This window comes from Schistocerca americana, chromosome 2 (genome assembly GCF_021461395.2).
Source record: "Schistocerca americana isolate TAMUIC-IGC-003095 chromosome 2, iqSchAmer2.1, whole genome shotgun sequence".
NCBI lineage: Eukaryota > Metazoa > Arthropoda > Insecta > Orthoptera > Acrididae > Schistocerca > Schistocerca americana.
The window spans coordinates 861,582,538-861,726,716 of NC_060120.1; the positions used below are offsets into that span (position 1 = coordinate 861,582,538).

A 144,179-nucleotide genomic window follows, 5' to 3' on the forward strand; every position below is an offset into this window, starting at 1 on the left:
GTGATATAAGAAGTACTGTTTGCCACATGTGGTAGGGCGTATAGATGTAGTACAGATGTAAATGCAAGAGACAGCAAAGCACTCTCATAATCGGTAGATAGAGGGACGGTCTACTCGTAGATGGTGCAATAATATGGCCTGTCCGATAGCAAGTATTTCAGCTGTTAGCACGTTTCCATGATAACAAGGATTGTCCATTCGCGCTCGAACAAGGAAAAATAAAGCTCGCATAGAGACGCTTGGTATTCTCGATTTGTTTGTAAACATTATATTCCAGCCATTCCAACAGAAATGTAATTGAGGTGCAGACTCTTCAATGTCTTGTTGATGTCACTACTTTAATAATTTGCCAGCCGGGGTGGTCGAGCGGTTCTAGGCGCTATAGCCTGGAACCGCGCGACCGCTACGGTCGTAGATTCGAATACTGCCTCGGGTATGGACGTGTGTGCTGTCCTTAGGTTAGTTAGGTTTAACTAGTTCTAAGTTCTAGGGGACTGATGACCTCAGAAGTAAAGTCCCGTAGTGATCAGAGCCATTTGAACCATTTTTTTTAATAATTTGACCAACATATACTGATAACGAATTCTAAAGAAATACGACTCGAATGCAAGAAAGTTTCTCCGGCACGGATGAAATTGTCATTAGAGTGACAACTGTCCAAAGATTCTGTACGAGGTTAGTGATACTGCTTTTTCTATTTCAAAAATATATTGTTTCAAAATCAAAAATGATTCAAATGGCTCTGAGCACTATGCGACTTAACTTCTGAGGTCATCAGTCGCCTAGAACTTAGAACTAGTTAAACATCACACACATCCATGCCCGAGGCAGGATTCGAGCCTGCGACCGTAGCGGTCGCTCGGTTCCAGACTGTAGCGCCTAGAACCGCACGGCCACTCCGGCCGGCATATTGTTTCACACAAGATATTGTAAACAGAGCCTTTCTATTCAAAGTGATGGTTTTCTGACGATCTTATCCTGCATGTTAATGTCCCATCTCATAACGATGAGAGAAGTTGTAAGTTGTGCATGTGTAATTAAAATCTATGGCGCTCTAATACAATCACTGCAGATGCATAGAGAAGCGGATCGGAGGAGATTTAAAACACATAACGTATAAGAGCAATCAAAAAATTTCTGGTTGAGGAGTCGCTGCAGCGTATATGCAACGTGGAGCGACTCAGATGCGGGTATATAAGCACCGACACGTAGGCAGGGGATTAGTGTGGTATTCGTGTCTTTCCGACATGCTTGCGATAAATGCGGGAGCGTGAACTCTGGCGACGTTATTACCATAGGTACGGTCGCAGGTTCGAATCCTGCCTCGGGCATGGATGTGTGTGATGTTCTTAGGTTAGTTAAGTGTAAGTAGTTCTGAGTTCTAGGGGACTGATGACCACAGATGTTAAGTCCCATAGTGCTCAGAGCCATTTGAACCAAGCCATATTACCATAAGAGTCCAAACAGGACCAACGTGCTGTTACGCTTTCCTTGGCTGCCGAAGGACCAACACCAAATATCAAATGGTTCAAATGGCTCTGAGCACTATGGGACTCAACTGCTAGGTCATTAGTCCCCTAGAACTTAGAACTAGTTAAACCTAACTAACCTAAGGACATCACAAACATCCATGCCCGAGGCAGGATTCGAACCTGCGACCGTAGCGGCCTTGCGGTTCCAGACTGCAGCGCCTTTAACCGCACGGCCACTTCGGCCGGCACCAGATATCCATCGGAGAATAAAGAATGTGTCTGGGACAGCGTGTCCGTAGAAAACCGCCGTTGTGGAATGGTGCGCGAAGTTCCGTGCTGGTCGCGATTCTGCGCAACACAAGTAACCATAACGCAAAACGCAGATGTTACGCAAACTGAAGTGTGAGGCACCAGAGCTCCCGCCGTAGAGTCCTTATTCCCAAGCCATTATCATGCCTTCGCTCCCTTAAGAGGCCTTGAACGGTCGACGGTTCCTGTTAGACGTGCATGTGCAGCAGTTATGGACTTCTCCACGGAGCAGGACACGGTATTTTACTAAATGGATACCTTCAACTTGGTGCGTCGATGGGGTCACTGGCTCAATATTCACGGCGATTTTACGTGATTGGCATACCGATTCTGGACTTACGTCCTTCGAAAGGAAACGTTTTGATCGCCCATCATAGAACAGGAGTCAACCGTACAGCACCCAGCTTTATTTTTCTTGCTAGGAATAAAAAACATACGACGGTGTAATGTGTTGTAAAATGTGCTCTCACATTAGCAAAAGTTAGAGCTTTTTATATAGTCATCGTCGGAAAGCTTCGTGCTTTTGTTGAAACACATGGTATCGAAGTATTTACACAAAGTCAACGGCCTTCATTACTATTAAAGATCATTGGACAACACCAAGTATCTAGACACACCACATGTTTTGAAAATAGCTTTGTTTCACAAAACAGCAAAAAGCACGATGTTAGTCCTTTTGAGGATTGTAGACAGTGGTGATAAAGGGCATGAGGATGCAGAAGGCAATGGGAACCTCTGCATTAAGATACATCAGGTATATCCACTGGGCGTGAAATGTGTAATCGAAAAAGTGTCTTGCTAATATCTTCATGGCAAAAGATATTGGATTAATCCCTTTCGGACGTCCTAGAGTGGACTGCCAAGGGGAGGGGACCATGAGAAAAATGTGGAATAACAAACAAAGCGATAACATTCTACGAATCGGAGCATGGAATGACCGAAGTTGGAATCGAGGATGTGTTAGTTGACAATTAGTTGGGGTTTAGGAAAGGCACCAGAGTGGCAGTTCCGACCCTGCGCTTGGTAATGAAACCAAAACAAGAAAAATCAAGCCCACTTCATTGCATTTGTTGACCTAAAAGAAGCATTCGACAATGTAAACTGGTGCAGGATTTTCGAAAGTCTAAGAAAAGTGATAGTATGCTGTAGGGAAATAAGAGTAAAGTACGGTATGTACAAGAACCAAGAGGGAACAGTAGGAGTGGAAGAAAAAGAATGAAGTGCTTGGGTTAGAAAGGGTGTAAGACGGAGATGCAGTTTTTCGTTAATACTACGTAAATGAAGAATGACAGAAATAAAAGGAACAGTCAACAGTTGGATTAAAAGTCAGGTGAAAGAATATCCGTAAGACTGCTGATGACACTGGTATTCTCAGTAAAAATGAAAAATTACAGGATGTATTGAATGGAATGAAGTCTAGTGAGTACAGAATATGGACTGACAGTAGACGAAAGTAATGAGAAGTATTGGTGTACCATTGCTGATCTCTGGTCATCAATTCTTCACCTAAGTGCACGGTTTGTCCACGAGGGCGTGGTAGACGGGTGTTGGCGCGCTCTGGTAGCTATTAGGGGGAAGATAAAAGTTAATCCCCGTCGCGATGAAGACGAGAATTGTCAGTCAACACGAAGGATTACCTATGATTTCAATAAGTTGTGGAGCCGTTTAGGTGATGGTGGTTGTTTCTGTTTCTAGTGACATATGTTCTCGCTTCCGTACTTGAAACAGCAGTGCACTTCTTTCTAACGTATTCGCAACGTTTGAAATGGATCTAAAATTGTACGTTGCGACGGGTAAACCAAGTGATACGTCCGTTAGCCTGTTCCCGACCAGTAGCGTCAAGTGATTTGTCATACTATCAAATTTCTGCTTGTCACAAGCGGCCATTTATACAGGGTTACTCAAAAAGAAGGAACAGATTTCAAACACTTATTGCTTACAAATACAAAAGATAGTAACATAGCTCCAACGTTCCTGGAAAGAGAAAAGTTCAAATTTTTATGCATTCAATGTGAGCACCATGCGTTACACAACAAATATCAAAACGGTGGCTCATTTCCAACCGCACACGAAGCAGCTGGTCTCTCATTATCGAATTCACAGCTTCAACAATGCTATGTTGCAGTCTTTCAAGAGTGTCGGGCATAGGGGAGATAAAAACGCAGTCTTTTGTGTAACCCCACAGATAAGTCACAAGGTGTGAGGTCTGGAGACATATGAGGCCACCAACGATGTTCATCTTCTGCTCCTCCTTTTCCAGTCCAACGTCCTGGAATGGCATCACTCAGCCGGCCGGGGTGGCCGAGCGTTCTAGGCGCTACAGTCTGGAACCGCGCGACCACTACGGTCACAGGTTCGAATCCTGCCTCGGGCATGGATGTGTGAGATGTCCTTAGGTTACTTAGGTTTAAGCAGTTCTAAGTTCTAGGGGACTGATGACCACTGCAGTTAAGACTCATAGTGCTCAGAGCCATTTGAGCCATTTTTGGCATCACTCAGTTAACGTCGGGCGTGCTTAGATGTTAAACATACCTTCCTCACTTCGTTTTTGAACCGGTTTGTGTAATAGATCTTGGCCACAACCTAATATTTTAGAACTTTTTGTATGTTGTAATTGATAACAAAGTTGTGAATAATGATGATGATGATAATAATAATAATAGTAAAAGTTGTGGAAAATAACTGGGTGACCTCACGGACGGGCCTTTTGAATTGTCTTCGTATTTACAGGTTCTGTAGGTCAGTGCCCCACATTATTTTCCTGCAACAGTAAGACACGATTCTCGAAGTATAAAAAATCTCCCCTTAGGTGCAGGTAAAGGAGTACATAGAACTAAACGTTCTGATCGTGAAGTCCCTTTAATTTTATTAAAATCTCGTCCATACATGCGAAATAGCTTTTTGTTACATGAAAATTATATACATCAATGATACTTCGAATCTCTAGAAATCAAAAGCATTTTATTTTCTTAAGCTGTTTCACATTCTTGTTCCAGATTTTGGTTCATATCAAATAGTCACATTTTCATGCGATAGTAATTAAAAACAAAATGCTAGTTTTATTCAAAATTATAATGGAAGGTGAAGTAATATTTGGTTTGTTAATTAATATGGAATTTAAAGAAAACTAAAAAAATGGTGTAGCGCAGTTAGAACCAACGACCTTATGGTTCCAAAGTCTTTAACGACGGATCCAGTTCCTGGCATATTAGTTAGTCTTTTATTAACAGTTCTCGGAAGTCTTTTAATCTTAAAATGTGTCCTTTTTCTTTACTTATTTTAATGCTCACTTCCTCCTTTAAGAAAATCATGTGTCGACACTGACTTTCAAATCTTCTAAGAATGAAGAAAATCGAAGGAAACTATACTATCATGTGTCCTTATAGGTGATAGAAAAATTATGTTACACTGATGAAAAAAATTGCAACATCAAAAAAATTAGGTAGAGTAATGAAATTTCGGGAATACATTTGTCTAGGTAACAGATTCAAGCGATTAACATTGCAAAATCACAGGTAAACGTAAACGAGAGACAAGCCATTGCAAATGAGAAATAGTGGTACATTAATGACCAGTGTAACCACCAGAATTTTGAATGCAAACATGCAAACGCGCATCCATTGTGTCGTTCAGGTGTAGGATGTCAGTTTGTGGGATAGAGTTCCATGCCTGTTGCACTTGATCGGTCAATACAGTGATGAGGTTGGAGTTATCATCCGATGATGTACCATGTGTGCTCGATTAGAGACTAATCTGGTTATCGGGCAGGGCAAGGTAACATGTCGACACTCGGTAGAACATGATGCGTTACAGCAGCGGTATGCGGTCGAGCGTTATCCTGTTGGAAAGCACCCCCACTGAAACGCTGTCCATGAATGGCAGCACAACAGGTCTAATCCCCAGACTGACGTACAAATTTGCATTGAGGGCGCGTGGGATGACCGTGAGAGTGCTCTTGCTGTCATACGAAGCCGCACCCCGGACCATAGATCCAGGTGTAATTACAGTGTACCTAGCAGGCAGGTCGGCTGCAGGCTCTCGGATGGCCTCTGTCTAACCAAGACACGGCCAGAACTAGCTTTCATCGTAAAACACAACAGACCTCAACTCTGACTTCCAATTAGGTCTTGCTTGACACCATCGTAGCCGCAAGTGGCGTTTGGCTCTGAGTTCTCCTTGAAATTGGGGAGAGCTGGGGCACATTGAACCATAAAAAATATTTCTCCGTGTTATTCATCCAATAATTTTATTACAGAGTCGTGATTTACAGATGTTACAGTTTAATCATTCAAGTATCAAATGGTCTTATGATTTCATTGTTATTAATTGTTTTTTAGCTGCACGCCTTTGAAGAAAATTTGGTTCATTGAGCCCCACATGTGGGGTACAACGAACCACTTTAAATAAGTTCATTGAAAGAACCTACTTAGGAAACAAAGTAAGTATAAATGTACTTTAAACATAATGTTTACATATATTCCACATGTGAATCATATAATTAAATTTGTAGGCGCACAATCATGTAATTTATTTTGGAATTTCCGAACATCAATGGACTCGAAGCCGATTCCAAATTTGAAATATGATCTTTGTCTCTTTGTCACACCATCAGTAGCAGGTCGGGGAGCACATAAAGTATGTTAATAGTTGGAACAAAAGCTTCATCCTTTACCTGAGGAAATTGACGGATGGCTTTCATGATTGTCTAAAATTAGAAGCGCAGGATTGTCTTTGCTGCTACTGGATTTGTGGATGAAATGTTTAATGACATCCACAAAAAGTTCGCTATTCATCCAGCCAGTCTTTGTTGCTAACCCCAGGGTTCCTGTTGGTGCATTACTTATCATATGTTGTTTGAAATGTACTTGAGGAAATATCATTGCTGGGGGCAGGAAAGTACCACCTGGACTGATTATGCAACAGGTGGTCACTAAGACAGCACGTTCTCCACTAGTAGCTTGAGAAGTCTGTTTACTTCCCTTTTGTGCCACTACCTTTGGAAGCCCATCTGGTACAGGTGAGGTATTGGTTTCATCCAGATTGAAAACCCTTGTACCATCAGCGAAAGTAGGGTATCTCCGGTAAAGGTCTTTCGAGTTTTTGACGAAATTCGAAACAGAGATTTAGCTGCTTGGCGAACTGCCATGCCCTTATTAAGAACAACCTGCAGAGCTTCTTGCATAACATCGTGGTCAGTTTTCTCTCTGTCCGTCTTCCTGCGGTACGAACGAACCATCTTCAAACCTGATAATATAAAACAAGACTGCTGAATGTCTGTAATTTAAAAGCCTTAAATACCTACACATATGTTTTTACCCATGCTAAGGAAAGAAAGTACAGAGTGCTTGTATTGGACACTTAAAAGATTCCTGGGGCACAATGAACCATGGCTCATTTTGCCCGGGGGAGCTTGGTTCAATGCACCCCACCAGTACATATTTCAAGCAAAGCTCATGTGAGGTTATGTATGAACATTGTTAATATTTGAAGATCTATATCATTAAAATACAGTAGTGATATTATTACAATGACTTAGTTTCTCTAAAATTTGGTGACAAAGGACTGAACAAAATTCAATCTATCTACATCTCCAAAAATTACTTCACTGTCGTGAAACTAACATATCACCAGTACAACACTATTGGCAGGAACTAGATCCTGCAGAAAACAAATGGAAGTCGGTAGAGCAGTAGTGACAACATATGCACAGACGGAAAAAATAAGTTATCACCTTATACTGAAGTTATGCTACCTGATTCATTGTGTCTCGTGGTTCAGAGTGCCCCACTCTCCCCTAACCGATTCGTAACAGTTCGTTGTATCACTGTGGTGCCAAATGCTGCTCATATTGTTGTTTTAGAAGCAGGACGATGGTCTTCCGTCTTGGCAGAGCCACGTCGCCGTCCAGAGCCCGGTCATGTTGCTAGTGTACATTGTTGTGACCACCGCTGCCAGCAGTCATGTACAGTGGCTACATTCCTTCCTAGTCTTTCTGCAGTATCGCAGAAGCAACGTCCACCTTCTCGTAGCCCTATTACACGAATTCGTTCACTCAATGAAGTATTGACAATGGCGTCTTTGTCGCCTTGGAGGCATCATTGACTAACAGCAACTCACAAAGCCCAACTTCAAAGATAACTAACGCTCATGACAGTTACAGCGTGTATTTGAAACAAACCCTGTTTGCATGATCATAGTGGCGCTACTAGTACCATCCTTATGCGACTGGCGCGAAATATGAATAATCATCATCTTTCAGATGTAGAAACGTGCCTACCAACTTGTTATGTTGATGCATTAAGTTGTTCTGAAAGCGGTGCTGATATTAAAGACAATAAAAGCGGGTTAAAAGCTGTGAGCTATCTGGGGAAGTTAACCTTGCATTACTGAGCAAATGTTTCACCAGGTATCCAGTCTAGCTTACAAAATTCACAACCAGACTAATATTCCCAGAATGAGATTTTCACTCTGCAGCGGAGTGTACGCTGATATGAAACTTCCTGGCAGATTAAAACTGTGTGCCTGACCGAGACTCGAACTCGGGACCTTTGCCTTTCGCGGGCAAGTGCTCTACCATCTAAGCTACCGAAGCGCCACTCACGTCCGGTACTCACAGCTTTACTTCTGCCTGCGAAAGGCAAAGGTCCAGAGTTCGAGTCTCGGTGGGGCACACAGTTTTAATCTGCCAGGAAGTTTCAGACTAATATTAATTATAATCTTTTAGTAGTCATCTTACGATAACCGGTGATATATACATGAAAAGACAATTTAAATAAAAAGAAATAAATCAGTTTATATTTGGACATTTAACATTGATCATTGTTCCGTTAAAATTTCAGCATATTAAAATTGATTCATAACTAAACTGGTGCCTTATTTAGGATTGTGAAAATGTGAGTTTGTAATCTTAGGGAACACATCAAATATGGAACCAAGATTGGGAGACTGCATACAACACTGCATTCATAAAATAACACACGAAGAACGTTGAAACATATGCAAGAGGAAATTAACCGCAACCAACCGATTCAATTTTCACCCAAAGGAGTTACGGTCGTAGTGCACTCCTGTCCGTCATGTAATTACCACACACTGGTATACTAAATTCATACTAACTCTCTGTGAAATCTTCCCGATAAAAATAGCTGAGGGCTACTTTGGTGATTACACCACATGCTTCACGTGGTCAACTTGGTTTACACAAAGAGTGTAACTCCACAATAATTTTGATAAATAAATAAATTACATCAAAACGCAATTTACAAAAGAAAAACTCGAACTGGTTACTATCGTCTTACTGTTAACCTGATGGCTCAAACAGATGTATAAGCACGTGGCACTGGTCTCACAAAGTACTCACCACGTGGGTTAAACATAAAGAAAAGGTGCTATATTGAAAAATATTGTCAAGACGAGACGTTATAATCTCACGCACATTCGCATTTAAGATTGATGATCTTCGTTAGAGTTCCGGATCCTCAACACGTGGTTCCACTTTACTCACAAAATAGTGACAAAGCTACTACTGGAAGATATTCTGAACTTCACTCTCGAGTTACACTGCGTTGCAATTTAAGATAACATATTTTAGATCTAAACCTGAAATAAAGGTGATTAAATTTTCAGTTAGGCTGAACTTAAGACATCCATTGTCCTACGGACTTAGCAGAGACGTGCTTAGCCGGAGATCTTACCACTTCAGACAATCGCCGCGGACAGACTGCCTGGGCCCCTACCTAGGGTGCTTCACAGATACAAACGGAAGTGACCAGGAAGGTAGGTTCCTATAGCAACAGGACAAGGGACAGACAGGACCATACTAAGAATAGAAACCTGTCTGCCTTTAGAAAGCGTAGCTACCTGTTCCGACGTTGGTCCTACTGTTCTCTAGCAGACAGGCTTGTCTGTTACCATCAAGCATGCAACTAGAAACACATATGCTCATTCATCCTTTCACACTGAAGGGAAGGTTCAAATGGTTCAAATGGCTCTGAGCACTATGGGACTCAACTGCTGAGGTCATTAGTCCCCTAGAACTTAGAACTAGTTAAACCTAACTAACCTAAGGACATCACAAACATCCATGCCCGAGGCAGGATTCGAACCTGCGACCGTAGTGGTCTTGCGGTTCCAGACTGCAGCGCCTTTAACCGCACGGCCACTTCGGCCGGCTGAAGGGAAGGGGGATGACAGTATTTTATCATATACAGTATATAAAACATAGCGGATGTAGGTTCCGTATGAGACTGTGTGACACGAATTACATATAAACTGTGTTTTAAAGTGTAGTAGTGCGACAGATCGTTCTTGTTTATGTGTAAAAGTAACATGTTCCACTGCTCAGTTTCCTCCCAGATAGTCAGAAACACCACAGTAAATTTAGAAGTGGAATGTATGCCGTAAATGACAACAGATTTAAGAAATTAACATGAAAGGAATCTAACAGAGACCTTTCAAACTTTCGTTCACATCGCACAATTTCTTCTTGCCTGTTGCGACTTTTTTCCGTCTGTGTGTTTACTAGCGTTCCTGTAGCGAACAGAGAATCTGAAGTTGTTTGGGAGACTTGCGGTAACGACTGCTGGACGTACTGCTGTTGCAGTGGTGATGTGGCGACGCTGGGTGCTGGTGTTTCCCGCAGCGGCCGTGTGGCTGGCGTGCAGCTGCTGGTGGGTGTGGCGCAGCGCGGCAGAAGGCTGGCACAGAGACGCGGACAGGGGGTGGTCGCCAGCAGCGGCCAGGGGGCGGCCCGCGCTCCCCGCCGTGCCGCAGCCCATGCTGGAGCTGTACCACAGCCACCTCAGGCACCGGCCGCACCCGCCCCCGCCGGCGGAGCTCATCCGCGGACTCAGGCCCACGGCGCAAGGTTCGTCTGCCTGGCGCACACTTGAGAAAAACTCGGGTATTCCTAAAAAAAACCAATACAGTTGGTAGTATTTTGTACTTATGGGCTTTACTGGGTTTTTGGGATTTTTTCGTGTTGAACACTATATAATTCAATTCAAATTCATATGATTAATGATTTAGAATTTTGCGCAGAGCATAACTTAATCATAGCTAACACTTGGTTTAAGAATCATGAAAGAAGGTTGTATACATCGAAGGACCCTGGAGATACTAAAAGGTTTCAGATGGATTATATAATGGTAAGACAGAGATTTAGGAACCAGGTTTTAAATTGTAAGACATTTCCAGCTGCAGATGTGGACTCTGACCACAATCTATTGGTTATGAACTGTAGATTAAAACTGAAGAAACTGCAAAAAGGTGGGAATTTAAGAAGATGGGCCCTGGATAAACTGAAAGAACCAGAGGTTGTACAGAGTTTCAGGGAGAGCATAAGGAAAGGGGGAAAGAAGTACAGTAGAAGTAGAATGGGTAGCTCTGAGGCATGAAGTAGTGAAGGTAGCAGAGGATCAAGTAGGTAAAAAGACAAGGGCTAGTAGAAATCCTTGGGTAACAGAAGAGATACTGAATTTAATTGATGAAAGGAGAAAATATAAAAATGCAGTAAATGAAGCAGGCAAAAAGGAATACAAACGTCTCAAAAATGAGATCGACAGGAAGTGCAAAATGGCTAAGCAGGGATGGCTAGAGGACAAATGTAAGGATGTAGAGACATATTTCACTAGGGGTAAGATAGATACTGCCTACAGGAAAATTAAAGAGACCTTTGCAGAGAAGAGAACCACTTGTATGAATATCAAGAACTCAAATGGAAACCCAGTTCTAAGCAAAGAAGGGAAAGCAGAAAGGTGGAAGGAGTATATAGAGGATCTATACAAGGGCGATGTACTTGAGGACAATATTATGGAAATGGAAGAGGGTGTAGTAGGAGATGAAATGGGAGATATGATATTGCGTGAAGAGGTTGACAGATCACTGAAAGACCTAAGTCGAAACAGGGCCCCGGGAATAGACAACGTTCCATTAGAACTACTGACAGCTTTGGGAGAGCCAGTCCTGACAAAACTCTACCATCTGGTGAGCAAGATGTATGAGACAGGCGAAATACCCTCAGACTTCAAGAAGAATATAATAATTCAAATCCCAAAGAAAGCAGGTGTTGACAGATGTGAAAATTACCGCACAATCAGTTTAATAAGTCACAGCTGCAAAATACTAACTCCAATTATTTACAGACGAATGGATAAACTGATTGAAGCCGACCTCGGGGAAGATGAGTTTTGATTCCGTAGAAATGTTGGAACACGTGAGGCAATACTGACCCTACGACTTATCTTAGAAGCTAGATTAAGAAAAGGCAAACCTACGTTTCTAGCATTTGTAGACTTAGAGAAAGCTTTTGACAATGTTGATTGGAATACTCTCTTTCAAATTCTGAAGGTCGCAGGGGTAAAATACAGAGAGCGGAAGGCTATTTACAATTTGTACAGAAACCAGACGACAGTTATAAGAATTGAGGGGCATGAAAGGGAAGCAGTGGTTGGGAAGCGAGTGAGACAGGGTTGTAGCCTCTCCCCGATGCTATTCAATCTGTATACTGAGCAAGCAGTAAAGGAAACAAATGAAAAATTCGGAGTAGGTATTAAAATACATGGAGAAGAAATAACAACTTTGAGGTTCGCCGATGACATTGTAATTCTGTCAGAGACAACAAAGGACTTGGAAGAGCAGTTGAACGGAATGGACAGTGTCTTGAAAGGAGGATATAAGATGAACATCAACAAAAGCAAAACAAGGATAATGTAATGTAATCGAATTAAGTCGGGTGATGCTGAGGGAATTTGATTAGGAAATAAGACACTTAAAGTAGTAAAGGAGTTTTACTATTTGGGGAGCAAAATAACTGATGATGGTCGAAGTAGAGAGGATATAAAATATAGACTGGCAATGGCAAGGAAAGCGTTTCTGAAGAAGAAAAATTTGTTAACATCGAGTATAGATTTAAATGTCAGGAAGTCGTTTCTGAAAGTATTTGTATGGAGTGTAGCCATGTATGGAAGTGAAACGTGAACGATAAATAGTTTGGACAAGAAGAGAGTAGAAACTTTCGAAATGTGGTGCTACAGAAGAAAGCTGAAGATAAGATGGGTAGATCACATAACTAATGAGGAGGTATTGAATAGAATTGTGGAGAAGAGGAACTTATGGCACAACTTGACTAGAAGAAGTGATCGGTTGGTGGGACTGTTCTGAGACATCGAAGGATCACTAATTTAGTATTGGAGGGCAGCGTGGAGAGTAAAAATCGTAGAGGGAGACAAAGAGATGAATACACTAAGCAGATTCAGAAGGATGTAGGCTGCAGTAGGTACTGGGAGATGAAAAAGCTTGCACAGGATAGAGTAGCATGGAGAGCTGCATCAAACCAGTCTCAAGACTGAAGACCACAACAACAACAACAACAACATGATTAATTTATTCAAAACACTAACCACTGTGTGTATTGAACTGGGGACCTAGAAACGACGGAGGGGCTTCGTTCCGCCGTTGCCCCCAGTGGTCCAAAAATCCCAGTACAGGCACAGCAGTCCACCGACCCCACCGCCGCCCCACACCGAACCCAGGGTTATTGTGCGGTTCGGCCCCCAGTGGACCCTCTCCCCCCGGGATCGTTTCGCTCCAGACGAGTGTAACCCCAATGTTTGCGTGGTAGTGTAATTATGGTGTACGTGTACGTGGGGACAGTGTTTACACAGCAATCGCCTATGTGGTGTAACTGAGGCGGAATAAGGGGAACCAGCCCGCATTCGCCGAGGCAGATGGAAAACCGCTTTCTACATCGATATCTACATGAATACTCTGCAAATCACATTTAAGTGCCTGGAAGAGGGTTCATCGAACCACTTTCACGATTCTCTATTATTCCAAACTCGTATATCGCATGGAAAGAATGAAAACCTATATCTTTTCGTACGAGCTCTGATTTCTCTTATTTTATCTTTGTGATCGTTCCTCCCTATGTAAGTCGGTGTCAACGAAATATTTTCGCATTCGGAAGAGAAAGTTGGTGATTGGAATTTCGTGAGAAGATTCTGTCGCAACGAAATACGCCTTTCTTTTAATTATGTCCATCCCAAATTCTGTATCATTTCAGTGACACTCTCTCCTATATTTCGCGATAATACAAAACGTGCTGCCTTTCTTTGAACTTTTTCGATGTACTCAGTCAGTCCTGTCTGGTAAGGATCCCACATCGCGCAAAGGGATTCTAAAAGAGGACAGACAAGTGTAGTCCTTAGTAGGTCTGTTACATTTTCTAAGTGTCCTGCCAATGAAACACAGTTTTTGGTTAGCCTTCCCTACAACATTTTCTATGTCTTCCTTCCAATTTAAATTTTCACAATTGTAACTTAGGTATTTAGTTGAATTTACGGCTTTTAGATTAGACCTTCAAAACCATCCACAGTCTGGTCGACACACCGGACCTCGACACAAATCCGGATTCGTGCCGAGGACCGGCACGCCTTCGCACTTGGGAAGCAGCGTGTTAGACTGCGCGGCTAACCAAGCGGGCACATACTAACCCGTACTTACAACTAATTTATTAGTGCGTCATTCCTTGTCCTGCATCCGTTACGAGTATCTACTCCTCCTCCTATGGATTTGTTTGATCAAAATTAAGAAATTCTTTAGGATGGGAAAGAACCGAGAAATTAGTGGAAGACAATTTCTGTATGGCAATGGCCTTGCCGCATTGGATACACAGGTTCCCGTTAGATCACCGACTTTAAGCGCTGTCGGGTGTGGCCGGCACTTGGATAGGTGACCATCCGGGTCGCCATGCACTGTTAACATTTTTAGGGGTGCACTCAGCATCGTGATGCCAATTGAGGAGCTACTCGACCGAATAGTAGCGGCTTCGGTCAGGAATACCATCATAACGACCGGGAGAGCGGTGTGCTGACCATACGGCCCTCCTATCCGCATCGTCCTCTGAGGACGACACGGCGGTCGAATGGCCCCGATGGCCCACTTGTGGCCTGAAGACGGAGTGCAATTTCTGTATGCTTCCGAAAAGGAGTTAATTTTTTTCTGGTTGGTTGGTTGGTTGCTTTGGGGAAGGAGACCAGACAGCGAGGTCATCGGTCTCATCGGATTAGGGAAAGACGGGGAAGGAAGTCGGCCGTGCCCTTTGAAAGGAACCATCCCGGCATTTGCCTGGAGCGATTTAGGGAAACCACGGAAAACCTAAATCAGGATGGCCGGACGCGGGATTGAACTGTCGTCCTCCCGAAAGCGAGTCCTGTGTCTAACCACTGCGCCACCTCGCTCGGTTAATTTTTTTTTTTTTTTTTTTCTGGAAGAATAAATCTCACTTAATTGTGTATCATATTGCGAGATGTAGCGGACCCTGTACAAAGAAGGAAAAATAAATATATATTAATCTTAGTGTACAAACAACTGCAGGTCCTCTCGAACATTATCTGAATACCACTGCCTTTGCTGAGAGACGTGCTTTCTTAACAGATGCCGTACTCCGTCTCAGTGCGAGTACGCAGTGCTGCATAACACACTTTAAACAAAATTTTTACAAGAATAAAGAGAGCTTATAAGCTTTCATAAAGGCGAAGGCTGGACACACAGTCTCTACTACCACAAACTTTAGAACTTACTCTTATAAGTAAATGTCAGAAAGCAAGCATTTAAACATCGCAAGCAGACATTTACAAAAGGGGGAATAATACAGGGAGGGTAGGAAGGACGATTAACGTTCACGTTATAAGCTAACTGGTCTCCGGAGGCCATATGTCTCACAAACTGACATTTTATTATAAGTAAAGATTTACAACAACTAATCAAAATATTCTTCAATTCAAATTGGTATTCACATTAATCACGAGCGGGTACCAAAAGCCCGGTAAACATGGCGCTGCCAGCGGCCACCCCTCGGCAAGGTAACACTGGAACAACCTTGAAACAGCAATTACTCTAAAACAGAAATAAGATTCCATTTATACTCTTGCACATAAAAAACGTTTCAAGGGATTCTTTAATTCTGTTTAAAATAATTCTGGTGAGAACCTTACTGGGCAATGACAACAATGTAATACCACGCCAGTTGTTACAGTCTGACACATTTCCCTTTTTTGGGAGCTTTACCACCAAGCCATTTTTCCACTCCTTTGGAGATTTCTCTTCAAGCCAAATATGCTTCAGCAAAGGATGGAGCATTTTAACAGTACTTTCAATATCGGCTTTTAAGAGCTCTGGTGCTATGTTGTCTAGGCCTGGCGCCTTTGTATTTTTTAGTGTTTTCAAGGCAATCCTAATTTCGTCCATTGTGGGGCACTGCAAATTTACATCTTGATCTCCTTCGACTTCCTCTGGAACATCTCTTACCGTTCCTCTTGGTTGTCTTCACAATTTAACAGTTCCCTGAAGTGCTCCTCCCATCTCTGTAGCTGTGCCTGTTGAGTTGTAAGCATCGCACCATCCTTGTTCTTAACTGGTCCTTCATGTCTGAAGTTCTTCATTGACAACCGTTTGGTAATGTTGTAGAGCTCTTTCATATTTCCTTGTCTTGCTGCCTCTGCTAATTTTGCTTGCTCATCTATCCATTTCCTTTTATCTCGACGTAGCAATGTTTTCACTTTTTTGTTCGCCTCCATGTATTCTTTATGCGCTTCGCTCTTCTGCGCTCTTGTCTTACAAAAATCTAACTTAAGTTTTAGTTCTTTCCTGTGGCTGATTTCATTCCACGTATCATCGGAGATCCATTCCTTCCTTTGATGTGCCTTAAATCCTAAGATTTTTTCTCCCACATCTAAATAACTGTTCTTGATTTTTTGCCAGCATGTTTCAATTCCCTCTTCCATGAAGTTTTCCTCAGAGAGGACCTGGAATCTGTTTTGTAGTTCAAGGGCAAATGTTTCTTTTATCTGTTGGTCTTATAATCTTGCCACCTCTATTTTCTTGCACCTATGATTGAGCTTGGTTCTATTTGCCACTATCTTCGGTCTGAATTCCGCCAAAACTAGGTGGTGATCACTTCCAACGTCTGCCCCTCTTCTATTTCTGACATCTAACAGAGATTGTCGGAACTTGCGGCTTATGACTATGTGGTCTATTTGATTTTCGGTAACGTGGTCTGGAGAAACCCACGTTATCTTATGGCACTTACGATGTGGAAACAATGTGCCTCCAATGACTAGGTCATGTTCAGCACATGTATCCATCAACAGTTCACCATTTACATTCCTGATCCCCATGCCATGCAAGCCCATAATATGTTCAAGCCCTTCATTTTCTGAACCAACTTTTGCGTTCAAGTCACCCATTAAAATTTTTATGTCCCTAGAAATTGTTTGTCTAAGGACTCCGTTAAGCTCTGTATAAAATGCATCTTTTAATTCTCCTTTAGCTATTTCAGTAGGTGCATAGCATTGAATTACAGTGACATGTCGTACATTTGTTTTAAAGCGTGCGGTTATTATCCGTTCTGAGACTGGTTTCCACTCCAGTAAGCTCTTCTTGCTGCTTTTAGATAGTAAGAGCCCTACACCATTCCTATGCATCGCGTCCTCTCCTGTCTGACCCGCATACAGCAACACTCCACCATCTTGTGTTTGGAATTCCCCAGATTCTGGCCACCTTACTTCACTTAGTCCCAATATATCTAGTCGATAGTTCTCCATCTCTTTTTCAACCTGTCTTAGCCTCCCTGCCTCTCTCAACGTCCTTACATTCCAAAAACCGATAAGGGTTTTCCTTTTCAGGCCAAAGGTCATATCCTTAAGATCCAGCCGGCTGTTTCTCCTTTTAGTTTCTGTGATATGTGTTTTTTGGTGGTGCGGGTTATCAGCCCACAGCCCCCGAGTGTCCTGGTGGGGCTGCCACCTCATGGCCTGGACACCTGCCAAGGTTTTATTTCAGGGCCTTACCCCTTAGATACCTTGTCTTCACCACGACTACAGAACGCTATCCATCCCTTCGCAGTAAGGCCTATGTGCATCAACGTTGTCCTGGTTTCTAAGGATCTTCCGCTGTCCACATTAGGGGACTGTGTCTGCTGCCACACAATCACAAAGAGGAAAAGGAAAGGAACAGAATAGTATAGGACAGGACACTAGACGGGACGTTGTGAGACACACTTTGTCTGGATCCTCTATGGAGACCTGTCCGGCTTGGGAGGCCCTGCCGGTAGTTACACCACCGCCGGCATAGCCCTCCACTTCACTGGATCACACAAACCCCCTCGCCCACACGGCCAGTGTTTCGCTAAGGCGGTGTCTCCCTTGAAAAGCGACTGCGTAAAGAACAGGCCGGTTTTAGGGCACAACGCAGCTGTGTTGATCTTATTAACACTCTTAGGATCATCTTAGAGCAAAGCAAAGAATTCCAAGCAACCATGTACCTGGCATTCATTGATTTTCAAAAGGCCTTCGATTTCGTGAAACACAAAGTGCTCTGGCAGATGTTGCGGAAGTATGGCATACCACAGAAGATCTTAAACATCATAAAAGATATATACGATGGCTATGAATGCTGCTTACTCCACAAGGTAAATATGACAGAGCCCATAAAAGTAACAACTGGAGTCCGGCAGGGTTGCATTTTGTCACCAATACTTTTTCTACTCATTCCAGACTCTGTTATGAGAAGAGTCACAGCAGGCAGGAGACGAGGAATCCAGTGGGGGATCCACGAACGTCTGGAGGATTTGGATTTTGCAGAAGACATAGTTTTATTAGCTCCAAGGCTGACTGATATGCAAGCTAAATTAAACTTGCTGAAAGAAGAAGCAGAGACTGCTGGCCTCAAGATAAATACAGGCAAAACAAAGGAAATGAGAGTAAATTCAGGGAACATGGAGGTGCCCCTGTTAATAGGTGAGCAGTGAGTGGAGACTGTCAACTCATTCCTGTATCTAGGTAGTATAGTGGCGGAAGATAGTGGAGCTGGAGATGACGTGAAAAACCGCATTAAAAAGGCAAATGCTGCCTTCATACAATTGTATCCAATATGGAAAAATAGAAATATCACATACAAAACAAAAATCCGTATTTTTAATACAAATGTGAAGGCTGTCCTTCTGTACGCCAGTGAAAGCTGAAAAATGGATAAAAAGATAACAACCCAGTTACAAAGCTTCATAAATAGATGTCTTCGACGCATCATGAATATCTGGTGGCCAGAAAAAATGTGTAATGAGGAGCTCTGGCGAATAACAAACCAGATACCTATAGAACAGATACGAGAGAGAAAGTGGAGCTGGTTGGGGCACACCTTGAGAAAACCAGATGGAGCCATCGAGAAAAAAGCATTGGAATGGAATCCCCAGGGAACAAGGAAAAGAGGAAGACCAAGGGGCACATGGAAGAGGACAGTGGAAGGGGAAGCAAAAAGAGTTGGTAAGACCTGGGCAGAATTGAGGCAAATGGCAAAAGACAGAGACGGATGGCGAGTTCTCCTGGATGCCCTATGCCCCCATAAGGGCCCAAGGAATTAAGTCAAGTAAGTCACATGAAAAAGTTTACGGAACATCAGTTACTTATATGAAGTTAACGCTCGAGCGAACTTTATGGCTTTTATTTTGTTTAACCAGCTGATTCAAGAATTTAAAAAAAAACGGAAATTACCTTGACCATTGTTTATTTTAGTTAACTACTTTATTAGAATAATAAAAGTCAAAAAGCGACGGCTGCTCTATTACTTATCAACACAAAGTAAAATTTCGCTTAAAACCTTAAGTGCTGAATAACAGATTTGTAATTTCATAGCTGAACATTACGGTGCTTTAGCTTTAAGGCAATTTACAAGGACGAAGACAACGCCTCCTTAAAAAAATGCACTCAAATTGCAAAACTTATTTCTCGCTATTTAACCAACCAGCGCTACAGACGTCATTGAAAGTGACTAGTAAACAGGCATCACTCACTCCTTACCGCGAGATTACAAGAATGGATTCTCACCACAAAATCCAATTATGTGAGAACTCCTTGGTTTCGGTTCCCACAAAGCTTTCTATCCATTGCTGAGCCACGTAGAAATTTTAAGCAGAGGATCAGCACTTTTTTCCGCGCCGCAGCCAACTTGTGGTTCCGACAGCACAGAACAACACTTTACCAAGCCGCATCCCTCCGGCTAGACTCTAGTGATTACTTAGAAGCTTCTCCCAAGCACTGATGCACACTTCGAGCCAAGGCACAACTCTGCTTTACTGCTCTGGAGCACACTGCAACAAGTCCATATGATTTCACCGGCATACTTCTTACGTCGTGGGGTATATCCGTATCACTACAAAGTGAGCTAACAATCAACGAGCCGACTGCCGACGCATTTCCCACAACCTACCACATGCGACCCGGAATCCAACGGCCGCGAGGCGGTCTCTTCTACCGCTCATGAAGGTAGCGCGTAGCCTCTCGCGCCACCTAGCGGAGAGGCAGAACACGCGCGCCAGCGATAACCTCTCTGAAAGCGACAGAGATCGTCTCATCCCTTACTAATGTCCAGTAATAGATGTCCAGATGCTTTCGATTATATAGCGTTCGTATTGAAGCATGCAACGTCCTGTGCTAGAGACCTACCCAGTCTGGGAATATTTTAGGGTCTGGGTACAAAATTTTATTTAGAATTTTTGTCTTGTTTTTCAATCATGCGTTCAGCACAGTCTCTTTCCGGCCTATCTGCCAAGTAAAACTGAGGCATCAAGACAGGCTGTTAAGTCTGGTAATCAGCTGACAAAACCAGCCACGCACGCCACCATTGTGAGCCAATAGAGAGCATGCCAGAAGCAGATTACTTACATTGTCTTTGCTCTCGCTCTTCATGATCGGCCACCAGCTGATCCAGACTTGAACTGTCGTCTCTCTCTCTCTCTCTCTCTCTCTCTCTCTCTCTCTCTCTCTCTCTTCCTATTACTCAGCCCACTATGATCACCTAGACTGACAGGTGGCCTCACAGTCCGTCACAGGGGAGCCCTTAATCCTTATGCACTGAGAGTTCGCTGGTATAACAATACAGTTTGTTCCCATTTCACTTCACACTCCCTCCAGATGCCCACCTCCTTTTCCATGCTGACCAGATACCACTTCTGCACTTGTACAGTCCAATAACAGGCGAAAAAGCTTCTGATAATATTTATTTTCATTCTGTTCCTGGCCGTTAGGTAGGTTTGCAATTGCGAATCTCGTAATCCATGACAACACTTAGCTTTTCCAGGATGCCATTATTCTAATTTACTTCTTGAAATGTATGTTCGTGGAACATACTGACGGCCATGACGTTTCTCTCCTTACGCCGTTAGTACTCGCCCTTCTTCATTTTGTCATCCTTTCTGTTTCGCTGCACTGTACAGACACCATCTTACTTGTTAGTATCACAACAAAATCTGGGCTACTGTACCAATTGAGCAAATACTGTAATCCTTTCCAAGCAAATCATGTGCAGACTCCAATATAATTCAGAAAGTTACTTTCTCTTCACTGTAATGACTGTCATATATATATTGCGACTCACCAGTTTCCAACGAAAAACGTAATAACTGGCCGAGAACAGAGCATCTTGACTAGTAAGAGGCACCATCTAACGGAAGGAACCTAATGGCAATATAACACTGAAACTCGTTATTCCCATTAGCTACTAGCCACAGAATGTTACGGACAGATATATCCCTTGAACTGCAACGATACCTAGCGGCTACTGCTGGTCTACTTGCTCTTCTGAACAGCATCCCCTAAGAGCAAACCTTTTGCGTCTTTACCTGTGGTCACTCGTACTTTAGGAACCTGGGCAGTCCACGACTCTGTTTAAAAAGAACAGCTCGATGTAGTCATAGGCTCGAGCCGCACACGTTTGCTTTCATGCTTCACAGCTAATGCGGTGCAAATAATAACCTGTACTTGTGATCCTGCAGTCAAATAGTCTACGCATTTGCTACACTCGTGAGTTAATAAGATACACAGAAATTAAATTAATAATTTAATAACAAGAGCTCTATTCTAACGTCTGTAATTTAATGTAGACGATAGATAATTATGCTGAATAATGTTTACTCAAGAAAGAACGTCTCAAACAAACGGGAAGTGGTCCTACGATATTGAGTTAAAATGCACACAGAAAATACCTTTATCAAATGTAGTAAGGTTACGTTGCAAGGGTTACGAGAACGGTAGCAAAATCCCCAAACTAAATTTTAATCATAGATACTTGAACAGTAAGTCCTTTTTGTAAACACAGCACACAAAATATTCACCAGCTTAAAACAATTCAGAATTCAACATGACGATTCACAAATTAACACACGTGATACAATAAGTAGTAACTCATAGTCCGTCTACCCTGAGTTCCATAATACAAGCGGAAAACGTTAGTCCTACTCTGGAGCACGTTTAGACCGCTCGAAATACAAAGTCCATTCAGAAGTTCACCGTCCAGAATCGAACACCTTCACAGTCGAGTAATACGCATCATCACAGGCAGGTCTGCCTTCTTCAAGAATGAACGTAAGTGTTCAGAACCATCCGCTTGAGCTCTTCACGCGATAAGTCCTAGTCTCCACTTGACTCCTGTAATGCTTTCCCTTTGGCTGAAGGCCATCCCCACCAAAAATACATCGTTCTTAAGTTCTAAAGACATGATTTGACTCAACATGAGCACTTTCTAGACTAAAGTATTACAACAATATTTAAATAAAGTAGTGTTACAAACATTTGTTTCCACTCAGACCATTCACAATAAATATAAATAAGTTTCTTAATAAATAAATAACCCAGTATTCTTGCACAAGTGCTCTCACGATAAATGACCACAGATTATCGTTAAACATGGTTTAAACAATTATTTAGACTTGCTTGTCAGAAATGTCTTTTGCTACTCCTTTACAAAGATGGTGGTGTCAGCTAACACATGCGGTTGGCCACTTAGAAAATTACATTGATTTTTTATTATAAATTGTAATTAAAATTTAAACAATGTTACTGGCAAAACAGTAAACTGTTAATTAAATAAATACAAAAGTATGACAAAATATGAGATATTCATGTTGTATTCATTTGCTGTGAAGTTGTGGAGCATACGATGTTACGACAAACATTTGTATAGTGAAAAGATATAAGAAATGTAATAAATCAGGAAAAAAAAATAGATACAGATATGTCGCTTTAGATATGATAGCTATAGTGCAATGCTAACATCTGAGATACTGTTAGCTGAAATAGCATGAAGCGTTTAAAAGTTGTTAATTCAGAGATTTCTTGAGAAAAAGTTTATTCGCTATGAAATATTAACTTCTGTAGTCTTGAAGATACTGAAATATTGTTGTGTTATTTTGCTACTCCTCGCTTTTCTAAAAAATGGTTCAAATGGCTCTGAGCACTATGGGGCTCAACTGCTGAGGTCATAAGTCCCTAGAACTTAGAACTACTTAAACCTAACTAACCTAAGGACATCACACACATCCATGCCCGAGGCAGGATTCGAACCTGCGACCATAGCGATCGCGCGGTTCCAGACTGTAGCGACTAGAACCGCTCGTCCATAGCGGCCGGCTCACTTTTCTAAGATCGCAGATGTGTTCAGATTTGCTTTAATACTTGATCGTGAATTTATTATGGATTCTTGAAGAGCTGTAGAGGCCACCTGGGCACACTAGCGTTCAGCCGTACAATAATTTCGTCTTTTATTGTACCAATACTGGGCGGCCGATTAGCTCGCCTACTTACGCCTGACGTTACGGAACCCACTGAGAATGAGCAGCTAGTGGACGGATATAGACGTGTTTCCCACACATGGAATTGCGTATCAACTCGAAAAAATAAGAAGCTGCGATCATGACACTTACCGACGGTGTCTTTCGCTACGCATTCAACTTTTCAGTGTGTCACATTTTTTTCTCAACGACGGATGGCTTGATGGAGACCTTTGTTTTAGAAGTCTGTATCTTTGTCTATCGCTAAATGTTCCACTTGTAAAATTATCTAGTCATTCTGGAAGTACCAGCCATGTAATGGTTCTTTCATCCAAGGGAAGATGTCACTCTGTGTCCTGTCAGCCGAATACGGGAGTGAGGCAAAATTTGGTAGCAAAAAACAGCAACATGTGTGGCTGTATTCTATGTAGAAACAGCTGAGGTGTTGTCCTGGAGCAAAATCCCCGCACTGGACACTTGGCCCCGAAGCTTCATCTTGACAGCCTTCCATTAACTTACCAGGAGATGTCAGTAGTATATTTCTGTGATTGTCCCTTAGGAGCACAATCTGTTAACAGTAAACCATGTTGCGTATTGAAACGATGCTTCAATTACCCTCCCTTTGTTTAAACAACACTAGTTAACAATTCTCGAATTAATATACGCCCTTCAATGTCTCGATAGTTAAAGACTTTAACATTTATATACCATCAATTACTTACAAATCCCTTGTTGTTGTGGTCTTCAGTCCAGAGACTGGTTTGATGCAGCTCTCCATGCTACTCTATCCTGTGCAAGCTTCATCGTCTCCCAGTACCTACTGCAACGTACATCCTTCTGAATCTGCTTAGCGTATTCATCTCTTGGTCTCCCTCTACGATTTTTACCCTTCACGCTGCCCTCCAATACTAAATTGGTGATCCCTTGATGCCTCAGAATATGCCCTACCAACTGATCCCTTCTTCTAGTCAAGTTGCGCCACAAATTTCTCTTCTCTCCAATTCTATTCAGTCCCTCCTCATTAGTTATGTGATCTACCCATCTAATCTTCAGCATTCTTCTGTAGCACCATATTTCGAAAGCTTCTATTCTCTTCTTGTCTAAACTATTTATCGCCCACGTTTCACTTCCATACATGGCTACACTCCATACAAATACTTTCAGAAACGTCTTCCTGACACTTAAATCTATACTCGATGTTAACAAATTTCTCTTCTTCAGAAACGCTTTCTTTGCCATTGCCAGTCTACATTTTGTATCCTCTCTACTTCGACCATCATCAGTTATCTTGCTCCCCAAATAGCGAAACTCATTTACTACTTTAAGCATCTCATTTCCTAATCTAATTCCCTGAGCATCATCCGATTTTATTCGACTACATTCCATTATCCTCGTTTTGCTTTTCTTGATGTTCATCTTACATCCTTCTTTCAAAACACTGTCCATTCTGTTCAGCTGCTCTTCCAGGTCCTTTGCTGTCTCTGACAGAATTACGATGTCATCGGCGGACCTCAAAGTTTTTATTTCTTCTCTATGGATTTTAATTCCTATTCCAAATTTTTCTTTTGTTTCCTTTACCGCTTGCTCAATATACAGATTGAATAACGTCGGGGATAGGCTACAACCCTGTACAAGTCCCTAAAGTGTTGAAAAGTGTCAGAATTCAAGTATTTTCGTAATCGAATCTGACATCAAAATCCAAAGATACAAACTGTTACTAAGACAACTTAAATAACCTTCTTCAGGGACCATCTCTGATTATTCGTTTCGCTGCTAACAAATGCTTAGTACTATCTTTAAATAATCACTTCATTCCTTTACTAAATCTTTTAGAAATACTTTGACCAACTAACATTTAATTAATCGCAATATTTCAGTGCCGACCTCTTACGACATTGCTTTACTGTCTTACGCAAAGAGGCGCTAGCCTTTGGTTTTAATTATGCTCAATTCAGTTGTCTAGATCTTATCGCTGACTAGAGCGTGCTTGGGTTACTTGCTAAACGTCAGAATAATTTTAAGTCATGTTGTTTTAAAATTGATTACTGAAGGTTCGTCGTTGGTGAATGATAACTCAGGGACTAAAATTTATTTTTAGCGAATGAAGTTTTCGTTTTCTTTATATTTAAATGTAAATGCTTTTCAATGACCAAATGTCGATTGTGAATGAGTGACTATAAAAACTAATAGCCCCCACACTAAGCGAGATGAACAATAGAAAAAAATCTCGAAATAAATCCTAGATGCCATCACCACTTTATATGTCAACTTCAGATTCCCAAAATATCATCCTCTTCAAGTATTGGCCTGTCGTGTACCCACAAGCGCATCCTAAATGAAATTGTTAGTCATCACTTTTACTGCAGAAATAACAGCAGTAGTTAAAATCTCCGCTCTGGAACTATTCCACTAGGGTAATGTGGTCTCAATGGTTAAGTCTCTAATAATACGTACGGGAAAAATACGCTGTCTATAATAATTCACCTCCGATCCTGTGTTTCTGTGCTTGATCCACTGATCAAGAAAAGTTTCTGGAATAATGCTCGATAAGCTATTACATAAACAATGTTACTACCTCGTTGTACGACTCTATAGTCAAAAAATTACACTCACAGCAGACCCTCAACTACATTAGAGTGTGAGACAGATGTAGGGCGCTACCATTATTTCTTAACGATTAATATAGGATATCTCGTGGCCGTCGGTCGCTCTTCTAGAAGCCATCTCGCCCAGGATGGTCTCTTGAGCGCCCAAGCTCTGCTGTTGGGCAACGATGCGTGGATGATCTTTACCGTCTCTGTATGAATACTTGCTTGGATGGACACAGTTTGAATGTTTTTCGAGAACATATTCATCAATATAAACTTCAGTTACAATGAAAGAATAGCCGCGAGGGGTAGCTGTGCGGTCTGCGGCATCTTGTCACGGTCCGCGCTGCTTCCCCCTTCGGAGGTTCGAGTCCTCCCTCGGGCATGAGTGTGTGTGTCGTCCTTAGCGTAAGTTAGTTTAAGTTAGATTAAATAGTATGTAAGCTTAGGGACCGATGACCTCAGCAGTTTGGTCCCATAAGACCTTACCACAAATTTCCAAATTTACAATGAAAGGATAAGTATAACATCCTTTTCCTTGATTTACCTTACTTTTTGCCTGCTATTACAACAGACTGAAACGATAAAATTAGATCGCGACGACACGATAACCGATTCAATAATTTTGATCGGCCACAAGGCGACTTGTATGTTCCAAACATGCCGACTCAATACGATGGTAATTCGTTGTCGCTGATTGGGGAAACTTTACCCTTTCTGGTATCTATCGGATCATGCCAACTGACCTGACGTGGCGGAGGAGGACGTGTCTCCAGTCCGCTCTCTGTCTTTCTGCTTGCTGCGTGAACTTGGCGTCGCCGTTTATAGAGCGAGTAAATACACTGTCAGATCAAAAATATCCTGGCACGTAGGACATTAATATATGGTATGTCCGCCTTCACGACGGTGTGAACTCTGCTTTGGACACTTTCAGTGAGGTTTCCGAACGTCTGTGGAGGAAATGAAGCCCATTATTCCACAAGAGCCAAACCAAGAGAAGATAGTTGTGTTGGACGATCAGGTCTGGTGCGAGATCAACGTTCTAACCCATCCCAAAGGTGTTCCATTCGGTTCAGGTCAGGACTCTGGAGAGGCAAGTTCTTTTCAGTAATGTTACTGTCCACCAACAATTGGTTTACCGATCCAGCTTTGACAGAGTGTATTGTCATGCTGATACAACAATCGTCTCCGAACTGTCCTACTGTACGTGGTACACAATGCTGTAAAATGTTTCTATCCTTCTGCATGTAGCTTTTTCGCTAACGTAATAAGTCGATCACACCATAACCACAAAAAACGCAACCCACACTGTTACACAGTCCTATGTACTTCACTGTCGGTGCTACGTATGACGGCTTATCACTGACTACGGAAATGTGCCGCTTATGAGGAGCTGCTCTACCAGTCTATTCCGTTCCTTTTAGCGCCATAAGCACACTCATTCTGGTAGCTGGACTGCTGGTAGCGCTTTCGAAATCAGGAGCGATTGCTTCCGCTAATTTCGTGCTATCTTTTACAACTGGCCTCTGCTATGCTCCATGCTTCCTGTATGTCATTACATTACGTCTGTCAGGTCTCGGCTTAACTGGTTGTTCTTCCGCGTTTCCACTCCCGAGTAACGTCATCAACAGTTGACCTGGGCAGCTGTAGACGGTTTGTCTTATGTCCCTCATGCATCTGTTACTTAAAATATCCAATGAATAGTCTATGATCGAAATAACTGAGGTACTCTGACCGGTTCATTTTGCCTTTGCCGCTTCTGTACTGACAACACACCCTGTCTCCTTTTTATGCTGACGGGCCTACCTCTCGTAACATCTAGTACTCAGTTCGGCTTTACATATGTGTGTTCTGATACTTTTGATCAGGTAATGTAGTCTCATCAAATGGTTCAAATGGCTCTGAGCAATATGCGACTTAACTTCTGAGGTCATCAGTCGCCTAGAACGTAAAACTAATTAAACCCAACCAACCTAAGGACATCACACACATCCATGCCCGAGGCAGGATTCGAACCTGCGACCGTAGCGGTCGCTCGGCTCCAGACTGTAGCGCCTAGAACCGCACGGCCACTCCGGCCGGCAATGTAGTCTTATCTTCTGGACCGCTGGCTACAGCATTTGGGTTCCTTTTACTGTACCGAACGACTGTTCCAGGTAACATACGGAGAACGTTAGTAAAATCGTTAAAAATAAACGTCGGCAGAAGATTCCGAGACAAAATACAACAGACAATGTCACACTTGTGATCGTCAACTACCACTTTCTTACACCAGTATTCCTAGTTTCACTTTGAGAAGACTTTCTCTGAAAATCGATTTTAAATTCTACGTATGTTTAATCTTATGTTTGCGATTTAAGATTTCTTAACTTAATATTTATATTAACCGTAACCTTCAGTAGCAACGATTAGAGTGCAGATGTATTCACATTGCATGTGCGCTGCCGGCTAGTTCAATGGAAGCGTTGCTATGCTATGAAATCAGTACATACTGTTGCATGCAGCAGCTTAACGTTCAATCGACTTTACTAGCTTTCTAATCCATTTTTTTAAAGGCACCGTACGATGATGACTTGGTCATAAAACGAAAAAGTCGCATTACTATTTATGCGACCCTAGAATGAGAAATGGTACTAAATAATGTTTCTCTCTCCGACATGTTTTTGTACGTAAATACCATCATATTTCCCAGATTTGACAATTATAAGTGGTGAATGGATGAGAATTCAGATTTTTCTGTTATCGATCTTGTACCTTCACTCGTACGCTGTCAACATGCCCCGAAATGCCGCTGATATGTCATGGTGAACAGGGCGCGCTCTCCCGAACCATCAACATACATATAAAACACAGCTACTAAAACAGCTACAAATTCTAATTCTAAGACACTCACTCACTCAGTCAATAGCACACGCACCTTCAGGATGTGGTTCTCTAGTAGTCCTACCCTGTGCCAATCCTGATCTGACACTTCAATCAGTGAACACTACTTTTCAGTGTAGACACTGCTGTGGCGGTGTCGTGTTTTTTCGATGCGTTGCGGCTTCTTCTTCGGACAGGTGAAGTGCAATGAATTGAGTGCGTCTGTAACTGTAACTCGGACTGCCTCTCGCTGGAACCAAGCCGCTTAAGCCATGGAGCACGGCTTACATCCTGGTACGACTCCGCGCTATTTATTTCGCGTAATGCTTTACGTAAAACACATACCGTTCTTTGCTAGCGACGTCTCTAGATGACGGGTGGAATTTACTGGTGGACTTGCTCCGCCTGGCATGTGGGTGTACCGTTCGACATCTGTTGCTGGAGGGAAGTCTAGCTTGCAGGAGTAGCGACTGGCTGTCACAAGTCATCTCAACTATACTGCTTTGTCTTGGTATACTAAATGAGTCACAAAACTGATTTCGTGGTGTGGACAACTGTCCTCCTGAGAAGTGCTATTTGCTGTTGTAAGTAGGCTGTATAGGTTTTTTTATTGGTAACGCCACGTAGCGCTCTGTATGAAAATCACTGGCTGTGCTGTGTGCAGTCTGTGGCTGGTTTGCATTGTTGTTGCCTACTATAGTGTTGGGTAGTTGGCTGTTAACAGTGCGTAGCGTTTCGCAGTTGGAGGTGAGCCGCCAGCAGTGGTGGATGTGGGGAGTGAGATGGCGGAGTTTTGAGAGCGGATGATCTGGACAGAGACAGAAATTTGTAATATTGGATATCATGGACTGATATACATGTAGATATTATGACTTTTGAACACTATTAAGGTAAATACATTGTTTGTTCTCTATCAAAATCTTTCATTTGCTAACTATGCCTATCAGTAGTTAATGCCTTCAGTAGTTAGAATCTTTTTTTAGCTGGCAGTATTGGCGCTCACTGTATTGCAGTAGTTCGAGTAACGAAGATTTTTGTGAGGTAAGTGATTTGTGAAAGGTATAGGTTATTGTTAGTCAGGGCCATTCTTTTGTAGGGATTATTAAAAGTCAGATTGCGTTGCGCTAAAAATATTGTGTGTCAGTTTAGTGTTGATCAGAATAAGTAAAGAGAGAAATGTCTGAGTACTTTCAGTTCTGCTCAGCTGTTTGAAAATCAAATAATGTAAGAGGTTTTTCAGCACAGTAATTCATTAATTTTTCTAAGGGGACTTACACTGTACACAAAACAATGGCTCTAAGCGTGTCCACGTGATCGACAATCATTTTGGCTTTGAGTGTATCTACTATGAGAATCATCGGTATCTAGATTTCTTGGAGATTTTCTCCGTACCTCAATACAAGTCTTTTTTTCTTCGCTCTTTCTATAACACAACCATTGTCTACTACCTTCCAGCATTTATTGCTTTTCTCTCTCTTTGTCTTCTTCTTCTTCCTCAACAATAAAAAAGCGCGAATATGTTCGTATGCCAACATTTTTCGGAAAAATTTTAAGGGTGCTACGGAAGATAGAACGCGGCAGCTGGGACCTCACTTTTCAGTCTGTTAAATAAACAGAAGCATATTCGTATTGTGTGAACCCATTAGGAGCATTCTTCCTCTGGTTCCTTTCTTTACCCTGCTGCATCAGGGCATGTGACTCGTATGAAAAGAAATGTATAGGTCACCAGAGTTCAGACAATTTACGTATGTGAAACTAAAATAACGCAAAAATAAATTTACACCTCAGGCCGATTTTTATGGGCAAAAAAAAATTACATGTCCTACAGCATAGTGTTCCTAGATGATAATAGGAAAACTTTACAGCATATTTCTTGGTGCTACGTCACCTACAAACTACGTTTACGCCTCAAAGGATTTTACGTGCGCATTTTACGATCACTTTGACTTTACGAATGGTAAAGGCAGAAGAGAGGTAGTTTTGACGTGGTTGATAATGGAAGCAAGGCCCAAGAAAAATGGACACACAGTCATAGAATTTGTTGAACTGAAAAAAGGATTCGACAATGTCGAATTGTACCAGATGTTAGAAATTTTGGGGAAAAAGGGTACGTTATACGGAGAGAATGGTAGTATGCATTAGGAGTTGAAGACCAAGAACGAAGTGCTCGGTTTAAAAAGTGCGTAAGACAGGAATGTACTCTTTCGCCCCTACTGTTCAATCTGTACATCGAAGAAGCAATCACGGAAATAAAAGAGAGATTCAGTAGTGGAATTACAGTTCAAAGTGAAAGGAAGTCAATGATGCGATTCGCTGAGGACATTGCTGTCCTGAGTCAAAGTGAAGAAGAATTAGGTGATTTGTTGAATGGAATGAACAATCTAATAGGTATAGAATATTGATTGAGAGTAACTCGAACAATGACGAAAGTAAGAGAAGTAGCATAAATGAAAACAGCGAGTAACATAACATCAGGACTGATGATCACGAAGTAGATTAAGGTATGGAATTCTGCTACCCAGGCAGGCCAATAACCAATGACGGACGAAGCAAGGACGACACAAAAAGCAGACTAACACAGGCAAAAAGGGCTCTCCTGGTCAAGAGAGGTCTACTAGCATCAAACACGGGCCTTAATTTTGAGGAAGACATTTCCGAGAACGTAAGTTTGGAGCACAGTATTGCATGGTAGTCAAACATGCACTGTATGAAAACCGGAAGAGATGAGAATCGAAGCATTTAAGATGTGGTGCTACACAAGAATAATGAAAATTACATGGACTGGTAAGGTAAGGAATCAGGAGATTCTCCGCAGAATCGGCGAGGAAAGGAATACATGATAAACACGAACAAGAAGATGGGTCAGGATGATAGGATGTGTGTTGAGACATCAGTAGCCGACCGGTGTGGCCGAGCGGTTCTAGGCACGCGGTGGTCTAGGGATTCTAGGCGCTCAGTCCGGAATCGCGCGACTGCTACGGTCGCAGGTTCGAATCCTGCCTCGGGCATGGATGTGTGTGATGTCCTTAGATTAGTTAGGTTTCAGTAGTTCTAAGTTGTAGGGGACTGATGACCACAGATGTTAAGTCCCCTAGTGCTCAGAGCCATTTGAACCAGGATTCGAACCTGCGACCGTAGCGGTCACGCGGCTCCAGACTGTAGCGCCTAGAACCGCTCGGCCACTCCGGCCGGCGTCCCTCATTCATTCTCACGACGAGAATCACGTCGAGCGTACCTTAGATATCATTCAAGATTTATGCTTCTTGCATTCAATAAGGAATGCAACATACTTCCGTCCTTAGCCAGTTTAGATTGAAAAAATGCGAAATTTTTTATGGGCCATCGAGGACATGAAGTTCCAATAGGTGGCAACGCTACACGTAGCCTTCAAATTGGTGTCTGTAAGGGAGGTGGGTTTAAAGCAGAGCTGTCATTGAGTTTCTTCTGGCGGGAAACCAGAACAAAGTAGATATTCACAGGCGCAGAGAGTCTAACGGAGACCTGGCAGCGAACAAAAGCACGGTGAGTCGTTGGGCGAAGCGTCTGTCATCATCGCAACAACATTGTACAAACCCGTCCGATCTCCGACGTGCCGGCCGCGAAAGGCTCTGCTTCCTACAATGTTGCAACGTGCACACTCTCTCATTCGAGGTGATCGATGGATCACAAACAAAGAACTCGCTGCTCTGCGTCTCCGTCGGTAGTGCTGACACTCATCCACAAGTTCGGGTACTGAAAATTGTATGCCCGCCAGATTCCGCCACCTGTAAACAGCAAGGACGGACCGTACGTCTGCAATTGTTTCCGCGTTATGAGGCTAATCGGGACAATTTTTCTTGTCGAACATTGTCACATGGATGAAACATGGGTTTATTGCTTCGAACCGGAAACAAAACGGCAATCCATGGAGTGACGCCCACATCACCTCTCCTCTGAAGAAAGTTCAAAGCCGCACCCTCAGCCAGTGGAGTCCTTCCGGGTCTCTGAATGGTTTATTCTGTGTGATTTGCTCTCTCATGGTGCAACGGTCAACTCTTAAGTGTGTTGTACTACCCTGAGCTATTGGAAGAAACGACTTCATCGTGCTCGTTGCCACAAATTAAACTTTGACTGTTCTTCCTCATCTACCGTCCAGGCTGGATCTCGCACTTCCAACTTCCATCTGTTTGGCCCAATGAAGGATGCACTCTGCGAAAAGCAGTACTTGGGTTATAGGGATGTTATTAATGCAGCAGGACGTTGTCTCCGACGTCGCCAGGTAGGGTGGTACCATGCGGGCATACAAGTCCTTCCAGTAAGGTGGCAGAAGGCTGTCACATTAAACGGAGATTATACTGAAAAACGGGATTTGTAACAATCGAGTAAAACAGAAGTGATTTCAGGCGTTCCCAAAGGTAGTATTATAGGACCTTTGCTGTTCTTTATCTATATAAACCATTTGGGAGACAATCTGAGCGGCCGTCTTCGGTTGTTGGCAGATGACACTGTCGTTTATCGACTAATAAAGTCATCAGAAGATCAAAATAAACTGCAAAACGATTTAGAAAAAATATCTGAACGGTGCGAAAAGTGGCAGTTGACCCTAAATAACGAAAAGTGTGAGGTCATCCACATTAGTACTAAAAGGAACTCGTTAAACTTCGGTTACACGATTAATCAGTCTAATCTAAAAGCCGTGAATTCAACTAAATACCTAGGTATTACAGTTATGAACAACTTAAATTACAAATAACACATAGAAAATGTTGTGGGGAAGGCTAACCAAAGGCTGCGTTTTATTGGCAGAACACTTAGAAAATGTAACAGAATTACTAAGGAGACTGCCTACACTACGCTTGTCCGTCCTCTTTTAGAATACTGCTGCGCGGTGTGGGATCCTTACCAGGTAGGACTGACTGAGTACGTCGAAAAAGTTCAAAGAAAGGCAGCACGTTTTGCATTATCGCGAAATATGGGAGAGAGTGTCACAGAAATGATGCAGGATTTGGGCTGGAAATCATTAAAAGAAAGGCGTTTTTCGTTGCGACGGAATCTTTTCACGAATGTCCAATCACCAACTTTCTCCTCCGAGTGCGAAAATATTTTGTTGACACCGACCTGCATAGGGAGGAACGATCACCACGATGAAATAAGGGAAATCAGAGCTCGTACGGAGAGATATAGGTGTTCATTCTTTCCTCGCGCTGCTGAAGTGAGGTGAGATTGGAATAACAGAGCCTCGTGAAGGTAGTTCGATGAACCCTCTGCCAGGCACTTAAATGTGATTTGCAGAGCATCCATGTAGATAGATTTTTTTTTTAGAAAAGACCGGGGAATAATACGATGTATTAGAATCCTAAATAAAACCAACCTGCTTTCAGAAACAAGTTCAAAATGGTTCAAATGGCTCTGAGCACTAGGGGATTAACATCTGAGGTCATCAGTCCCATAGAACTTAGAACTACTTAAACCTAACTAACCTAAGGACATCATACACATCCATGCCCGAGGCAGGATTCGGACCTGCGACCATAGCGGTCGCGCGGTTCAAGGCTGAAGCGCCTAGAACCGATCGGCCACACTGGCCGGCTCAGAAACAAGTGTTGCATTCCTTATCGATCGTCCCTCGCTATCTCACCCCACTTCAGCAGTTCACTTTTTGTGTTAGTCCGGTTCCTGGCAAAGTTAGAAACTTGTTAAGAGTCTGTCGAAGTCGAAAGATACGGGAAATACTAGTTTAACATGTTAGTGTTTCAATCCACCAGAATCTGTAGGAGACGCTTGAAATTTCTGGAGGGGTGTACCCACTAACAGGTAAACATCCACAAGTCTATTTAGAAGCGTCTTCTGTATGTCCTTTGGCGTGAAAACTTCCCCAGTAAGTCTATTTCTGCAAATTTCGTCAACATCCAGAAGTAACTTCCGCATGCGAAAACAGTTCCTTGCATTTTTGTGCAATTACTTGCCGAACTTGTCAGTTGCTGTGACTTTTTCGCAAACTAGCAGGTGTTTTGCGTGTCAATGTCAGTACGAAAACGTCAGTGTTGAGAAATGAGAAATAGGGGTGGACCAGTGAAAAAACGCAGTTGTTAATTTAGGAGGTGGAGTTGTTTTTCTGTATTGTGGGACACGGGCCAGGTGGCTTGATTTTCCAGCATGACATTAGAAAAACCACTTTCCTATTTCATTAGGTGATTGTATTTGGAAGCACTTCTGCAAGTACCTGCAGTAACGTACTGGAATTAATTTGCCTAATCAACTTGCCGAGTAAACTTCTGCTAGTTTTTGTTCTAATCTAAATACTTCAGCAAGTCGTCGTTTAGTGACTTTAGGAGGATACAAGCTCATTTAGACAAAATTTCTAGTTGATGTGATGAACGGCAGCTTGCTTTAAAATGTTCGAGTACAGCATTTTTAGTGTGATGTCTAACAGTCACATCAATTAAATATCTGGGCGTATCGTTGCAAAGTGATCTGAACTGGAATGAGTGCGTATGGAAGGTAGTAGGAAGGGGAATGGTCGATTTCGGTTTATTGGGATGCTTTTGGAAAAGTGTAGCCCTTATATAAAGCAGATCACATGTAGAACACTAGTGTGACACATTCTTGAGTGCTGTTCGAGTGTTTGGGATCCCTACCAGGTCGAATGAAAGGAAGATAACGAAGCAGTTCAGTGCCATGCTGCTAGATTTGTTACCGGTGGATTCGATCAAGACTAGAGTGTTATGCAGATGCGTCGTGAACTCAAATGGGAATCACTGAAGGGAAGACGAGGTTGTTATTGCGTGGCACTACGGCGGAAATTTAGAGAACCAGCATTTTAAGCTGACAGCAGAAAGATCCTGCTGCCGCCAACGTACATGTCGTGTAATGACCGCGAAAGTAAGAGAAATTAAGGTTCGCACTACGGTTGGTTAAAACCGAAATCGACTTTTAGTTCTGAATAACAGGTATTTTTCAGTATTTGTTTGGTCTCTGTTGCAACAGATGTTTTCTATTATTTACTAATAACCGAATAAAGAAAACGATATATCAAGTAGCCTTAGCAACGGCACTAAAATTTTTTGTTTTTAAATAAACCTCTTTTTAAAAAAAGGAGTAATTTCTATTCGTAAAATTTGCATCGGTTTGAAATATTGTGTCATTAGCGAAAATCCGGAAAGCAATGAGTGTTATTTTATTAACAGTGCCGACGGAAACGAGCGACAAAAAGATGCATCATTGGTTAGACAATTATGTCTATAATGACATGTGTCGTTGCCTAAGGCACGACTGTACCTGCAGTGTGCAAGATTTGCTCCCAAATGGTCTGTACGGCATTTCTCGCTGTCACCGCCGGACATCCACTACGTTGCAAAATGGCACCAACCCTAGTATGAAAATACTTTTACGAAGTAACGTAGCAGTTAAGTACAATGCTTTATTTGCTTTATTCTTTTAAAGCTTTGTTTGCCATTTCTATGAAACAATAAAGAGGAACAGTAATGAAATAAAAGCTTAACAACAGTTTATTCACACTGTACAACAAGAATAGAAAGTGATTTGCTGCCGTGTCTACACAACACTCCTTTATCTGCTTTTATCCCTTGAAACGGACAAATTAACACGAAAAATAGTTCTTCAACCTCAGTTTTCTCCTTTTAGCACCGATTATTCGCAGTGCCCAAATAGATATGTTCCCCGATTACAACATGATTTTTAAACATTTTCAAAAAATTAGAATCGGTAGGAGAAGGCTGGTAATTTTTTGCAATATTTAGCCACTTATAGCTTTTCGAGAAAACCAGTGAACGGTGGATATAATAAGTTTTCTTTTATTTGCCTGTTTAATTTAATACTTCGTTTCTATGTACACTCTTTGACATAAAACTCGACCGGCGGCCGGCCGCTTCAGAGGCTAAGTTCGCGCCGATCGCGACATGGGACAAAAAAACTGGCCAACTCGCTAATTCTCTAAGTCCGGTTATCTGCGCAATCTGACAACACTGTAGACTGCGGCACTTCCTGGAGGAAAACTTGTCCCATGATAGAGAAACACTAGGCTTATTACGCCTGTGGTCTAGCGCTAGCGTGCGTTGTTTCTGTTCATAATGGCAGTGGATCGAGAGCAGCTGGCATAAAATATTTTTATACCCTCTTCTGTCTGAATGCTGAAGACGTGAATGTAATGGTAGCGCAGATTTAATCTATTTCGCTTTCTGACACACCGATATCAAAATTTTATCCAGTAACGGTTTTGCGGCAGATTTCCTGCAGACTGTCCTCCTCTGGACGCCGTATGCGGCAAAGCTCCGGGATCCATTTGCTGGCTACTGGCAGCGGCCGTGGCGACAGTAGCGGCGCTGCACTCTCCCGTTCTTTATCGAAAGCGCCTGCTACCGCTCATCGCTTTTGATGATTTAAAACGCTTTATTATTAAATGTTGCTCCACAGAAAATTTCTACAATTTCCATTCACGCTCAAAAGCAACGGAGACAGACGCCCTGATTAGTAGGCGGGTATTATATTACATTAATCGGCAAGAGCTGTGTATGGCCCGAAATTAATTTTATATACTGGGACGAAATTAAACCATCTCACTACATTCGATGAATTTATAAATGCTTCATACCTCGTTTCTTTTCCTTTCTAACTCAATTATTTGTGCAACTTTTGGTCAATGTTTGGATGTTTTCGTCAAGCCAGAGTGAGCGTCTGTGGTGTAAAGTGTATTACAGTTCTTGTTTCATTCCTTATGGTAAGTCTATGCGATAAACAGTGTGAATACCTTGCAATGCATACTCTGTAGCAGTGCAGGAACACTGCACATTTGGAGTTCCATGTATGGGTTCATGTAGCATTTATTGTTGATCGGAAGTGATAGTTAAGGTCATCAGATTTGAACCAGAAAAAATTTGTCGTTTTGAAGGTTTCAGAGAACGGAAAGGAATTGCTAACGCCGGTGTTAGAAAACGTCTACAATTAAATGCTATTGCAAAAATTTAGAAGAAGGGAACTATATTAATCAACATGTGCACTTCATAAACAACCTTCTGACATGTTAGACGTATATGACGAACAAAGCTCAAATTTGTATCGTTGACAGTCGGTTTGAATCTTTTCAGGACCTATTTTACAGTGAAGCACCTTGGCATTTGCAAAGCAGACATCCATGATATTAACTTAATTTACTAAGTCGAAATCGGACGAAGATTGATGTTTAAAGGCATTCTTCAGATTTCGCATAAGGAATTTTTACTAGCAGTTTGCAACTCCATTAATTAAAATGGAAAATAAAAGGTTGTAGTCAGCGGCTTCTACCGTGATTCGAACTGCTATGTTATATAGTACGAGCACGCAACGCACAAGGGAACCTCTGAGCTAACGGCACACTGGCGGCAAGAGGCGGACTATAGTCACTGCGATGTTGCCTGAGCCTCAAAACGCAACCTTAAACACACAAACAGAGGAGGAGGAGATTACTGTTTTAACGTCCCGTCGACAACGATGTCATTAGAGACGGAGCACAAGCTCGGATTAGGGAAGGATGGGGAAGGAAATCGGCCGTGCCCTTCCTAAGGAACCATCCCGGCATTTGCCTGAAGCGATTTAGGGAAATCACTGAAAACCTAAATCAGGATGGCCGGGCGCGCGATTGCACCGTCGTCCTCCCGAATGCACACACAAACAGGTGTTACTTATGTGAAGAACGCCGTTCTTGGAGTCCAGAAATTAAATATACTTTCTAATTGTGTCATCTTACTGTGGATTATATCGTACGAGTCTTCGATGTGGAAAACGAATGTCAAGTGAATTTATCGAGGTAATGCCGGCCTACACCCAGAAGTAAATGTACTATCAGAGTGTTGACAAATACTTGCTGCGACGCTGCCATTTCTCGGCTCTCTGACGAGGCAGCTCTTCAGCGAAATGCTTGCCGTGATTCTCCGATACGGTTCTTCAGAGTGGAGACGCGCGTGCACGTTTGGTTTTTATGCGGCGTTCTCCCCTGATGGTTTCTGACGTCGCCTTGTGGGCTATGTATACATTTGAGACATTCAATTATCATTAATCCAGAATGATACAAGTTTCAGCTTCCGGCGTGGAAGAAGGCTGTTGACGCCGACATTATATCATTTCAACGTAGGGAAAGCAAAACTGATCATTCAATGTTTCTCATTCAACATAAAGCATGTGAGATAATTTTCCGTAACGTTCATAATCATCTAAAAATACAAACGAAGTAAAAATACATCGGAAGCTTATTCGAATTGAATATAATGTAAGATACCAAACGCTTTGCACCTCGATGTCGAATTTGTCCACGTGCAATCTTTTGCAGCATACACATAGAATGTCATGATTACCACGAGAATGAAGAAATATGTTGGTAAGGATGGAAGCAATAAGAGACGCAGTCAACAAATATTCGATTCCTCATGGCAGTCATTTCATTTGAGACGTAAGAAGAGGTAAAGCGGGAATTTACTTTCGTTAACACGAAAGATATGCCGCACATATTGATAACGAGGAAGTCTGCGTCTTCATACGTTTGCTCCTTGAAATCTGTATGCTCTATTATATACTAAGTAGCCCGATCATTGTTTCAGTAATGTTACCCTCTTGTTTGACCCCGTAACGATGGACGGATTCCAAATGCATGTCTCTGCATGGAAGTAGCTGTTCGAACCATTCCTGGGTTGTTTTTTGTGTTTTATTGCTTGGAATTCCTGAAGCAGACCACTGTGCCTTCCCTCCTCGTGGGTTAGGTCTCAAAACTAAACCGCTTTTTGTCCAATGGCATAATTTATTCAGACAGCATCAGCACAAGACTATCAAACAAAGCCTTCCATTTACAGTTGCAACACTCTAACCAGCACTGACCGAAGTGTAATCCACGGTCATAGTCCGAAATTAGCAGCTGTCTGCTACTGTGGCAAAGTCCGTACTACACTTTCGATTCCGCAGCACCATTTTATCTGGTAACACTGTGTAGTTGCAGAGTTGTGCCAGCATGTCTGTCCTCACACTGTCAACTTTATATATCTCACTTCTCCTGTAGCGTAGATCACGAGGAGCCGAAGTAAATGAGTGTATTCTGCATGACGTAACATTCAGTATTCCCTTCTTTCATAGCCACTCTTCATGTGCATCGATACCAAATAGGAGTGAGAGAATGACAATAACAATCGTAACAAGAACAAGCAAATAATGAATGATGTTTATTCCAACGCAGAACGAGTATGGCTTTAAATATAAACATCTATATCTATATCTATATCCATATCTATTGATCTTTGAGTTGGCACAATGCAAATATATTCTTATCATTTAGTTACTGAATTTAGTTCTGGATGTTTGCAGAGAAAAGGAAAAGTCGGTACTTCTCGCTAGTGTAATATAATGTGAACCAGCAACTACCCTTTCCTTAGAACACGACTCAAGCAGGTCCTCAAGTAGGTACCAAGGCACTGCTGCATTCTGTTCCCTGACATTGCTCTGATGACGGTTAATGCAGATAGTTCCGATTATGAAATACAAAACGTATTGCAGGTTAGTTCCTGGGATAGTAACATTAAATTTGCGTTGTAGACGGCACATGAACGTGACGACTATCCATATTACTCATCAATATAAAAAGACAATATTATGGGAATTTAGCAGGATTACTCTACATGAATTCTGAAATTGGGTGACTGACCGCACAGGTGCTAAACGTCGTCAAGAGAATACGATGTCCTAATCGCATTAGGAATATGAAGATCGTCTTCGACAGCTCGCAACTTTCATATTGCTATCTCCACCCTACTCCAGACAGCCCTCGGTGGAGTTGCACTACGTTGCCGATGTTATGGAAGGCCTTCAAACCGACAACACTACAAGCGAATTCTCTTGCAGCGTAAGCTTATTGTAACTAATCTAAAAATTATTGGAGAGGAACATTGTCCTATTCAAAAAAGTAAAATGTTACACACTGTTGACGTCAAACGGACATTATCTATGTCCTGTCTTGTGTCCTACTCATCTATAATATCAAGTGTACTATCAAAACGATTATATGTAATGGATGATAATGTAATGCATTGATACCAGATGGTGGGGGCCGGCCTGTGTGGCCGTGCGGTTCTAGGCGCTTCAGTCTGGAACCGCGTGACCGCTACGGTCGCAGGTTCGAATCCTGCCTCGGGCATGGATGTGGGTGATGTCCTTAGGTTAGTTAGGTTTAAGTAGTTCTAAGTTCTAGGGGACTGATGACCACAGATGTTAAGTCCCATAGTGCTCAGAGCCATCTGAACCATTTGCACCAGATGGTGGGTTCACAACAGTATTGATGCGAAAATAAAACAGAAGTTCGCAAAAGTGCAGTTGTGCATTTTCGTACGCTTTCACCTCGATGTGTACAGTCGTGCTCAAAAGTATCCGAACGACCTGAATTGCATTTCGCCTGATTCGCATGCAACCGGCATAACGCAGCTGTCTAGCAGGTCCTCTAATCGCTCCTTGGTACAGTCGTTTGACTATTGAAAATGGTTCCAATAAGTCACCACTAGAAAACACTGCTCTGTATCGCAATAAATCAAGATGTAAAGTAATACCACGATACTACAAATATCAGGGAACACCTTATCACAGATAAGACTGCCCTTAAGGCTTGTAAGCTCATATTTATTACAATAAATGACATACCTGAAATGTTATCACTCTCATTATTACGTCAGATTGGTAATGCACGTAGTAAGTTCGTCGTATTCATGATTTCCTCTTCAAAGTAGCATAGCGTGCTTATTATTTAACACAAAATGACATTAAAAATTTAAGTTATTCACGAGCAGCTAGTTGAGAATATGTATGAACTTTAAATGACACGACAAACCGTCTTGTTCCGCATAAGGATTCAAACCCAGCTCATGCAGACTAAGCAAAGATTTCGTGACTGACGGAAACTAACAGTCATTCCTGATTAGGCATACAGAGAGTGATATACCTCGATTTTAGACAGTATCAGTTAGCAAATATCAACCATAAATTGCATAACGCAAACATTTTTAACAGACGTGAATTCCTACCCAGCATCTATTGTCCCTGTTAACGAACTACGAGGGATGTTAAATATTGCTTCTTCACAAGTAACTTACTTGAAATGCCGTAAGGTAAAGCTTTGTGTTGGACACGGATTCGAACCCAGAACATAATCGGATTGCTATCGAAGCACAGTCAAATGTGACATATCGGATTTTCGCGGCAGTAGCTAGATGTTTTAACTGAAATGACGAGACGAAACATTAATTTTTTCCTTCCTAGGACTCCAACCCGGCACCTGTCGCTGTTATGTTCTAGAGAACACGAACGTTAAATATGGGTTTGTTGCACCAGCAGTGACATGTGAGCATGTTTGAACTAGAAGTAATATGACGAAGAGTTCAGCGCTCACTGGGAATAGAGCCCCACACACATCGTTGTTGACTACACACAAAGAGACGTCAGCTACCGAATTTTTCTCCACCAGTTGCTCAGAATAGCATCTTGAACCGTCGTCTCGCAAATAGTTCTGTGTCTCACTGGGAGTTAAAAATGTCAGATATCGTTAGTGTTGACAACGAATGAAAATACATTAAAAATCAAAATTATTATCCACCAGCAAATAGGTGTTCTCATGCTAGAGCTTGATAATACATAATTAAATAGAAAAGAATGTGTGTGTGTGTGTGTGTGTGTGTGTGTGTGAGTGAGAGAGAGAGAGAGAGAGAGAGAGAGAGAGAGAGAGAGAGAGAGAGAGAGAGAAATAAGAAGCAATGAGAGTGTAAAAAATTGTTGTAAAGAAATTGAACCATGGTATTTAAAGAAATCTTTCATTAAAATGACCCGTTCCACATCATTACAAAATGTTGAATTCATGATCTATGGAACAAGAGTTAATCTATTTTTATTTGTATGTTGTGCTCGACTATCGGCGAGGCACGAAAACGCCTAAAACGCCTGTGAATGAGTTTCTTAGTTTTGAGTACACTTACGAAAGAAATATAAGAACAACAATGAGAGTTACTGATTTATGATGCTTAGTTTGCAGTCAGTTCTGAGTATTATTAGTAACTACGCTCCAGTCCCTAAACCTAGTTACAGAAAGCGAATCAGACGCATTACGTATTCCAGACCGTAGCAGCCGCGACTTGGAGACACCAGCTATGGTCACTCCCAGCCCGCTGTAGGATCACATCGGTTCGTCTTCTTCCTGCTGGTACTGTAACTGAGATTTGGCAACAAGGCAACGTATGTTTGGCAACTCTGTGATCGACGAGTTACTTCCTGGTGTTCACGGAATTAAGCCTCAAAGTTCACTTGATTTTACCTGTCATTTCCATTGAATAATCTGAGTTATTATCGCTTGAAGTGTAACAAAAGATTGTAAATTTACGGTTTTCAGCCCAGGAAAGTCGTTGCAGGTGGAAATCGCAACTAACCTCGACCTTTAAATAGCGGTTTACGAATTCTAGTTACTATTGCCCTCGTAATAGGAAGCTGAGACCCATACCTCCTCGCCAGCTCTATGGTAACGTGCTGACCTGTGAAAAAGCGTGTGTTATGGTTCGCAGTTCCAGTCTCACTGACTGCAACGTTTTTATCCCTTCTGTGAAAGAGCTACAAGCAGTCGGATGAAACATCAATAAGGAAATCGCAAGAAAATGCTTTCAGCTCATAGTGCAATGTTGAAAAACTTACAATGCTGCACAATGGGTAACGCCTCTTTCCGCTGCTGACAAGGGAATTTTGGGTTTCTAGGAATATGTAACTATATTTATGAAATGCCACATTTGCTTTCCTCTTGAGTATGACACAACATACCAATTAAACACAGACCCAATCAAAATCTAAGTGAGTAGTATTTTACTAATTCGTGTCGATAGGGGCATGCTTGTGTACAGATACTCGGTTTTATTAAAACAGACTTTCGTCGCAAGGTTATCGTGGTTAGTTTTATTTCATTTCTTATAATACAGTGCACAATTTTCGTAAGGTTTCCTTTAGTGTTGTTAAAACAATAGTAAACATGAGAGAGAAATTAATCATGAACGATATATGCGAATTCTCTGATGTTACCTATGACAGTCTGACAATGCACATGCAGTTTATTGATTACATGCATGTAGGAAACTTGTTCTGAGTTAAAGCTGTCAAACAAAGTTTGAAGAAGAATAAAATCTCACTACCACACGACAGCTAATGCAGGAAATACTTTTCTGACGTATTATGGCACGATACGCTCTCCCTACACATCTTCGAGATGCATCTGCTGCCTGCTGTCTATTAAACCTGAATAGAACAAAATGTCACAGTAGTTAGCCCTTTTTCCACATGCGGCTACTTTAGGTTGAGAAGTGAAGGGAATTATGTTCAAAGTTCCATTAGATTGATAACTTCAGCAGACAGCAGATTTGCGGTTTAAAAAATGTAGCACTGAATATATCCATACTCGCGACATCTTATCTATGCTTCAAGCTGACACGTATCTACAACAGCTCCAGAGCTCGACAACTATTCCTCCAGAACTTTTGAATTCCACAGCACTGTGAGATTATGCATATGGCCAGGTCTTGACTTCTGAGAGACAAACAGTTACAGCTTTTCTTTTGGACTGAACGACGTTTTCTAGTAACAGATAGCGCAATAGAATAGCTCAAGTGGAAAGGAATACTTCCTATTTAAACTTCTGCATCCTACACTGTTGGCAGTTCTGTGTAGGTGGCAGTTATGTGATTTTATTTCGGTGATTACAAAATAGAGTCGAATGTATGCACTGGGTAGCCGAGGCAGCTAGTTCATGGTGATTCGGTCAACCAAGTAAATGAATTTACTGATCATGCTGCAAATTACTACAGGGAGCCTGTGTGTCAGAATTCTCATCCAGTGTGGCGCAACGGCGTTACGAACGAAAAATGAGTCGCAGAGAAGTGGATTTCGTGGTCTGTTGGACGGATGGTATGTTGTTATACCTATGGTCTGGGTTCGATTCCCACTTCTGTCAATGATTTTAGATAGGGAGAGACAGATTCCATTCTCTCCTGGCTACACCAAGTGAAGAAGATATAATGGCAGCGTGGTCTGAAAATTCACATTAAAGATGATATTCCTTCTCTACCAAGTAGACGGTAAGTTGAACCACAATAAAGTCTGGAGTGGCGACATGTAGAAACTCTGTCACCAGTAACCTTTCTTATACTGGTTATTTATTTCAAGTGACGAAACAAACGCTATGTATGGTCACAGGACACTTATTCCATCTTTTATCCGAACTTCTGTATGTCGATAAACTTGGTTCTGAACTGGGAATGCAACTCAGACCGCCCTTAACGCGGAATTTGATCCCTTCGAGGGATATTTAACGTTCCTGTTCTCTAGAACATAACAGCGACAGGTGCCGGGTTGGAGTCCTAGGAAGGAAAAAATTAATGTTTCGTCTCGTCATTTCAGTTAAAACATCTAGCTACTGCCGCGAAAATCCGATATGTCACATTTGACTGTGCTTCGATAGCAATCCGATTATGTTCTGGGTTCGAATCCGTGTCCAACACAAAGCTTTACCTTACGGCATTTCAAGTAAGTTACTTGTGAAGAAGCAATATTTAACATCCCTCGTAGTTCGTTAACAGGGACAATAGATGCTGGGTAGGAATTCACGTCTGTTAAAAATGTTTGCGTTATGCAATTTATGGTTGATATTTGCTAACTGATACTGTCTAAAATCGAGGTATATCACTCTCTGTATGCCTAATCAGGAATGACTGTTAGTTTCCGTCAGTCACGAAATCTTTGCTTAGTCTGCATGAGCTGGGTTTGAATCCTTATGCGGAACAAGACGGTTTGTCGTGTCATTTAAAGTTCATACATATTCTCAACTAGCTGCTCGTGAATAACTTAAATTTTTAATGTCATTTTGTGTTAAATAATAAGCACGCTATGCTACTTTGAAGAGGAAATCATGAATACGACGAACTTACTACGTGCATTACCAATCTGACGTAATAATGAGAGTGATAACATTTCAGGTATGTCATTTATTGTAATAAATATGAGCTTACAAGCCTTAAGGGCAGTCTTATCTGTGATAAGGTGTTCCCTGATATTTGTAGTATCGTGGTATTACTTTACATCTTGATTTATTGCGATACAGAGCAGTGTTTTCTAGTGGTGACTTATTGGAACCATTTTCAATAGTCAAACGACTGTACCAAGGAGCGATTAGAGGACCTGCTAGACAGCTGCGTTATGCCGGTTGCATGCGAATCAGGCGAAATGCAATTCAGGTCGTTCGGATACTTTTGAGCACGACTGTACACATCGAGGTGAAAGCGTACGAAAATGCACAACTGCACTTTTGCGAACTTCTGTTTTATTTTCGCATCAATACTGTTGTGAACCCACCATCTGGTGCAAATGGTTCAGATGGCTCTGAGCACTATGGGACTTAACATCTGTGGTCATCAGTCCCCTAGAACTTAGAACTACTTAAACCTAACTAACCTAAGGACATCACCCACATCCATGCCCGAGGCAGGATTCGAACCTGCGACCGTAGCGGTCACGCGGTTCCAGACTGAAGCGCCTAGAACCGCACGGCCACACAGGCCGGCCCCCACCATCTGGTATCAATGCATTACATTATCATCCATTACATATAATCGTTTTGATAGTACACTTGATATTATAGATGAGTAGGACACAAGACAGGACATAGATAATGTCCGTTTGACGTCAACAGTGTGTAACATTTTACTTTTTTGAATAGGACAATGTTCCTCTCCAATAATTTTTAGATTAGTTACAATAAGCTTACGCTGCAAGAGAATTCGCTTGTAGTGTTGTCGGTTTGAAGGCCTTCCATAACATCGGCAACGTAGTGCAACTCCACCGAGGGCTGTCTGGAGTAGGGTGGAGATAGCAATATGAAAGTTGCGAGCTGTCGAAGACGATCTTCATATTCCTAATGCGATTAGGACATCGTATTCTCTTGACGACGTTTAGCACCTGTGCGGTCAGTCACCCAATTTCAGAATTCATGTAGAGTAATCCTGCTAAATTCCCATAATATTGTCTTTTTATATTGATGAGTAATATGGATAGTCGTCACGTTCATGTGCCGTCTACAACGCAAATTTAATGTTACTATCCCAGGAACTAACCTGCAATACGTTTTGTATTTCATAATCGGAACTATCTGCATTAACCGTCATCAGAGCAATGTCAGGGAACAGAATGCAGCAGTGCCTTGGTACCTACTTGAGGACCTGCTTGAGTCGTGTTCTAAGGAAAGGGTAGTTGCTGGTTCACATTATATTACACTAGCGAGAAGTACCGACTTTTCCTTTTCTCTGCAAACATCCAGAACTAAATTCAGTAACTAAATGATAAGAATATATTTGCATTGTGCCAACTCAAAGATCAATAGATATGGATATAGATATAGATATAGATGTTTATATTTAAAGCCATACTCGTTCTGCGTTGGAATAAACATCATTCATTATTTGCTTGTTCTTGTTACGATTGTTATTGTCATTCTCTCACTCCTATTTGGTATCGATGCACATGAAGAGTGGCTATGAAAGAAGGGAATACTGAATGTTACGTCATGCAGAATACACTCATTTACTTCGGCTCCTCGTGATCTACGCTACAGGAGAAGTGAGATATATAAAGTTGACAGTGTGAGGACAGACATGCTGGCACAACTCTGCAACTACACAGTGTTACCAGATAAAATGGTGCTGCGGAATCGAAAGTGTAGTACGGACTTTGCCACAGTAGCAGACAGCTGCTAATTTCGGACTATGACCGTGGATTACACTTCGGTCAGTGCTGGTTAGAGTGTTGCAACTGTAAATGGAAGGCTTTGTTTGATAGTCTTGTGCTGATGCTGTCTGAATAAATTATGCCATTGGACAAAAAGCGGTTTAGTTTTGAGACCTAACCCACGAGGAGGGAAGGCACAGTGGTCTGCTTCAGGAATTCCAAGCAATAAAACACAAAAAACAACCCAGGAATGGTTCGAACAGCTACTTCCATGCAGAGACATGCATTTGGAATCCGTCCATCGTTACGGGGTCAAACAAGAGGGTAACATTACTGAAACAATGATCGGGCTACTTAGTATATAATAGAGCATACAGATTTCAAGGAGCAAACGTATGAAGACGCAGACTTCCTCGTTATCAATATGTGCGGCATATCTTTCGTGTTAACGAAAGTAAATTCCCGCTTTACCTCTTCTTACGTCTCAAATGAAATGACTGCCATGAGGAATCGAATATTTGTTGACTGCGTCTCTTATTGCTTCCATCCTTACCAACATATTTCTTCATTCTCGTGGTAATCATGACATTCTATGTGTATGCTGCAAAAGATTGCACGTGGACAAATTCGACATCGAGGTGCAAAGCGTTTGGTATCTTACATTATATTCAATTCGAATAAGCTTCCGATGTATTTTTACTTCGTTTGTATTTTTAGATGATTATGAACGTTACGGAAAATTATCTCACATGCTTTATGTTGAATGAGAAACATTGAATGATCAGTTTTGCTTTCCCTACGTTGAAATGATATAATGTCGGCGTCAACAGCCTTCTTCCACGCCGGAAGCTGAAACTTGTATCATTCTGGATTAATGATAATTGAATGTCTCAAATGTATACATAGCCCACAAGGCGACGTCAGAAACCATCAGGGGAGAACGCCGCATAAAAACCAAACGTGCACGCGCGTCTCCACTCTGAAGAACCGTATCGGAGAATCACGGCAAGCATTTCGCTGAAGAGCTGCCTCGTCAGAGAGCCGAGAAATGGCAGCGTCGCAGCAAGTATTTGTCAACACTCTGATAGTACATTTACTTCTGGGTGTAGGCCGGCATTACCTCGATAAATTCACTTGACATTCGTTTTCCACATCGAAGACTCGTACGATATAATCCACAGTAAGATGACACAATTAGAAAGTATATTTAATTTCTGGACTCCAAGAACGGCGTTCTTCACATAAGTAACACCTGTTTGTGTGTGCATTCGGGAGGACGACGGTGCAATCGCGCGCCCGGCCATCCTGATTTAGGTTTTCAGTGATTTCCCTAAATCGCTTCAGGCAAATGCCGGGATGGTTCCTTAGGAAGGGCACGGCCGATTTCCTTCCCCATCCTTCCCTAATCCGAGCTTGTGCTCCGTCTCTAATGACATCGTTGTCGACGGGACGTTAAAACAGTAATCTCCTCCTCCTCTGTTTGTGTGTTTAAGGTTGCGTTTTGAGGCTCAGGCAACATCGCAGTGACTATAGTCCGCCTCTTGCCGCCAGTGTGCCGTTAGCTCAGAGGTTCCCTTGTGCGTTGCGTGCTCGTACTATATAACATAGCAGTTCGAATCACGGTAGAAGCCGCTGACTACAACCTTTTATTTTCCATTTTAATTAATGGAGTTGCAAACTGCTAGTAAAAATTCCTTATGCGAAATCTGAAGAATGCCTTTAAACATCAATCTTCGTCCGATTTCGACTTAGTAAATTAAGTTAATATCATGGATGTCTGCTTTGCAAATGCCAAGGTGCTTCACTGTAAAATAGGTCCTGAAAAGATTCAAACCGACTGTCAACGATACAAATTTGAGCTTTGTTCGTCATATACGTCTAACATGTCAGAAGGTTGTTTATGAAGTGCACATGTTGATTAATATAGTTCCCTTCTTCTAAATTTTTGCAATAGCATTTAATTGTAGACGTTTTCTAACACCGGCGTTAGCAATTCCTTTCCGTTCTCTGAAACCTTCAAAACGACAAATTTTTTCTGGTTCAAATCTGATGACCTTAACTATCACTTCCGATCAACAATAAATGCTACATGAACCCATACATGGAACTCCAAATGTGCAGTGTTCCTGCACTGCTACAGAGTATGCATTGCAAGGTATTCACACTGTTTATCGCATAGACTTACCATAAGGAATGAAACAAGAACTGTAATACACTTTACACCACAGACGCTCACTCTGGCTTGACGAAAACATCCAAACATTGACCAAAAGTTGCACAAATAATTGAGTTAGAAAGGAAAAGAAACGAGGTATGAAGCATTTATAAATTCATCGAATGTAGTGAGATGGTTTAATTTCGTCCCAGTATATAAAATTAATTTCGGGCCATACACAGCTCTTGCCGATTAATGTAATATAATACCCGCCTACTAATCAGGGCGTCTGTCTCCGTTGCTTTTGAGCGTGAATGGAAATTGTAGAAATTTTCTGTGGAGCAACATTTAATAATAAAGCGTTTTAAATCATCAAAAGCGATGAGCGGTAGCAGGCGCTTTCGATAAAGAACGGGAGAGTGCAGCGCCGCTACTGTCGCCACGGCCGCTGCCAGTAGCCAGCAAATGGATCCCGGAGCTTTGCCGCATACGGCGTCCAGAGGAGGACAGTCTGCAGGAAATCTGCCGCAAAACCGTTACTGGATAAAATTTTGATATCGGTGTGTCAGAAAGCGAAATAGATTAAATCTGCGCTACCATTACATTCACGTCTTCAGCATTCAGACAGAAGAGGGTATAAAAATATTTTATGGCAGCTGCTCTCGATCCACTGCCATTATGAACAGAAACAACGCACGCTAGCGCTAGACCACAGGCGTAATAAGCCTAGTGTTTCTCTATCATGGGACAAGTTTTCCTCCAGGAAGTGCCGCAGTCTACAGTGTTGTCAGATTGCGCAGATAACCGGACTTAGAGAATTAGCGAGTTGGCCAGTTTTTTTGTCCCATGTCGCGATCGGCGCGAACTTAGCCTCTGAAGCGGCCGGCCGCCCGTCGAGTTTTATGTCAAAAAGTGTACCTTGAAAGTGAGTCAAATATTTTTCAATCTTTGTTCGACTTCTAAGGAGTATGAACAACAATAAAAATCTGAAAATTTCAGAAACCGGTTATTTCGAACAGTTTTAACAGTCATGTTAAACTGTAACCGATAACCGTTTTTTTTTTCCAGCAATATCTGCCATCCCTAGTTCGTAAGGAGGCATATGGACAGTCAATTTTGCCTCTCTCTGTTTTTAAGTGAAACAAGAAAGGAAATGACTATTACTGGTACAAGGTATCCTCCACATTACACAATATGGTGGCTTTCGGATTGTGTATATATATGGAGATTCTAACAATACCACCACTTCAACAACAAAGTTCTTGACTGTGGATGGTATCGTCAGAATGGGATAATGAAGTCACTGTAAAAAAGTCATTACTTTTGGTACTTATCTTGAATGGATTCCTACGTAGATTTTGTCGAAGTTGTTATGGCTCATCTTGATGATTCTAGGGTGATTCCACTTTGACTGCTAGAAGGTCCAAATCTGTATTTTAGCAATATTTGAAGACCTAAAAAATGCGTTTTTCAGGAAATTCTTAATGATCAAATAATCCCAGATCAGAACAATGGTATGGCAGATATAATTTTTGACTTGGCGTTCACGATCCACATTTTTTATTAAACTTCTTGTAAATTTACATATACTTCTTCTTAATTGTCACATCATCAAGAAAAGAGTTTTGTATCAATCTTCATGTATTTAATTTCCACTTTAACCAAACACAAGACTTGACAGTTCTTTTACAAAGCGAAATAACAACTTAACTTCTACAAAGTGAAACAAAGACTGCTCTGTGCGCATTCGCGCCAAAACGGTTACAAGTAAGTCAAAGATGATGACAGTCTCACAGAAATGAATACACACAAGAACCATATCACTGTAATATATCGACACATCGGAGTACCTTTTTTTTTTAGGTCATCAGTCTACTGACTGGTTTGATGCGGCCCGCCGCGAATTCCTTTCCTGTGCTAACTTCTTCATCTCAGAGTAGCACTTGCAACCGACGTTCTCAATTATTTGCTTGACGTATTCCAATCTTTGTCTTCCTCTACAGTTTTTGCCCTCAACAGCTCCCTCTAGTACCATGGAAGTCATCCCCTCATGTCTTAGCAGATGTCCTATCATCCTGTCCCTTCTCCTTATCAGTGTTTTCCACATATTCCTTTCCTCTCCGATTCTGCGTAGAACCTCCTCATTCCTTACCTTATCTGTCCACCTAATTTTCAACATTCGTCTATAGCACCACATCTCAACTGCATCGATTCTCTTCTGTTCCGGTTTTCCCACAGTCCATGTTTCACTACCATACAATGCTGTACTCCAGACGTACACCCTCAGAAATTTCTTCCTCAAATTAAGGCCGGTATTTGATATTAGTAGACTTCTCTTGGCCAGAAATGCCTTTTTTGCCATAGCGAGTCTGCTTTTGATGTCCTCCTTGCTCCGTCCGTCATTGGTTATTTTACTGCCTAGGTAGCAGAATTCCTTAACTTCATTGACTTCGTGACCATCAATCCTGATGTTAAGTTTCTCGCTGTTCTCATTTCTACTACTTCTCATTACCTTCGTCTTTCTCCGATTTACTCTCAAACCATACTGTGTACTCATTAGACTGTTCATTCCGTTCAGCAGATCATTTAATTCTTCTTCACTTTCACTCAGGATAGCAATGTCATCAGCGAATGACAAACTGATCGCCACCTAGCGCATTCTCAATTTTCTTTTCCATTCTTCTGTATATTATTCTTGTAAGCAGCTTCGATGCATGAGCTGTTAAGCTGATTGTGCGATAATTCTCGCACTTGTCAGCTCTTACCGTCTTCGTAATTGTGTGGATGATGCTTTTCCGAAAGTCAGATGGTATGTCGCCAGACTCATATATTCTACACACCAACGTGAATAGTCGTTTTGTTGCCTGTGCATTAATAAAACCAAATGTGAATATTGTCACAAAAATATGTCTGTTACTTCGCAGAAAAGTAGTACAATATTATTGGTATCGAGAACTAGGTTTGGAGTGCCGTAATGGTCACGTAAATAAAGAACCATTACAAGAAGAAGGTGTAGGCTTACTCGCGATGGATACTTGCTAGTGGTCACAGGCCTTTCGAATCTGCTTCATTCAACCCTAACCTTTTAAGGTACACCAAAAGAGGCCCAGCGCGGTGTGTGACGTACTTCTGATGAATGTACCACTCTCAACATTAAGGTGTGTCGGGTGTTGCAGGCTGGGCGCCGGGCCGCGCCTTGTTGGAGTTCCGGCTGCCTGCCACGGAGGCGGGCGAGCGGCTGACGGCGGCCGAGCTCCGGCTGCACGCCAGACTTGCAGGTGAGTGGCTGTCACCGACACCATGGCTGCTCGCACTGCTGTGCCATGGAACAGTCGCCCAGAGGAAGTTCCGGGCAGCTGGCAACGCAGTTGGCGGTTTTCAACTGCGGTGACGGAGACAATAGTCGTCTATAGAGCTACGATGACACTGGGGCGACCTAGCGAAATGGCGCAGTGGACCCGCTTTCGGGAGGACGACGGTTCAGACCTGCGTCCGGCAGTCCTGATTTAACTTTTTCATGATTTCCCTAAATCGCTTCATGCAAATGCCAGGATGGTTCCTTTAAAAGGGCGCGGCCGACTTCCTTCTCCATCCTTCTCCAATCCGATGGAACTGATGACCTCACTGTTCGGTCCCCTCCCACAAAACCAACCAACCAACACTGGGGCGTTGCCATAGAGACTTTACGTGATAGGTTGATAGTGATGTGCGTTGCAGCAACTGCAAATGTCAAGGATTTTCTGTCGCCGATTTCACTGTACGCAATTGCAAGCGTCAAGCGTACAACCACATGAAACGTAACCACTGCAGAAGCCGTTACATGTGTAAACATACAAAAGTGTGATAAAAGGACTAAAAAAATTGAAAGCTATGAGTATGACACTGTTGTTAACATGGAAAAATATTTAAGTGAAATCCGTACACAGATTTCAATAAATTTTACTGCCAGTCTCTCAGTACAGTACAAGAGGCATGAACTTTCAATTACCACCTCGAAAAAGTATTATGTAATATTTGTTTGTAGTCACATGTTTGCAGACTTTGTAAACACAGAAATCCCCGCGCTGCACTATCTTAGGACGCCGTTAGAGCAGCCAAAACGAATAGGCGGGACCCACAGACAAACTGGAGTTCCGTATGGAATTACATTTCTGCGTTTCGAACATGACGAAGATCGCTGCACACTGGGCTCCCCGTATGCTCCGCCAGCAAACGATGGCAGCAATGGAAATGTGGCATCTGAGTCAGGATTTTAATTTTTCATTTTTTTAGCCTTCGCTCTACTGACCGGTTCTACGTGGCCCGCCACGAGATCCTCTCTTCTGTCAGCCTCTTAATCTCAGAGCAGCACTTGCTCCCTAAGTATTCAGTTATCTTTTGGATGTAGTCCAACGTCTGGCTTCCTCTACTGCTTTCACCATCCATAGCTGCTTTTACTACCGTGGAAGTGATTCCCTAATGTCTTAACATACAATGGCGGAAAAAATCTCAACACCAACAAGGAGGAGTGCGACATAAACGAAAGTTCGTAGGTATGTTTCTACACTACTGGCTATTAAAACTGCTACACCAAGAAGAAATGCAGATGACAAACGGGTATTCATTGGACACATATATTATACTAGAACTGACACGTGATTACATTTTCACGCAATTTGGGTGCATAGATCCTGAGAAATCAGTACCCAGAACAACCGCCTATGACCGTAATAACGGCCTTGATACATCTGGGCATTGAATCAAACAGAGCTTGGATGGCGTGTATATGTACAGCTGCCCATGCAGCTTCAACACGATACCACAGTTCATCAAGAGTAGTGACTGGCGTATTGTGACGAGCCAGTTACTCGGCCACCATTGACCAGACGTTTTCAATTGGTGAGAGATCTGGAGAATGTGCTGGTCAGGACAGCATTCGCACATTTTCTGTATCCAGAAAGGCCCGTAGAGGACCTGCAACACGCAGTCGTGCATTATGCTGCTGAAATGTAGGGTTTCGTAGGGATCGAATAAAAGGTAGAGCCACGGGTCGTAACACATCTGAAATGTAACGTGTACTGTTCAAAGTGCCATCAATGCGAACATGAGGTGACCGAGACGTGTAACCAGTGGCACCCCATACCATCACGCCGGGTGATACGCCAGTATGGCGATGACGAATACACGCTTCCAACGTGCGTTCACCGCGATGTCGCCAAACACGGATGCGACCATCATGATGCTGTAAACAGAACCTGGATTCATCCAAAAAAATGACGTTTTGCCATTCGTGCATCCAGGTTCGTAGTTGAGAACACCATCGTAGGCGCTCCTATCTGTGATGCAGCGTCAAGGGTAACCGCAGCCATGATCTCCGAGCTGATAGTCCATGCTGCTGCAAACGTCATTGAACTATTCGTGCAGATGATTGTTGTCTTGCAAACGTCCCCATCTGTTGACTCAGGGATCGAGACGTGGCTGCACGATCAGTTATATCCATGCGGATAAGATGCCTGTCATCTCAACTGCTAGTGATACGAGGCCGTTTCCATCCAGCACGGCGTTCCGTATCACCCTCCTGAACTCACTGAGTCCATATTCTGCTAACAGTCATTGGATCTCGACCAACGCGAGCAGCAATGTCGCGATACGATATAACGCAATCCCGATAGGCTACAATCCGACCTTTATCAAAGTCGGAGACGTGATGGTACGCATTTCTCCTCCTTACATGAGGCATCACAACAACGTTTCACCAGGCAACGCCGGTCAACTGATGTTTGCGTATGAGAAATCGGTTGGAAACATTCCTCATGTCAACACGTTGTAGGTGTCGCCACCGGCGCCAACCTTGTGTGAATGCTCTGAAAAGCTAATCATTTCCATATCACAACATCTTCTTCCTGTCGGTTAAATTTCACGTCTGTAGCACGTCATCTTTGTGGTGTCACCGCCAGACACCACACTTGCTAGGTGGTAGCTTAAATCGGCCGCGGTCCATTTAGTACATGTCGGACCCGCGTGTCGCCACTGTGTGATCGCAGACCGAGCGCCACCACAAGGCAGGTCTCGAGATACGGACGAGCACTCGCCCCAGTTGTACGACGACATTGCTAGCGACAATAAGGACGAAGCCTTCCTCTCATTTGCCGAGAGACAGTTAGAATAGCCTTCTGCTAAGTCCATGGCTACGACCTAGCAAGGCGCCATTAGCCTTACATAGTTTGAGAGTTATAGTATAAATGTCTCCAGAAGAACGCTGTATTCATCAACGAATAAAAGTTAAGTATAAAGCAGCTACGTACTTTTCTTGCTACCATTCAATAGTTATCCTTTTCCAGACTTGACGCCAGACGGCGTGTGTGTACGCGTGCCTTTCTTTCGTCTCACCTCACAATGTGGCGTAACTAGCTTGTTACGCCACAACAATCTTCATGGTGTAGCAATTTTAATGGCCAGTAGTGTACATCTGAAAGATGATATCTATTCAAATTTCGCGCCATTAGTATACACGTAGCGCTTGTGGCGCCACTATGAACTTGAAAATCAGGTTTGCTTTAAATTTGCGTTGTAACGGTCATGAAAGTAAGTTTCCTTTGAGATAGGATGTGGTGAGTTGAGCATTAGTCAAAAATGCCTTTATACGACAGACGCAATTGTGTACACCTCACTGGGTTGGAACGATGTCGTATAATAGGGCTACGAGAAGCTGGATGTTCCTTCTGTGGTACTGCAGAAATACTTGGTACGAATGTAGCCACCGTACATGATTGCTGGCAGCGATGGTCACGGGAATGTACGGCCGCAAAATATCGGGCTCCGGTCACCCAAGTGACACTACCGAGAGGGAAGATCAACGTGCTCCGCGAATGGCTCTGGAACATCTTACTGCTTGTGCAACAGCAATTTGAGCAGCAGTTGACACCAGAGTGACACCAAGAAGTGTTAAAAGTCGGTTATTTTGACAGCTCCTAGCCAGACGCCCTGTAGCGTGCATTCCACTGACCTCAAACCACCGCCAGTTGCGACTTTAGTGGTTTCAAGCGAGAGCTCATTGGAGGGCAGGGTGGAGGTCTGTTGCGTTGTCTATGACAGCAGGAGCACTCTCTTGGTTATCCCGCGCAACCTGACTGCAGTCAGTCTGGTAATTCCCTGTTGTGTTGTCGTTCATGAACAGTAGAAAAGAAAAATGGCTCTAAGCACTATGGGCCTTAACATCTGAGGTCATCAGTCCCCTAGACTTAGAACTACTTAAACCTAACTAACCTAAGGACATCACACACATCCATGCCAGAGGCAGGATTCGAACCTGCGACCGTAGCAGGAGCAGCGCGGTTCCGGACTGAAGCGCCTACAACCGCTCGGTCACAGCGGCCGGCTAACAGTAGTCCAGGGGATTTTGCCAAGAGGATGAGGCTCACCCACATTCCGCTGTTGCAATCTAAAATGCTGTGCACAGTGTCGCCATGTTGCTTGGGCCTGCTCGGTCACCAGATCTGTCTCCAATCGAGCACCTGTGACACATAGTAGAACAACAACGCCAGCGTCTTTCAAACGCAGCATTGCCCGTTCCTGTATTGAGCGACCAAGTGCAACAGCCGTGGAACTCCGTTCCACAAACTGACATACGCCACGTGTACAACACAATGCTTTCTTTTGCATCCTTGAATTCAACACTCAGCTGGTTACACTGGTTGTTAATGTACCAGCATTTCACATTTTCAATGGTTTATCGCGTGCTTGCATTAACTAATGATCTTCCGATGTTAATCACTGAAATATGTTACCTACACAAACGTATTATCGAAATTTCGTTACTCTGCTTTAGTTATTTTTTAGTGTTGAGATTTTTTCCCGTTGGCGTACCATCCTGTCTCCTCCTCCTAGTCAGTGTTTTCCATCTGTTGCTGTCTTCGCCGATTCTACTGAGAACCTCCTAATTACTTATCAGTCCGTCTAACTTTCAACTTACTTCTACAGCAGCACATGTCAAACGCCTCGATCTCTTATTCACAGACAACGATTAATTACCAAAGATTGCTGTGGTCCAAATATAAAATTTTAGAAATTTCTTCCTCAGATTAAGGCCGAAGTCTGATTAGTTTGATACTTATTGCAGGCTAATCAAGATGAGTTCTGTAGCCGCCTAACCATAGATGAGTGTTGCATGTATCATTACGATGTCGTGACAATGGAGTGGAAAAAGCAGTGCAAACACGTAGATTCAAAATCGCCGACTAATTCGAAGACCATAATCGCACAAGGTGATGCTGAGTGAATTTCGAGACTGCCATTGTGTGGTGCTGACAGATAATTCTCGTAAGGGGCAAACAGCCACAGTAGCACACTATTTAAATTCCCTGAAGAGGTTATGTGAGGCTTGCTAGATCCCCTCGCTTCTAAACATACTGTTATCACTCAGCTTAGCCGCGAGTCCGTAGAGGATGGTATATGTGACGTACAGTATAACTGGTCAGCATTTGCACCCGGAATCTGCGAGTGTAAGTCGGACCTTCCTTGATCCGCCTTGGTGGGTCGTGTCGTCGGATTTCATCCTACCTGTTCTCGGTGCAGCTCTCGTAAATGTCGTCCAGTGCAAATTCGTCATTGGCGCATTGGATGTCTCTGTTGTTGTTGTTGTTGTTGTTGTTGTGGTCTTCAGTCCTGAGACTGGTTTGATGCAGCTCTCCATGCTACTCTATCCTGTGCAAGCTGCTTCATCTCCCAGTACCTACTGCAACCTACATCCTTCTGAATCTGCTTAGTGTATTCATCTCTTGGTCTCCCTCTACGATTTTTACCCTCCACGCTGCCCTCCAATACTAAATTGGTGATCCCTTGATGCCTCAGAACATGTCCTACCAACCGATCCCTTCTTCTGGTCAAGCTGTGCCACAAACTTCTCTTCTCCCTAATTCTGTTCAATACTTCCTCATTAGTTATGTGAGCTACCCATCTAATCTTCAGCATTCTTCTGTGGGACCACATTTCGAAAGCTTCTATTCTCTTCTTGTCCAAACTATTTATTGTCCATGTTTCACTTCCATACATGGCTACACTCCATACAAATACTTTCGGAAATGACTTCCTGACACTTAAATCTATACTCGATGTTAACAAATTTCTCTTCTTCAGAAACGCTTTCCTTGCCATTGCCAGTCTACATTTTATATCCTCTCTACTTCGACCATCATCAGTTATTTTGCTCCCCAAATAGCAAAACTCCTTTATTACTTTAAGTGTCTCATTTCCTAATCTGATTCCCTCAGCATCACCCGACTTAATTCGACTACATTCCATGACCCTCGTTTTGCTTTTGTTGATGTTCATCTTATATCCTCCTTTCAAGACGCTATCCATTCCATTCAACTGCTCTTCCAAGTCCTTTGCTGTCTCTGACAGAATTACAATGTCATCGGCGAACCCCAAAGTTTTTATTTCTTCTCCATGGATTTTAATACCTACTCCGAATTTTTCTTTTGTTTCCTTTACTGCTTGCTCAATATACAGATTGAATAACATCGGGGAGAGGCTACAACCCTGTCTTACTCCCTTCCCAACAACTGCTTCCCTTTCATACCCCTCGACTCTTATAACTGCCATATGGTTTCTGTACAAATTGTATATAGCCTTACGCTCCCTGTATTTTACCCCTACCACCTTTAGAATTTGAAAGAGAGTATTCCAGTCAACATTGTCAAAAGCTTTCTCTAAGTCTACAAATGCTAGAAACGTAGGTTTGCCTTTCCTTAATCTTTCTTCTAAGATAAGTCGTAGGGTCAGTATTGCCTCACGTGTTCCAGTATTTCTACGGAATCCAAACTGATCTTCCCCAAGGTCGGCTTCTACCAGATTTTCCACTCGTCTGTAAAGAATTCGTGTTAGTATTTTGCAGCTGTGGCTTATTAAACTGATTGTTCGGTAATTTTCCCATCTGTCAACACCTGCTTTCTTTGGGATTGGGATTATTATTTCCTCTTGAAGTCTGAGGGTATTTCGCCTGTCTCGTACATCTTGCTCACCAGATCGTAGCGTTTTGTCAGGAGTGGCTCTCCCAAGGCCGTCAGTAGTTCCAATGGAATGTTGTCTACTCCGGGAGCCTTGTTTCGACTCAGGTCTTTCAGTGCTCTGTCAAACTCTTCACGCAGTGTCGTATCTCCCACTTCATCTTCATCTACATCCTCCTCCATTTCCATAATATTGTCCTCAAGTACATCGCCGTTGTATAGACCCTCTATATACTCCTTCCACCTTTCGGCTTTCCCTTCTTTGCTTAGAACTGGGTTTCCATCTGAGCTCTTGATGTTCATACAAGTGATTCTCTTATCTCCAAAGGTCTCTTTAATTTTCCTGTAGGCAGTATCTATCTTACCCCTAGTGAGATAAGCCTCTACATCTTTACATTTGTCCTCTAGCCGTCCCTGCTTAGCCATTTTGCACTTCCTGTCGATCTCATTTTTGAGACGTTTCTATTCCTTTTCGCCTGCTTCATTTACTGCATTTTTATATTTTCTCCTTTCATCAATTAAATTCAATATTTCTTCTGTTACCCAAGGATATCTACTAGCCCTCGTCTTTTTACCTACTTGATCCTCTGCTGCCTTCACTACTTCATCCCTCAAGGCTACCCATTCTTCTTCTACTGTATTTCTCTCCTCCATTCCTGTCAATTGTTCCCTTATGCTCTCCCTGAAACTCTGTACAACCTCTGGCTCTTTCAGTTTATCCAGGTCCCATCTCCTTAAGTTCCCACCTTTTTGCGGTTTCTTCAGTTTTAATCTACAGGCCATAACCAATAGATTGCGGTCAGAGTCCACATCTGCCCCTGGAAATGTCTTACAATTTAAAACCTGGTTCATAAATCTCTGTCTTACCATTATATAATCTATCTGATACCTTTTAGTATCACCAGGATTCTTCCATGTATACAGCCTTCTTTCATGATTCTTAAACCAAGTGTTAGCTATGATTAAGTTGTGCTCTGTGCAAAATTCTACCAGACGGCTTCCTCTTTCATTTCTTAGCCCCAATCCATATTCACCTACTACGTTTCCTTCTCTCCCTTTTCCTACTACCGAATTCCAGTCACCCATGACTATTAAATTTTCGTCACCCTTCACTATCTGAATAATTTCTTTTATTTCATCATACATTTCTTCAATTTCTTCGTCATCTGCAGAGCTAGTTGGCATATAAACTTGTACTACTGTAGTAGGTGTGGGCTTCGTATATATCTTGGCCACAATAATGCGTTCACAATGCTGTTTGTAGTAGCTTACCCACATTCCTATTTTCCTATTCATTATTAAACCTACTCCTGCATTACCTCTATTTGATTTTGTGTTTATAACCCTGTAGTCACCTGACCAGAAGTCTTGTTCCCCCTGCCACCGAACTTCACTAATTCCCACTATATCTAACTTTAACCTATCCATTTCTCTTTTTAAATTTTCTAACCTACCTAACCTCTGTTGGTGGAAGCTAATTATCTGAAATTGCTGTCGATCAACTTTGGGGTATCTATTTACTCGAAATTAACATTCAGAATGCCGTAATATCACTTTTATTCCTATTAGATCAATAATGAAACACTCATGTCACAAACTACTCGTAACCGAGAGCATGGCTGCCATCGAACAAGACAGGAAGAGCTCTTAACTCCGACTGCCGACTTTAGCGCGCAGTCCGTATCTTTTATTAGTTTCGTCACAGTTCGTGGATTTCCGATCAAGTTCGTACTTACTAAGATATGCATTTGTTAATGAATGGGTGTGAATTTTAACGAGGCTAAATTATGATAAATAGTTTTAAACATCCAGAGGCTCCTCCTAGTATTCATGTTGTCATAAATGACTTTAATTATTAAATATAAATAAATGACTTTGGAGCCAAGATGGCGGTACTTCGCCTCATGTACATTTCCCAGGCTGACGCTTGTTGCTATGGTCCAGCGCCGAGCCCCACTCCAATACGCGCGACATACGGTCGCTTCTTCACCTAGCCAGCCAGCGTGGGAAATGCACTCCGACTCATGGCCGGCTACGGACTACAGCACTTCCTAACTATCGTGAATACATCAATACGAGACAATAATTTATTAAAACTGGTAAAATGTCTTCCTCACGTAAGAGACACCTTACAGGCTGTCAAAATGGGGCTTGGCGGGAAAGTGTGAAAGGCTATCATTTCACCTCCAAGCAACGCCCCAGTCATTCAGTTCAGGACAGTAAAAACGCTGCTTCTTGTGCTACCAAATTCTTCCTCGGCTCAGCCCTCTGTATTCTCCTCATGTGGCAGCCACTGACCTTTTTCTCGCCCGTCAGTTCCAGAATGACGAGATAATTTTCCGAGATGGAACTTTTCCTAAATAGCCAAAATCAACACTTCTGCAACACACGTCTCTCTATTCTCTCCTCCTTGTGATACTGGCGTCTCATTGAAGGGTGAATACGTAGAGTTTACTGTCGCAGTTTGGTTTTTTCTGTGTGATCATTAAGACTCAGAACACACCTCATAAACACGAATGATGTGTAACGGGAAAGGAGAAGATAATTAAAGTTTTTCGTAACCGAGTATAACAAATATTAATTTCAAAATTTTATGCAGTGAGTAAAATAAAGCTGTCTTGAGATAACGAAGAGAATAACTGCATGTTAATATAATCGATGATTTTGCTAAGTGGGAAAAAAGTACAGGAAACGATTCCTGAGAGGATAAGAAGCAAAATGCGTTCCAAGGGATGTACACCCCACTTGAATTTGGAGATAAAAGATCTGTGGCAGTGACCCCGGTATCAGCACATAGCAGGTGACCCGCGCCGTAGTGCGATAAGCCAGTCAACCTTGTAACCTTGCGGAATATTCTCCATGACAGTTTGCTCTATCCGCATCTCGTAAATTTTTACTTTATCTCCTACGGATTTGCACCAGTTTCTCGCTGGTTTTTCGTGCAGGCCACCACGGTGCAGAGATTTGTCATCCATCCTATTCAAGGCAGACGCTATATTTGTAAGGAGCCTCATCGGCAACCTTCACAATACCCACCTGTGGGCTACGGAGAAACCCCTTGGAATGGTGGCAACGTATCAGCAGCACCAATCCTTCTCTTCTTCTGTTTTCGCCATTGCCAGTCAACGTTTTATATCCTTACTACTTCGCCCCTCATCAGTTACACTCCTGGAAATTGAAATAAGAACACCGTGAATTCATTGTCCCAGGAAGGGGAAACTTTATTGACACATTCCTGGGGTCAGATACATCACATGATCACACTGACAGAACCACAGGCACATAGACACAGGCAACAGAGCATGCACAATGTCGGCACTAGTACAGTGTATATCCACCTTTCGCAGCAATGCAGGCTGCTATTCTCCCATGGAGACGATCGTAGAGATGCTGGATGTAGTCCTGTGGAACGGCTTGCCATGCCATTTCCACCTGGCGCCTCAGTTGGACCAGCGTTCGAGCTGGACGTGCAGACCGCATGAGACGACGCTTCATCCAGTCCCAAACATGCTCAATGGGGGACAGATCCGGAGATCTTGCTGGCCAGGGTAGTTGACTTACACCTTCTAGAGCACGTTGGATGGCACGGGATACATGCGGACGTGCATTGTCCTGTTGGAACAGCAAGTTCCCTTGCCGGTCTAGGAATGGTAGAACGATGGGTTCGATGACGGTTTGGATGTACCGTGCACTATTCAGTGTCCCCTCGACGATCACCAGTGGTGTACGGCCAGTGTAGGAGATCGCTCCCCACACCATGATGCCGGGTGTTGGCCCTGTGTGCCTCGGTCGTATGCAGTCCTGATTGTGGCGCTCACCTGCACGGCGCCAAACACGCATACGACCATCATTGGCACTAAGGCAGAAGCGACTCTCATCGCTGAAGACGACACGTCTCCATTCGTCCCTCCATTCACGCCTGTCGCGACACCACTGGAGGCGGGCTGCACGATGTTGGGGCGTGAGCGGAAGACGGTCTAACGGTGTGCGGGACCGTAGCCCAGCTTCATGGAGACGATTGCGAATGGTCCTCGCCGATATCCCAGGAGCAACAGTGTCCCTAATTTGCTGGGAAGTGGCGGTGCGGTCCCCTACGGCACTGCGTCGGATCCTACGGTCTTGGCGTGCATCCGTGCGTCGCTGCGGTCCGGTCCCAGGTCGACGGGCATGTGCACCTTCCGCCAACCACTGGCGACAACATCGATGTACTGTGGAGACCTCACGCCCCACGTGTTGAGCAATTCGGCGGTACGTCCACCCGGCCTCCCGAATGCCCGCTATACGCCCTCGCTCAAAGTCCGTCAACTGCACATACGGCTCACGTCCACGCTGTCGCGGCATGCTACCAGTGTTAAAGACTGCGATGGAGCTCCGTATGCCACGGCAAACTGGCTGACACTGACGGCGGCGGTGCACAAATGCTGCGCAGCTAGCGCCATTCGACGGCCAACACCGCGGTTCCTGGTGTGTCCGCTGTGCCGTGTGTGTGATCATTGCTTGTACAGCCCTCTCGCAGTGTCCGGAGCAAGTATGGTGGGTCTGACACACCGGTGTCAATGTGTTCTTTTTTCCATTTCCAGGAGTGTATTTTTCTGCCCAAATAGCAACACTCGTCTACTTGTAGTGTCTCATTTCCTGCTTCCCTGAGCATCGCCTTATTTAATTCGATTACATGCCATTGCCCTCGTTTCTCTTTTGTTAGTGTCCATCTTATATCCTCCTTTTGAGGCACTGTCTATTCCATTCAGGTGCTCTTCCAAATCCTTTGCTGTCGTTGGCAAAATTACAGCGTCATCGACAAACCTCAGTGTTTTTATTTCTTTTCCTTAAACTTCATCTCCTCCTCGAAATTTTTATTTGGTTTTCCTCACTGCTTGCTCATCGTTAAGATTGACTAACGTCAAGGGGTAGGCTATATCCCTCCCTTCCTCCCTTCCCATCCGCTACTTGCCTTCGTGCACTTATTCTCCTATAATTGCCATATGATTTACGTGTAAGTTGTAAATTACTTTTCGCTCTCTCGGTTTTGCTCCTGCTACTTTAGAATGTCAAATAGTGTATTTAGTTCAACATTTCAAAGTGGAGAGGATCTGAAAATGAAATGCCAGGCGACCAAATAAATATAATTACAATAAAAAAATAAAATTTCATTCGATCTGCCCAGGACTGCATTAATTGGATTAAAGCACCAACAGCTACGAAAAGGTGCGCAGTTAAAACGAAATGTGCTGAAAGGATCGAGAAAAACTTTTACAGTAACCCAATAGCACTCAGAGAGAAGTCGCCGAGGGTCACCAGTAATGGGGGTACCGCTCTACACGACTCTCCGTCCTTCTTACAGTAGACACAGGCATACTATAACATTCAAAAAAGGAGTAAATGAAATTAAACACAACTACTTTAAGAACCAGGATAATCGCTTTAGTGGTTGTGAAACTCAAAACATTGATAGGAATTAATAAGTCCCCGAAACACCGGAAATACAAAGGCTTTTACAATACAGTAGATACTGTCAAAAATAAACGATTCATACTGAGCTCGTCAATGAAATAATAATCTGAAGATTAAAAACACGGCAAACCAGGTTGCTTGTAAGGAGCCAAGACTCTCGGCAACTTTGTGAAAGCTGTTAAGAACTTTAACTTGGAACAAGTTAGTTGACTAGCAAAGATCCGCAAAACTCAGGAATTGGATAACAAGAAAAAATTTAAAGCTTTGCATAAACGCCAGGTAATATAGTTAAATATCCACAAGAAAGATTAAAATAAATTAAAAATAATTTTAAGGACGAAACACAATTAAGACAAGTGAATTCGTGAAGCTTTAAGAAAAAAAAAATGTTCTCATGCCTGCACTAACACACAAGGACAGGAACGCCAGAGTGCTAAAATAATGTCTACAATGAGCGTTATCTACACTTGCTGAAACAAGGGACCAAGCGAACTCGACGAGTTTTCACACGTATGTATCCCAAGGCGCATAGATATCGGAAGAAAGTGTTCAGAAATGTATTTTCTTCCTCCTATGATTGCCGGGGCTGATCGAGGTTGACCCAGCACGCTTCCAGAAAGGCACTACCATTGCTTCCAACCACTGCTTGCAGTCGATTGCCACTTAGGCCACTGCGTATTGCAGCCTAGCAGCCTATAGTCACAACGTTCGCTTTCTCCTGTGGGCCCGCACGGCCGCGGTCTGTTGTGCTCGGCCAGCTCAGCCTCTTCCCACCCGCTCCCATATAAGACCGAAAACAGAACTTCTCAAACTGGCGTGGCGAGTGGTTTCAAGTCTCGCGTATGGACAGCCAGCACCCTCTCGGGAGTGCTCCCGAACCTCTTGCTGGGCAACTAGCATCGACAACACCCTTGAACCCAAACTGATCTTATCTCAGGTCGATTTCCGTTCTACTATAAATAATTCGCGTCAGTATATTGCAACCATGACTTATTAAACTGATAGTTCGGTAAAATTCACTCTTGTCAGCATCTGGTTTCCTTGGAATTATAATTATTACATTGTTCTTGAAGTCTGAGGGTATGTGGCCTTTCTCGTACAGCCGGCCGCGGTGGTCTCGCGGTTATAGGAGCGCAGTCCGGAACCGTGCGACTGCCACGGTCGCAGGTTCGAATCCTGCCTCGGGCATGGATGTGTGTGATGTCCTTAGGTTAGTTAGGTTTAAGTAGTTCTGAGTTCTAGGGGACTGATGACCACAGCTGTTAAGTCCCATAGTGCTCAGAGCCATTTGAACCATTTTTTTTTCTCGTGCATCTTGTACACCAAGTGGAATATTTTTGTAATGGCTAGATCTCCCAGGGATATCAGTACTTCTGAGGGAATGTCTACTCCAGGAGCCTTGTCTAGACTGGGATCTTTAAGAAGTCTGTGAAATCCTTTTTGCAGTATTATATTTCCTATCTGATCTTCTTTACTTCCACTCCCCTCCCTATAACACTGTCTTCAAGTTTTTCCCCTTTATAGCCTATCTATATATTCCTTACACCTTTCAGCTTTCTCGTTGTTGCTTATGACTGGATTTCCATCTCAGCTGTCAATATCCATAAAGCTGTTCTCTTTTCTCTAAATCCCTCTTTAATTTTCCTATAGGCGGTAATTATCTTTACCCTAGCCACGCATGCTTCTATAGCCTTGGATTTTCCCTGTAGCCATTCCGGTTTAGCTATGTTGCACTTTTTGTCGATCTCATTTTTTAGTCGTTTGTATTCCCTTACGCCTGCTTTATTTGCTGCATTTTTATTTTTTCTCCTTTCATTAGTTACAGTCAATATATGCTGTGGCATTATTGGCCTTGGTTTTTGGACTGTTTGATCATCTGCTGCCTTCACCTGAGAGGACACGGAGCAGAAATGGCCATATGCACTTACGGCAGGAAAGGGAGGTACAGGGCTTCGACAAAAATATGGAAACTTCGACAAAAATATGGAAACACGACGAGGAATCTGTGCGTCAACATACTGTAAATGCTGATGCTAGCCAAGCTGCAGGTTGCGGTGTTTGTGTCTGAACACGAATGGTGCCTGCGCAATGTCCTTCATATTTTCAGGTTTCAGTCGTAGTCATAACAGTATACAGTGAAGCTGAGAGTGCGTTGTGTTGGAGCTAAGTGACTTCGAACCTTGGCAAATTTTTGATGTTCGTATGGTGCGTGCTTTCGTAATCAAGATAGCCGAAGAGTTTGGTGTTTCAAGAGACACCACATGGAAATTTATACCGCGTACAGGTAAAGCGGAAAAGTTACAACGCGGACGAACCTGCCTGTTTAGTGCTCGTGAGAAACAGTCATTGAACGGGATTATCATGAAAAATAAGAGGACTCCAAAAGTCACTGCAGAACTGAATGTCGCACTCGCGAACCGTACCAGCACTGAAACAAAACGAATGGATGTCCATTAGCAGGGAATTTAAGTGACTGCAGGAATTGCAAAACCATTCATCAATGATGCAAATGCCCGTAGCCAGAAAACGTGAAGCAGAAGCCATAAAACTAGGACTGTGGAGCAATGGAAGACCTTCATTTGGTTGAACGAGTCTTGCTGCACAGTATTTCCCAATTCTAGTTGCGTTTGCCTACCGGCGGGGGTTCGGTGATGATTTGGGCAGCCTTATCGTGTATTACATGGGCCTCATCCCTACTGTGAGAGATCACGTTATTACCAAGGATTATGGGACCATTTTGGCTGATCAGGTCCATCCCGTGGTTCAACATTTGTTCCACAGTGGTGATACTGTGTTCTGTAACATTCTCCATGTTCACACAACTCGCATCGTCCAGGACTGGCTTTATGAGCATGAGGATTATTTATTGCATCTCCCCTGACCACAATAGTCACTAAATGACAGTATTATTGAGCCTTTGTGGTCTGCTGTGGGAAGAAGGATGCTAATCGTTATCCACCTCCATTATTCTTAGCTGAAGTTGCACCCTGCCCATTCTGCCCGTGCTGTTGTGGAAGAACTAAACAACAGCTTTGCAGGAAGGTGGTTGGGGCACCATGGTCCTCATTCATGGCCCGCAAGGACGTCTGATTTAACACCATTAGATTTCTTTTTGTGGGGATATCCACAGAATCGTGTTTATGTCACTGATCCCACATCCCCAGATGATCTAAAACGGCACATCGAGGACGCATGTTGCTCCGTGACATCGTGCTGCATCCACATATGGACTCCCGCGTGTAGACACACATGTTCAAGGAAACCACCCAAACTGACGACTACAAACGCGCCATATAACTCACCTGTCAGTGTGCCTGGGACGTAGTGTGGACCGATGACTTCATCCCCAGGGATTCAACAGCATACATTAATAGACCACCTACGTTGACGGTCGACAGGTCGTACCCGCCGAGGATTGTCTGCGGCCCGGTAGTGAACGTTATGGCGATTCACTGCACCATAATGTGTGAACGTGGACTCATCAGAGAACATAACACCTTGTAAAGACTCCAGCGTGAAATTACGCATGGCCTATCCACAGAATATAACTCTCGCACGTAAATCGTTCCCATGCAATTCCTGGGTCAGTGACAGGCGGTACGGGTGAAACCTGTGGCCGTGTACTATAGGCCACACAGATGGGAGGCTGACACCAGCGACTGCAGCAACGGCTCGTAAGCTGACATGAGGGTCGCGGTGTACTGCAGCTAAAACAAACACCTCCGTCTCCTCACTTCTTGCAGTTCTTTGACTGTTCCTGCGGCGCATTACCAAGCTGCCTGTGTCCCGAAGTCGTTGTTCGGCACGTAAGAACGTAATGGCTGCCGGAGCTCTTGACCTAGGATATCTCACGGCGTACCCCATGTCTGCTTCAGTGGCATCGTGTCGGCACTCGCCGAGCATCAGCAGCATGTCAAGGTACTCGTTCTTTGTGTGTGCCATCTTCATCCGATGTCAGTAACTGTGGTATATTGAGCTCCGTTTCTTTGTGTGGCTCGAACTGTCGGGTATTCGTTCGTGTGCGGCGACAGTCGGCAGTCTAAAAGGGCATCGAGGAAGCTTCTCGCTTCGTGACACCGGCGACGTTACAACTCGGCCGCACCACATTGAGAAGGTGGATGGCGTTATGCGCAGCGTGTGCCGTATCTGCCCCTGAATCTTTGAAGGGTTGGAGCTCCCAAACTAAAAGTGATAGGAATGTAATTTAAATTGATGTATACACAGCTGGTGTTACTGATTCCAGTGCCTGGCAGAAACAGCTATTGTTCCATTTAAAATTGTATCTTTTTGCTGTAACTCTTTGTACAATAACACAATAAATTCGTAACTCCGCAGGCAGTAAAACGTTTCTTATGGTGACCTACCGCAATAAATATTTCCGTCGCCTATTACTTCGTAACTTACAGAGGCAAACACTTTCAGTGAAACACCCTATGTGTGATGTTTAGTGAACTTGTGTGCACTTAGCCAAGCGTGATTTGAGTCTAGATCTGGAATGTCAGAACAATATCTTCCCCTTTCCTCTCTTTCTAATCTGTTTAACCTGGATAAGTCTTACACTTGTTAATTGCACATCGTCATTGTCTGCAGTCGATCCTTCAATCAAAATAGACGTTCTGTCTCAAAATTAAGTCAGAATTTTGACAGGAGATACAGAAGTTGGCACTGACGTGCAGAAGGCTTATACAGAGAATTTTCGGACTGAAAAATAAAAAAACTTCAAACAAGCTGTATATAATATACTTTGGATCATGCTTGATAAGTGTCAATAGTCTTGACCGTAAGCTCTCAGGACGCATTCCATTTGGTCACAACCTTATGATGGGCAGAGGATACTGTAGATGTTATCTTGCAGGAACAAGGGGAACATTTGTATGCTACATTACTGGAGACACCTACTGGGAACGTGTTCTGTTATATTTATTTCAGTAGAATCAGTAGTTAAAAGTTTGGTACTTGTTGAGAGTTCGGTACGCAATTCCAACTTCTGGCTGACTGTAGTTATGGAAAGAATGAACACTGAAGAACGGAAAGTCGTTTTAAAAAATCCTGTCACTCGTATTCATACGAAACACCCAGACAGACGTCAAACATCGTTCAAGCTCCTGTTGTGAACAAGAGTGTAAATGTTTCAAATTGCTCTAAGCACTATGGGACGTAACATCTGAGCCCATCAGTCCCCTAGACTTAGCATTACTTAAACCGAACTAACCTAAGGACATCACATACATCCATGCCCGAGGCAAGATTCGAACCTGGGACCGTAGCAGCAGCGCGGTTCCGGACTGAAGCACCTGTAACCGCTCGGTCACAGCGGCCGGCAACAAGAATGCAGCTGGCATATCTGTTGTAACTTGTAGACTGAATAAGACACGGCCGCAGAGACCGAGGAATTACGACAGTCCACGTGATATAATGAGGCAGAGGAGGGCGCGTCTCTGGACTGTTACGATGTGCTCGCTGCCTGCTGCACGTACGTGGCGCCCGTAGCTGTGGGAACGAGTACGTAGTATAGCTAGCTGAGTCGCCGGTTACAGCTGTGCCATTTTCCTTTTGCAGGCGGTCCACCAGGGGTGGTCGCAATGGTGGCGTGGTCGGGCCCACGTCGCCTGGACGGCGGCCTGCGGTCCGTGAGTTCGCGCCCCGCCTGGCTCGCTCCACTCAACGTGACTGCGGCGCTGCCCGGCCGCGGCGCTGTGACGTCACTCGCTATCAACGTTACCCTGCACGGCCCTCTGCGCCTCGGCGAGGCGCCGCTACTGCTGCTGCAGTACGAGCCACCACACAGGACCGCAACTGACCTTAAGGTACTGCTCCATGCACCATCAGAACGGCGACCTGCACAAATTATTTATTTAGTTTTCTTTACTCCACATGTTAGTTTGATGAAGCTCACTGCAATTTCCACTCCGCTCTCTTTATCTCAGAGTATCACTTACATCCATCGACTTCAATTGTTTGTTGGATATACTCCAGTCCCCCCACAGTTTTCATACTCGACAGATCCCTGCAGTCTGGAAGTTTGTTATAACCTGTCGTAACCGCAACCGGAACGGTCGCGGGGTGGCCGAGAAAGTGCGGCGGGACCAAACGGGGAGCGGCCCGCGAACAAACAAACAAACAAACAAACAAACGAACGGAAATGACGGACGATGGAGAGAGACTTTAAGACGACAACACGCAAGAAGCAACGGAATGACAGACAACCAAATGAATCCAAGACGTCCACTAGTAATGAAAACAAAGAACGGTAAACACGCTGTCTGTTGTCGAGGCGATATGTCAAGAATCAAGCAACGATTAGACTCGCTGACTTAGCTTTTTTATTTCCTTTATTGAATTTTAATTCCCCCCCGAAGGGGGCGGGCTGGCAGCAGCTTAGTACGCTGCTCTACAGCCTACAGACTTTTTTAAAAACGTAAGAAGAAAAGAAACAAGAAAAACAGGCGATAAAACTGTGACTTAAATTGTAAAACGGCGGAAAATTGTGGAAAGTTAAAACAGAAAGCAAAGGGGTTGGCAATGTTAATAAAATACACAGGAATCAGAGAAGTAACATAGTAGACACACAATTAAAAAAACATGGTGACAGTCTGGTTTCTGTTCGCAAGAGATAAAAAAATCACACCCAGTGACAGTATGATGGCCGTTCGCAAAACTTCCCAAAAGACACACAACACGGAACACTCACTGTAAAACACTCACTGTAAAACACTGCATGAAAATGTCGGCACAATGATGACACTCCCTAGCCAAGGGCAGATGGCGGGGGGGGGGGGGGGGGACCTGGATAAGGGGGAAAACAGGAGGGAGGAGAGGAAAAAACGAAAGGGGGGAACCAAAGGAGGGAGAGGACTCATAAGGGTGGAGAGGGGCAGGGCAGACGAGAGAGAGAATGGGAAAAGGCAGAGGAGGGAAATGCAAAAGGACTCAGGGGAGAGAAGGGGGGCAGAGAGAGGGTAGGTTGGGAAAAAAGAGGATGGAAGGGGAGGAGAGGGAGCCCTGGAAAAGGACAGAGGAAAGGAGAGGGAGTGAGGATCAGAGTTGATAGGAGGGATAAATGGAGGAAGACAGGGCATCATCCGGGAGGGGGAGTTGATGGAAGCCACCTTGGGAAAGGAGATGTAGGGTGTAGAGACAGAGGGTAGGGGGGACACAACAGTGAAGATGGGGCAGGGGGCAGGGATGGGAGATGAGAGGAACAACCAGTGGGTGAGAGGGATCAAGGCGGTGGGAGGTGTTGACCGAGCGAGAGGCAGGCGCTTAAGTACGCTATCGGGGGCACCGCTATTGGCTGCTGGAACCACGTGTTCCACTGTGGCGCCCTCACACTAAGGAGGCGCGCGCCGCCACAGCTTACGGCGCAATGGTGCAGAGACCTCTAGGGGTCTTCGACGTCCCTGACGTCTGATGCGGACTCAAATTCCGCGGCGTGCCGTACCAAAAAGTTATTCGTTCGTATGTTAACCCTCGCAATACCAATCCATTTTCAGTGAAGTATACTACCAAAGGGGGCGGGGGGTACTTTTTGCTGCCCCCATAAAAACTTTAAAAAGTAAGTAAAGTTGATTAATTGTTCTTGAATTATATTAATAACATACTTTTGAAAGATCTGTTGATGCATAATCAGGGTCCAGAACCTGAATATTTCTTTTAAAACATGCATTTTATATCTTTCACTCACGTCGTCATGTAAGTTTACTAAGTCTAATTATCTTGAGAAAAATTAGTAGTAAAAGTCGTTATGGTACTGTTGAAGCACACTTTACTATAATTAAAAAAAATATTACAAAAACTTGAGCTTAGTTGCATAACACAGGTTTGTGAGAAGAATTATTAACCAGTTTCTTCGGAATCTACTTCACAGTTGGAACATACAATTGTTTTTTTGCCGTGTTTACCACACGTGCATCTCTTACAATTTTTGCAGATTGTTGTTCTTTTGTTCACTTTGTTGCTCCTTTCTGCTTTTGAACGGCTTTCACTAACACACAAAAGACATCTAACATTACGTCCATGAGCTTCCTTTGCACCGAAGTTCTGCTTGATTTTCCATCCGAGAATACCCTCCATACTTGAAACTTTGGCAGTCCCGCAATATTTGTAGCCCTTTCTTCAATGTACGGTTTCGTGAGCTGCAGTCCCAGTTCTTGAAGAAAAAGTCGTCGCTTATTAGGTTTTTTTCTTATTCCAGTATGGGAAATTCAGCAAAAGTAGTGTTTAGCTATTTACCGCTACTATGTCAACAAGAGTATAGAAAACAGACAGCGACCACCTCCTTTTAGCCCACTTAGTTGAATATTTCCTCACCATTTGATCTATCATCTCAACGCCACCTTCAGTCTCATTATAATATAAATTTATAACTGCTTTCTTCTTAATGTCAGTAGGTGAACCAATTGCAGCGTCATAATGTTGAGATGATAGAAACAGCAATTTTCTTTTGGGTTTTTCATGGGCGATATAAGAAACAATTGTGATTGGAATATTTCCAGTACCAGTACACTGAAATCAAATTTACTAGAGTATAATTCTTGTCTTGAGATACTTTTCAGTTCTTGAGATACTTTTCAGTTCTTGAGATACTTTTCAGTTCTTGAGATACTTTTCAGTTCTTGAGATATATGTTTTCTATTAGCTACTAATGTTCCCACGAGAGTTAGCTTATGATTCCTCCATAAATCTTCCGTCAAATCAACTGAAGTGTAATATCTGTCTGTGTTGACATTTCGCCCTGGATTATTTATAAGAACCACATGTTTGACCACAGCTGCAATGGAATTTGATTGTTATGTACCATCATTTCTTTTCCCAGCATAAGACTCCATGCTGATAACATCTCTGACTTTAGCGTCAATGAGCATGCGTATGAGTATACCGTATTTACAAGGTTTTTACTTCATAAAGACCTTGAAGGTACACCTGCCACAGAACAATGACAACATTTCGTCAATAACAGTGGGCGTCCCAAGGAATAATATTTTGACAGTAATTCATTCATTTTATCAAAAACTTCTCATAGGAAGCCCGGGGGAAGAGGGGGAAGGGAAGGGACGGGGGAAAGGAAAAAGAAGGGAAGAGAAGAGAAGGGAGGGAGGGTGCCGAAAGGAAAGGACACCGGAAGTGGGGGGCGGGGCAGGGTCAAAGTTGATAGGAGGGGTAGATGGAGGGGATGAGGACATCATCAGGGAGAGGGAGCTGATGGAAGCCACCTTGGGAGAGCGTAAGGAGGGTGAAGAGATGGAGACCGGGCGGGACGTGGGAATACAGGCGCAGCAGCGGGTGGGGGTGGGAGAGGATCGGGGATACGAGCGGGTGAGGAGGATCAAGTTTACGGGAGGTAAACTTCTCATATTGCAGCAAACTTATTACGTTTCCTGTGATCTCTTCGTGACACTCTGTCATCAAATCTTGCTATTTCGGTAAGCTGCTGCAGTATGGTTCGGCTCATGCTAGCAGTATAAACAAACCTTCCTGTAGTGTAGGACCATAAATCTGTAACAGATGACGTACTGTCGTTTTCCTTCCCCATAATAATAAGTAGCCCCTACATATGCCATGAATTCAAGTCTGTCTGTCTCGGGTATTTTCTTCCTCAGTGCCTCTTCACTGGTATGCTTTATTATGATGTTGACATATTCTGGAGACAAAAGCTTTTCAAATGATTCTCTTATTGATCCTACTTTACCTTTGTCTCTTATGCTTCTGCTTCTGTCACTATGTTTTGTGCTATTCGTCTTCTAATGTGAGGAGGTTTGAAGCTATAAAGTTTTCCAGTGTTTGTAATATCCTTGTCACTAACCTCGCAAGTTGAGTTGTCATCAGTTTCAGGTGCGCAGAACTAATCTTCAGCGTCTGTAGGTACTCTATCACTGTCCACGTCCTCGCCCACAACACATTCTTCTTCACGTTCACACACTACATCGTCAGTTTCATCAAATTCAATTTGAGAATCTTTAGATTTTTCCAAAATCTGTGATATTTCTCCGTCAGTAAGTGACTGTCGACACATGTTCAGTCACAGTTGTATCAAACACTGGACTAAGTGCCACTGAACAGGAAACAGTAAAGAACCAAAGGGAAATGAATCATTGTTGAGACTATTGTTGCTGTAAACCCAGAGAAATAAAATGTCCATGTTTTCTAAGGTCTCATAATGCTATTATTTGTGGAGTAAGACGACCATTGCGAGAAGTCGCATTTACTAACACACACCTTAAACGCTTCAGTTCTCTTGTTTTCCGGTTTCCCAACAGTTCATAGTTCACTTCCATATAATGCTGTACTCCAGATGAACATTCTCTGAAATTTTCTTCCTCAAGTTAAGATGAGTATTGTCAATTGTAACTGTACTGGACTGAACTGGTTTGCTTAGTTTAACGTTGAGCAAGGCAGGTGATGCGCCTACATAACACTCTCACACAAAAATGAGTCGCCAAACCAATCTGAGACTGTATAACAGTATATCGGTATTGCAATTAGAGTCAACCAAATTAACAGAAAACCTAAAGCGGTAAACTAAAGAGACTGTGCTGTGAAATTCTGTACTTTGCTACAGAGCGTGAAATCACCATACGTGACTTGCAGCTCCAGCACACAAAAGTAACAGAATCAAAATGCTGAATAAAATTACAAATTGAACTTTGAACGTACAAATAACAAAAATGTATGTGAAATTACCCCGTGAATTTACGTAAGCAAACTGCCTGAACAGAATTCCAAATATTAAATAACGCTCACGCAAATGTGACACTGCACTGTGAGAATAAGTCTGTCTAACAAAGAAATGTAATATGAATTGAACGTTACCTAAATTGAGCCAGGTGCTAATTCTGAAATTCAAAGCTATAGCTCTTGATGCTCTTATTGTCTTGACTGCAACGTAACTGGCCCCAGCAAATTTTCATGGATTACCTGTGGCAACGGAAACTCGGTACTGCTCGAAGTGATGAACATAAAAATACAGCTCAGCAACAAACCAGCTAAATAAAAGAAAATCCTTGTGCAGTGCAATGCAAGAACATGCTGCTATACTAAGGGTATTAATCTTCAACATTACTTTTATGCAATTGTGATCAGCTCAGCGCAATGTGGCGGCACACACATACACACACACACACACACACACACACACACACACACACACACACACAATTCGTGAGCAGACAGTCGGATTTACTGATTGATGTAAAAGAGACTAACATTCAAGAACTATATTGAAACTCTAGCTTTTGACAAATGTGATCATCTTTACAAAAATTACTTCTCAGTAAAAGTGAATCTGCCATGAAATAAATTTGTAGAATGGTAACAGTGAATCTAAAACTTCTCAGGGCAAATCATCTGAACAGATAACTTTACTTCATCACATCTCAGTAATCAAACTAATTAACCTGGCCAAAAAAAATTCCCACTAAAACATACCGTTTTCGAAACAAATCATAAATTTCGCACAGACACGCAAATCAGCAACAGCATTAACTGAAAATCTTCACACTGCTCAAATTAATCTTTACCATATCATATTTCCAATATTCAGCATCCTCTGTATCTTCATCTTTGTGCTCTGCAAGCTATTTCCGGACTGCTCTATAGTGTGACCAATTTCCGAGTCACTCACTTACCTCTTACAGAATGCTACAGCAACCAAAGATCACATTACTTGTACTCAGAACGTCTGTGGTGTAACATACTGACAACTGAAGATCTCTCTTTGGAAAATGTACAGATTACAAATGTGAAGTACAACACATCGAAAGAAAACAGAGCTCACATCACTCTCAATGCGTACCAAAAATCAACTAGAAACTTTACAATGTTTGATACTAGTAGACTTCCTTTAGTCAGGAGTGCGCTCTTCGCCTGTGCTAGCGTTATTTTTTACATTCGCTTTGCTTCGTGTATCGCATTTAGCTTCCTTCCAAGACAGTAGAATTCCTTCATTTTGTGTACTTCGTGGTTCCCAATTTTTATATGAAGTTTATGACTAATCTCATTTCTGCTACTCCTCATTACTTTCACCTTTTTTTGGTAGACGTCACTCTATGCGTCCCTGTCTCACTGCATTTCTAATCCGAGCACTTCTCTCTTGGTCTTTCCATTCTTACTGTTTCATCTCGATTCTTATACATATATAGACTAGTACCCTTCTTTCCCTATAGCTTACCCCTATTTTCTTGAGATTTTCAAACGTCTTGCACCATTTTACATTGTCAAACGTATTTTGTTGGCCAACGAATCCTATAAACGTGTCTTGATTTTTCGTACGTCTTGCTTCAATAATAAAGTGCAACGGAAAAACTGCCTCTCTTGTGCCTTTGACTTTCCTAAAGTCAAACTCGTCGTCGTTTAACAGATCCGCAGTTTTCTTCTATTTACAGGGAATTAAAGTGACAACCAGCCACTATACGAGCTCCTCGTCTAGGCAATGAGAGCCCAGGGGGTGTCGACGAGCCGCCGTATCTGACGAGAGGCACATTGCGTTGTTGCTATCGTCAGGTGTTTGTGGAAGGGTGGGAGGGATGGAGGAGGGAGGAAGGGAGGAAAGACGACTAGGGTATAACGTCCCATCGACATCGAGGTCATTAGAGGAGGAGGACAAGCTTGGATTGCGTCAAGGATGGGGAAGGAAATTGGCCGTGCCCTTTCAAAGGAACCATCCCGACATTTGCCTGCAGTGATTTAAGGAAATCAAGGAAAACCTAAATCTGGATGACCGGACGCGGATATGAGCTGTTTCCATCCAGAATGAGAGTCCAGTATGGTACCCACTGCGCTTCTTCACTCGGTTGCGTAGACTTACAAAACGCGGTAGGAACGGACACACTAAACCAAATCATACGAAGATTCACCAATAAAGTTTGTGATACGATAGACATATTGAGAAGCACCCCGAAATAACTAGACAACATCGGAACAGTTATACTAAGAATCTGGCACCGACAAAAAGTACCCGGAAGTCTGACATGACAAATAGAAGGTAAGGAACAAACTAGAAAAACAAAACAGAAAGAAACAGCAAAAACAACGTAAATAAATGGAGAAAAAAAACCAAGGAAGCCAATCAGCAAAGCTCAAAACAAGAAACTAGGTAATAAATGGAAAGGAAATTGTGTGAAAATGTCATAGAACCTAACAGTCTGAGATTGGTCGACGAACTTCCGTTTGACTTATGAATGTGAAATGAAAAGTACCTCAACAGCAAAACCGCACCATAAACTGCTACTAGAGAAGCCGGGGGAGCAAACAGTGACACAAAAAACACGAAAAAGACGCCTGGGAATTTCCTTTGTGGTCCGTTCCCGTTGGCGGCTACCAAGCCTTGCTCGGGGCGTTCCCGACGCGGTCTGGAGCCCGCCAACGACTTCCCATCGCTAAAGGCGTAACTCCTCATTACATCCCGCTCAACATCAGTTACCTAGGTTCGCTGGCCATTAACGGTATCACGATTATACACTATCGGCTGCGGCGGTTTTGCCTGAGGGGTGGGTACGTCAGTTTCTTCCCACCCTGGTACACCACACATTAAACTGACGGTCCCCTTTCTCCGGTCGGGTAACTGGGGTACGCTAGGTACACGCAAGTCGCCGAAGTGGCGTCCAATTGGAAGATTTGAACCAGGCCATTGAGCCTCAGATCCATTATAAAAATGTGTGTGTGTGTGTCTGTGTCCGTGTCTGTCTGTCTAACATCTCCTCCTAAACCACTGGACCGATTTCAGCCAGATTTGGCACTCCTATTCCTTATTGTCAGGCAACAATCGCTTTGGGGGTAATAACTACCTGTCTATCATAGTCCAGGGCCAACGGCCTTGCGGTACTGGTAACACCGGTTCCCCTCAGATTACCCAAGTTAATCGCTGTCGGGCTGGGCTAGCACTTGGATGGGTGAACATCCAGTCTGTAGTGCGCTGTTGGCAAGCGTGGTGCACTCAGCCCTTGCGACCCAAACTAAGGAGCTACTTGACTGAGAAGTAGCGGCTCCGTTCTCTTAAACTGACATACGATTGGGACAGCGGTATGGTGGTCACACGCCCCTCCCTGTCCGCATCCAGTGACGTCTGTGGGCTGAGGATGACACGGCGGCCGGTCGATACCTTTGGGACTTCATGGCCTGTTCAGGTGGAGTTTAGCTTCTTATCGTAGTACAGGAGATACGACGTAATAAACACTGAGATGCGTGGAAAAGTGTCGCATCATGGATGACGTTTAAATTTCTTCTTTACTACTAACTAACATATTTCGCAGACAGAATACACACAAGCCGCTTAATGTATCTGCACGAATACTTCACTGTACGACACACATGTCAAAAGATATGACGTCATAAACGGTGAGATGTCTGAAAAAACGCCGTATCATGCATGAAGTCTTAATACATCTATACTTTGCTACCAAGACACTCTTAAAATCTAGACAACGGTGATATCGACCCAATCAGTATTGGTGGAACAGTTTCCAATATTCTCGTAAGATTAAGGCCTTAGCAAGATAATGTTATAACCAATGTGAAGACTAGTAAGCTACTAAGAGTATCGAAAGACCGAAACGGTCAACATACAGTGTCAGAGTTCTAATATCCTTGGAAACGTATTGTTAGTAATGAACTACGCGGTCGGGTCGCTTGACGCACACGGTGAAGAAATATCATGTGAAAGTCGACCCACTGCAAGCACTATAGCCGAGTACGAGTCGCCACACTCGTCCGCGAAACGTAAACAACTGACGACCGCCAGGAGCGCACCAGCTAACACATCTCAACTCCACGACAGACGGAAATACTCCCTGTCCAACGTAATTAAACGTGTAAAATTCGACTATATATTTTAATGACTCTAAACTGATTAGTGTATCAAAATATAATTTATATGACTGTTGTCCTTCAATTATTACTGATTAACTGATGCTGTTATTTACATAATATTATAGTTGCTACACTAGAACTTGAACTTGTTAGACGTTAAAAAAGAAATATTTTTCGGAAATGCTTTTCGTACTATGGCCAGTCTTCGTTGCATATCCTCTCTACTTCAGTCATTCTCAATTATTATGCTGTCCACATAGCGAAACTCGTCTACCACTTTTAGTGTCTCATTTCTTAACATAACTCATTGGGTATCGCCTAATTGAATTAGAATGCATTCCATTAGCCTTGTTTTACTTTTGCTGATATTCATCTTACAACTTCTTTTTAAGTCAGTGCCTATTCCATTCAACTGCACTTCCAAGTACTTAGCTGTCTCCGAGAGAACTGGAATGTTATTGGGAAGCCTCAGACTTTTAATGCATTTTCCTGGACTCTAATTCCTTCTCCAAATTTCTGTTTTGTATCCTTTACTGTTTGCTCGGGCTAAAGATTAGTAACTTGATAAGAGGCTACGAATCTCTCACTCCTTTCTCAACCATTACCTCCCTTTCGTGCCAGGTTCTTAACAACTGCAGTCTGATTTCTGTACAAGTTATAGTAACCTTTCGCTCCCTGTGCGTTGTCCCTTCTATCTTCAGAATTTCAAAGAGTGTATTCTGGTCAACATCCTCAAAACTGCATATAGACATATCGTATTAACATAGCTTTGCCTTTCCTCAATCTATCTTCTAACAAGGGAAATTCCCCATCGCACCCCTCTCAGATTTGGTAAGACCGCCCAGTGGATAACTCGTCAAAAACTGAATACACATCAGACACGACAACAGGAACAAGGCGTACAACACTGCAAAAAAAGAAGCAAAATAGAAACAGACACGTCGATGACCTGACGGGAAGATCATAATTATCTGAAAAAAATGGGCTCGATGGAGATTTGATTACGGAGCTCTCGTTTTGCAGCCCAGCGCTGTAACCACACACCCACGAAGGCACGGTTGTTACACTTCGCTCGATGTTGCATGTCTTCGAGCTACTATTTCTATTTTTCATTTTCTGTCTTTCACATTTCAGTATACCTTCCTGTTTTCATATCTGTGTCCAGGTTTTGTCGTGCTATCCACTGAGCCATTTTATCACTAAATCTGAGGAACGGGAGGGGGGGGGGGGGGGTGACCATAGAATCAGCATCGCCTCGCTGTTGCTACCTTCCTGCCGATGCTATTCCAGCTGCTATTTAGGGAGGGAACGGGGTGCGACCAACTGCAGATGGTGGCCCACGTAGGAAAGAACTATGCCTGTCGTCTGGGCTCAGAGTTCATACTTCGATCATTGCAGCGACTGGCAGAGTAGAAGACCAGCCTATCTCACAGAGTTTCAACGAAGCTCACAATTGGCAGCATAGTCCCCAGAACTATTCATGCCCCCCCCCCCCCTCTCTGGTTCTGAGTTGATAGGACTGAACCAGAGACTTCAATAGATCTATGACAAGCTGGGCTGCGACTTCCTGGACTTGAACCATAGGGTTGAGAACTATATGGTCCCATTAAATGCGTCAAGTGACCAATGCACACCAGAAGCTGCTACCAAAGCAGCTGACTGTGTGTGTGTGTGTGGGGGGGGGGGGGGGAGGGCGATGCACACAAGGGTTTTTTTCGTTTAGTTGATTCACCATCCAATCCAGATAACGACGGCTTTAGGAAACTCAGAAGTGTAAGTATAAGTAATCATACTGCAGTTATCAGCGGTGACTTTAATCATCCAATAATCAACTGCGAAAATTACTATTCAGGTAGTGGTGGGCATGTGAAGACATTGTGTGGAACGTCACTAAATGCGTTCTCTGAAATTTACCTAGAACAGATATTTCGGAACCTCATACATGATGGAAATACATTAGATGTGATGGCAACAAACAGGCCTGATTTCTTCGAGCTGGCCGTTGTGACCGAGCGGTTCTAGGCGCTTCAGTCCGGAACCGCGCGACTGCTACGGTCGCAGGTTCGAATCCTGCCTCTGGCATGGATGTGTGTGATGTCCTTAGGTTAGTTAGGTTTAAGTAGTTCTAAGTTCTAGGGGACTGATGACCTCAGATGTTAAGACCCATAGCGCTCAGAGCCAAATTTGACTTCTTTGAGGATGTCCATATCGAAACGTGTCAGTTCTGTGTTGCTGTTGTGGCAGCAATGATTACCAAAGTGCAAAGGAAAAATAAAAATAGTAGAAAATATATATGTTCAGTAAACTAGATAAAAAAAACAGTAGTGTCATACCTCAATGACGAACTTGAAATTTTCAGCACAGGACGGGAGCGTGTGAGGAACTATGACTTAAGTTTAAAAGTATAATTGACCATGCACTGGATAGATATGTAGCCAGTAGAACAGTTCAAAACGGAGGGGACTCTCCATGGTATACAGCCACTGCAAAGAAACTTCCAAAGTCTACTGCGTTATACGTGTAAAAACAAAGCATAGGGCTACCAAAAAAATGGCTCTGAGCACTATGGGACTTAACATCTGTGGTCATCAGTCCCCTAGAACTTAGAACTACTTAAACCTAACTAACCTAAGGACATCACACACATCCATGCCCGAGGCAGAATTCGAACCTGCGACCGTAGCAGTCGCGCGGTTCCGGACTGCGCGCCTAGAACCGCTAGACCACCGCGGCCGGCATAGGGCTACAGACAGAGGTGCTGAACGAAACGGCTTTGACTTTCAAGAGAGCAGTGCGCGAAGTCTTCATTGAATGCTGTAGAAGAATATTGTCACATGAACTTTCTCAGAACCCAAAGAAATTCTATTCATGTGTAAATGCTGTTAGTGGCAAAAAAGTTAGTGTCCAGTGACTCGGAATGAGACAGGAACTGAAACTGACGATTGCAAAGCAAAAGCTGAAATGGTGAACTCCGTTTTCAAATGTTTTCTTACAAAGGATTCTGAAGGCATCGATCATGTGAAACCCAACTCCCACTTTACTCAGATGACACACTCAAAACTTGGGATCGAGGTACACAGATAGTTCCAATATTTCTTGATTCCCAAAAAGTTGTAGACTGAGGATGTCTTGGCAGGCAGGACGCAGAATGTTCTCTTGGCTGGAGAGTTATCGTCAGACGCAGAAGTGACAGCGGGTTGCGCCAGTGTTTTCGAACGTTTGCTGTTCATGTTTTATATTAATGACATTGGCGCACAATATTAATACTAACCTCAGGCTCTGTGCAGATGAAGTAGTTACCTATAATGAAGTACTGGCTGAAAGAAGCTGCATATACATTCAGTCAGGTCTTGGTAAGATGTCAGATGCCACGATCGGCAACTCGGTTTTAATATTCGGAAAAGTAAAATTGTGCACTTCACAAAACGAAAATACGTTGTCTCCTCTGAGTATTCTTTCGTCGGCTAGACTCTGTTTTCTTGTGTTATCCAAGGATTTCTACCTTTTTGCGTATTTGGTCCTCTACTGCCTTCATTTCATCTGTATTTCATCTCTCTAGGCTACCCATTCGTCTTATACTGTATTGTGTTCCTTGGTCCTGTTTCAGTCAGTCGTTACCTAAAACCAAATCCAATAATTAACATACCCACCTTGTGAAGATAGGGCACAAAGGCGAGGAAAGAGATGATCCTTAAACCTATTCCGGTACTACCCTTACATAATTTTGTACTTACACCCTTGTACTCACCTGACCAGAAGTTCTGTTCTTAGAGACTCCGCGCTTCACTAACTTTAACAATATCTGAGGTCAATCTATCCACTTCCCTTCTTAAATTTTCTAACCTACCTATCCAATTAAAGGATCTAACATTCCACGCTCCGACCCGTAGAATGTCAGTCTTGTTTTTTCAGACTAGATCAACCTCTTGAATAGTATTCAGCGGAATATTTGAATGAGCGGCTGTTTACCTCCATAATATTTTAGACAAGAGGATGCGATCATCATTTACCATACCGTATAGTTGCTTGTTCTCAGGTAAATAACGTCTGTGGTTTCCTCTTGCTTTCAGCCGCCCAGCAGTATGAAAATAGCAAGCCCATATCAGCCACTGTTGCGATGCCATATCGGCCAGTCATCCAGACGTGCTCGTGCAGCTACTGAAGACAGCTGTCCTTCTTTGAGGACTACATTCTTGTCTGGCCTCTCTATAGACACGCCTCCGATGTGGTTGTACCCGGTAGATAGCTACATATTGTGATCAAAAGTATCCGGACACCCCCAAAAACATACGTTCTTCATATTAAGTGTATTGTGGTGCCAACTACTGCCACAACTCCACATCAGTGACCTCAGTAGTCATTAAACATCGTGAGAGAGCAGAATAGAGTGCTCAGCGGAACTCACGGATTCGAACGTGGTCAGGTCATAGGTTGTCACTTGTCATACGTCTGTACGCGAGATTTCCACACTCCTAAATACCTAGGTCCACTGAGTCCAATGTGATAGTGAAGTGGAAACGTGAAGAGACACTACAGCACAAAAGCGTACAGGCCGATCTCATCTGTTGACTGACAGAGACCGCTGACAGTTGAAGAGGGTCGTAATGTGTAATAGGCAGATATCTATCCGAACCACACGCAGGAATTCCAAACTGCATCAGGATCCACTGCAAGTACTATGACAATTAGGCGGAAGGTGAGAAAACTTGTATTTCACGGTCGAACGGCTGCTCATAAGTCACACATCATGCCGGTAAATTCCAAACGACGCCTCGCTTCGTGTAAGGAGCCTAAGCATTGGCCGATTGAAGAGTGGAAAAACGTTGTATGGAGTGACGAATCACGGTACACAATGTGGCGATCCGATGGCAGGGTGTGAGGATGGCGAATTCCCGGTGAACGTCATCCGCCAGCGTGTGTAGTGCCAACAGTAAAATTCGGAGGTGGTAGTGTTATGGTCTGGTCGTGTTTTCCATGGAGGAGGCTTGCACCCCTTGCTGTTTTGCGTGGCACTATGACAGCATCCCACTGTTACAGAGCAATTGGGGGATAGCGTTTGCATCTTTCAACACGATCGAGCACCTGTTCATTATGTACGGCCTGTGGCGGAATGGTTACACGACAATAATATTCCTGTAATGGACTCGCCTGCACAGAGTCCTGACCTGAATCCTATAGAACACCTTTGGAATGTTCTGAAACGCCGACTTCGTGCCAGGTCTCACTGTCCGACATCGATACATCTCCTCAGTGCAGCAGTCCGTGAAGAATGGGCCCAAGAAACCTTCCGGCAACTGATTGAACGTATGCCTGCGAGAGTGGAAGCTGTCATCAAGGCTAAGGGTAGGCAAACACCATGTGATCTCCAGCGATACCGATGGAGAGCGCCACTAACTTGTAAGTCATTTTCAGCCAGGTGTCCGGATACTTTTGATGGCATAGTGTATCTGTATCGAAGTGGCATGCAAGCCAACCTATATCGCCGAGATCGATGGTTCATTGTGTTGGTGAACAATCTTAGTGAAGTATGTAAACACCACTTACGGTTTAGGCGTTAGGACTGTTCAGACTGGCGACTGCTGACTACAAGGCAGTTTGAGGAGTTACATGTGATGATGGGACATGTGATCAGCATGTTGGCGATTCCCCGAGCCGTTATTGCCGGTAGACGAATCATGATATTGCCGCTCGTTCTTTATTCACGCAGCTCGTCATTCGACCTCAGAAGCGTTAAATGGGCCCCATGCCCCACATCAAAATGGTTCTAATGGCTCCAAGCACTATGACACTTAACATCTGAGGTCATCAGTCCACTAGACTTAGAACTACGCAAACCTAACCAACCTAAGGACATCACACACATCCATGCCCGAGGCAAGATTCGAACCTGCGACCGTAGCAGCTGCGTGGTTCTGGACTGAAGTGCCTAGAACCGCTCGTCCACAGCGGCCGGCCATGCCCCACATCCATACCTCAGAAAATTAAGATGCTAGCGGGAATCGAACTGGCGCTCTTCTGCTCCAAAAGCAGCAGATCTAAGTATTCGGCTATGGAGGCACTGTATGAGTGATGTTGAGAGTTGGCAATACTCTCTTGGGATTTAAAGGTTGGCTACAGCGCGCATACACAAGCTCTGGAATCTAAGATATTGTTGTCACGCTTCACAACGCACGGATTAATTAGTGGCAGTTTGGAAGCCAGTGTAGCAGCCCGCCTGCTGTGGTGCGCACGTGTTGGGCGAGGGGTCGTCGCCGAGCTGCCGTACTGCCGTGACCGCCAGCAGCGACACAGGATTTGGTATTGAGTTGATATTTTTTATAATTTGCAGCGCGCTTATTAATTTAAGGAAAAGGGTTTGTGTATGTGCGTAGCAGCAGACGGTAATTTTGATAAAGATAGGAGCTGAATTCTGAAGGGAAACCATTGTTAGGCGAATAGATTAAGTATTGATTTTTGTCATTGATTTCTTTTGTAATTGTCGGGGAATTGTTTGACTATGTATTTAATTGAGAATTATTTCAGTCTGTCTCAAGAGTCTGATTAATTTGTAATATTGCTTCTATGCCATTGGAGGCAGATTTGCATACGAAGCGATTGTTCAAAGAGCTTCTAGCGTTTTGTTAATTGAATGAGAAAGAATCGCTTTCATAATATAGTTTTTGAAAAAAGGAATTACTTGTTTGGGTTATCATTTATAGAGTTTAGATTTGACCAAACACTTTCTCGTGAATTATATGTAGTTGTAGTAAGCAGAAGCCGCAAGCAACAGCAGGAGCCGCAATACAGAACATACATTGCACTCAGCATGAATAATAGGTTTTTTTATGTTTTTGTTAAATAATGGAATGTAGCAGATCAAGCAGTGGCAGCAGAAAGACCGAGTAAGTTATTTGTTGCGTACAGGACCAATAAAAAAAACAAAGTTTAGGCGATCTCTGCAATAGTAAAGTTAACAAGAGTACAAGCACGAGATTTTCAGTAGAAAACACGAGATAAAAAGATAGAACTCGCGACTTTCAGTGTTACACAAATTAATTTCTATCTTTCACGATTATAAGATGTGTCCCGAAGTAAAGTGCAAAACGTAAGAAATTGTTTTGTTTTAATGTTTAGTGGTGCAAGCTAACGGGCTTTAGCCTCTAAGATAGCCACCGCGTCAAAGCGCACCTGCACGGTAGCCTGGGAATCATTGTATTCGAAGAACTCGAAAACAGCAGAATCGGGATGATCAGTCTTCTACTGTGTGTGAAACTAAGGGTGTCACTGTCATTGTAACAGCTCGCCACCTCGTGCGTGTGCGTGCACACTGAGTATTGCGAATGCCGCGTTGCCTGCCAAAGTGTGCGTGTTGTCTCGCAGGTGGGCGGCGGTCGTGAGTCTCCACGCAAAAGGCGGCAGGTGGAGGCGGAGGACTACGAGGAAGAGACGAACCGCGTCTGGAGCAGGGACAGTGGGGGTGGCGGGGGCGGAGAGCTGCAGCTCCAGGTGAAGGCCAGGCCGGGTCGGCGGGCGCGCGGCAACTGCCGCAGGAAGCCGCTCTACGTCGACTTCTCAGAGATCAACTACGACACCTGGATAGTCGCCCCCACTGGATACGAGGTAACGAATGCAAATAAAGCATAGCAAGTATGTCAAGTATGACCTTCCCCCTCCCCCCCCCCCCCCCCCCGTCTCTCCTAAGTACAGAGGAGCATAGCCAAGAGCGCATTGGAAGGAGACTCAGCGCTCTAAGCTTGTTGATACCAGTACCTACCCATTTTAATTGTATATTACAGCACTTAGGATGGTCACTAAGTGACCGAAAATCGATTTTGTGGATAATAAAACAAAAAAATACGACCAATGCTGATTCTCCTTCCAATTCTATCCACTATTTGGTCGTGGTGCGCAGAACACTCCATGGAGTCGCCAATCAAGAGCGCATTCCTATGCATCCTGCTACTGAAGCAGTCTGGAGGCATGGATTAAAGACACTGAAAATTGTATAACCATTGTATTTATTAATTCCAGTTGTATTGCGTAACACACACCAATCAATAAAAGCATTGTTACAAATATGGTGAAGCTCAGAAGTCGAAGTAAATACTTTTCCCTAATCCGCGTAATAGTCTTCACCTCAATAACTAGCAAAGTACTTTACACTTTATAAAGAAGCCTATCTTCTTCATCAGGGCTCAAGCTATATCCTTTGCTTATTTCATAGAAATCGGTTATGCGGGTTAGTAATAACAAATTTAAACGTTAAGCATGATGCGGAATTTATTCAGGCATCTCATTGTTTGACATCATATATTTTGAACTATGTGTCATATACTGATATAATTTTGCAGATACATTTGGTGGCTAGTTGAACAATGTCTGCAAAATGTGTTATAATACGATTAGTAGTAAAGAAGGAATAAATTACATAGCCATGCCTGATGCGAAAATGAACAGGAGGGAGCGGGGAGGGGGCGGAGGGTCGGCAAGAATAAGTTTCTTAAAGGTTTCAAATTATGTGTAAAGTTTATTGCAATTCACAAAATGCTCTTGTTCTTAAATACAGGATGAATAAAATTCTTGTATTCGCGTATAGTGGCCTACACTTCTGTTTCACTCAAACACCTTTGATACGTAGGCAGTTCTTACCCCCAAAGCGATTCTTTCCAACAATGATAAGCGTACCAAATTCGGACGAAATCGGTCAAATGGTTACAGAGGAAATCAAACAAACAAGCATAAATAAATCCATACATACATACATTTCTATAACATGTGTAGATATCTTCTTTTTTCGTGATCTGATTTCAGATGGTTCAAATGGCTCTGAGCAGTATGGGACTTAACATCTGAGGTCACAAGTCCCCTAGACCTAGAACTACTTAACCTAACTAACATAAGGACATCATACACATCCATGCCCGAGGCAGGATTCGAACCTATGACCGTAGCAGCCGCGTGTTTTCGGACTGAAGCGCCTAGAACCGCTCGGACACAGCGGCCGGCGATCTGGTTTCGACGAACTAAAGTCTGGTAGGTTCCCAAAGCTATCCACAAGTTACTGTGAAAACCCAATGAAAATTCGTCGAGCAGTTTTGGAAACTATCGTGTTCAAAGACTGACAGAAACGACGGTTTTACAGATTTGTTATTAGTATAGCAAGGATACAATTTTATGTTCTCTATCTTGCTTTTTGGGAAAGAATTTGCCTTTTAGATAATTTAAAAAACTATTTACTTATGTCCCAGATAAACTATTGCCCTTTGATATAGCATCTGTCTGCTGATCAATTCAGTGGCTAAAGTTAAAGGAGTTAAAAGAATATACCAAGTCTACATGTTCAATTACTTCCATACATTCGACTCATAGAATTTTCTGATACTTCAGTAAATTTTAGTTACTTGAACAGGATACTTAATGGGTATGCGTACTGGTTTACGATCCCAGCACATTTTCACCGCCCACCCCCTCTGGAATTCCAACTTCGTTTACAAATGCCACCAAATTACAATCGTTCTTGAAGGTGCATGGATCCCTACATTCTTCACAGCTAACTGCTGCTCGTTGATAAGACTTTGTTGAGGTTAGCACCTATATCTGTGTGTGTGCTTTTCCTCGATCTTCACCAAGGCATATGTGCTTTTTAGTTCCACAGTTGTGGTATTTATAAATTCTGCATTCGTTTCAGAAGTGATTTTGTACTTCAATCCTCTGTTTAGGAAGACGTAGATTTTATTGATACTGAAACACTGGATTACAAGTACTAAATTTTGGTGAGTGAACTTTTTTAAAATTTTGGGTAGAAGCTAGTGAAATGTGGCGCTAAAGTAAATTACTAAGGATTAGCTGGGGAAATAGAGTAAATAATGAAGAAGCACTGAACCTAATTTGGGGAAAAAAAGAAATTTGTGGCTCTTGACTAAAGAAAGGATCAGCTGGTAGAACACATCCTGAAGCATCATGAAATCTTCAGATTTTTTGTAGAGAAGAGTGTCGGGGCTAACAATTATAAAGGAAGGCCTAGGCATGAACGCATAAGTAGGTTCACATGGATGTTCGTTGCAGCAGTTTTACAGAAATGTTTCCACCAGAAACACTCGCGTGGTCAACTGCATCAGACTAATCTTCAGACTGAAGACCACTTCTACAACAACAACAACAACAGGAAAGACACCATACAAAATTTAAGGTAATGGCTTCAAGATGGGAAGGATTGTAATTTTTTATGTACAGTTTTACCCAAAATATTAGTGTATCCAAGACTGCACGAGTGGTTAAGTTAAATATAAGGGGGTTGTTTGTGTTGTTGCCCCGGATGATAATTACCCGAATATTTGTCAGGATTTGTAAGCAATGCGTCCTTGAGGTACGGCAATATGCGAACACCGAGAAGTAAGTTTAGTTTTGTTAACAAAGGCTGATTATAAAACACGCATGCTACATGCACCCATCATCACTGTGTCTGTCATGCTAACAATGGCTAATTACAGTCGTATCGAAGGGCTCCATGGTGAGCTAAGGAAAGAGGCATATTCGCGCCCGAGGCCACGCTAGTTATATCGCTCGCTGTGGATCGCAGCCAGTGGCTTACTCGGTGCATCGCACTGCGGCCGGACACATATATACTGACCAAGCAAATTGTCAGAATTCCAGATAGGCCATCTGGCGAGCGCGTGTTACGTGCCTTCTAGCTGCGTGCAACCCGTATACCCTTACATTACTCTCCCCAGAGAAAAAGAGCAACCATAGGTGGCTCAAAACGACCATTGGGCATTATGAATCTATTTCATCATTTGTGGCATCAGAAGGCATTGCAACATGTATTTCATTTGCACACACAGTAACTTTCTGTACAGAGAAGCGTGCCTTCAGGATGACACTTTCATACATGGCTAATGCTGTTGACAAGTTAATAAAAGCAATAAAAACACAATACTGACAATCAGGTATGCATTAACATTACTGGATGAATCGAAGAACTTAATTCTATTTGCTGCTTCAATGAAGCTTAGCTCATTATTGGAAGAAATTAAATTTTCATGGATATCCTTAATTAAATTGTTGTCTTCAGAAAAACTTGATAAGGAATGCTTTCCATATGTTGATATGTATGAATCATTGTAATAAAAAAATAACATTCTCGTTAACGGCAAATGTTCAGTTGCGTGAAATGTAGTTGGCAATACACCAGGCATATCAAATAGTTCACATAATAAATGACAATGTGTGGCAATCATGATTAATCCACTGTCATTCAATTTGAGTGTAAAGGGTAGCTCAGGTGTGTCGCAATTTTTACATGCAAATGTGACATCAAGGGTGGAGTTAAATGAAAAAATTATACCTTCAGAACATCCTTTAAGAAATGGGTGACAAAGATGCATTAAAATTCTAGGGCAATCATCTCTTGGGGGATGATTCATAAACAATTCTTTCTCACAGCTGTACACTCTGCTGTCTAAGAATACTACCAATTCAGGGCAAATTAACTTATGACTACGTTTACAGATATGCAAATCGTTTTCATTTAGGGACACAAAATATCATCGATCCTTGCTGATCAGTAGATAATCATTCAGTGTGTACTTTACATGGATACCTGCCTGTCTCCATTTCACAGGGTAAATATAAATCTTATACATTTCAAAATTATGCTTTGATCTAGCAATGGGAATAGAAACAACAACAGTTAATTCACCTTCAATCATTAAAGAGTGTGTGGTGGTTAACTTATAGTAATCACATAAATTGTAAGAGTTAACAGGATAAATCATAATATAGGTTGCATCTAACTTTCGCTCAGTTGATATTAGGACCTGTAAAAATTGTCCTGGATGTAGTAGTACGCTGCTCAAACAATCATTTGAGGTACTTTCTAAGGCTGTTCTTAAGTTAAGGGCATCAATTCTAGCGTTTGATAAACTATCAGTAATCCTCAGCAAAAGAGTGTTTAAATCTAAGTGTGCACTCACAGCATTTAATCCTTGGAATAGTTCTTGGATATTTGCGCTCGTTTCATTACGAATTACGTGGAAATGTGAGATAAATTGCTTTACAAGCTGTTCAATGAAAACTGTGTGGTTAGTGATGGTTCTTCACATATTCTTTAATACGACAATTTCATTAGAGAGGTTAGCTGGATCTGTACTGGACTGTTGTTCAAGAGCTAATATTTTGCCTTTAACTGCCAGTAGATCTAGACTAGTTTAAAGTACCAAGTACAAAACGAAGGATACTCCCTCCAAAATCAAACCAGGCACGTTTACGCTTAATTAAAGTTTTGTGTTGCAAAAGCCTTTAAAAAAAAACGGTACATCTCTTGTTCATAATTAGCAAATGTAGACTCTACCTGCATTCTGGCTGTGATCCAGTTATTATATCAAGATGTACCCATTTCCAAAATTGTATCATTGCCCTTAACAGAACGAATTAGATCAATTTGCTTCTTTACAGAATTGAACTGTTGCTGGATTTCATTCAAATTGTACTTGAGGACAAGTATTGCATCACTTGTTGAAACTACCATGTCTGATCGTGTTTCAAACAAAACACCTGTTCTCTGTGGTACTATCAATACAGCATTAGAAGAATACGCTATCATAGCAAACATTAGAATAAAAATGAACATGGTTAATTAGTTCTAAATACTAGAGTTAACAATGAACATAAAATAAATGAGTTTCTTGTGCTAACCTGCGGAATAAAAGGTTTAGTTCACTTGTGCACTCGTGCAATTGCTTCAGTACTAAATTTTCACAACACATTCACATAAGCACATGGCTGAAATAAACACATGCATTGCATTCTCAGACACCACACACGTTTACGCATCTTGTAGGGATGTCTGGAACAGGATCGCTCGGAACGTGGCGATGCCTCGGCCTCGAAGTCTGGACTGCGACCTCGCGATTCTCTCTTCCTGGGTTTGCGAACAGCAGGTCTGCCTCTCAGTCGGTCCTCGTCGTCTTGAGATACTACAGGAAAAGTACACAGAAATGGCTCTACACGATTGACATAAACGACAATTGAACGAAAGGGCAGTCGGAGCTTAAGAGTGACTGGCGACAACACCTCCGAGATTGGATATGGTCCTTTCCAGAACTTCTTAAACTTTTTGACTTGAATCTTCTTTAGCACCACGTTGCTTAGATACACAGTATCTCCAACTCGATACTGTGTCAATGCTGCTTGGCGGTCGTGTTATCTTGCTTGCTGAAGAGAGGATCGATGATTTTGCTGTATCACTCCCCTCCATGCTTCCTTTAGCTTGCGTGCTAGATCCCTTACGTGCTCATTGCTGATTCCGGCAGTCGATCGTGCAAAGTCCAAGGGTGAATGCATTCTTCTTCCATAGACGATCTCATATGGACTTAGGCCAGTTGAGCTGTGCATTTTGGCATTGTAACAACTTACCAAGTACGGTAAACAGACATCCCAATTGTCGTGTTTGCTGCTCCCTGTATGAATACGATGCTAAACTAAACGAGTGACAGGTAAATTTGCACGTTTTCGGAATAAATCTGCGGACTCCAACAAAAAAGGTGCTAAAATCTTCTGTTCATCAGCTGTCAAATGTTCTGTCTTCTTCCAAATCTTGAGCTTCGGTTTATTATTAACTTCGTCTCCTCGTCGCAATCTTGCGGTACTGTTACAAAAATCTGTGTTTGTAACTGCAGAATTTGTTACCTCATCTGGATTACGTCACTTTTACTTACGCTTGACACTTCAGCAACTTTAGTTCCTCGTGGCAAAACATCCTCATTGCTCATATTCGTTATTTTAACCGGGACCTTTGCGACATTGTCTCACCATTGTAGCGACACCTACACTTCTAGCAACATAACAATGCATTGTATCCAGTAACTCACTTTTCTCGGATTGCTCAATTAATAACAGAGTTCCTTCCTTGCATCGGGGTGACTTAACTTCAACGTAGATTGTCTTTCCTGCTCCCTTGGGAATTTGCTGAGGCTGATCAATTTGAACATGGACTCGGAACTGGTGCATCGTTTGGACGGTCTATTCCCACGACGTCAGTATTGCTACTCCTTTGAGTACGATCTGAAGAACGATTTCCTAGGTTGTAGTTGCTACGGCCTAGTCTGATCTTTCTTTCTGCGACAAATATCTGTGCCTCATTAGTGGACAAGAAACCAAATCCAAGAACACCGTCGTATCGCGTTTCGTTATTTGAAACTATTTGCGCCCATGCTGTGTATTTATCTTTATTTTCACCTTCATCTTGGTCTTGGCCAAGAATTAATTCTACGTCAACTGCTCCATAGTTACGTAGCTTTCCTCCGTTTAACCCTCGCACTTTATCCCGTTTACCTATGCCACACCACATTGAGGTCTGTACTCCTGTGTCAATAAGTAGTTTGATGTTTCTCCCACGATATACAGCACCTATCACGAAGTCATTTTCGGTCAGAATTTCACTGGAACTAACAGGAATCACTGTCTCTGGCAACGGTCGTACGCCCCGTACTCGTTTAAAGATCTGGCAGATTGTCTCTTGTTCGCATTACCTTTCTTCTTGTTGCAGAAATCCCTCGACACATGACCCTGCATCCCGCAATGATAGCAGATTCGCTTCTCTTTACAATCCTTACGCTTGTGACCCAGCTTATTGCATCTGTAGCATTGTACTGTTGTGTTGAAGACTCTGCGTTCTTGTTTCTGCTTCTCATTCGGTCGTCTTAGTGCTTCAAGGAAACCAGCAACTGATTCTGCTGCTTCCTGAAACGTTTTACATCGTGCCAATCGAACAGCCTTGCTTACTTCCTCTCCGTGCAACCCCTGAATAAATGTGTCCAAGGCTCTCGGGTCGGCGTCGAACAACTGAATGCGATTTTCATTTTCATCTTCTACTAACTCGTACGTTTGAGCGTTGATGTTTCGAATGCTGTCGGCAAACTGCACGATAGATTCGTCTCGTCGCATTCGCAAACTGTAAAGCTGCTCTCTGTAAAACCTGATCGCGTTTTTACGTTTAAATCTCTTCACAACAATCGTTCTAAACTCATTGTAATCTTCTGTATTCACGCAAGTAGGCTCCGCGCTAATGAAATCTTGTGCTGCTCCTTAAATTCTTAATCCGGCAACCGCTAAGTTATCGGAATATGTCCATAATACTAACAGGGCGGCACCTTCAAGTTAACGAAAAAACACTTTCACATCTTCGGGTTTCCCGCTAAACACTGGTACTGGTGGCAATAATGAAAAATTCTTTATTGTAGTTGTACGTGTACTGCACGAACTATCATTTGCCAAGTCTTTCGGAATGTTACGCTCGCTTCTTTCTGCTTTTAACTGCCGAATCTCTTCTTGCAGTTCATTAATAACAGTTTGTAGATCGACAACGTTACTCTGGATTGCGACATTTCGTCTAATACAACGCCAATGAGTCACTCAAATGCAAAATAAAGATCCATCACTGCCTTTCGTATTCTTGCCAAACTGGAGAAGACCAACCTGAATTCCAGCGTTGGATGTCGCTACATAGTCAGAAGATGTTCATGTTTCTGCTGCTGCTGCTGCTCGAAGTTCACGTTGTGCTGCACCTCTTCAGGACTGTAGATTTTCCATAATTATTCCACTTCTGACACCACTTCAATAAGGGGGTTGTTTGTGTTGTTGCCCCGGATGATGATTACCCTAATATTTGTCAGGATTTGTAAGCGATGTGTCCTTGAGGTACGGCAATACGCGAACACCGAGAAGTAAGTTTAAACAGTTTATTAACAAAGGCTGATTATAAAACACGCACGCTACGCGCACCGATCATCATTGTGTCTGTCATCCTAACAGCGGTTAATTGCAGTCGTATCGAAGGTATCCATGGTGAGCTAAGAAAAGACGTATTCGCGCCTGAGGCTAGTTATATCGCGCTCTGTGGACCGCTTACTCGCTGCATCGCACTGTGGCCGGACGCACGTGTACTGACCAAGCAGATTGTCAGCATTCCAGATAGGCCGGCTGGCGAGCGCATGTTACGTACCGTAAGGCTGCGTGCAACCCGTATACCCTTACATAAATTAATTTTTGTTCAATGTATTCCCATATTTATGAGCAAAAGGTCAATAAAACAAACATTAAAAATGTGTTACTACAACAATAGTTCTACATTGTGATCAGAGAATATAACAAAATAAAATAATCCTGCACAATTTAATAGTTACCAACGAAGCGGAGGAGTTAACAATATGAAAGCTATATACCCTGGTCAGTATGTCTCCAGTTACAACATAATTACATCCATCATCTCACTTTGATTAATGGTCTAATGTGATGTGACATACCCTGAAAGAACTTCTCAAGATGTTCTTAGTTCATCTTTGGGTATTGTTGTGGTTAGGATCCGTCTAATTCTTTAAACTTTTACAGTATTTACGTTCACATTGTCATAAAGGAAACAGTAATGGTGTAGTTCACATTTCCATAATGCTGCTAACTTAATTGTCTTCCTTTATCTTTAGTTTTCCTTCTCCAGCCAACTTGATTCCAATTCTCATACTCTGTTTCAGTTTTTCCGCTTGAATTTAGCTCTCTCAGATAGTGATAATGTTTAATTGCATCAAAACATTGTGGGGCGACTGGTAAAATAATCTATGATCTCTGCCATTTACACGAGCCTGAAAACTATTTTTGCAGTCAGCCAGAAAGCGATGGAGAACTTACTGATCATAATTTCCAGTCTACAAGTCCACATTACTCATTGTGCTCACTGAAATAAAATGTTCCTACTTGCTATTTATTCAGCAGCATCAGGAAACTATCACTATAAATAAAAGCTTAGAGTTTTAACTAACTGATATATTCAGTAAAAGTTCACACGCTCAATATATAATGTTTTCCCTATGTGAATCAGCATTATTAACAGTTCAGAGACGACCTGTACAGAAAGTTCCAAGTAAAATGATCTATCGCCCTGACTTGTAACCAAAAAAGTTAATTGCTCGCCTTAAAAGTGGAAAATAATCTCCCCACTTGCCACACGGTTTAGTCAACATTGTGGTTGGCACACAGTTCCTTCCGTGAAATCTAAGCGATCCAGGACAGTGTACAATCCACGCGAGTTGATTTCCTACTTTCACTGAAAATGTGTTTGGGAGCTGCCTGGCTGTGACTTCATCTGAGGCACAGCATACGCAAGCGTTTGATTGCGTCAAGTATATCTCGGTGCGAAGTCTCTTTTCTCTGTGCCTCTCTGACTGTATTTATTTATGTGCACAGCGGGACGCCGAACGGAACAAGTGCTGTCAACCACTCTAGGCACAGGTAGCAACATCTAAATTGCCCCTTTCTTGAACCCACATTAATTAATAACTCTGTCGTTTAACAATTTGCAAACGTCTTAATTTTCGTATAATTAAAGTTCAGTTTGCTTTAGTTACTGAAAAAGTTTTAGCTCGACTGCATTTAAATTTTGCTGGCTAGAATTTTTAGGAAGGTACCGACAGTAGAACGTGACCTCCGAACTGCCTCTTTAAGATTCCTTGTGATTATTGTTTCATTTGCTGCTGTATTTAGAACTTTGAACAACAAATACAAATGATACTTAATCTATTATGAATAAGGATGTTTTTTTCCCAAATTTGGCATTTAGTAAATAACTTGAAAACTAATAGAGGCAGCTTAATAGAGTCACGTAGTTAATGTTTTTATATCAAAATGAGGCTACATACGAATTTTCATCCTATGAGTTTAATGTTTAGCGCCTTCATCTCTACGTAAAAACGCCAATTTTGACCAAAACATTGCCCCGATCGAGTTGAGACTTCTAACTTATGATTGTGACATACATTTGCACATTCTGAACAATTTTTAGCTTTCTAGCTTGATTGTTTAGCACATATTAATTTTTTCTTAAAACAAATATAATCAGCAAAACATATTCATTTGCTCATTCTGAGACTTCACTATGTTAACATTAATACACTGAAGCATGCACTGACGAAGTTTGGAAAAATTAATTTAATTTTTAGTGCCGGCCGTGGTGGCCGAGCGGTTCTAGGCGGTTCGGTCCGGAACCGCGCGACTGCTACGGTCGCAGGTTCGAATCCTGCCTCGGGCATGGATGTTTGTGATGTCCTTAGGTTAGTTAGGTTTAAGTGGTTCTAAGTTATAGGGGACTGATAACCTCAGATGGTAAGTCCCATAGTGCTCAGAGCCATTTGAACCAAACTTTGGAGGGACGTGAGTTGCTTGAAAGAGAACTTTTCCCTCCACTTGCATTTGTTGATGTTATATGGCTATCTAACGTCAAAATCAATGGTGTGTGAATCTAACAACCATAAATAATGGATACATAAAAAAAGCAAATTCGTTCATGAACTGTACTTGTTTCCTCTCACAGAAAGCTAATATTGATAGCTTATATAGGATAAATCGAACTCCAACAAAATTTCATGAGTTATTCATTCATATTTTTTGAGTATTCTAGTACAAGGTGTACAAGGTCTCCGGTGTGTCGTTACCGAGTAATAATAGAACTAAGATCTGGATTTATTATCTCAGTTACCTTTGTTGCAGTGGAAACATCTTAAAAGTGAGAAAGCCTATAATAAGCTATTGCCAAAAAGTAAAACACATGTACAGATGCAAAAATACTGTGATTAGGTTGCTGCCTGTCTAGGAACAGCTTAACATTGAGCCACTGTTCCATTGCATTCAGTGAAAGCAAACGCAAGATGGATATCGGCCAACTCTTCTTCATTAAACCAATCCATACAGCTGTATATGATTGTTAAAGTAGAACATTATCATCTCATTCCCATCGACACGCAAGTCGGCAGAGTCCCCGTCAACTCAAAAGACTTGCACCAGGCGACCGGTCTATCCGACGGGAGGCCCTAGCAGCACGACGTTTCATTTCACTGCCGGAAAAAAACAAACCCTACACAGAACAGTACAGAATGCATGGCTGAGGACGAAGACAAACGCGACATTACTGTTGTTAAGAGTTACGAAAGTGGCAAGTGAGTGGGACATGTTTGTCATGTTTGTTTCGAAGCAAGACACGCAAAGCATGCCGCCGACATTTATACTGCTGTGCAGATATCGTCAATCAATACGCGTACAAAGACAAACACGAGTAAGAAATAACACGAAATGGAATTACTCTGCAGTGAGCCACTGGCGACCTCGGGTTGATAATCTCAAGGTTGTTCTTGTGTGCCTAGATGTAACAAGCTGACATTTCATGTGGAAGAGAAATATATACATCACGCACACGTACAAAAGTTCTGTTTGCTACTGCGTCTTCTAGAGTTGATCCCTTTCGCAGATTATCTCGCACGATCGTGTTTCCATTGATTATTCAGCTCTGGCAATCTGCTGCAGGAATGAGCAAGTCTACTTCCCAGTAATGTATACATAATTTTTTTAAGGAATGTCAGAAATCTATCCCAAATTGCGATGTATGTCGCAACGCCAAAAACAGTTCTGATGCTATTACAATTATATCCTCCTACATGCTTCCAAATCAATGACAGTGAGCTCTTGTCTCGCCGTACGGAGTATAACTCCACTAACAAATTTTCGAAGGTTATTCAGGTGTACTTTCTGACTACACTATTTTAGCACGAGTGACCCCGTAATATAATGTGCAACATGACAAATCCTACTACTGCATAGCCTATTGCATCGTGATCATCACCTAAGGCGAGGTTGTTCACGTTACGCCTTGTTTTCTCACCTCTCCTTGGTTGGTCGTAACATGGCCTTAATGTGGTAGCATTGCCTTTCCTGGCCTTTGATAGGCCCGAACTAAGAGAAAAACAATTTCGTTGCATCTTGGCCAGAGTTATAAATTTTAAGCTGACAAACCAGAATAATTCGAAAAATAAGCTTCACACGGAAAAATGTGTAGAATCCAAAGTTGATTATTTTCGAGGGGGACATCTGCTGGTGCTAAAATTAGCACAACACCCCAGCCCCCTGGGGGTGGGACGGGAGGAAACTTTAAAATTTCAAATGGGAACCCCCATTTCTTGTTGCAGAATCAGATTCTACATAAAAAAAACTCCGTACATTTTGTCTCAAACATTTGTTTTGATTCGTGGTAGTTGCCGCTGTAATTCAAGAAAATCCATGTTCTCATTTTAGCGTGGAAAATGGTTACGGATAAATAAAAATGAGTTCACTCGTTAGTAAGTAGGTTGTTTGGTTAGTTAGGTAGCTAGTTAGATCATTTGTTTGATAATTAAAATTGTTTGGCCTCATGACCACGAAACAAATAAAACTTATCCTAACTTGCAGAAAAAGTTAATATAGTATTTGGGTAAACATTTGTAAAACTCTAATTCCCCTCTCTCAAACCCCACCCTATGGGGAGAGAAGGAGAGTTTTAGTTTTAGCGAATCAAAAATTACGAAGTAAATAAATATTTTTTATTTTTCTGTAACCATTTTCCACACAGAAATGAGAACATGGATTTTCTAGAATTACAGCGCCAACTACCAACAATCAAACCAAATGTTGAAGACAAAATTTACGTAGTTTTTTATGTATAATCTAATTCTGCAATAAAAAATGGGGGTTCCCATTTGAAATTTTAAAGTTGCCTCCGGCCCCATCCCCAGGGCGCTGGGTTGGCGGGCTAATTTTAGCACCAGCAGATGTCCCCTCGAAAACAATCAACTTGGGATTCTACACACTTTTTCGTATGAAGCTTACTTTTCGAGGTATTCTGGTTTGTCAACTTAAAATTTACACCCTGTATATATACTATGCGATTAAAAGAATTCGAACACCTGGCTGAAAATGACTTCAAAGTTCGTGCCGCCTTCCATCGGTAATGCTGGAATTCAGTATGGTGTAGGCCCAGCCTTTGCCTTGATGACAGCTTCCACTCTCGCAGGCATACGTTCAATCACGTGCTGGAAAGATCCTTGGGGAATGACAACCCATTCTTCACGGAGTGCTGCACTGAGGAGAGGTATCGATGTCGGTCGGTGAGGCCTGGCACGAATCGGTCTGCGTTCTAAAACACCCCAAAGATGTTCCGTAGGATTCAGGTCAGGACTCCGTGCAGGCCAGCCCGTTACAGGGATGTTGTAATGTAACCACTCCGCCGCAGGCCGTGCGTGCATTTTGAACAGATGCTCGATCGTGTTGAAAGATGCAATCGCCGTCCCCTAATTCCTCTTCAACAGTGAAAGCAAGAAGGTGCTTAAAACATCAATGTAGGCGTGTGCTGTGATAGTGCCACGCAAAACAACAAGGTGTGCAAGCCCCCTCCACGGAATACATGACCACACCATAACACCACCGCCTCTGAATTTTACTGATGGCACTACACGCGCTGGCAGATGACGTTCACCGGGCATTCGCCATAGCCACACCCTGCCCTCGGATCGCTACATTGTGTACCGTGATTCGTCACTCCACACAACGTTTTTCCACTGTTCAATCGTTCAATATTTACGCTCTTTACACCAAGCGAGGCGTCGTTTGGCATTTACCGGCGTGACGTGTGGCTTTTGAACAGCCGCTCGACCATGAAATCCAAGTTTTCTCACCTCCCGCCTTACTGTCTCAGAACTTGCAGTGGAACCTGTTACAGTCTGGAATTCCTGTGTGATGGTCTCCCTCTTCAACTGACGGTGGTCTCTGTCAGTCAACAGACCAGGTGGGCCTGTACACCTTTACTGTACGTGTCCCTTGACGTTTCCACTTCACTATCGCATCGGAAACAGTGGACCTAGGGATGTTTAGGAGTGTGGAAATCTCGTGTACAGATGTATGACACAAGTGACACCCAATCACCTGACAACGTTCGAAGCCTGTGAGATCCACAGAGCGCCCCATTCTGCTCTCTCACGATGTCTAATGATTACTGAGGTCACTGATATGGAGTAACTGGCAGTAGGTGGCAGCACAATGCACCTAATATGAAAAACGTATTTTTTGGGGGGTATCCGGATACTTTTGATGACATACGCCTTCGAACTTTGCTCAAGTTGCAATGGAATTGTTTTTCTCTTAGTTCGAGCCAATCAAAGGGCATGAAAGGCAACGCTGCCATATAAGGAATTTTACGACCAACCAAGGAGAGGTGAGAAAACCTCACGTGAACAACCTTGCCTTAGGTGATGATCACGATGCAATAGGTTATGCAGTAGCAGGAATTGTCACGTTACACATTACGGGGCCACTCGTGCTAAAATAGTATAGTCAGAAAGTACATGTGAATAACCTTCGAAATTTTGTTGGTGTAGGTATGCTCCGTTCGGCGAGACAAGAGCTCTGACAGCTACCAGCTAACTTGCCGGTATTCGACATGGAAGTGCAGTTGGCCAGCTACTGGCTCGGCGGGGTGAGGGGCAACGGACCTTTCCCTCCCACCCTTCGGCAGCGTGGCAACCAGGTCTACAAAGCCTAACAATGCCGCATGAATCATTGCAGCATTCTTGCTGGCAGCATTGCACTGAGTGATGCGTTGCTTGATAATTTCTTTTTTTTTTTTTACACAAACACAGACAAAGAGATTTTCGATTTTATCAAGGTACAGCAAAAGTCACAAATGTTACGTGTACGAAATCGAATGAAGACATTATATTTATATTTTGTACTGAAGAACGCGAACTCCGAGATCATAATCGTCTTAATGATCATCTGTATTCATGGCCACACAGGCTTCCGTATCTTCACTGCTGCTGTCCTCATCGTCTGATAAAGAAATTACAAAATTTTGTATGGATTCTACTCTTCCGTCTTCTTCTAAATTCGACTCTGTAATATTTTTACACAAATGGTTCAATACATTCCTCCAATTTTGTAGCTTTATTCGTGTGGCTGCTTCATTTACGAACTTCTCTGTATCTCGCTATTTAAAGGTTGTATTTTGCTCTGCGACATCTTTTCTTTGGGCCCAGATAAGTTCGATAGTACTTTAATGGCAACAGTACGTTGGAAGAAGTATAGCTTTATAGCTGTGGTACTCTACTAACGAATAGCATACAGCATCTTCTGTGGCTTGTATCGTTTCACTGATTCCGGCAGTTCCACATTTCTCATATTCTGTTCAAAGCCTGTTTTATTATCTTTCAACCAGCTGACTGTCATCTCTCCTTACAGCAGCCAATGGTGCCTTACTTAACTTTACAAAATGATACAGCACGTTGTCCATAACCAAAACAACATTTGGTAGCAAACAAGTAACAAGCCGGTCTTTAAATGTACCTCCTCATGCAAATCGAGTTTTATTTTGAATGAAACATTATCATAGCACAGGCCACGAAACCGTTCACAGAGCCAGCATCAATAATTAGTCGTCCTCCTTTACCAGTTGGCACGCTCATATTTCTATGGTGCGTGTAGTCTGCCCACTCGACGGACCGTGCGTGACGCAAGTTGGTCCATGTTTCGTGAATCCATTTTACATTGACCTGATTCGCTGCTAGCATCTCATGCAGGAAACAACATCTCCACGCTAAAATGTCTCTGCATTCCTGTAGCACCTTTGTTCCTTTGAATTATTTGCACCCAAACCCAATTCCTTTAAAGTAATGGAGAGCCTTGTGATCCTGCCTGTGAACGAACCACTACCCGATTGTTACGCCCTCGACTTTTTAAGTGTCAGATATTCCTTCATGCTGTAGGATGCGTATACTTATTGTCTGAGATCATTTTTCAACGTTGCCTGTTTGTCACACAACACTATCTCTTCCCTGACTTTCCAGGCGTCACAATAACAAGGCTCCCAGCTGAATAGGTACCTAAATATCATTTGTGACACTCTTCACCGTCGCTGTAGAGATGCTTAATGCTTCTGCTACTCTATTAATTGCTTTACGCACTTGCATCGAAAGCCCACAATTCTCCATTTCAAAGTAAACACACAATCTGTACATAAATTTGCGTGTACACCCACACCTCCACACGCCCACACGCGCACACGCGCGCGCACGCACATACGCACACACGCACAGCAAGAGACTTGCAAAATTAGTGGAATGCACATGTAGACACACAAAGCTGAACGATGCCTTTACCACCACTGACAAAGCAAGGGTCACCTAGCAACTCGGCAACACTGGGTGTTGCCATGGTAATGTAAAATCTCATAATCTGGTTGGCCAAGCACGTGCGGCAAGGCCACTTCAACTGTCAGAGCTCTTCTCCCGCCATACGGAGTATAGGGTCTGTCCTGCAGATCCCAAAAATGGAACAAGTGGGTAGTTCTTAATCTCTCAACAGGCTGAAGCGTCCATTTCGACTAAAACACTGCTTCCCCTCCCTGCCCCTTCCTTTCCCTCCCCTCCTCTCCCTTTCCCTCCCCTCCTCTCCCTTTCCCTCCCCATCCCTCCTCTCCTTTTCCCTCCCCACCCCTCCTCTCCCCACCCCTCCTCCCCCTTTCCCTCCCCACCCCTCCTCTCCCTTCCCCCACCCCTCCTCTCCCTCCCCCACCCCTTCTCTCCCTTCCCCATCCCTCCTCTCCCTTCCCCTCCCATCCTCTCACCGCCCTTTGCCGCACCTCACCTCCCCTTCCCTCACCTCACCTCCCCTCCCCTCGCCTCCCCTCCCGTCGCCTCCCCTCGCCTCCCCTCCCCTCCCCTCCCCTCCCCTCCCCTCCCAACCCCTCCCCTCCCCTCCCCTCCCCTCCCCTCCCCACCACTCTATTCTCGCTAGTCCCATTTGACGTCGGGAGTGAGGTGTGTGTGCTTCGTGAGTTACAGGCGTTCCAGTGCGCGGGTCGGTGCTCGTGGCCGCTGCCGGAGCACCTGTCGCCCACCAAGCACGCGCTGGTGCAGGCGCTGCTGCACACGTTCCGGCCAGGGCTGGCCCCGCGCGCCTGCTGCGTGCCCACGCGCCTCCTGCCCATCTCCGTGCTCTACATGGAGCCCACTGGCGTCGTCACCTACCACTACAGCTACCACGACATGGTGGTCGCAGAGTGCGGCTGCCGCTGAGCCGCATCACATACTTCGATTTGACTGTTACAGGCTGCAGCTCTCAGCAAACTGCACTACCTGCCGCTCCCTCTTCGACGACACGGTATGACGAACTGCCACGACAGCTTGCCACGGAACCTCATCATGTACCAATGCAGCTCTTCACAAGATGGTCATCACAGACTGCAGCTGCCACTTAAGCTGATTTCTTACTGCAAGAGCATCGTGTATCGCTGTATGGTCGACACAAGGCTGCGGATGCCTGTAAAATAACTGTCGTCACAGTCTGAGTTCATTGCTGAAACATCTCTCTTAGCGTGAACAGTTGTCACAGACTGCAGCTGCATCGCTATCTGCTGTTTTATAAAAATTAAAAAGTAAAGCAGACTATTACGTATCTGACCGATTACCTACAATGACAGAATATAATGTGAACTTTAGAAAATTTGTATTGTAAAATGATTGGTGAAGGACCGTATGGACAAATTCATGCAGCAAACGCAACAGATTGATGTTAATACCTAGGAGTAGCACTGATAGTGTTTAAAGAACACAATATTTAGTCGTCAGTCTCTCATTTTATTTTTTCCAGATCCTTTGTTTCTGTGTCCTATGTACTTATCTTTCCATCCTCATAATCTTCCAACAACCGACTGTCTCAGTTGAAGGCGTCTGTTTAGTAAGTAGTTGGAACCTCAAAATTTTGACACGTATTGCCACTATTGGAGGGACAGCCTTTTCTGCTTCGTACAGTGTTTAGTGTGATTATTGGGTAGTCACCGGTGAACAACTCTACGTCACCCCTGTGGATGGAGACCAAACTACTTTACAAGAAGAAATTAGATGTTGGTGTGAGTAACTAAAACGAGTACATAAGCAGCTAGTATTCTCTAGAAGTGTTCGACCGCAGTTGATGTGCCGCTGCACTTACTACAGACGCACAGCTTGCCTCTAAACAGGCTCTGCAGATGGGAGTGGGGAAAAACTTTCAGAATGGCTACATAACAAAAAACTTGCATCAACATTGAAGATAGTTGGTTGAATTATGAACACACTTGAATGTAACGAGTAGACACGTCCCTGTTGGCTCATCTTCCTGCTACAAACTCTTTTAACTCACTCCATAAATTCACGATTCACAAATTGTCTTCTTCCTCGCCTCACTCCTGACCGTTGTGGTGCACTTACATATTCACGACTCTGAAAGACGCTATCTTCTCTTTCCTGGAAATTTTTGTCGCGCCCATCTCAGGTTTTACTAACAATCAGTTGTCGCTCATCAACGATCTGGGCAGGTCATTTCTGCTGCTCTCATCAACGGTCTCGGCAGGTCATTTTTGCTGCTACAAACGCAGGGCAAAAACAGTCGACTAAATTGCGGGACAGGGAAGGACCGACAAAAGAAAAAAAAGTGCCAAGAGCTTTTATCTGCTCTATGCTAGCACTGTCTCTGGTACACACTGATTCGTGTAGATTCCCTTTCCTCCACTGTAATGTTCAAACCAGCCTTTTCAACTAGCTTCCCATATTCCACTTCCATTGTAGGTCCACCGTGCAACTTTCCTTCTAGGCGTTGTAGCTGTACCATCAAGTCAAATACAGAACACATCTGACTGCCAAAATCTGTGTTCCTTCCTATAGGAAAGCCCCTGCTCGAAACGTCACCAGGAGTGCAAAATGTACTCTGGTATGATCATCCAGGCCTTTTATTTGCTGCACGTCCTTGTTCAATGTCTCCCGGAGCATTCGAACACCTCAGATAGTGTGCAATACTACATTTGATGCACAAAGTGCACCGTTTCTGAGATTTCATATCTGCAATAAAGGCTTCATTCCTAATAGGCATCTCATCTGCTTAGCAGCTGTTATCTGTCGCTTGACGGCCAGGCTGAGTAAGAGTTTCGTTCGTTTAGATCGTCAAACGACACTAAGCAGCATCTTATAGGATGGCATGGTCATAGCAAAAACCGTTCCTGTCCAACGTACAGTACGTTAGCCCAACTGGAAATATCCCAACCAGTATCAGCGTTATAAATTTCAAGTAATCCCACATCCAGTCTCTGAAGAATATCTTCATATTGTGTATTAGCGGAAGAACAGCAGGCTCAAGAATGCCATATAAACAGTAAAGATACAACTGTGAGGCAGGATTTGCCGACTCTATTTGAAGTATCTCCATAAGGCGCTCAAGGAAGTCTGTTTGACTCGGCAGGAGATACGTTCTTAGAGCTTGCAGGTGGTCCATGGATTTATACTCAGTGTTGAGAAAATCCTAAAAACTGAAATATTTCAGGGTAAGCTTGTGCTAATTCATAGATTCAAATCATGATGTGAAAGGAGACTGCTTATTGCTTGATAAATGTTATCTGCAGGAAGTACTCGTACTAAGTTTGATATCTTCGATACAAGCTCTCAAAATTCTTGCATCATCTTCCTTCGTAAAGTGCGCCAAGACCACACTCCTACAAAAGGTCGTGAAGCCCTCAGGTCCGCTTTGGAGAGCACAAAATCCTGAAGTGAAATTCAATACAGAGATGCTCCATTTCCCATCCAATACATATCGACTTAGCGTTACATAGATATCGACTTAGCAATACGTTGGTTGGTTGGTTGGGGGACCACACAGCGAGGTCATTGATCCCATTGGATTAGGAAAGGATGGGTAAGGAAGTCGACCGTGTCCTTTCTCAAGAACCATCCCGGCATTTACTTGAAGCGATTTAGGGAAATCACAGAAAACGTATATCAGGATGGCCAGACGCGGGATTGAACCATCATCCTCCCGAATGCGAGTCAGCATTATATAGACTGGAAGGCACAGTGCTACCAAGAGCCAAGAGAGGATGTATTACGCACAATGCTGCCAAATACTATTTATGCAGGATGGCAGAGCATTATCAAAAAGCCGGCACGGTAGCTCAGCGTGTTCGGTCAGAGGGTTAGCAGCCCTCTGTAATAAAAAAACTGAGCTAATCGATCAACAACGAACTTCAAAAAAAAGCCGGCCGGTGTGGCCGTGCGGTTAAAGGCGCTTCAGTCTGGAACCGCGTGACCGCTACGGTCGCAGGTTCGAATCCTGCTTCGGGCATGGATGTGTGTGATGTCCTTAGGTTAGTTAGGTTGAAGTAGTTCTAAGTTCTAGGGGACTGATGACCACAGAAGTTAAGTCCCATAGTGCTCAGAGCCATTATCAAAACTACCATGACAGTCTTCTGCTTATGACAGCAATAGCTGCAACTCCAGTGTGGAACTCCACACGCATATTGCCAACTGACTGTCAATAACGGCAGTCATTCTACCGCTAGTGGTGAGCGAACTACCGTCTCTGGCTGGATCTGTAACCTAGAGTGCACTACACCAGTCTGTCTATATCATTCCGTTAGTTCATCGTGGAGGGCAGCTACTAGGCCCTAGCGACAAAGTACAGCTGGTCTTGTTGCATTGCAAAACTTCGGCATTTGGTTGTGCAACGACACAACCTCTGCCAGATGGAGTACTTGCTGCTGAACCGGTGGTCGGACGTCCACTTTTGGATTTAGTTGGAAGCTTTGACTTGTAGGATTCTCTCTTAAAATTATTTCTCCTGAGGCGGCCCGTCACCGATTGTCAACGATCTCTGACGGCGCTCGAGGCCACACCACCCTACCGCCCCGCTAGGAGGCGATAGAGTCGCGACTCTGCCAAAGGGCAGCACGCACCACGCACTGCTCGGCAAAGGGCTCTATGTTCCGTCTGCGAGTAGCGCTCTATGTGATGCCGGACGAGTAGTGACTGCACCGGCTAGTGTATTGTTGTAGCGGTGTGAGGGAAGATCCTGCAGGGGTTGTTCAAATGGCTCTGAGCACTATGGGACTTAACATCTATGGTCATCAGTCCCCTAGAACTTAGAACTACTTAAACCTAACTAACCTAGGGACATCACACACACAATTGCCCGAGGCAGGATTCGAACCTGCGACCGTAGCAGTCCCGCGGTTCCGGACTGCAGCGCCAGAACCCAGAAGATGACAGATAGTGTAATTCATAAAGTAAATAACTGAAGACGTAGGCTACAAGTGCTAGTCTGAGATGAGGAACTTGGCGCAGGAGACGAATTCGTTGCGAGCTACATCAAACCAGTCAGAAAACTGATGACTCAAAACAATGGCAGTTTACTTTCAGCTTTTTATGCGAATGACATTCGCGCCATGTGTGAGCTATGTCTTTGAAGTTCTGGTACCGATTGCATCGGGCCATTGTTTGGCTTTTTCTGGGAGACCAGATGACGCTGGACCGGAAGAGGGCACGTTTTAGCTGCGGCGGACGCGGACGAAGGCCCGTGCTCGACTAGCTACGGGGGCAGGAGTGGGCAGTTGGAAGTCCGTGTTTACGGGCAAAGTGTGAGTGCTGTGTTGAGCTGAACGTTGCTGGAAGATTCCGGACTGAGCTGAGGATTGTGACTGGCGACATCAAGCCAGCTGGAGTTTACTGGCTCCTACTCGACAGCTGAAGGAAGCTTGCCTGCTCAGAGTACGGTGGCGTGACGGAATTGTGGAATATATAGTGAGTTCTATTAGTAATGGGCAGTAATTCGTTCTCAGGCATTTTGTGGGCTACTGCATCCTGGTTCCTCTCAGGCTTATTTGGCACCTGTGTCGTTCTTCCGGTTCGCTTTTTTGAGCCATCGGCGCTCGTTTGTGTTTTGCTACTTTTGGCTGTGTCTGGCCAGTTTTTTGGACACGTATTCGCGATCTGTGGCGAACTTATATTACATTTCAGATTTTGTCTACTTGCCACGCTGTGGAGCAGCGTTACTGGGTTGTTTTTGTGGGTAAGACGCGTTTTGTGTCATATCCATCTGTAAGTTACCTGTCTCATTTTTCTGCTTACGTCGTTCTCGTCAACTTTTTCATGTGACTTGTATTTTATGAAAATAGTGTTACAGGTAGTTATAGATAATATTAACCATAACTACCTGCCGGCCACATAATCTAGTGTCTTTTATTTTACGAAAATAGTGCTTATTCATTGCTCATTGTTGGTTTTTGTATATCTTTAGAATAGTGTTTGCCGCTTAATGCTTGCCCAACTCGCGATTCATTGGAATCCTGTATTTCGTTAGAATTGTGTTTAATACTTTCAGTGTAGGTCACTCGTGTGTTATGCACTGATTTTGTATATAATAAGAATAATGTTCAATTCTGTCTATACGTGTATGTTACAGGACAGGTTAAACAATATTCAATGCATTAGGAGCCACCTTTTATTCTTTGGTTGTGCTGGTGAGATTCACCAAACAATTCCGTAAAATATCCGCGGAAAACGTATCGATTTTGGTAAGACACCTGGCGATCTGATTACATGAAGTCCACAATACTTGTTGCTGTTTTCCGAACTAGACGCCTGTTTGCTAATTGTCATGTAGTTGGTTTATTTATTGTTGTTGACTACGGAGTATTTGGTCGGCTGTTGCCGCTATTTACTTTCCAGCATCCTCTGAAATTAAGAGCTTGTCTTGCATCGGTGTTTTATATGTCAAACATGTATGGTTTTAAAGCTACTTATCTGAATCCTGCTTGAGTTAATATGAGCGAAACCGCCTAGATGCGAGCTCTAGTACAAGTTTCATCTCATGTTTCGTTCGGCCATTTCGGTGTAAAGCTATGTTTAAACTTAAGATCCACCCGAATACTTACTAATTTCTGTTAATCCTGAAGCACCTCCACCAACTGTAAGGCTGTTACATGGCCGTCGGCGATTAATTCTGTTCACCTGTATGTTTCATGAGCTCACTTAAGTTTGGTTGGTGCAAGCGACACACTTGACTTTGTGGTCGAGAGATCATACTCGTCAATGAAATAAGTATTTAAAATTGTATTACTTGAAATGGCTTCTCCCTCCATTCTAAATACACTGACGGAAAAAAAATCGCAACACCAACAAGAATTTGTTGACATAAACGAAAGTTGGTAGATGTTTTTCTACATGTGAAAGATGATGTGTATTCAAATTTCGCGTCAGTCACGTAAGAGTGGCGCTACTAGAGCCACAATGAGGATGCAGATAAAGTTTGCTTTAAATACACACTGTAACGGTCGTGAGCGTTACTTACCTTCGAGACTGGATGTGATGCTTCAAATGGCTCTAAGCACTATGGGACTTAACATCTGAGGTCATTAGTCCCCTAGAACTTAGAAATACGTAAACCTAACTAACTTAAGGACATCACATACATCGCCGGCCAGTGTGGCCGAGCGGTGGTGCTAAGCGCTTCCGTCTGGAACCGCGCGACCACTACGGTCGCAGGTTCGAATCCTGCCTCTGGCATGGATGTGTGTGATGTCCTTAGGTTAGTTAGGTTTAAGTAGTTCTAAGTTCCAGGGGACTGATGACCTCAGATGTTAAGTCCCATAGTGCTCAGAGCCATTTGAACCATCACACGCATCCATGCCCGAGGCAGGATTCGAACCTGCGACCGTAACAGCCGCGTGGATCAGGTCTGAAGCGCCTAGAACCGCTCGGCCACAGAGACCGACACTGGATGTGATAAGTGGATGTTAGGCAAGAATGCCTTAAAGGCGACAAAGACGCCATTATCAACACATCAGTGAGTTTGAATGAGGTCGCATAATAGGGCTACGAGAAGCTGGCTTTTCTTTCTGCGATATTACAGAAAGACTTGGCAGGAATGTAGCCTCTGTACATGACTGGTGGCAGCTGTGGTCACGAGAGTATGCGGTCGCAAGATGACCTGGCTCCGGACGCCACTTGGCACTACCGAGAGGGAAGATTATCATGTTCGGCGTATGGCCCTGGCGCACCGTACGGCACGTTCAGCAGCAGTTGAGCAGTTGGCACCACAGTGACGCAGTGAACTGTTGTTGTTGTTGTTGTTGTTGTGGTCTTCAGTCCAGAGACTGACTTGATGCAGCTCTCCATGCCACTCTATCCTGTGCAAGCTTCTTCATCTCCCAGTACCTACTGCAACCTACATCTTTCTTAATCTGCTTAGTGTATTCATGTCTTGGTCTCCCTCTACGATTTTTACGCTCCACGCTGCCCTCCAATACTAAATTGGTGATCCCTTGATGCCTCAGAATATGCCCTACCAACTGATTCCTCCATCTAGTCAAGTTGTGCCACAAATTTCTCTTCTCTCCAATTCTACTCAATACCTCTTCATTAGTTATATGATCTACCCATCTAATCTTCAGTATTCTTCCGTAGCACTACATTTCGAAAGCTTCTATTCTCTTCTTGTCTAAACTATTTATCGTCCACGTTTCACTTCCATACATGGCTACACTCCATACAAATACTTTCAGAAACGATTTCCTGACAAATCTATACTCGATGTTAACAAATTTCTCTTCTTCAGAAACGCTTTCCTTGCCATTGCCAGTCTACATTTTATATCCTCTCTACTTCGACCATCATCAGTTATTTTGCTCCACAAATAGCAAAACTCCTTTACTACTTTAAGCGTCTCATTTCCTAATCTAATTCCCTCTGCATGGCCCGATTTAATTCGACTACATTCCATTATCCTCGTTTTGCTTTTGTTGATGTTCATCTTATATCCTCCTTTCAAGACACTGTCCATTCCGTTCAGCTCCTCTTCCAGGTCCTTTGCTGTCTATGACAGACTTACAATGTCATCGGTGAACCTCAAAGTTTTTATTTCTTCTCATTGGATTTTAATTCCTACTACGATTTTTCTTTTGTTTCCTTTACTGCTTGCTCAATGTACATATTGAATAACATCGGGGATACGCTACAACACTGTCTCACTCCCTTCCCAACAACTGCTTCCCTTTCATGCCCCTCGACTCTTACAACTGAACTGTTACAAACCTGTTACTTCGATGACAGCCCCGAGGCACCCACCCTGTTGCGTGGCGGGTTGGAGGCCCATCATGTTTCCTGATGGAAGATGGTACCGCCACTGTGCCAGTGCTGGTTAGAAAGAGACCGTTTTGAGGGCCTGCAGCCAACCTGTCTGCATGCTAGACACGATGGACCTACACCAGAAGTTATCGTCTGTGCTGCGATTTCGTATAACAGCGGCAGCACTCTCATGGTTTTCCCACGCACATGACTGCAAATTTTACGTTAGTCTGATGATTCGACCTGTTGTGCTGCCATTAATGAACAGCATTCCAGCGGGTGTTTTCCAACAGGGTAACGGTCGCCCACATACAGCTACTGTAACGCGTTATGCTCTACAAAGCGTCGACATGTTGTTTTGGCCTGCTCGATCACCCCATCTGTCTCCAATCGAACTCACATTTGACAACTCCAGCGACATCCACAAACATCTTTAACCGTCTCTGTACTGAAAGACGAAATGCAAAAGGCAAACTTCCATCTTTCCAGATGAACAACACATTGCGTGCATGTTTTCATTGTTGCATTCAACATTCTGGAGGTTACAACGGTTGTTAAAGTACCAGCATTTCACATTTGCAACGTCTTATCTTCCGCTTACATTAACCTGTGATCTTGCAATGTTAATAACGTAAATCTGTTACCTAGAGAAAAGTATTCCTGAAATTTAATTACTCTACAGTAATTATTTCTTGATGTTGCCGTTTTTTCCGTCAGTGTCTGTGGGCCTTAAGCTGTATGTGAAGTTAATAAGAATAATTATTTGATTGGCCTTGATGTGTAACTCATTTACTACTTAATGCTGCAAGTATATAAAACATTAAATTAGTTTTTCTTGCGATCACCTTCCTCTCACGCATTTTAAGGATCATATTCGTGCATTTTTCTCATTGTATAGATTTTATTCGTTTTTAATAAAAACAACAAAGTAAACTTTATTTGTGGTTGGATACTTGCCACTTCCTAAGCAGCGCTCTGCCGCTTCAACATTGTAACAAATACTTGTTTTTCACTTAGACTAACTGGCTATGATTGCTACAAGGGGCGCCTGCAGATTTTTCATGTCAGTAGGGGAAAAATAGTTTCCCAATTTAGAAATTTTGAGGACTTTGTTGTCTGCTCCTCAGTTTCTCGTAATGGTTTCTACAGTGCAGTTTTAGCAACTGCTCAATGCTCTAAACATAAAGAAGCTAACAGCCGCATTATAATGAAACTTACTTTTGCATTCTCGGATTTTCCTTTTCCGTCATTTACATTAATTGCTGCTGATCCCTTCGTAAGCCCTGGTCTCTCGATTAATTGTTTTTCTGCCGATACAAATTTCGCAGTGATTTCCATATTTTTCGCTTTCGAGCCGCTACCACAAGTTTTAACATCCATTTATGTGGAAACTACATCGAGCTCCCGCTCACGCTCAACCTATGGGATAACACATGATATGCGTTGAGGTGACAAAAGTCACGTATAGCGAAATGCACATATACAGATGGCGGTAGTCTCGCAGTGGATTGGCGGAGCTGCCATTTGCACTCATGTGGTTCATATGAAAAGGTTTCCGATGTGATTATGGCCGCAAGACGGGAATAAACATACTTTGAACGGGGAATGTTAGTTGGAGCCAGACGCATGGGGCATTCCATATAGAAAATCTTTGGGGAATTCAATATTCCGCTGTCCATTGCACCAAGAATTACAAATTGCAGGCAAGTACTCTCATCACGGACAACGCACTGGCCGACGCCTTCATTTATCGACCGAGAGCAGCGGCGTTTGCGTAGTGTTGTCAATGCCAACAGACAAGCAACATTGCGTGAAATAACCGCAGACGTTAGTGTGGTCGTACGACGTACGTATTCCTTAGGACAGTGCGACGAAATCTGTCGTTAATGGGCTATCGCTAAAAGCACAACACTTGCTGCAGCGCCGCTCCTGGGCTCCTGACCATACCGGTTGGCTCCTAGATGACTGGAAAACAGTGGCCTGCTGAGATGAACGCCGATTTTTGTTGGTAAGAGCTGATGGTAGGATTCGAGTGTGGTGGAGACCTAACGAAGCTATGGTCTCTAATTGTTAAAAAGGCACTGTGGAAACTGATGGTGGATCCTTAAAGTTGTGGGTTGTTTTCGCATGGAATGGACTGCATCCTATGGTCTAACTGACTGGGAAAGGTTATGTTCGACTCTTGTTCCCAAACAACTATGGAATTTTTATGGATGACAATGCCCTTTGTCACCCAGTCACAAATGCTAGCAGTTGGTTTGAATAACATTCTGTACAGTTCAAGCGAATGGTTTGGCCACCCTGATCGCCTGACGTAAAGCCCATCGATCATTTCTGGAACGTATTCGAGATGTCCGTTCGCGCACAAGAGATACTGCACCGACAACACTTTTGTAACTATGGAGGGCTGTAGGCGCAGTGTGGCTCAATATTTCTGCACAGCACTTCCAACGAATTGTGGAGTCTGTGCCACGTCGGGTTGCTGCACTTTGCTGATTTTTGTAAAACTGTACAGTTTTTTTTTTCAGAATCTAAATCATTTTGGGTCCTGTAAGAAGTTATGATGGCATTTTAGGGGCATTTTTAAAACGTTTCAACACCTGTCAATAACAGCATTTGCATTTGTTTTTCCTCTTAAAGGCAAGTCATGTGATGCATAAAACAACAAGCAAGGAATAGCTCATTTTAACTGAGCGCGATTGGTTTTCACTCATTTCGCTTGGTTCTTACTGTCGAGTTGTTCTTCACACTTAGCTTTGTTTGTCATATCGTTAACACAATTACTTGAGTTTTCAACATCTTTAAGCCATTAGGAATTCATATGCGTGCCTGCAGATTACAGCAATTTTTTTAAACTAGTGAGTGGATGGCTTATGGATGCACAATGATTGCCATGCGTTTTACGTGACCCGAAAACGGTTCACAATTACAGAGCGCATTTTTAACTTCTTTAGACTAAACCAATCACGGATATAATACAACAAATCGAATCGAAATGTTTTCTCGATGCTGTGTACGTCATTCTTGACATACTTTTTTTGAGGTTGCTACTAATTCTGCAGAATCTCATACTTCATGGATTCGTCACTCTCCTTGTTTTCAACGCTATTTCTAACATCGGAAATAGTTACCAGAAGACAACTATCAGTTTCATCAAAATACTTGAAATCACCAGAGGTACTTGCTAGGTTCGTATACTCTCTGTGAGTACATTTACTGGCATTTTAATGAATCTACTTGAGTTTTATTCACCTCTTGCTTCTAACTTTCATCGTGGGTGCCGTATTTTCAGATTCCCTCACTTTTATTTTCGGTTTTCATTTGTTTGAAAATAGGTCATTTTCTCGCTCTATTTACTGTGCCTTTATATCATAAATGTTCAAAATTATACGTAAATCATATCCAAGCGCCACTGCTCAGTTACAACTCATTGTAGACTAAGGAAAAGTTAAGGAGCAAATTCAGTCGCTACCGACAAGACTCTCCCGCCATATAGATAAACTGAGTGCTGCGACAGGACATTACAAAAATAGCTCTGACCACTGTGGGACTTAACATCTCAGGTCATCAGTCCCCTAGACTTAGAACTACTTAAACCTAACTAACCTAAGGGCAAAACACACTTCCATGCGCTAGACAGGATTCGAACCTGCGACCGTAGCATCAGCGCGGTTCCGGTCTGAAGCGCCTAGAACCGCTCGGCCACAACGGCCGGCGCACATTACAGAGACGTTCACGCTCAAATGCAGCGCTTGGTTGCAGCAGTGATTAGGAAATTAAGTGAAGGCTGTTGTACAGCAATTACTCAAGAAGCGCCACCGACTGTTTGATAACATTGCTTGTCAGTAGTTATAATGACGACGACTTCCTATTTCTACCGACGAGTACCGACCAGCAACCACATAGTGCAAGTGAACACCCCTTCAACAAATAAAAAGAAATATACCGCAATTTGATACTTGGAATTAACGCCTGACACTTGTAAACCTTTATTTGAAGTTCTTACAAGAAGGCAAAAAACACTGCTCAGGCTGCAGAAGGGATTTTTATTAAAACCACGACCGGTTTCATACAATTTTATGCGCATCCTGGTGATATAAACCAGAATTATAAAGGAATTTTACAACTTTATTTTCATTTAGTAAATATTGTTATGCGGAATAGAATATTCCTATTTATTGGGTACTTGCGTAAATTGTGTCTATAACATTATCCTCTAGTCTCTCCCCGTCCTTCACGTCACTGATAAATTAAAACGCCCTAGAAGGGTTTGACAGATTGGTAGAAACGTGTCCCTAAGACAAAATAAAGCGAGTATTCGGTGCGGACAGAATAAAATAAGGCCTGCACAGGGTGTGAAAATGTGTACAAGCGCCAATAAAAACATACTATATTTTCAGATGGAGGCGATGTGGGCACGGCTATAAGGAACAACGAACTAGCTACCGCCCTATGCGTCGGGTTTTCATTCATCCGTGACGTGTAAGGCGAGGAGAGGCTTGAGGACAGTAAAATAATGTTGTAAATTCAATTTACGTAAGTACCAATGTACAGAACTATTCTGCTCCGTATAACAATATTTACTAAGTAAATTCCTGTCTAGATCACCTGAGGATGTGTATAAATTGGCATGAAACCGGTCGTGTTTTCAATAGCTTTCTACAGCAAGAGCGATGTTTATTGCCTTCTTAAAAAATGTAGATATTTGGCTGCAATTCCCCGAAATTTAAAGTAATATGTACTTAGTATGAAGTTTGAAAGAGTAAACTTCTGTTGTCCAACTGTTTTGTTACGCCAATAGCCATTTGAGGTTTATGGGATCGGGCGCATCTAGTGACTTAGGAGGCAGGGAGGAGAGTTTTTTCGTTCCCTCAGAAAGGCAGCATTTGCAACATTTCTGGGGCAGAACTCTCATCACGGATATCTTCATCTTCGTAAGCTAAATAAATTCTCACTGTGTTCAGTTGACCGATGAAATAAAAAGTACTCAAATGTTCATGGATATTCAGGAATACAGAAATAAAAATCGCTGAGGAACGAAATAAATAGGAAGCGCAGGGAAGCTAAGACGAAATGACTGCAAGAAAAATGTGAAGAAATTGAAAAAGAAGAGACTGTCAGAAGGACTGACTCAGCATAAAGGAAAGTCAAAACAACCTTCGGTGAATGTAAAAGCAAGGACGGTAACATTAAGAATGCAACAAGAAGTCCATTGGTAAATGCAGAGGAGACTTTTTTTTTTTTTGTTGGGGAAGGAGACCAGACAGCGAGGTCTTCGGTCTCATCGGATTAGGGAAGGATGGGGAAGGAAGTCGGCCGTGCCCTTTAAGAGGAACCATCCCGGCATTTGCCTGGAGTGATTTAGGGAAATCACGGAAAACCTAAATCAGGTTGGCCGGACGCGGGATTGAACCGTCGTCCTCCCGAATGCGAGTCCAGTGTCTAACCACTGCGCCACCTCGCTCGGTGGCAGAGGAGAGAGCGAATAGATGGAAAGAGTACATTGAAGGCATCTACGAGGGGGAAAATTTGTCTGATCTGATAGAAGAAGAAACAGGAGTGAATTTAGAATAGATATGGGATTCAGTATTAGAATAAGAATTTAAGAGAGCTTTGGAGGATTTAAAATCAAATAATGCAGAAGGAATAGATAACATTCCATCAGAATTTCCAAAATCATTGGGGGAAGTGGCAACAAAACGACTATTCACGTTGGGTGTAGAATGTATGAGTCTGGTGACATACCATCTGACTTTCAGAAAAATATCAACAACGCAATTCCGAAGACTGCAAGAGCCGAGAAGTGCTAGAAATACATACAATAACCTTAACAGCTCACTCATCCAACTTGCTGACAAGAATAATATACAGAAGAATGGAACAGAAAATTGAGCATGTGCTGGAAAAGATCAGTTTGGCTTTAGAAAAGGTAATGGCACAAGAGAGGAAATTCTCACATTGCGGTAGATAATGGAAGCAAGACTAAAGAAAAATCAACACAGGTTCATAGGAATAGTTGACCTGCAAAAAGCGTTCGACGATGTAAAATCAGAGACAGGTAACATACAATATGTACAAGAACCACGAGGGAATAATAAGAGTGTCGACCAAGAACGAAGTGCTCGGATTAAGAAGGGTGCAAGACAGGGATATAGTCTTTCGCCACTATTGTTCAACTTGTACATCGAAGAAGCAATGATGGAATGAAAAGGAAGGTTCGGGAGTGGAATTAAAATTCAAGGTGAAAGGATATCAATGATACGCTTCGCTGATGACATTCCCATCCTAAGTGAATATGAATTACATGATCTGCTGAATGGAACGAACAGTTTGAGTACAGAATAAGGACTGAGGGTAAATCGAAGAAAGACGAAGGTAATGAGGGGTATCACAAATGAGAACAGCGAGAAACTTATCAGGATTGATGATCACGAATTAGATGAAGGTAAGAAAATCTAACTAGGCAGTAAAATAACCAATGACGGACGGAGCAAGGAGGCCATCAAAAGCAGACTAGCACTGGCAGAAAGGGGATTCCTGAACAAGAGAAGTGTGCTAGTATCAAAGATAGGCCTTAGATTGAGGAAGAAATTTCTGATAATGTGCGTTTGGAGGTCGGCATTGCATGGTAGTGAAATATGGACTGTTGGGGGAAAGAAGAGAATGCTGAAAATTATGAGAACTGATAGGGAATGAGGAGGTTCTCCAGAGAATCGGTGAGCAAAGGAATATGTGCAAAACGCTAACAAAAAGGGAGACAGGACTGTAGGACATCCGTTAAGGCTTTGTGGAATAACTTCCCATTGTCATAGGAGCTGTAGAGGGTAAAAACTGTAGAGGAAGACAGACTGAAATACATCCAGCAAATCATTTAGTTTGTAGGTTGCAAGTGATACTTTGAGATGTGGCGGGCCCCATCAGACCAGTCAGAAGACTGATGACACAAAAAAAGGTGCAGCTGCCCCTACAGCTACCTCCCTCCTCCTCCCCCCCACCCCTCTTTCGCTGTGCATGCTCGTAGTTGCTACCTTCCCTTGAAACTGAAACACTAGTAGAATACGACCATGTTGTGAAAAGGTAGACCGTTGGCCTGGTGCAGGTCTTTCGATTTGACGCCACTTCGGCGACCTGCGCGTCGATGGGAATGAAATGATGATGATTAAGACAACACTACACCCAGGCCCTGAGAGGAGAAAATCTCCGACCCAGCCGGGAATCGAACCCGGGCCCTTAGGATTGACATTCCGTCACGCTGACCACCTCTTTTTTTTTTTTTTTTTTTTTTTTTTTTTTTATTGGTCCTTGCGGACGTCGTAAGACATCCGTTGAAGTTCGTTGTTGATCGATTAGCTCAGTTTTTTTATTACAGAGGGCTGCTAACCCTCTGACCGAACACGCTGAGCTACCGTGCCGGCTAACTACTCAGCTACCGGGGGCGGACAAATGATAAGTAAAAAGTATACATGCATCTCACTACGTTAATGGTAGATCCCTGGTGATCTGTCTACAAACCTAAGAAAGTATTATAATCATTCATATATGAGAAAATGTATCATGTATATATACACATACATACTAATAATATCTGTGTTGTTTTGTCTACAAGCTCAAAGAAAAGTGAAAGATTGGGTGTACTTCTAACCGTCTCTACAGGGATCCACTGAGTTTCACAACTGGCTTACACAAAAAAAATTGAATTCTATGTGGTCACAAATCGCTGAACTCACATTGACGAGACGGAAAATCCCAAGAAACAAACTTCGCTTTACCGCTGCAAAAGGTTGTGAGATGCAGATTATTTCATGAAAAAGTTAAATCAATTAAGGAATAGTCAGGGTCTTGCATAGACTTGAAAAGGTCTCCAGCAATGTATAGTGAAGCGATGCTAGCATGATTCTTGAAAAATCACTCGAGTGGCAGAAATAAATTTTATTTAAGCAGCAGTTACAGATGCGAGTGCTGATGGTACTAGCCAGCCAGTAAAGAAAATAATGACTCTACGAAGTCCACCGCTGTATAAGAGTTTCAGTTGTAAGCCTGTCTTTTTCCAGATTCAATGTACATGCTTGTATGTAACCTGAATCAAGCCTTGAATGAATTTCCTCTTCTATATAGAAGCAAAGATCTTATAACGTTACCTGACAAATTTTTTTTTTAAAGGAATAGAACAATGAAGGGTAGAAATAGCTTACAAAACTATGGAGCGTCTCACAGACAGTGTGAAGATGCTTAAAATTCTTCTGAGTGTTGTACTGTGTCATTCTATAAAATTCTTTTAAACATAAATTAGTGAACCAAATCTTTGGCCATATTACTAGGGCCTTCCTCACTGCAAGGAAAGCCGTTGTAGTACGGCCAAAATGTCGTTTTAATGGCTTATATTTTCAAGTCTTTTGTTCAATGACACGGTGCAACGACCAGAAGAATTTTAATCATCAGGAGTAGCTTACTTTGTGTGGCGTAACGGTAATGGGTATAAATGAATATTTCACTGATATCTAATATCATACTAACTTAGGATAAGCTCTGGGTCTTTCTTCAATTATATGTGAGTAACCGGCAAGTAGCCTAATTATGTGCAGTGAGCATGCTTGACTCACTCCGTTAGACCGACTTTTTCTTTTCAGGAATCTGAAATTTAAAGACAAAGAAATTACATGGCATAAAAATGACGAACCGCCAGCTCTATCTCCAGTTGAAGATTGCCTTCTTCAGCGAGGAAAAAAATCCATACAAAGAAATATCGAACGCATATTGCTGCTTGGAGAAAAGGTGTGCGCTAATCATAATAGTGGCTCACTAAGACTGGTATCTATGCTGAAGTCAGAAAAATTATAACAGTACTTGTGATAGCTGAGTATAGATTTCAAAGTTCACATTCTATCGAAGGTACATTATAATCATTAGTCAGTGACAAGATTCACGCGTAAGACATGTAGACATAGATTCGAAAGAGTATAATTTCATTTAAAGCGTAATCATTGTCACAGTGTGGCTCACCATCATCCGCCCATGAAACATGTCCTAAGAGATCACCTCAAAGCAAAGATTTAAACGAAAAGAATTCCATATGCGTTAGAAAGCGCTGAGAACAGTCTATTAAACAGGGTTGTCATAAATTCAACGGCCTTGTTATTCGGATGGACTAATCTATTCTGTACCATGGTTTGTAAACTGATCATACCACCAAACAAGGAACATATCGCTCGAGCATACATAAATGCAAGTTAAATATCTGGAAATGCCGTACATATCGTTGCTCCAAACTGTGTAGTGAAAGCCAGTACCTGATACACATTTAATAGCACGACATCTGAGAATGAAAAACAGAAAGTGACCATGGCTGCTGTTCTGAACCTCGAAACATGCCGAAGGAAGCCCCCAGACAGACAGTAGACAGGGCAGAACCTTTGTAAGTTTGAACCACCAGTTCCTCACCTGTTTGGTTGTCTTTACAGAGCGCCATTGCGTTTGGTCTGGAATCTACCTAATGAGTTAGTCAAAGATGATGGTAGTTTCAGACATAGATTTCTTGGTACAGAAACATCTTTACAGCGTATCTGCGATTTAGCATACATGGGAAAAAATTCACTTCTGAGAGTTATGACAGTGACAGAAAACTTTCACAGTCTCCCACAAAAAAATCTACATCCGCGACAGATTTCTATTAATAAATATGGACAAACACATGGAATGGTATACCAAAAGAAACGAATTGGAAATACACATGGTTGCTTACGGTACCGAAGAAAATAATTTTATCAAACTTTCTGACAAAGAAAACTAGAAAGTATCGTGACAAAATATCGTTTGTAAGTGAGAGTTTAATCTTGTTTCAATTTGAAAGAGGTAAGTCAGACTGAAAACTGATGGGTAAACAACGATGGATACAATGATTTACGCGGCCTAATTTGAAACAATTCCTACGTCACTAGCACATAAAACTGGAATCGCTACGAAAAATTATAACGAGGCTTTCTTACGCAAAGCCAAAGGAATACAGAAACCTGTTTGAAATGACAGAAAAATTTGCTGCTGTACTGTCTTTCACACATAATGCACGGCTAAATCTCACCAAAGATAACTGCAAATGGGGCCACAAAGTCCGCATCCTTCATCTCCAAATATTGGAACCAATCTCTCAACTGTAATACAACTCAGTTTGAATGTATATTCGTGGGCGGCACTTCCCACAGTGCGCGCAAAGAAACCGCGAAGAAGATACTATTGCTACTCGCCTGTGTATCATCTCAGATCATTTTGCAAGGCAGGCGAGGGCAGACTACTGCGACTATCTTTGGAAATGTTATACGCCAGTTAAACCCATGCACAAAACAACTGTATGGTCATAACAATATAATGAAACGCGCCTATGGGCGAGGTTTCAATAGCAACTGAAACTCTCAAAAAGGAAACACAGGGTAGATTCTACAGGGTGGTCCAAAAGTCCGGAAATACCCTCATAAAATCCAAATGGAGCAGCAAACAAGGAAACAGAGTCCCTACACACGAGGAACGGGAAGGGGGAAACTTTATAGGCTAATCCACCAACATCGCGGCCATCTTGAAAGCCGCCATCTTGGATTCAACTCCAAAATTTCAAATGGAAATGTGGTCATGTGACATATCAAACAGATAGAGAATTTCACCAGAAAAACAGTGTCGTTGTTATTTTACACATAGCTTTATTCATTCTCGGGTTATAGCCAGTTAGGTGTGGCAGCGGTGGGGCGCTCGGCAGCATGTGTGTTATGTGCCGAAGAGACATTACGCTGATGTTACACAGTCCCGAGAGACCACCAACGTGGTGGCCACTCCACAGCACCCCTACGACCAATCCACTTTTGAGGGAACTGCACATCCAGGTATGCACGCAAATTGTGCCCATTATGTGGTGGGTCTCCTTCATGGTGGAAGCATTCCGAAAATGTCCCGTCCTCCGTTAACAATGAGGGAAACACTTCTTCATACAATAACCTCAGATAACCGTTGGCTGTTAACGTACCATCAATAAAAAATTGTCCAACGACTCTGGTACCCCTCACACCACACCAGACCATCACTTTTTGTGAGTCGACCATTTTGGAAGAATCAATCCAGTGCCAATTTGTGTCGGACCAGTATGTGTGATTCTGATTGTTCACTTCACCATTGATAAACCAAATGGCTTCATCACTGAACAGCACCTGGTAGGGAAAACGTGGGTGTATCTGCAGCTGCTGTGTCACCCATTCTGCGAACTGTACCCGACGGTCTGGTTCATCCTCGTCCAGGTGTTGGAGCAGCTGAATTTTGTACGGGTGCCATTTGTGCTGCGATAAAATTCGCAGTATGGAGGTACGGCTAACCCCACATTCTTGTGACAGGCGACGAGTACTCCGTTGCGGACTGTTGCTAAATGATGCCAACACGCTCACTGTTGTTGCTTCATTGGTGGCGGATTTTGGTCTTCCAGCCTTATGTTTATCTTCAGCAGAACCTGTTGCTCGGAATTTGGCCAAAAGCTTGGCAACTGCGCTGTGAGTGATGGGCTGTCTGGTTGGGTGACGACTGTTGAAATCCTCAGCAATGACCCGTGTGCATCTTTCTCCTGATATCAAGATGATTTCAATGCATTCTTCATAAGTTAAGGACATTTTGTAACCTGTAAATAAGGAAGCAACGACTAAAACGTTAGCATGAGTAAAAGATACCTAACAGTTAAACACATGTAACATATCAGGCATAGGATAGTCATTTTGCACCATTTCAGACTCCATTTTATGACTTCTCAGTGCGTAATACTCACGCTGCCGAGCGTCCCACTGGTGCCGTAAGTAATTGGCTATAACCCGAGAATGAATAAAGCTATGTTTAAAATAACAGCGGCATTGTTTTTCTGGTGAAATTTTCTATCTGTTCGATATGTCACATGACCACATTCCCATTTGAAATTTTGGAGTTGAATCCAAGATGGCGGCTTTCAAGATGGCCGCCATGTTGGTGGCATAGCCTATAAAGTTTCCCCCTTCCCGTTCCTCGTGTGTAGGGACTATGTTTCCTTGTTTGCTACTCCATTTGGATTTTATCAGGGTGTTTACGGACTTTTGGACCACCCTGCATATGTGAACGCAGAAAAATTCAAATAGGAAACCACTACTTATAATAAAATCAATGAAAGGAGGCAAAAAATTACAGTAGCGATGATGTCAAAGAAGTATGAGAAAGAGTTAATACACACTCACGTTCAGGGAAAAAAGGAACACTTTGAACGTAGATCACGTAACCAATGAGGAGGTACTGAACAGAATTGGGGAGGCGATAGTTGTGATACAACTTGACTAGATGAAGGGATCGGTTGGTGGGACGCATTCTGAGGCATCAAGGGATCACCAATTTAGTACTGGAGGGATGTGCGGAGGATAAAAATCGTAGAGGGAGACCAAAGCATGAATACACTGAACAGATTCAGATGGATGTAGGTTGCAGTAGTTACTCGGAGATGAAGAAGCTTGCACAGGATAGAGAAGCGTGGAAAACTGCATCAAACCAGTCTCTGAACTGAAGACCACAACAACAACAACAACAACAACACCTTGCTGTTTGTAGCATCACTTAGCCCTAGTGTGATGTTGCAGGGCCCCACACTTTTGCACTATGACAGAGGAAGATTGTAGGCACCTTTGAGGCAAATTCCACACTGCTCTGTCAGAATGGGCGAAAATAATGGGGTTTCAAAAAAGTGAGCCTTTAATACCTTTGCGCAGTGTCTGTGAGATTAACTATGCATGAACTACGGACGTAATCCAGTGACAAAGCACTGATTACTTTAAATACGAATACAGGAATCTGTAAGATTTACAGCTGTTGTACTCACGAGGAACGCAAACACTAGCCTGCGATAGTGAAGCCAGATAACGGGTAACACGAACTGGCGCGTCAGGTGTGGGGTAACAGTGACTTGGTGCGTCAACAATGTCGACGGTGGCGTTGTGAGAGCTTGTGGAATCGTAACGCAAAACTGCTTACGATATAGATGAATGAAATATTTAATATTTATCGGAGACAATGAAATGTCACCAGACTTGGTCACGTGCTGAGACAGGTGATCCATAGTATGCAAAATGTATTCTGGAATAGGAAACGAGGACCCTCGCGAACGCTCTGAATACTCCATTACACTACTTAGAGCCCGTAAGAAAGTTTAGACACAGTTTTAACATATGTTTGGTGCGTATCTCTTTTCTTCTGGGGGCTTTGCACTATCATAATATCTTCCATGCGGTGCATATTAATGATTTACATTGTAGGGTAACATCATGTATGGTTATATGCGAGCTGTTCATGAAACACAAGCAAGCAGTTAGACGAGAACCCGTGTTACACATCCCTGGGTCATCAACTTAAGTTCCTAACACACCTATTATAAAAGTGTCAACGTCAAAATGTTTTTCACCCCGTGGTTGATTTTCCGACCACGTTTTTCTGTCACTAGTAGCCGAATAGAGGTGAGGAATAGCTCCGGGATCAACAAACACGCCACAAAAAAAAAAAAAATGGTTCAAATGGCTCTGAGCACTATGGGACTCAACTGCTGAGGTCATTAGTCCCCTAGAACTTAGAACTAGTTAAACCTAACTAACCTAAGGACATCACAAACATCCATGCCCGAGCAGGATTCGAACCTGCGACCGTAGCGGACTTGCGGTTCCAGACTGCAGCGCCTTTAACCGCACGGCCACTTCGGCCGGCACACGCCACAAAAGAACTTACGCAGTGAAACAGCGGAAAATCTTACTTAATGTAGTCAATGTGTACCATTGTATGGTATTGAATGTTAAGTTTCGGTATGAAACATTATAAATTATGACAAGAAGAAATTACTTGAAACATACAAATATGACTACGTTAAACTTTCTACAAAATTAAGATCAGTTCCATTTTTAGCAAAACAGAATAGAATAATTGAACTTCCTCATTTAATCTCCTCCTTAAAGTTGTGCAAGAAAAGAAATGATTTAACCATCCTAATAAAGTCAGATGTGAAGCTGTAGAAACAAGGAGTAAAATATAAGACAGTGCCAATGATGAAATCATACCAATATATTCCCGCCGCTTTCTAGGGCTCTGTAATATCTCACACACCTCCACCTTCAGCGACAGGAATCGAATGGTTATTATTTTTATTACTATTATTTTCGTTTTAGTAGTACTTATTTAGTTATCGTTGATAGTTGTGTTCAATCAGTTTGTCATCTGCGTAATATTTTCTCGGATAAATTGTCACCGGCTTTCTTTGGCGAAAATAACGGTAAATCAATATGAATGTATCACTTCTTTCTCTGTCAATGATTTAAGTAAACGTATTTGTAGTTACGAAGCATATGACACTGACGTGACAAGTAGAAGCTGGAGAGTTTAAAAAGAGTCTCTGATGAATTAATCATTATTAATCAATATCTGTTATACGTGTACAAAGGGGCAGTTACAACCTTCTAGTATAAATGATATAGCTTATTTTTAATGGAAGTTATGTTCCAGCAAAAATACAACACATAATATTGAATGTCGTCGCCTTGCGCAAACATTGATGCACTGTGATTTGTCATATCCACAACTGAAAAACTGTTAAACACGTAAATCATTACTTATAGGAACAAGTGCAGTGACTTTACTGACATTTATGCACAGCTGACATGTCGTCAAATGATTCAAAAGAGGGTATAGGTGAGAAAATGCGACAGTACCACTCATCCACCAACGCGAGTGAGAAATCTAGTTACTTTTTGATCCTCAATTTATAGAAGTCCATTTCTCAGCCTGAGTTTCATGCAAGAAATGGTGATCTATGCAGTCACAAAAACCTTTGACCATATATGCAGTGCTCTGACGAGTCTAAAAGAAAACTGAATATACTATTAAAAACTACACAAAATAGTATATGGTTGCGAATGCCACACATAGGAAACAATAATATCTTAGTAGGTGTGTATAGTTACATGTTTCCTTATTGCAGTCTTAAATAAATAAGTTTTCTTTTTATAATCATAAAACAAGTAATCTTAAAAACCACCAATAGTCATAAATTACCCAAATAAACATTTGTAAAATATTTCTGATATAATGTGTATTTAACATTGACATGTTCCAGACTAAAAAATCATGCATGTCGGAAATATAACAGACAGTAAATTACATTCACAAAAGAAACAAAATAGCTCCATTTCAGAATAAACGTGCATCTCCATGCAGTCCTGGAAGATATGAAGGAGTTACTGACAGATAAGTCTTTGTATTGGACAATGAATTGTATTTGGATAGCTCGAGTGGTACGAATGTCACTTTCGAAAAGCAAGGCTCCAGGTTCAAACTCCGGTCTCTGTACCAGGGAGTTTAACCTTAATAGATACAGAAAGTGTAGAAGCTTATCAATGAATTACAGACCTGTACCAGAACTCTTACTGGTACATTTACTGGGAGAAGAAATTGGAACTATAATATAGGGTATTTCAAACAGAATGACCTGATTTTGGACGGTAATAATTACGAGACAAGGGACGTGCCGGCAAGGAAATGTATGTAACATCATATGTATTGTGGATATGAGCAACTATACAAAAAAAAAGTGCGAAATCTTATGGGACTTAACTGCTAAGGTCATCAGTCCCTAAGCTTACACACTACTGAACCTAAAGTATCCTAAGGAGAAACACACACAACCATGCCCGAGGGAGGACTCGAACCTCCACCGGGACCAGCCGTACAGACCACGACTGCAGCGCCTGAGACCGCTCGGCTAATCCCGCGCGACAGCAACTATCAGGTACAGAATGAAACGACGACAGTGAAAATTTGTGTCGGATCAGGACTCGAACCCGAATTTTCCGCTTATCGCAAGCGATCGCCTTACCATTTGGATATCTGTGCGCGATTCCCAGCCAGACTTAAACTTCCATATGTCGTCAACCATGCGCCTACGACCTGTACTCGTACATACGTTGCGTATATTTCTGTACAGGTGATACATTTTACTGTACGGGAATATACACAATGAATGTACGAGTACAGGTCGTAGACGCTTGGTTGACGACATATGGAAGTTTGGGTCTAGCCGTGCATCGTCGCGGATTGCCAAATGGTAAGGCGATCGCTAGCGATAAACAGGAAATAATGGTTCAGGTCCTGGTCCGGCACAAATATTCATGTTGTCATTCCATTCTACAGCTGATGGATGTCCATATTCGCAATACATTTCATGTATTTCATAACGGCTTTTATCGCCGCAGTCCCTGCTCCTTGCCCAAAGGAATATTGCATCGTAATTCGGAATAACACAGGCCTGCAACGTAGAAATGTGTGTAGCTTGAGTGGGTCTGGCCTAGAGTTCCAGAGATTCGCCCTTGGATCTCAGTCAATGCGTCTTCTCTGTTTGCAGTCACTGAGAAATAAGATTGCGCCCGTTCAGGAAAAGGCGTTTAGTGTATTGCACTCTGCATAGAGTGAGTCAGTGACTTCGTTCCTGTGTACTTTTCACGCGCGTTTTGGCCTTGCTCCGCCTGCACCCCAAAACATGTGGAGAGACAGGATGCTTGTGCAAAGGAAAGAGCCGACTTTGCATTTATTTTTTAGGAAAACATAGTGACTGGAATGAGCTATCTTCAAATGCTGCAGGAGTGGCTTTTCTCAGTACTTCAGGAGGACTCCGATGACTTCATTTTCCAACAGGATAGAGCTCCATCACACAAGAGCGTACGTCAGTTTTTCAAAGACACTCTGCCTTAAGGCTGGATATGGCGCTCGGGAACCCGAGGCACTGCCCTGCATTTTTAGCTTCCAAGATCGCAATATATGACGTCAAGCTATTTTTTCTTATGGGGATATGTGAAGGAAAATGTGTTCATCTGCCTTTTATCTCGTGACATAGAAGAAGTCAAAAACAGAATAACAACCTCCATAACTTCTGTACAAGCACATATATCGTGTAAAGTTTATGAAGGCTTTAGCTATTGTCTAGATATTGTTCGTGCTGCTGCTGGTGGACACGTGAAGCATTTGTAATATCATAGTTAAAACTATAACAATTTTTGAGTATTTTGTAATCTATCCCATGGTTGTAATATGTGTTTTTGAATAAAGACGGAGTTTTGAAATCAGGTCATTCTTTTTGAAACGCCTTGTATATTACTGTAAGTGTTTCCATGCTGCCATTGGTTAGGGGTGGTTGCTCCAGGACTGAGAGAGACGTGACAAAGATGGGCAGTGTAGACAACAGCTGGCGTGTATCGACAGTGAAATACGCAGCGGCGCTGAAGGATTGTGGCTGCCTTTGGGTGGTTAACTGTAGTAAGGCTCCTAGTTCAGGACAGCACAGCTTGCACGACATGGACAGTTTCAAGAACGAAATCACCGGTGGTCAGTGTAGAGTCCTTCAGCGTTTTCCACCACAGTGTCATGGTTATCTTGAGCCAACCGCACGGCAGATTTGTTAGAACTGGATCAGTGACAACCACTTTCTCATTGTCTAGGGGTGAACTGCCCGAGGATGACTAGGTAGGTAACGAGGATGGCCAGGGCAGAGACCAGTAGCCTTCGGTCGACGTTGAGGAATCCAGCGGCACTGAAGGACAGCGGCTGGCCATAGGTGGCCAACCGTAGGAACCCCTCCAGTTCATGGCGACGACGTTCATATAATACAGACGCCTTCAAGAGGTGATCCCCAGTGGCCGACGCCTCTTCTTTGAGCGCTGCACACGATAGAGCCATAGTGGTCAGCTTGAGCCAGTGGTAGGTCAGCCACATGGCTGAATTGGCTGGCGATGGGCTGAGAGGCAGTCGCGATACCCAGCGCGACCTCATCTGCACCAGCAGCAGCTCGTAGGAGCTGGCTGTGGAGCAGCACAAGGAATGAGCCACGCTTAAAGCAACTGGCAGTCCAAAGTGGCCCTGGAGGAAGCCGGCTGCGCGCCTCAGCGCCGCGTACGCTCCCAGCAGTTGGCGGAGCCTTCCGGGCTCTGGAGGTGACCGCGCCACTGGCGCTGGTAGGATCTCGACGGGCGCCGGGAACTCCTCCAGGAGGTTCGCGTTCAGGGACCGAAATCTCACCCACAGCTCGAGCACCAGCAGGACAAACTGCAGCGTGATGAGGCAGTCGAACGACAACAAGAAAGAGACCGCCAGATACTGAAGCGGTCCGTTACGGTGCGGATCAATGGTGGCCACCACGCCTAGAGCCGCTGCTCCACTCACTGTCAGGACTACACCTCCCAACAGCTTCCCTTTTCTCTTGTCCTTCGCCGTCAGATGGATGTCCACAGATCTGAGCTCTTGATCATACGAGAATAGTCGCTGCATACCAGTGCAACTGCATATCCCCAAAGTCAACAGCAACTTGGCAGCTGATGACACATCTATAGCTATATATGTTAGCATAATGAGCTCCGAAATGTTGAAATACAACGTTATATTGGTGTATGACTCACATACTGTTATAACTGCAATTACTAAAAACCAGAAACCGGACAGTGAGATATATTTCCTGCACAGACTCTTCTTCCTATCTGTGCAGCACACCTCCAAGAATGGTGCCAACCCAAACGCCTGCCACACTCTGTATAGTGTAGAGAAAGCTACGCGGAACTCCATTAAACTCTTTCCGTATCGTGCAAGTGTGGCAGTAAGGATTATTCCTCACTTCCCGCAAAAACTGAGCAGCGATAGAGACCTAATGCAATACACATATAATACACAGCAAGGAACGTTATAATGAAGCGATCGCACATTACTGTCCACATGAAGGTGAGTGCTGCTGGAGTTTGCATACATGACGCAAACACAAATGTACATTTTCATCTTCCACGCCCCATTCTCATTTGCTGATGGCATGCGCACCTGACGTGAATTTCAAATGAAGCTTCGTCAATACCACTCTGGCGCGACATTTATCACTGAGTCGCATCGTGTTAGCAACGCCGAACAGTAGCAGTAAATCGATCGACTGCTTTGTTGGTGCCATTCCTGAATCGTTTCACGCTCGTCCCATACATTGTTACAAAGCGAAAACTCCAATTTGCAATTCGAATGTATTATTAATGTTACTCTGCGAACTTTTTGTTCCAAACATGCCCGTCTTCTCCGAATGAGTGATTCTCCCTGCTGCAAGTTGTGAAGTATAATGAAACTTATATTTAACATTACAACTGTGCTTTAACCTGTCTGTTATTGTAGCGTACACTCTGCTTCGGAAGATTCATTCAGGAAGCAACTCGTAGATTGTAACTAAACCATGCTGTGCAACATCCTTTGCCCCAGGAGAACTGATACAGCAAGGTATTGCAATGTAGTTTACCGTTTTTAGAATACAAAGACCTATACTAAGCATTCGATCCGTATCTCATAGATTGATTTTGACTAAAAGCTTTTTTTCTCTCTAAATTTTCACATATTAAAAAATAAAGGCATACACTTCCGACTACAAAACAAGACGGAATGAAAATTCGAGTTGTTCTCACACCAATGATTTCAAGTATACGGGTATTTACGCTGTCAGTTGTCACCGTGAGATTCAAGATATCTCATTTGGTTTCATTCTCAGAAATGATACATGATGTTACTAACACTCCCTGAAAGTCAGATGAGGAACAGATCTAATGCACCAAGGCGCTACAGTCTGGAACCGCGCGACCGCTCTTGTCGCAGGTTCGAATCCTGCCTCGGGCATGGATGTGTGTGATGTCCTTAGGTTAGTTAGGTTTAAGTAGTTCTAAGTTCTAGGGGACTGATGACCTTAGAAGTTAAGTCCCATAGTGCTCAGAGCCATTTGAACCATTTGAATCTAATGCACTAATCCCGCGCAGCCCGATATGAAAGCACCAGTCTGCTTGGATTTAGTCACTTTACGAAAACATATTTCTGAAATAACTGATGGCAAGCGAAGGAAGAAGACCAAATATCTCGAGCCAGACACCTTGCCGCGCGGAGTGGCCAAGCGGTTTGAGGCGCCACGTCACGGATTGCGCGACTCCTCCCGCCGGAGGTTTGAGTCCTCCTTCGGGCATGGGTGTGTGTGTGTGTGTTGTTGTTGTTAGCATAAGTTAGTTTAAGTAGTGTGTAACTCTAGGGACCGATGATCTCAGCAGTTTGATCCCTTAGGATTTCACACACATTTGAACATTCAGACACATTTTTCCTCACACAGTACCGTGTTTTAATCAACAGGCGTGAATTAAAATATCTGTAAAAATGTGGATTACTTTCCATATCTGTTGCCTAGACAAAGTCTGACTCTCTATTCGTCTTTATACAATTTAGATCCAAAAGACTTTTTTCCTTATCGTTAGTTAGCATTAACACATTCTCTCTTCAGCGAGAGATTTCATGTACAGGATGTTCAGAAATTCTCGTTACAGACTACTGGGACTTGTAGAGCGAAGGGAGTAGAATATATTATGAATTGTGAACCCATGTCCAAAAACGTACAGTTTGCGTGCTACAACCACATGAAATCAGGCCAGTGACGCGACAACTTCTACAAGTAATTGATTAGGCCTGACCCAGTTCATCACTTGTTTTACATTTCCACTTCTTAATAGCTAAAAATATGTTCAACGTTATCCCCTACGGCCTCTTCAATTCAGGTGTGCGGCGTCTTCTTTGAGCATCACAGTCGCGCCTGCTGACGGTGAAGGTACCCTTTCTCGAAGCCGTTGCGAAATTGTAGCGAAAAGGGCACGCGATGAAATCCGATGTTATGGAGAACGATCTTGATGCCATTCAGACGGATGATGTCAGTGTGTTCTGCAAACGTTTACTTCAACCATGTTACTCTAATCTCGCAGACACATTAATGAGGCTCGAACCAGGTCAGAGAAGTAGGACAGACGTCAGACGGTATGAGTCGATCAGATGTAACCTCCCCCCCCCCCCCCCCACCATGACTAACCTGCTGCATATCTAGTTAGTAAACATGTTATCAAACGGGCGTAGCACGGAAATGGTACGTTTACGGACAAGGATTCCTATTCAAAATATTATGTGCTCATTCCCCTCTACAAGAGTTAGAAGTTTGTAATTGGAATTTTTTTAGTTTTTATGATTAAAGTCTTATTTTATTGATAATTATAAGCAAAAAATTGTCGTCAATAGGTATTTGGTATTATTAGTGATCCTAGTAGTGCACTATTATGGTAAGCCAGGGAGTTGTGATTTATGAGAAGCTGTTTTGTGCAGTAGATGATTTGGGATGGAGAAGAAGTGGAACGCAAATGATGCTGAAGAGAATTCTCATTTCAGAAGGCAATACGCTTTTAAATTGAGACGGGTAATGTGAATACTGGATAAACAAGGTTACCACATTGTATGAACTAATTTTAAAGTTCCTAATAAAATCAAAGCTTCCTGATAGCGCAGATATGCGTACAATAAACAAAGATCAGTTATTGGCCGAAATGATAATGGAATGGTATTTAGTAGGAGTGAAGCTCAAATCTACTTCCGGTCATACTGATTTCTTTCGCGTTTTCCCTAAACGGCTCAAGGCATATGCTGGTTCGTTAGACAATGATACCGTCGCGTCCATTTATCGTCATTGTTCGACCTGAGCTTATATTCTGTCTCTAATGGCCTTGCAACCTTATCTACATTATTTGACCTGACAGTGTTAATAGTTAACTATGATTTTTACGTATGGGCAAGGCCTGTTCAGTGCTATAACCAAGTATAAAGATTCAGAGCAGCAACATATGTGCTCTGGAATGTACGTTTACTAAATTTAAGAGTGTAACGGCCGGTCGCTGGTACAAAATAAGGACATACGATAATCGTAATTATTCTGTGCTTAACATTATTGGAATTTTCTGCAACCGAATGTCCGTATAAAGCTAACTCTCACGTGCGTAATTTACGGTGACAAAGCAGTGGGACTGAGTTATAAGTGAAAAGCTCCACTGGTACAAAATGTTCTTTCATCAGTTTGGAACAAGAGCATAACTCTGTAATTGTATTAAACTGAACAACCAGATCAGTTCAGTACTACCTCACAGATATTTGGACTGCTTGCAATTAGCCTAGAGATACTTAGTAATAATCATTTTCAATCAGTAGTAATAGTGCTAATTGTAAGATCTGATAAAGAACAAACAACGCCGTTCTACTCTAGACCAGAAAACTAAGAAAAAACATAAATTTACGTACATTAACGCACTATAGCAATACATCACAGTATCGGTTTGGTTACTGTTTCAGTCAGTAAATGAATTAAACTGCACAAAAACAATAATTAATGTGATCAAAGTTATTGAAATAGTTTCACTTCATCAGTATCATTAAAGTGAAAGATTCTTACTTTACCTAACGACGAGGCAAGAAGCCTGTACAGATAATATGACTCAGGAATTTGTTTGCACAAGTTCAGTAAAATAATAAAGTGAAGCACACTACTATTTATTTGTCCTGTTACGAAACGAAAGAAAGTCACAGTAGCGGTGGCTACGGAGATATGCGGCAGGAGGTTACAAGCCTTCTCTGATATTGCCGTAAATTTGTTGCATTTGCAATGATGCCTAATTTTCATAGTGACAACATCCGTCTAACTACTGCGCATCTGTGGAGCTAAATACCGAGCCACGTCATCTCACAAGGAACCCCTTGAGTGCAGGGTCCTAATGTGAGTCTTTAGTAAGGCTCTTTAGAAAGTGTTGTGTTAAGTTATGACAGGAAAAATATTAGCTGCTGATGACTCACCATGCACATCAGGAAGGCGACAGAAGACAAGTGTCCGGGAGGTGCAGAATCCAACCTTCATAGATTTACGTATTATGCTTCACTAAATGGACATCGTCGACAGTCAAGAAATGTTCAAAACAAACCATTAACTTGCACCATAAACGTCGAATGAAAAACGGGGCGCCACAGTTACCACAAAGGTTCGTACCTCAAGATCGAAGACGAACTCCTTGGGAGCTACAGCCCCTGTAGGATGTTCAGCTAGGTATCCACTCTTCAAGAATGCGTATAAAATCATATCGATGTGCCGGGGTGATGAGAACTAATGGAATGTGATGCCATGCAACTGAGTGCGAAACAGTCTGTTGTGGACCTCGTCGCGGTAAAGGTTATCTTTTAAGGCGTAGCTGCATGTAGTGCGTTATTATGTTTTATAGACACGGAAAACATCCACATGCTGAATTTGTTCACAGGTTCCAGGTGCTATGAAATGCAACATCACAGACGTTTCAAGAGGGATAGTTAGCTCTGAAGTAGTATGATTTTTATATGCAGGCCAGGAATCAAGTAAAGGTAAATTATTTTGATCAGCTATTGGCCAAACGCAGTGCGCATATCGTAGTTGTTCTCTTACACCCACTTCCCCACTCTTGCTTGTTGTTATGTAAATATTCCCTACTGCCCTTGCAAGATCACGCACACGAGGAAGAATCGTAGGGGGCTCAAAATGGTTCAATGGCTCTGAGCACTATGGGACTTAACATCTAAGGTCATCAGTCTTCTAGAACTTAGAACTACTTAAACCTAACTAACCTAAGGACATCACACATATCCATGCCCGAGGCAGGATTCGAACCTGCGACCGTAGCGGTCGCGCAGTTCCGGACTGGAGGGCCTAGAACCGCTCGGCCACAACGGGCCGGAAATCGTAGGGAGCGGAGCACCTCCATGTTCTTGCAGCACAATAAATAACTTTCCAAGCAATTTACTAACCAAATTAACAGGCCGATTAATTGTATACGAAGACGTTAAGGAACTGATGTTAAATGATCCTGATACAACCCTCTTGGAACATTTAATTGGCAGGGTTCGTTTCATATGCATTTCCTCTTCAAATCACGTTTAGTAGGAGTTGAAAACAAATTCCTTACCGAGCAATAGAATAAGTTTGTTTATCTCATCTACAAATTTTCTGGCCGATTCCGCAGTTCGCTGCGTATTATCGGGTTGGCGCTTTAAAAATTTCGTTGTCTTACGTCTTCCAATCCCGTAGCATTGTTTGAAGTTATGCCACCATCAACTGCTTCCGTTGGAATCACTGTATTCTATGTCGCTTGCAGTTTGATGTGCATAACGTAATACGTCAGTATAATGCACGTCTTGTAAATTGTACCGAGCGTCCTTGAAAGGGACACACAGTTTTTGTAAGAAGTGCGCCTTGTCCTCTCTCGAATATCTGTAGTTTTTCTTATGTACTACACGGTCATATTACTGCGGATCTATTCGAAATCTGTTCATAATTGTTTATTTACTATGCTGCGGATGATCTTTCCAGTACGTAATCTTTCCAGTAATTTAGTACCTGCTTCCTGTACAATAATTGTCCTTTTGCTGTGTTTCACTGGAGTCGAGGTTTGTGGCTCCCAATCCGAAAAATGGTTCAAATGGCTCTGAGCACTATGGGACTTAACATCTGAGGTCATCAGCCCCCTAGAACTTAGAACTACTTAAACCTAACTAACCTAAGTACATCACACACATCCATGCCCGAGGCAGGGTTCGAACCTGCGACCGTAGCGGTCGCGCGGTTCCAGACTGAAGCGCCTAGAACCGCTCGGCCACAGCGGCCTTCAGGCTCCCAATCTGACAAGGATGATGAACTACGTGGCACGGCACCTGTTTCAATGCCGCTTTCACTTGTTAAGCACGTATCGTCATTATTGTACTCCTCGTGTACATTGTTTGCACAGTCGAGCATATACGACACCACACATTCCACTGACTCACCTCGCAGAAACGCTAATATTTCATCTGCCGCTTCTTTCTCGCTCGGTGAAATTCCTTGGGTTCCTATCTGACAAAATGTCAACTTCGGCAGCTGTTGTTGCAGATATTTGCAGCGTTCGCTTTGTTTAACGTTGCCATTGCTCTGCTATGTATCAACACCACTAGCACTGTTGTGAGTTACTCCTCGACTAAGTAGTTAAGCTACGCTCCGTAGCCTCATGCTATGCTCACCATTGGATACCTACCGTCGTGCCACCTGTTGCCGTTAGAAACCTATATTGTGGTTGCGTGGTAGACAATATGTGGGGCATCGAATGCCGTAAACATCGTTGACCATTTGCGGCCTCGCACTCAAGGAGTTCCATGTCAGTTCCATCACAAAAGCTTTTGTATGTAGGACCGCACCAGACTCGCCTGCTCAGGTGAAGAGCTGCCGTCCGACTCTCTCTCTCTCTCTCTCTCTCTCTCTCTCTCTCTCTCTCTCTCTTGCATACCGTCTGCGTACCGCCTCCTGCCAACTTCCCGTTGCTGTCTGCACTATTTCTCAGATATTACCTATACAAAGTAACCTTAACAAGGTACCAGTGGCAGGATCATATCCACAATCAGGTTTTACAATATTAGATGCTTTACATACATATTTCAAATCATAAAATCGTATTATTACAGAAAATAATAAAAATGAAACAATTACTTAAATTATAGCAATTGTATATATTTGTATGTTACAACATCGTTGTTGATGGTACGTTAGATCTTAATTGTCCTATCTTTGTAATCTTCGTTCTACATATACATCCATACTCCGCAATCCACCTGACGGTGTGTGGCGGAGGGTACTTTGAGAACTTCTTTCGGTTCTCCCTTCTATTCCAGACCTCTCGACTGGCAGCAACTTCCACAGTCACGCGTCAGAGAACTTCAGCAGTAATAGATACTCATACCGACTCCAGGAAAAATCGTTAACGAACCAAAAATATTTAGATAATATTCGGTCTGCATAAGCAGATAGATATTTATTACAATTGTGCACTATGGACAAAGTTTTAGGCACAGTTCATAATGTTTTATATACTGTAGAAAACGTAGTAACGTGTCACTACTGGTGATATTTTATTCATGAAAACTCTCTTCTGTCAAACAGGACAAGTCCGAATTGTTTTAAAATAAAGTATTTAGCTAACTCGTTGTGTCACTCGTGAGACTGCATTAGTATCATCTTTGTTGATCCATGGGACAACGGCTGGCATGTATTTCTTGATACAATAGTTTACCAACAGCCGCATGTATTGTAGAAATTTATTTTGTGAACTTCTTATATGCTACCAGTTTCGGCGTTACATTGATCCCATCTTCAAGCCCCTGTACAATGAGTAGAATAAATGTACTATTATAAAAATATATAGAACATACGTTAACAATTGACAGATATCTATGTTAACTATGTAAGTGGCTCAAAAGGACATATTGTATATCATTAAAACAGCAGCATGACATAGGCAGAAGCATATTTGCCCTAATGTTACATATAGTTTTAATGATATACAATATGTCCTTTTGAGCCACTTACATAGTTAACATAGATATCTATCAATTGTTAACGTATGTTCTATATATTTTTATAATATTACATTTGTTCTACTCATTGTACAGGGGCCTGAAGATGGCATCAATGTAAAGCCGAAACTGGTAGCATATAAGAAGTTCATAAAATAAATTTATACAATACATACGACTGTTGGTAAATTATTGTACCAAGAAATATCAAGCATTAGTATCTAGTCGCTAACGCTCTCGAAAACGGAGTTTGACCTGATTTTCTACGTAGAGCGGTGGGGCGCTGTGATCACACCGTTCAGAAACGGAATTCCTAGGCCTGTTCCATTCCTTAAATAATAAAGCAGTCTCCTCACCGGTTACTCTCATCCAATTCATCCAATCGTGTAGCAAAATTATAAAAACCGAACCATCACTGAAAACTAGCGCACTCTTAATGTAAGTTACGTATGTCAAAAGAAAAGCATTTAGACGCCGCTCATTCTCAGCCCTCACACATGCTTGTTCGCCTCTTATAAAGGTCATCAACATAAGAAAAATATAAGCAACCATAAGCTACTTTACACAAATGAAACCGACACGGAAATATACAGATTAACTTAAAAATCTTACTGTTTTACGGTGCCCGTCTTTTCCTCGGTCTGCCAGGATCTTTTTCCCTTTTTGGTCTAAGGTCCTTCACATGAGGCGATAGTGTCTCTGCACCCAATCTTTGCAGGTGCTCGTTCCATTTCTTTTTGTTTTCATCCAGATTTTTTTTCATATTCCAAAGTTTCATCTCGTTTCAAATATCTTCATTTCGTATATTCTCATTTTAGGAGGAACAGAGCTTTGTTTCTTAAGATAGAAGATGGCAGTCTTATCTGCTCTAGGTTAGTAACCCATTCAGGTACATTTCAAAATACTCCCAGTCCTGAAATTTGTGCCTATTTCTTGGAATTAATTCCAAACTGTCCGACGTGTTTCACAGAGTGAGGACATGTTAAACTTGATCCGTCCATTGCATGGGAACTTTAATCCCGGCAGGTTCCTTTGTACCATTTTAGACGAGTAGGCTGTGTGGCGCACGAGGTTTAGCCAACTCCTGTCTCTCATCATCATACAACACAACCATGAGACCACACAACGCATACATCCTCGATAGTCACTTACAACCAACAGGTACACTTCGACACACACGTCGCATATGAAGAGAACCCTTTCCGATCTGGTGGTTCAACAACCCCTCGATTTCCCAGCTAACAGTGCCATTTGACTCTTTCTTCCTTTTGCTCTGTACCTCCGTTAATCTGCATACGTGCGACAACATGAGTAGCTATTACGTTCCAAAATGCCGTCCGTAAAAACGGGATATTGCTGTTCTCATAGCTCAGGTTCTATTGGTGACAAAAAGGTAGGGTCAAGTATTTTGTATAGCCCCTGGACTAGGGACCATTTTTATACCATACAGGAGGATTGTCTTGTAACAGTATCCTACAGTGTAGGGTCAAAGTGTAAACATTATACACATCCTCCTTGATGTGGTTTACAGTGGGCTGGATGGAACTTATAGAAGTACCATTAGCTCACGGACTATTCCTCTGAAAATTCCCCAAAAAGGATTTTTACTACATTTTTGCTGTCACCAGCGGACGGAAACCATTCCGAGGATTCCAAGACGCTGTGCACAGCAAATGGGTGAAATGTCTAAGATCCGCTAGTCGAACAGCCTTGAAAATTATCTTGATATCTTTATTCTTTTCCGAGATAAATAGGTTCAAAGTTTCCCTAGTTGTACACTTAAAATATGCATATACTATCCGATGTGAGGGGAAAGTGTAGCTTATAAAGAGACGTATCACAGATAAATGTGCTGTAAAGAATCTCCGTTATCATCTGAGAGCGCCATGTTCTAGTAATAAAGCAGTCGTAAAAATTTTTGCACTTAAAATCCGGCCTGAACTGTAAAATTAGTTTTGCGTTATTTCTGTTTCACGTAAGTAAACCATCTAAATTTTGCTGACCAGTATATTTCTTTTCGTATGAGTTACCTGCCCTGCTGCAGCGGGGAAAAGGAGGAAAGCAGCGTGAAGATGCTCCTGTTGGAACACAAAAAATGCCAATATGTGATTATTTGTTTAGAAGACTGTGGTTGAAAAGTGGGGTACCACCTGCCTCATTCTACCTTGTTCAGCTCCTTTAAAAAATTTTCCAAAAATCTTGGCACGCGAACATACACGTGCTTTTTTATACGGAGGGAGAAGAAGACAGTGGCAGTGGCAAAAAGACGGAAAAGCAATAAATACTAAAAGATAGTAGACAGTGGATGTAGTATAGAAAGAGCGAAGGAGACAATGGCAATGTGAGAGAAAGAGACGGGCACTGTGGGAGTGGAACACAGTTGACAGTGACAGAACAGAGACAGAGTTAAGGAGACAGTGCCAACGAAGATGAGAGAGATAGTCACAGTGAGAAGAGACAGCAGCAGCAGTAGGAAGGAAGGAAAGAGAGATTAGAAATAAGAGAGAAAAGGGGGAGACGGTGACTGTGAGAATAGACTGTAGCAGTAGGACACAACGAAGGGGACTGGTATTGTGACACAGGAGACAATGACAGAGATAAACAAGGAGATAATGACAATGAGCTGGACTGAATGAGTGAGAGAAAAAAGGATAACTGGGAGAGGATAAGCGTGAGCTTTTTACGGCGATGGACTAGTATGTGTGAGGAAGCTACGGTTATGGGAGCTTGTAGGAGTTGAGGTGACTCGTATCTTAAAATAAGCGTTAATATGTTCGAAAACCAAAATTTTTGAAAATATTTTTAAAGGTGCTGAGGTTGATAGAAAGAGGCAGCTGCTACTTTCACTTTTCAGTCAGTGTCTTAAATAAACAGGAACATATTTGCATTGTTTGTGCTCTGATAGGAGCATTTTTCTGTTAGTAATTGTTATGCAGACAGTCTCAAAATATTGCTGAATTTGTCTCATGAATACGAATAATCGGGATTTTTACAGCTCTATTACGTTAAGTGGGTGGCGCAGTGGTTAGCATACTGGACTCACATTCGGGAGGACGACGGTTCAATCCCGCTTCCGGCCATCCTGATTTAGGTTTTCCGTTCAAAAAATGGTTCAAATGGCTCTGAGCACTATGGGACTCAACTGCTGAGGTCATTAGTCCCCTAGAACTTAGAACTAGTTAAACCTAACTAACCTAAGGACATCACAAACATCCATGCCCGAGGCAGGATTCGAACCTGCGACCGTAGCGGTCTTGCGGTTCCAGACTGCAGCGCCTTTAACCGCACGGCCACTTCGGCCGGCCTAGGTTTTCCGTGATTTCCCTAAATCGCTCCAGGCAAATGCCGGGATGGTTCCTTTGAAAGGACACGGCCGATTTCCTTCCCCATCCTTCCCTAATCCGATGAGACCGATGACCTCGCAGTTTGTTCTCTTCCCCCAAACAACCCCCAATAAACATTCAAAACATGGCCACGCTCGGGAGGTATCACGCTAATACCGAGTAACACGCTTCTAGCCTTGATATTAGACGGAGAAAGAGGTTTCATATAATTCATCAGGTATTTCATATCCTGTTGAAGCAATCGATTCATGATTATATTGCGCGGAACTTGGCTACAGTGTTTCACAAGCGGTTTCAAAAAGTGTTTGACGTTCCTGTGGGATTGAGATTAGGTGGTGTAGTGGGCCAGTCTAGATGCTATAGGGGGACTGAATGCTCGTCAAATCAGGAACGTGTGTGTGTGTGTGTGTGTGTGTGTGTGTGTGTGTGTGTGTGTGTGTACAGCTCTGAGAACACAACAGCAGTCATCTTGGAAGACGGGAATTTCCACCGCATACTTGTCATAAAGATGTTGAAAAAATGGCAACACGTACTTATCGAAAATGTTTAATAGACGTCATGGATCATGTTAGGGGTAACGTGAATGTGTAGAGCCAGTTCCACGGCACAGAAAACACCGCAGAAACATCACAGAACTAACTTCGTCTGAACTATTGTACTGAAATGCAGGAGGATCTGCAGCGAATTGACGCATGGTGCAGGGAAAGGCAATTAAATCTCAATGTAGACAAGTGTAATGTGCTGCGAATATATAGAAAGATAGATCCCTTATCATTTAGCTACAAAATAGCAGGTCAGCAACTGGAAGCAGTTAATTCCATAAATTATCTGGGAGTACGCATTAGGAGTGATTTAAAATGGAATGATCATATATAGTTGATCGTCGGTAAAGCAGATGCCAGACTGAGATTCATTGGAAGAATCCTAAGGAAATGCAATCCGAAAACAAAGGAAGTAGGTTACAGTACGCTTGTTCGCCCACTGCTTGAATACTGCTCAGTGGTGTGGGATCCGTACCAGATAGGGTTGATAGAACAGATAGAGAAGATCCAACGGAGAGCAGCGCTCTTCGTTACAGGATCATTTAGTAATCGCGAAAGCGTTACGGAGATGATAGATAAACTCCAGTGGAAGACTCTGCAGGAGAGACGCTCAGTAGCTCGGTACGGGCTTTTGTTAAAGTTTCGAGAACATGCCTTCACCGAGGAGTCAAGCAGTATATTGCTCCCTCCTACATATATCTCGCGAAGAGACCATGAGGATAAAATCAGAGACTGGAATAGAAGGGAGAACCGATACCGGTACTCAAGGTACCTTCCGCCACACACAGTCAGGTGGCTTGCGGAGTATGGATGTAGATGTAGATGTAGAACGATACTCTAGATGCTCTGCGGCTTAAACACTTCGTTGTGGGCTTTAAGGCATTCGAAGCGCATACTCGGGCCTCGGTATACGACTCCAGTCAGCTTCTGTTCAGTTTCTTTGTTGTGTGATCCACTGAAGACGTGCAGCATAATACGAAATTATGAGCAGCTGCCCTTTGTGAAGCAGTGGACTCCAAATGTCTCTTTCTTGCATTTCGCTTCGCCATGTTCTCTCGGAAGCTGTTTGAGATGGGCGTGCATTCACTGACAGCATCAGTTGTTCCTCTTGCATTAGAGGCCCAACCGCTAGGAATGACATTCATCTCCGGTCCCTTTTGCGAACACCTTTATTACGCCATGTTACATGGCTGAAAGAGGTGCACCGTTCCTCTAGGCACTGTGGAGACAAGCTCGGCTGCGAGTGGCGTGGTCGCAGCTCCGCTACAAGCTAGCCTTCCCTCCACACCGCAAGTTGCACGGGACAGTCTATATGACAGG

At 42.9% G+C, this 144,179-nt stretch overlaps 1 protein-coding gene across 1 annotated transcript; it reads left to right on the forward strand.

The window, feature by feature from the left end:
- The first annotated feature begins 10,388 nt into the window (after positions 1-10,388).
- On the forward strand, positions 10,389-104,863 carry LOC124594491 (growth/differentiation factor 6-A-like). Its single transcript, XM_047132867.1, has 5 exons — positions 10,389-10,647; positions 52,905-53,006; positions 70,725-70,972; positions 87,327-87,566; positions 104,630-104,863. Exons 1-5 carry the CDS (start codon positions 10,389-10,391, stop codon positions 104,861-104,863), a joined length of 1,083 nt encoding a protein of 360 aa, XP_046988823.1.
- Positions 104,864-144,179: the final 39,316 nt, after the last annotated feature.

Bases quoted from the DNA above. Each gene is read 5' to 3' on its own strand.
- LOC124594491 (XM_047132867.1), top strand. From the start codon at position 10,389: ATGTGGCGACGCTGGGTGCTGGTGTTTCCCGCAGCGGCCGTGTGGCTG. The intron at 10,648-52,904 runs GTTCGTCTGCCT...CGGGTGTTGCAG, and splicing joins ACTCAGGCCCACGGCGCAAG to GCTGGGCGCCGGGCCGCGCC. The intron at 87,567-104,629 runs GTAACGAATGCA...CGTGAGTTACAG, and splicing joins TCGCCCCCACTGGATACGAG to GCGTTCCAGTGCGCGGGTCG.